Genomic DNA, 144,179 nt, shown 5'->3' on the forward strand with positions numbered 1-144,179 from the left:
AAACAAAGGTTTATAAACAAGATGGGAATTAGGACGTCGCTCATTCCAAACTGCTTTGTGCTGGAAGGGGGCGCTGTTCATACCATGGGGATCATGACAAAACTCAGAAACCTGTATAAGTCCTTATTTTTAGGGTCTGTAAGCTTCGTTATCTTAGCTGTTTCAATTGTTGGAACACCTGGTCTACCACTTCCGGGGGTCTTGGTTCATCAAACCACAGAAGCCTGGAAGGAATCCTCAGCTTTTCATTTTCTGTAGAAACATAAGTACAATCTCCTTTCCCAAGTAACATATCCTTATACTTAAAATTTGAAGTCAAGGCATTTTCAAAAGATAGAAGTCGGTTTAATTCAGCAGCATTTATAATCAAGTGTACTTTAGTAGCTGTTCCTTCCTGAGCAATCAAAAAAACTGAAAAACACAATAGCGTACAGTATCCAGACTCTCTGTGTTTTTTCCATCTTTACATGGCTTATTTATTTATCTATTATTACTTTATTTATTTTACTTTATTTTTCTCTGAGACAGGGTTTCTCTTTGGAAATCCGCCTGCCTCTGCCTCTGGAGTAAATCCTACCAGCGTGGGCCACCACAACGCCGGCTTTTCTATTTATTTACCACTTTGCCGTTTCATTTTCTCTCTCAATCTCATGTATATTTTTAAACACATTGTAAACCTTTAGAGGTTTTGTTCATTCAAGTCTGACTTTACTGTAAATCTTTACATTTTTCTGGCCACGTGTCTTATCTGTAAAACCGTGGCTGTTTTAAACTGCTGTGTCCAAGATGGCGGGCGTATGCGTGTTTTCAGCTTACCGCCTCTGTCCATGCTGACATCCAGCAAAAGCTGCCACTTCCAGCTGTACGTACACACCTTTTAATCATTAGCAGAGTCTCTTAAAACAACCTTGCTGTTTTTTTTCTTTTTATGCCGAGTCAAGAAGACTCCGGTAAGCAAGCCACGTGAATCTTGTCGATAGCAAAACAGAGCCCACCTGAGAAAATACTGCTACCAAAAATCTGTGCTTCTCTCCATTCTTCTGTTTCTAAAATTCCTTTAAATCTTTTGTTATTTTGTGTGGAAATTCAATCCCACTCCTGACAACCATTTGTAAAGAGAAGCTTTTTCTTTTGAGCCGCTTTGGTTTATCACCAGCCTGTCGCCTGGGCTCTGCCGCATTGTAGTCCCCAAATAAACACACAGGAGGCTATATTAATTATGAAGCTGTTGGCCTTGCTTGTTTCTTACTGGCAAGCTCTGACTTAAGTAATTACCCCATAATTGTTAATCTAAGTATGTCTCTTACCGGAGAATAGTTCCGGGCTTCCTACCCCATGGCGTTACATCTTGACTCTCTCTGTGTTTCTCCTTCCCAGAGTCCTCCTGGACTCCTAGTCCCACCTATCTTAGTTTGCTATTGGCCAACAGTGCTTTATTGACAAATACACAGGACTTCCCCAACAAAGAAAGTATCATATATCCTATATTTGTGAGTCTAAAGTCTTATATGTACCTTATCTTTTATCATAACTAAGGAAAACTATAACTACAACTATCTCAACTCCATCAAAGACCACAGAAGTATTATACATAAACACTAGAATTAACAGAGACCTCTTGCTACCTGGACAGTCACCTGAAGTTCTACTGTAACGCTTGGGCATCCAACTTCAGCCCATTAGCCAAAATGTATCTGGAAGTCTTCTCAGCAAAGCAGGAAATTTCAAAATGTCCATATGCATTGGCAGCCTGTCAGTCATTTTTCTATGTCCCGTAGAAAGTCTTTAGGACTGCCCAAATTCAGTAGTCACTTTTCTGTGGGTCCTGCATATCCAGATTATTCAGCAACAGTCAAATGGCTAATCTTGCCATGTTGAAAGAAAACTCCATAATGAGTCTCTTCAATGCCCATCCTAATCTCAGATGTAATTGCTATGCCAAGAGCAGACATTTCTCATTGTCAAGAAAAACCCTAAACCATTTTAAATGCCATTTTCTGGAGGTCTTTGAAAGGTTTGAAGATTATCTACCTCAAATATATCTCTGTATATCTAGAAAACCTAACTTACCTATCTATAATTTTTGACTATTATAAGTAATTATCTGTAGTCTGTATTCAATTATGCATTACACTTTAAAAGATCAATATAAGCACAATACTTAATCAAGAGGAGATATACATATCACAAAATTGACCTTAAATTTGTATCAATAAATGAAAATCCACTCCAAGACAAAGTATTCATTTCTATATCATATTCCCTTTTTTCCCTTTAGAGAGAGATTGACTGTGATCATTACCATTCATAACCAACCCTGTATAAATGAAAATAGATATTTAAACAATATTTGGGAATTTGGGCATTGGTCATTCCAAAGGGTTTCCTGCTGGATGTGGGCGCTGTTTATACCATGGGGATCATGACAAAACTCAGAAACCTTGGCCAAGTTTTTGTTTTTTCTAGTCCTTCAGACTGTATCATGTCAGCTGTCTTAGATGTTGAACTGCCTGGGACACTGCTTCAGGGGATCTTGCTTCATGAAACCACAGAAGCTTGGAAGGAATCCACAGCCCTCCATTTTCTGTGAAAAGTTTTTAGAATTCCATGCCCCCTCTCCCTACTGTTGTTAATGTAGAATAGTTTACACCTGTTAGTGTTAGTTTTCAATTATTTTAGGGTTGGGATTGGAAGGAGGTGTTCAGATTTGGGTATGTCTTTCAGATAAGCTTAGGTTAAATGGGATATTTGTTGAGATATTTTGTTCTTTGACACAAGTTAGTTTTGTTTTAAGCTTAAATATCTTCTTTAGACTAAAATGGGAATTGTAGGAGGAGACTTTAGGACCCACTTTGGTCGTGGCTAGAGGTCTGTACCGAGGTGGTAATAAAAGGTGACACAGGAGACACTCACACTCTTTTTCGGCTTCCGGTTATGTGGTGAAAGCTGCTTACTCACCCTGGTTGCCCTTTTTCCCTTATAAGTAATTTCTACAATAAATAGTTACCTATACTATATTGTTACAGAGAACCTGGCTAGGGATGTGGTGACTGTGATGGAAGCAACCACATGTTAGCAATGCGGTGACTCTGATTGGAGACTCTGTGTGCAGCTCTGGTATGTGACAGTGGTGATCTATTGATACTAATCGCTTGACTTAGAGATTCTGAACTTTGTGAGTCTGTTGCCTCAGCTCATCTTCCTTGAGCCTTACTGTACTGTTGATTTGATGGTTTGAGGTCAGACATGTACATATCCATACCCATGTACACATACATAACATTCACATTTGCATACTGTTATGAAAGCAACTGAAGGTTAAACTATTTGATGTCCAAATTACACAAAGAATACTAGATTTTATTGGCATAATTTGTACTTTTCTTTGTTATGCCTTTATGGCTAGTTATGGTAAAGTTCCAATTAGCAATATCCTCACAAAACAGTAAAAGCGTTGATTATGTTAAATCTTTCCCTTGATGCTATTGTATAGACATGAAAGAAATCTCTACTAATCATGTGTCAAAGGCTTGATTCATAATGCAGCATTCAGGGGTGACATTTTAGAGAAGTAACTGACTCATGCGGGCTCTGGTCTAATCAATAGGTTGATCCATTTGTGAGTCCATACTGAACTGGATAACAGGAAGCAGTCAAGTAGACCAACTCTTTGTTAAGGGACACCATGTATTTGCAGGTTACATCCTGTCTCTGATGGATTATCAGTCTTTCTGCTTTTGTGGCTGCCAAGAAGTGGGCAGAGCAGTTTCACTATCCTTGCTCTGCTGCGATATTCTGTCTCAACACAATCATGCAGTGATGCACCAAGTAACCTTGGACTCGAGCTGCTGAAACATGAGCCAAGCAAGTCTCTCTTAATGTGATTATTCTCAGACATTTTTCACAGTGATGGAAACTAGCTAATCCATATTTTCATATTGCACATAATAAAGTAAGGTGTCCTACAAACCACTTTGAATTGTTTCAGAATGTCATGACTTACAACGTGAAGTGCATCTGGGCTTTCTGTGTGTTTGGTGATTTTGGGTAGCCATCTCCCAGCCCCCATGAAATACATCTTTTTCTATTTTTCTACAATGATAGACAAAATATATAGTTCATCAGACTTTCTGCTTATGAAAGAACAAAGACTGCACCCCTTACAAGAAAATGAATGATAACACTCATTCTAATAAAAAAAACATGTTTTAAAACAAAATTTTGCAATTGGCTAAATTTGCATCCATGTCCAAGGCCTCCACACTCCTGATCATCTCTGTTAAAAAGTTTAGTTTCAGGTTTGAATAACTGAGCAAATTGATCATTTCTATCGTAGCATTTCATGATTTCACAAAGTCATTACTCCAGCATAACACAGGCAGCTCTCAGGGTGGATACTGACTATCTGGAAGTAACCTTGAAGAATTAAAGATACATGGTAAATAAAACACATAAAAGACAACTTACAAGATTTATAAAGTTTAAATGCTTATGTAATGAGATTCTTTAATATTTGAACTCAACCTTTAAAAAAACTCTAAGTGTAATTGTGTATCCAAGTGTTATTGTGGAACTTATAATTCTCCTTCCCCAACTTGCCAAGTATTGGAGCATGCCACCCTGCTTGGCAATGAATTATTATTTTAATGTGCCTTTATTTTATTCTGCTGTTAACATTAATACATATTTCAGAAATTTGATTGCTCTTATCAAAATAAGATATTAGAAGACAGAGATCTCATTTGAACCAGACAAGAGTCATTTCCTCAAGGAAAGACTGTAAGTAATTTTGTAAAAATGGATGCTGTTAAACTCATGGTGTTTCTGGTGATTAAAATTAATTGCATAATGTGAATCACAAGAAGCAAGAGGATGATAGCTTGCAGCAGATTCAACAAAGCTCTAATTAAAAGATAGTAACTGTTAACCAGCCTGTAACAGTGGTATATGTTCCACCACCTACAATGTCTGCTACAGATTTGTTCTCTCAAAATGAAAGTGCAATTTTACAACAGAGGGAAAATGTTATAGTATAAACACCTATTTGATGCTCCTGCTTATCTGAGTTCTTTTGTGAGTTTGAGTCAATAGACTACTTAAGAAAGAGAAACATTGATGTTCATGTGTTGAGAATGTCAAAGTTAAGAGTTTGACTGCATGGTGATTTGGTTGAGGAATGCTTTGATGGTTTCATTCATAAGTAATTTTTAAGTTGTGTCTAGAAAAAAGCATGCTGTCAAGTATCTTAGGGAGAGATGATGGGAAAGGAATACACTCTGTCTACTGCCAATTCTTTGAAGAGTACACTGTTGAAATTAGGAGAAAGAGTGAACAAAGAAAGGATAGAAGACAAAGAAATATAAGTAAGGTATTACATCAGTGCAGGTTGCTGAAAGCACTACAGCTTATGTTGTTTGTCCTAAGATGAAAAAGTAGCAGAAAGTTTCATCACCTGTATCCTTTCTCCAACATTCTAACAAAACACTATGTAAGAAAATAATGGCCTCCTCAAAGTCAAGACAGACTAATCCAATATGAAATATATTGCAATTTCATATCAGAAGATGAATTTAATGGGTCTATCTTAATGGTAGATGAAAGAGAATTTACTGATGGATTGGGTGCAGAGCACGAGACTCAAGAATGCATCAGGTGATGTTCTGAGCATCTGAAGATAAAAGTATCACTTCTGCGTGTGAAGAGAAGGACTGTGTTCCTTACAAGGAGGGGTTCAATGCTTTTCAGAAGTTAAGATTTATAAATATTGCATAAATAGATGACAGAGTAATTGACATAATATCAGACATACCTTTCCAATAACAATTATTCAAAAATAGATAAAAATTGTGGGATAGCTTTTCATGTGTTTCATGTGTTAGTCTAAGCAGTCTGTCCAAAGGTGTTTTCTGAATTATGTCCTAATGAGATGAGAGACTTTCAGAACTAGAAAAGTTGAGCCAGTTAAGATTTATGTAACAGGTATGAGAAAGTATACATTAGCCAGCCATGGGAATTATTGTAGTTCTTTGCCTAGGAAGAGGAGTATTTATCTGTAGAGAGTTCCCATAAAAGTCAAAAACAAGTAGTAAACAAACCAATCACAACACATCAACAACAAAACAATCCACAAAAGTGTTGAGATATGGGCAGAAAGAAAAGAAACCATGACATATTAACAACCATGAATTCTGGCTTCTCTAGTGACTATTAGATTCAGTTAGGCTCCCTGAGCTCAGGTTTCCAAAATACTATAGTATTCATTAAGCACACAGCCCTTGAATAAGGATATAATACAAAATTCCAAAGAATGAAAACAAACACACATTATCAAAAAGCTCAACAAACAACCCCAAATCTAAATTTTGCTTTAAAAGATTCTGATAGAACAAATATTGATAATTTTTGGGAAAAACTAACACACCATAGGCATCCTGAAATGTTCACTCCAAAAGTTTAAGGTGAAGAACTTGATAAGTAATGAATTAAGAAAACACAAAGTAATGAATTAAGAAAACACAACAAAATTTCAGTCTTCTGTTAGCACTGGTAAACATGTACTTTCTGTCATTAAAAATATAGGTGGTAATTTAAAAGAAATATTGGAAGTAATGAGGCAAAATCATTGGAGAGTCAAATCATTTTAAAGGGGGCAGGGGAGATAGATATTCAGCAGTTAGCAGTGAATACAGCTTTGGTAGAGGGTTCCAGTTTGTCTCCCTGCACCAGGTCACGTGATTCACGACTACCCGTTATAGCATCTCCAGAAGATTCCCTGCCCTCATTTGGTCATGGGAGCATTGCAGTCATCCACAGACACATCTGCATTCACATATTTGAAAAGTAAAAATAAAGCATTAAAATAAATAACTAGAATGTATGTCTCACTCATTGCCTTCTAGAGTCTCAATGTGCTGTTCAGTGATGGCACAAAAAAGTTCCTCAGATCTTAGCAACAAAAATGCAAATGAAGAAAAGGAGATAATAGCCAATGTTAACAGAAAACCAGAATCTGTAAAATGCAAAGATATCAATGTTGTAATCATAAATATCCTGAAAAATAAAAAAATTGGATAATCGCATAAAACTGTTAGAGATTTATGAAAAAATAGTCTAACACGGGTATTATTACATGTATAGTTAAAATATAAAGAAACAGAATAAACACTAACTAACATGTAACGTGCTATCCATGTGCAGATTCTAATTAGTGTAACTGAAGAAAGTTTGATGGAAAAAGTACATACCTTAGCATATAAATCAGTAGTCTAGAAAACACGTTAGAATTTGAGATGCCAAAATATTCTAAAATAATATTTCAAAAGTTCACGATAAAATTTCAAAACTATAGTTCAAGTATACACATGCCTGTGTGCAGCTGATATTTTAAAATTATGTAAACTCTGACATGCTATTGCAAGCAATAAAGAAAAGAAATGGTGCATGGGTCAGAGGTACCACCTACCATTTTCTACGTCTAATCCTTCCTTTTTCCTCCATAAGCTTATGCTCAGATACAAATCAGTGTGTTATTCTTGCTACCTCTAGCTGATAGGAGACTCAGGGTTCAGGAGAAGAAAAAATGCAGGTTAGTTTGGGTGTCAGTGGGCTTCAATTAGCTGAGTGACTGGACTCAAGTCAACTTGCTGGGACTGTACCATTTGCACCTATATGGATTCAGGAAGAGGCATATCTTGGAATTTATTCACTGCTGGAATCAAAGTGAAGCTAAACTAGAAAATATTTTTCCCCAACCTAATGAATATGGCCTTTACTTCCAAACCAAATCCCATGGCTATACTTTAGGGGATAAAATTGTAGTAAATGTAATTTCCTCACCTGGCCATCCTCTACCGGAATGTCCCACATCCTAGGCTATTTATAATGCAATTGATGGAGTTTGATTTCTCTGTCCTACTAGAGTTGAGGATTGCAAACACTTAGCTAAACGATTTTTTTCTGCTGACAAAAGTTTATTTTTAACTTAGGTAGTTACTTAAAGAAAATGACTTCTTGGAAATATTCTAAAGCTTGTTTGAACTTACAGCCCAAAACAAACTCACAATGTTTGAATAGATAAAGTGAAATCTGCCTATAACAACATTTAACTGGACCGTTTTCCAATCTATGCTTTTATTGACCATGAGTCTCTTATCTGTGAAGTGTCCACTGGGACACTATGAGAGCGAATAGAGAATAATCTTGTAAATTGTTGCCATCTAAACACATGGACTGGCATTCTCAAGCCTAGAAAATAACTGTGTAAAGTACACTAACCGAGCTGCTTTCCTTAGAAGACATGAGATTTTCACTTCAAAATTGTTTTTCAGAAATCTCTGTGTTTATTTTTCTAACCCATATTCAGATAAAAAAACTATCAAGGTCCAGAAGAAACACTCAAAGAGAAAAGGAAAAACTGTTATTTGATCAAGAGTGAGAAAAACTTTTGGCTAATGTTCTATTTGTTCTAGTCTGGTTAGTTGGCCATTTTACACATCATCAGTGACAGAGTTTGTCATTCCATGCACAGATTTTTCTATGGGATTGTCAGCTATGGAAACATTGACTTTTTAAGCATTACATTGATGCATAGAGACTGCTACCTCCATTATATTGTTCACAACTTAATGAATCACACTGTGTTGAATCGACTTTCATCATTGTATCCATAAAGGATGTAGAATATTGGTAGCTTTCATGATTTAAAACTTCTCCTCTGCTACACCCAGATGAGACTGACTCTTCCCTTCACAGACAGGGTCTTGTCCTCTTGGGTGTACACCTCTGGACTCCACCAGGTCCAGTTCCATCCTCTGCTTTATTCACCTTTCTGTTGCACATGGTGGGCACTGTACCCAGACATTTTCATTGTCAGTTCTTATGAGGTTGACATTAACTTAGAAGGATTTTTTTACCTGATGCATTGTTTGGAAGACCATGATTTTGAAGGTTCAGCTTTTCTCATTCTTTAGTCCTGTTATAAAAGACTTTATACTTTCATTTATTTTTTCCTGTTGATTTTGAGAAAAATAAGTGTAGATTCACTTTATCAGTTACCTTCAACCTAGATGCCCCTCAACTGAAGATTGGATAGAGAAAATGTGGTGCATTTATACAGCGGAGTACTATTCAGTGGAAAAAAAACAATGGAATCTTGAAATTTGCAGGCAAATGGATGGCACTAGAAGAAACCACACTGTGTGAGGTAACCCAGTCACAAAAAGAGACACAAGGTATGTAGTCATTCATTTATGGATTTTAGACATAAATCAGGGGAGTGCCAGCATACAATCCCACTGCCAGAGAGTCCAGGAAACAGAACCTTCATCCAGCGACTGATGAAAGCAGAGGCCATACCCACAGACAAACACTGAACTGAACTTCTGGAATCCACTGACAGAAAGAGAGAATTGATGGGCAAAGGAGTTAAGAGTGGGCTGGTTTAACCCACAGAAACAGTTGAACTGAACAAGGAGGAGCTCCTGAACCCCAGACTGATGGCTGTGTGGAAAGCATGGGACTGACTCAGACACCCTGAATGTGGGTGTCAGTGAGGAGGCCTAGTTAATCTATGGAGCTTTGGGTAGTATTCATCCCCGATGTACAAATAGACTTTGAGTGCCCATGCCACAATATGGGAGGCTCTCTCAGTCACGACTCTTGTGGAAGGGCCTAGGCCCTGCCATAGATGAAATGACAGTTACTGGACATCCACCATGGAGGGCCTCACCCTCCTTGGGGCTCTGAGTAGAGATTGGGTGGGGACTAGGGGACCTGGTGGGGAGGGCAAGGGAGGAGGGGAGGGAAAGGGAGCTGGGATTGACATGTGAAACAAGATTGTTTCTAACCTAAATAAAATAATGATAATAATAATAGAAATAAAATAAAATGAATATTTTAAGTAAATGTAATTGCATAGATATGGCCATTGTCTACAGACACCATAACAGCATACACTTTTAGAATCTACTTCTTAGTAAAACAATCTTCTTTGGCTAGTGCATAGTTTTCTTCATATTAATTTGCCTGAATGCTGGGGAAATTTTGAATATATTATCCCTTATGAAGATAACTTATTTATAGAAATTTTCATCAATACATTGCTTTGCCAAGTTATTTTAGCTCATTTCTTATTGAAACACAGATCCTCTTTTCTAATATGGAAGAAAGGCATTGCTGAGAGAAAAAAATCTGCAACCATCAACGCTCTGCTTGGGTCAGATGACATAGTTGGTAGTTTGGTAGTTAAAAAGAAAATAATGTGGGAGTGTCAGTAGTGTTGTGACAGCTAAATGGGTAAATGCATCTAAAATGTCCTCCACAGGTGCTCACTGTAGGAGTGAAGAAGCCATGACCAAGCCACATTCATTCCTGAAGGGAACGCCATAAATCTCATTGTCTTCCACTGATGAGTCATGTACCTGCTGCAACAAGTAAGGTCATGTAAAAGTCACTTCACTTGTTTGAAATACTATAGTCTGAAGCTAAGCCTAATGTTGCTTAGGTTTTTGTTTTGTTTTGTTTCTATTTTTAGCTGTTAGTTGGTTCTAAAGTGTCTCTGTGGTTTTTATCTCATCCACTTCCACTACTGAAATAAACATTGTCTTCCCATGTAAAACAGAATCACTGAAGGATTAATAATTGCGTAGCTCTGCCCTCTCTCTAAACAAGTGTAAGAAATATTTTTGGAGCATTAAATGAATGAGAATTTTCTATGACAACCGTCTTTCTAAAATTAGACAAAATGTAAGCGATGCTATAGATGAACAAACTATTTACTAACGGTTTGATAGGCTAAGTGAAAAGAAGAGAAACAGATAAAATTGGTTATTCAGGAATATGAAATACAGTGAATAGAGATGTAGAATAAAATATCGAGTACAATTAATTATAAACAATGAAAAGTGATTGCATGAATAAAAAATACGCTATCAATTTTTATATCAGATGATTTTTTCAGTTAATTATTTTCATCTGATGAAAATTTTATTCCAAACACCACATTCAGGAGATCACTAATATGTTCAAACAGATCAGAGAGGGACTTCATGGGCTTCGGTGTGAGCACAGAATCTTAATGTCCAATTTTGCCCTTCACCAACAGGCTGCATTCTGAAGGAGTCTCCACAGAATACTAGAGATCCGGGAAATAACTTCAGTATCAATGACACAAAGAGAAAGGGAATTTAATGAACTTTACAGAAGTTAAAGTAATTTTAAACTCATTAAACTTGCACAGCAATCTTTTATTGTTTCTTATGAAAAATCCTTAGGAATAAGAAACTGCATTTCAATATTCTCTTGGGGAGTCTACATTCTATATAAATATGCACATCTCAGTAAAACATGTAACACCGGCAGAAAACTGTTTGAACATGTATATTTAAAAGGCTGTGTAGATGAGATGAAGTAACTAAATCTACAAATTTAATTATCCCACAAAATTCATAAAACTAACTCTCCAAAGACAAATATATGCACAAACTTCTAAATGTTTAAAAGATTCTCTGGAAGCCAGTCACTCTGTCTTAGTCAAGTTACAGAGTTAAGACACAGGCATTGAATATTAGTATGATTACTTCTGCTTGATAGTCTTCCAATACTAGGGGGAAACTTAATTATGTATTATTTTCACTTAAGCATATTTTGATATTTCTGAGTAATACCTGCTAAATGAACATTTATATTAATTTGGATATTACATTCAGCTGAAATGAAGTTACTTTATTCTAAATTTTAAATATTTCTGAAGTCTTTTTTTCCACTGTTTTAATTATTTTTTTTAATTTTATTTTCCAGTTTAAATTTAGATAAGATTCAAGGTTGCTTCACAAGTCAGTTCCAGGTCCCTCTCCCATTCCCTCCCTTCCTCCCGTGCCCTCCCCCCCCCGTTATCCCCTCATTTCTCCAGGGAGGGTGAGGCCCTCCATGGGGGTGTCATTTCTGAAGTCTTACAAACAACAACTATGGTAAATATTAGCTTTCAAAGGCATATGAACATGTTAGAAAAGTAAGACGTAATTCATTGCTGGTTTGCAATGCTTTACATCATACAAAATTGTGTATGTTGAGTTGGAATGGTCCAATTTTCCTTTTAGAAATAAATGTATTTCTGGTGATATTTCAGACACTAATAAAGGGTGTGGTCTCAGTGTATTAGTTCTAGGTGACACACAGATGGTGGCCTAGTAGCCAGCGAAGATTCTTAGAGGCTGACAAAGTTAAATACTGGCGGGGGGGGAGAAGAGAGGAGAGAGTAGAGAGGAGAGAGATTTTTAATGCTCTAAACAATGTAGGGCTCATAGTCTATTTATATTTCCTCATAAGTCAGTCCTACTGAAGGGAAATTTAGTTGACTTTCTTCTCCTTTATCTTCTAACACACTGCTGTGACATCATCTTCTGTAATCGGACTCTGCTTTCACTTTAAAGATGGCATCAGCCAGAAGTTTGACAGCTGTCCCCACAGCATGTTCACAAGGTTACACACTGCTCTTCACACACGCTCTAGATCCACAGGTGTGAGATATTTGATAATATTGTGTAAAGATATGTCCGTTTTACCTCACCTGCCTGAAGCATCTTTTCATTGGTTTAATAAAGAGGTAAAGGGTCTAATAGCTAGTCAGGAGATGACAGGCTGGAAGTCCAGGAGAGAGAGGAACTTGGGGGAAGAACCAGTGAAGCAGAGACACATCAGTGAGATGTGGGGAAGTTGGACATACAGTATGGAGGACAGGTAACAAGCCACAAATCAGAACATTAAAAAGTATAAATCTACATTTTAAGAGCTAGTTGGGAACAGAACTAAGCTAAGGTCAAGCTTTCATACTGAATAAGAAGTGTCCCTTTCATTATTTAAAAGCTGATGAGCCCAAGAAAGTCCGACTACACATAGGTAATAGTCTCTTGATTCCGGCATTAGAGGAAAAAAATCTTGTTTACTGTTCCCTATCACCTATCATACATATAAAGTGATACTTTCTTTTATGAATTGTGTGGATATATTCCCTCATAAACAGTTTGTTTCAATGCTAGTAGGTAAAGATCAGGATCAATAAAGACAGTTTACATCTTTATAGCATATGGGACACACAGGGGCACAAATCTTTAAAGCAGAGATTTTAGTTGATTTGCAAAATGAGTGTGGTAAACCATGGCTGATTTTAAGACTAAGAATGAGGCTTGTAATTAAAAAGAAAATTCTAAAGTACTTCTTCAACTCCTTCTCCAGTAATGGTGTAATGCTTCTCACATTACGATTCCCCTTCTATACAAACAGAAAAGAACAGTAGTTCCAAGTCTGTCTTCAGCCCAACAATATGTGTGTGACTCACCCATGTTACTCATACATACGCCCACTGTGGGTGGATGCAGTTGATTTACTCATACATACGCCCACTGTGGGTGGATGCAATTGATTTACTCATACATACGCCCACTGTGGGTGGATGCAGTTGATTTACTCAAATTACTGCATAGTTGTTCACTTTCAGGTTCGGTTGCTGACATCACACGGGCATGAAAAGGTTTCTTCATCTTCTGCTAATAGGTGACAGCCTGTCAGGTACTGAAGGAGGTAAAGGTAGGTACTCAAGAAGGAACAGAAGCACGGTGCACACAAGTGAAGCTGCTTCCTGGCTCACAAACCGGCTTCCTTATACATCGCAGGCTCATCTCTCTAGAGACGCCACTGCCTATGTTAACCTGGGTTCTCCCACATCAGTTAACAACCAGGAACCACCCCCCAAGGACACACCCAGGGGACAAGCTGATGAGGAAACGTTTTAAACTGGCTTTCCCTATACACAGATGTGTCAAGCTGACCACCAAAGTCAGCTATCACAATCATATCCTACTGCATAGATTAGTTGAGGATCCAATGATCTTTTTTATCTGGGATAGGTATGGGAGATGTTTTCACATGGATAATAAGTGTGGTTATGAGCAGTCTGGCATATAGAAAATAACACATCAATTTGATATGTACCAAGGAATAAAATGAAATATCAGTGTGCTTATTTGAAAATGAAAAACTTTTGATTGTGAATATACTATAGGATTCAATTGTGTCATGATTTAAATTCTATAAATATGCCTCAGTGTCACAAATGTGTATACCTGTATCATAGAACACTTCTGTATATTCAGACAATTGTGTTCAATGACTAACTCAAAATTTCTATTTGGTACATATCAACTTATCTGATGCAAAAACATAATTTAGCTCTTGGATAAAAATACTATTTCTTCCTCCCATTTATCCCATATCAGAAATTAGCGATTCAAGATTCAAGATTGTTTTGGAACATCTCCAATTCCTTCAGAATTTAACTTTAAGATCTTGGAAATCTCTTCTGATCTGCTTTAAATATCAAGAGCCTTCCTGACAGCAGCTCTGCTCTTGATTGAAGAATCAAACAGTTCTAAACCTATCACTATCAACTCAGTTCTCTGCAGACCCCTCCACACTCTGCCCACTTCCCACATACTTTGACAATAGGAGTCACAGTGACCAAATTGTGGAGGATTTCCTGAGAAGAGCATCCTCTAGTGTCTTTCTGTCTTGGTCCAAGCACAAGCTAAAGCCCTTAGCCTGGCTTGTATCGATCACTATACCTTCTCTCCAATGCCCTGTCTCTTGTCCTGCTTTCTGACTCTTCTCTCTGCCTCCTCGCTCTGCTCTCTGCTCACTTACTCTTTCTGTTCACACACAACATGCCTGAATTTATCATTTCAATTTCTAGAACCATTCTTTTACCAAATTATTTGCATAATTTATATATCACTTCATACCTATATTTTTTAAAGTCTGTTTTGTAAGACTTTTTCTGGCCACTTTGACAGAGCTGTATCCATAAGGAGTAACTTCCTTTCTCACATTTTATGTTTCTTTCTGTGAGTCTTGTCCTTATTACTATTTATTATTATTCTCCTTTCTAGATCATGCAATCCATACACGACAATCATTTTATCTGCTGATTTTATTTTACGCTAAATGATGACACTTAAAACTTGCATGAAAGTAGTTGTTGGGAAGGTGACTGTACTGCATATCTTATGCAACAGGACAATTGTCCCAATGTTTGTTGGATTTATGACAAACAAAATTATTGAGTAGAATTCCAGCAGTTTTAAAGACAAGAAACTAAATCATATTAAATATGGATCTGTTTTGATGTCTTTGAGAAAATCCTAAAAGAGTCAGTACCCTAAGGAGTATGGGCTTTGATACTCTTGGACACTGTAAGTGAAATGAAATCAAGCATAAATAGCCAAGACAACAAAACAAACAAATAACAGCTATGTCATAGTTTTACTTCATTCTACATATTTATAACATTAGTGACTACAAGCATTTGTTTCTCTCACTGCACAAAACTGCTAAGTAGTCTATTTTATACCAAAATATTGTATATAATTTTAAATTTTCTGCAAGTTCATGACTGTCATGAACCCATCAGGGAAGTTTAGAGGTCTTATTTCTAAGAAGTCAGTTATTTACAGTGTGAAATAATTAACAAGATTTGTTGCAATGGGTCATCAATTTAATATTTACAAACAGAAATTATTTCATCTGAAAACCCAGAATAACATGTGCTCATGTATTTCACTGTAAACACCATAAATTGAATGTCTACACCATAACAATCACATTCCTTAGGGAAGGTACAATGCTCAAAGGACAGTTACCTGAGCAATTATATAGGTAAAACATATTAGCATAAATGATGAATTTCAAAATAAAATGCATGCTGACAGCTACCACCACTTCCCCTTGTACTTTTATTTTGAAGTTACACTTTGGGCCTGTGCTGTACGTAGTGACACAAGCCTGTAATCCCAGCTACTTGAGTCTGGGGCACGAGGATCACAAACATACTTCAGCTAGAGAGCAAGTTCAATGCTAGACTCAGCAACTGACCAAGACCCATTGTCAAAACAAAATAAAGTATTAACAAAAATTGGCTTGCAATTAACTCGTGTTATGGTATGTAACTGGAGTTTCTTTCCAGCCAGGTTCATTCACCCTTCAACCCCAAATAAACCCACAGACACTATATTAATTATTAAACTATTGGCTAGGGCTTCTTACTGGATAGCTGTCTCTTAATTTTTAACCCACTTCTATTAATCTAAGTATTTCCACATGATCTTACCAGAGAAGGGTCCAGGCCTATTATTCCTTCTTCAGCTATATGACTCCATGGTGCCTCTCTGTGGCCTCCCTCTCTCTTCTCATTCCTGCCTCTCATAGGCCCACCTATCCTTCCTTCCTGGCTATTGATAAAAGAGGGTTTATTCATCAACCATTTATACAAAAAGACATCCCCCATCAGTGACACTTGCCAACATTAGGACATTTTTCTGGTGTGTTCAATACCTGTGTTAAATCTTTCATCCATACATAAAGATAATTCAAGAAATATTAAAAGTTGAAGTTAATATGAGGTAAAATGATTAAGGAGATACATACAATGTTTATGGGAGATAAAGAAATAGGCTATTAATAATTCATTGGTTTATTTTTTATTCAATTAATGCAATCAGAATCTATGAGAATAGAGCATGCTATTAACAAGAAAATACTGAAGAAACAAAAATTAAATTACATGATGGCTATAATTTATTGGGTGATGACAAGAGGCTTATAGCAAATATAGAGGTAAGTGCTAAAAACATGTTGGGTTTTTGTAATCCTCTCAAGATGGCAGTAAGTTTTCTGTTAGTGCAGGTTGACAGACAAAGCTTTTGAAAGGAGGAATTTCTGGAGTCTCACACCTGCCTTGGGGCAATGTATTAGCCATGCAAATTTGAGTGCATTCATTAACATTCATATGATTTATCCATAAATGCAGAAAGGTATGGCATCTTAGGTCATATGATTGGGACAATATAAGTAATTTGCATACTATTTTTACACTACTAAATGAATGTTTAATAATTAAGAACTGAATTATGATAGCATTACTATAGGGTGCACATTATTAGCACCGTCTAAATTTTATTATTATTTTTATTATTAATACGTGTATCTTTTTATGTGTATGGGTATATGTGTTGTGAGAGTGTGGGCATGCACCACATCAGGCATGGAAGAATATAGAACAGCTTATAGGATTCTCTTTTCTTCTTCCAGAATGTGGATTCTGGGGAACCTGAACTCCAGTTTCCCATGCTTAGGTGCAAGTGCCTTCACCTGCTAAGCCATTTTGCCACACCAAGCCCTACTATATAGAAATAATAACTGGGTGTCATGGAAAGTAAGCAATGCAATATGTTACTTAACTAGTAGAGAACAAAGCAGGAATTCGACCTTTAGCATACTTGACTCCAATGCCTGTGATCCCCTTTTTGGCATTGGTTTTGGTTACGGTTTCATGTCTTTTATCTACATAATAGAAATGTGTTTTTGTCACCAGACACTAAAGTGAGACAGATTCTTTCTCTGATGAATTTTGAGCGAAAAACAAAATTGACATAACAAGTCAGTCAAAAAGACAGATTATTAGCACAGAACATGCTGAGACATTATGAAATTGGACTAACATTAGCTCTTGAACTGCATTAACATCTTAACATGTTTAGCATAGAAATGATTGGAAAACATCACTCTGAGTATCATCAGTGGGTTGGCTACATGTAAAATCATAGACAATGGAGGGGCACTTCTTCAATATCAGTTAAGGTAGGTGCACTTCAAGGAAAATTTAAAGAAAGTTGGTATAATGCTGGAGTTTCAGAACCACAAAATGCCCTACCATAGTTGAGAAAAATGTAGAGAAACTGATGGATTTCAGAGAGTTGATATGATAGAATATGTTTTGTGGGTAGACCTGACCACTAGTGTCATGCAGTCTGATATCTTTTAAGATGTATTACCAAATAAGACAACCAAAATGGCATAGAGTGACCTCGTGGCTTGGAGATATTGAGTAAAGTTAGAGGAAACATTCACTCCAAATGTTTCTACAGGGATTTACCAGTTAGAGATATACATTCTGGAATTAGACATCTATCAACTGAAGTACCTCATGCTGGTTATGATAACCAATCAAGTAAGACATTTTAAAAATGAATTTCACTCCATCTATGTCTGGAAAGATAGACACTGCAACTGCTTTAACAAATTTAGGAAGAGCGGTTCCTCCCTGTCAGTCCAATACTTGATATTTCTAACTGGAGCTGGTGAAACCTCTGAGTTTCATGTGCTCAGGCATGTGATACTTTTTGACTGGACCTTAGATACCAGTCTGGGCCTGTTCATGTGCCTGAAAATAATGAGGACATATGGGATTTTTCACAGACACTGTCTCCTAAAAGATAACCACAGGACACAAGAGAAGACAACAAAATGCACAAGTGTGCATTGGGGAGGACAGCTATCCGAAGCCCTTCCCAGGCATAAGATGCAGATTTTCCTGGAATTTGGATAAAATAGAAAGGGAAAAAGCAAAATGAGGCCAAGAAGATGCTCAGCTTTTTATTCATGGAGCCAGAAGAATGGCGTCAATTGTACGAAAGCAGTCTTGCTATTAAAAAGACACACTGGGAGGAGCCATCCTCTTCAGTGCCTACATTCAGTATAGATGCTTAGTTAATTATGTAGTTTAGAACCAGCAAACAGTTAAGGCAACATGTATTAAACAAATGTTTATGTTCCCTATAGTCTTGAAGAACAGTTTCAGTCTTTCAAGCTAGAATATCTGCTCTTACTGACTTTTAGAACAAAAAATAATTTTCATCTAGAATTTGGTGTTGAACTTCTACCTGTGAATATTCTTCCTAAAGTTGCTTGGCCTCTTACATTCTCATCTGATTGCTGCTAAAACACGTGCTGTCCTACTTCTTATGATCAATGCAATATGTAATAATCACAGCTTGACAGAGGAAGCAATAAGACCCTTTGTCCAGATATTTCAGGGTTCTTATGATTGATATCTAATGCATGCAGTCACTGTGTGTGTATCCTGGTAAATGAATTCCTTGCACAGAATCAAGGGCTTTGTCCTCAAGTTTTAGAATTCGTATATGTGTGCGACCTTTCCTTGGAGACATCAGACTTCCTGTGTACTTTATGTTGTTTGGTTTTTGTTCTAGCAACAAGTATTTTCTACTTTTCTAAAGATTCTTTAAATAAAAACAAGGATCATGTAGCTCACCCATCAGACATTTGTTTCAAAGTTCTGGGGATTATAAGTTTAACATCAAGGTGTGAGCAAGGTTTGTCTTTTGGAGCCTTTTGCCTTGACTTATAGAGGTCAATCTTCTTTTATAAATTCAGATAGCCTTGTGTGTAGAGAATGCTTTGTGTGACATTGTCTTCTTGTATCAATTTAGTCAAGCTGGAAAGGACACAACATGTGTCGTCTCTCTTAATATTAATTACCTCCTTATTGGACAGTGACATGGAGTGTTAGAATGTCTGTGTAGGAGACTTTAGGTACCCAAATATGTGTAACTTTCTAATGAGCTTACAAAGTGTGAGACAGATATTTGGTCTTTATTTGGTATATATTTTGGAATATTTGTTGGCATCAGGTAGCTATCTGCTTAATTTGTTCATTTATCCTTAATGACGGCTTACCTTCTCTATCAGATTCTCCAATTTATCTTCCTCTCCTTCTCAGTATTCAAAAGTAGCCAATCAATTATTTAAGCTTTCTCCTACTTCTATATGCATACTTAAAAATCTGACTTGACATAATCTGACATAAATATCTGAATTGAAAAGCAGTGATTTTGTATCTCAAAATAATAGCTTCATATGGACCTCCATTCTGAGTAACATTTTCTCTTTTCCTCTCCTTTTTGTGAACAGATAATATCTAGCCTCCAGAAAGAAGCATAATTTTCCTAATTCACTTAACTGTGACCAGTGAACCAATAAGCCTGTCTTTTTAGAATAAAGTTACCAGAGTCTATGCAGTATTTTTTCTTCATTTATTTGTTCTTCTTCCTTTAACAAGACTTACTTTTTGACATCCAAACACCTTTTCCATTGTAGTTTCTACCTGCTTGGTGTCCACTGGATTCTGATTTCACCATGTGAAGCACATCTACTACTCATAACACAAAATTCCTAAATCATAGTATTTGAAAGGAAACCTTAAAACCTCATCTCAACCTCTTCTGATAGCCCTGGAAACTGTAAATGGAATTGCCAGTTTAATGATAGAATCTTCCACAGAGACCAAATTTCAGAGGCAAAACACTAGTTATCTCTCTTTACAGTTCATGCCAAGTGGAAAACAGAAATGGTTATGTCTTCTCTTCTCTTCTCTAATCTTTTCTTTTCTTCTCTTTTCTTCTCTTCTCTTCTCTTCTCTCCTCTCCCCTCCCCTCTTCCAATGTCTCCTTTATCTTACATCATTTTGTCTACGCCATCATTTTATTCAACTGAAGAATGGGCATGACAATCACCTTCCATTATCACTGAATAACGTGTGCCCCAGCACTGTACTTTCATCTCTGCATATTATGACTTGCAAAATTATGCTTATTTTGTTAGGAAAGTGTGTCTTACAGGGTTATTCTACTGTTAAAGATCACAATTTTATGTTCCATGCACTAGCTATCATTGATATCACCTTTATTTACTGTGTGATAAATTTTATTTATCCCTGAATATTGTGAACTGTACAACAAGCATCAAATATTTCTTAATCAGATGTAAGCCTTGGGTGGAAAAGAAGTAGGCTCTAGAACCTCTCCCCCAAAATAATTAATAAAATGTGCAGGATTTTAATTTTAACGAGTTCTTACTATATGAATATGAAACTAAAATTTGCCTCTTGAATAAATATATATATATATGCACATGATTTGTTCAAAGAACTAAAATAAAGCACATGATTAATTTAAGACCACACTGAAGTCTACAAGTGATTATTTCATAAAGTATGCATTCCATTGGGGTATCTTGTAATTAGCATTTTACAGATGCATTTAATCAGATATAAAATACTTAGTGAACATAAAATATGCAGTATAATATTTAATTTAATCATCTTTGAGATTTTCTTCCATATCCAATGCTAATTATTCTAATAATTATTTGACATACATTTTTCTTTGACTTTCTGAAAATCAACCACATGGTTTTCTTGCTTATTTCGGTAGTGTTAGAAAGGAATTCAAAAAACTGAACTGGTATTAAATTGACAACAGCTTATATCCTAAAATAGCATGTATTATAATTTCATTTTTGGCCATGTTTTGTTGTTCAAAATAAATCTGAATTTTTAAAATTTATGTAAATGTGTAATCCCCATTTGTTTCCCTACATTTATAATAATAATAAAATTAATTATCATTGAATAAGTTATACTCTCCAAAAATACCACAATTAAGAATATTTTCTAGCATAATGCAATAAGAGTTTTATTGCTGAAATAAACATAAACCCAATATTTTGACAACCTCTACATAATTAATTCACAATTGTATCAAACACAAAATTATTGCAATCATTATTAATTTTTTTGTAAATATTGTCAAAAATTTGTCAACACTGTTTGTTTTATATCCCTGTGTACTTTGAAGAGGCTCAGGGTTGAGTATGGAAATATCATTTCAGACAGGTAATGATGAGAAATCATAAACTGACTTCAAAAACTTTGATGAACTACAATAGAATATCATTATCCCTTACTTAGATTTTACAAAGTAAAATACATACTTAATGACTTCATCTTCTTGGTGATGCACTCATCACTGAATGTTAGGTAGAAACTGATCACTAATTATTATGTTTTTAAGAATTTGCAAATGCATGCCTGGTAGTGGTGGTGAACGCCTTTAATCCCAGTACTCAGGAAGCACTGGAAGGCAGATCTCTGTGAGTTTGAGACAAGCCAGGTTTACAGAGCAAGTCCCAGGACAGACTCCAAAGACACAGGGAAACCCTGTCTTAAGAAGAAGAAGAAGAAGAAGAAGAAGAAGAAGAAGAAGAAGAAGAAGAAGAAGAAGAAGAAGAAGAAGAAGAAGAAGGAGTTTTCAAATGCCTGTGCTCTTTAAGAATTGGAAATATTTTCAATTAATCTCTTGTGTCTACTAAAAATCCCTTACTCTTGACATTCTGGAAATTCCCACAGCTATTGAGTGATGATGAAATTTCAAAAATAATTGGAAATTTGAAAAGCTTTGGAATAATCTCAAAGTTGCATTTTGTTAGTGAGAGAAGCTTGTAAAGTCGTAACGAGCAGATAATTTGAGAATTCGATCAAATATTTCACAGAAACTTTATATTTTGTGATATACGTTGTCAGCATACTAAAATTATGGCACCTTTACCTGTGATATAATGTTTATGAGGATGATTATTTTTATAATAAATTGTTTTCCCTCTTAAAAGTAATGGGTTCTATCCCTGGTATACAATCTGTCTTCATGTGCCTATAGCACAAAGAGAGATGCTCTCTCAGCCTGGACTCTTAGGGGAGTGCCTTGGCCCTACCAAGAGTAAAATGATAGACTCTAGATATCCTCTATGTGGAAGGATTTGGCAATAGGGTGGGAGGGAGGGTGGAAGGGGAGTGCGGGAGGAGGGGAGGGAGAGGGAACTGGGATTGACATGTAAAACAAGCTATTTAAAATTAAAATAAAAAATGATAAAAAAGTAATGGGTACACAATCTGGATTGGCCACCTCCCATGAGTATCCAAGATTTCCAATGGAAGGATTGGGACATCAACCCAGCTAAATAACCTTCGATTTACAATCTGCCATGCCTATGGGATGTGCAGGTGGAAAATGTGGACCGAAAATTTTAGGAGTGGTCAAAGAGTGACTATTGCAGCCTCAAACTCATGACACGAGAGTGAGTTGCCTGGAGCAGCAGGACCCACAGGCTGGAAGCCCCATAGACCTAGGACAGAAAAAAAACATGACTGGATTAAAAAAAGTGTCTATCTAATGATGCCTAACAATATTCTCACAGATTGTTGCCTAGCACAATTGTCATCAGAGAGGCTTCATCAAGTATGTGACAGAACCAAATGCTGGGACCCACAGCCAAACATTAGGCCAAGATCAGGCCATCTTACTGAAGAGAGTGAGCAAGGATGGTAGGAGCCAGAGATGTCAAGAACATCATAAGAAAACTTGTAGAGTCATGTGACCAGGGCTCATTGAAGCTCGCACAATCTGAACCAACAGCCAGGGAGACTGCATTGGACTGACCTAGATTCTCTGTGTATCTGTGACAGTTGTATAGCTTGGACTTTTTGTGGGTCTCCTAACACTGGGAGTAGTGACTATTTTTAGCTCTTTTTCTTTTGGTTTTGGGAATTTTTTTACTTTAAGAGACTGACCAAAAACACCGAAGACAATTTATGCTGGAGAGGATGTGGAGAGAGAGGAACACTCCTCCACTGCTGGTGGGAGTGTCGACTCATACAGCCTCTTTGGAAATCAGTATGGAGATTGCTCAGGAAAATGGGAATTAATCTACCACTAGACCCAGCAATTCCACTCTTAGGCATATATCCAAATGAGGCAAGTTCATACAACAAGGGCATCTGCTCCACTATGTTCATAGCAGCATTATTTGTAATAGCCAGAACCTAGAAGCAACCTAGATGTCCCTCAACTGAAGAGTGGATAGAGAAAATGTGGTACATTTACACAATGGAGTATTACTCAGCAGAAAAAAATAATGGAATCTTGAAATTCGCAGGGAAATGGATAGCAATGGAAGAAACCATCCTGAGTGAGGTAACCCAGTCGCAAAAAGACAAACATGGTATGTACTCACTCATATATGGATTTTAGACATGAATCAGGATAGTGCCAGTTTGCACTTCCACTGATAGAGAGTCTGGGAAACAGGAAAGAGCCTAAAAGATATGCATATATGCATAGTACCCAAGAGAAGAGGATGGAGACAAGATCCCCTGAATGAATGGGGAACAAGGCGAGGAGTGGGGGGGGAGTGGGACCTGGGAAGAAGAGAAGGGGTGAAGAGGAAGAGAGTTGGTCATGGGGGAAAAGGAAGTTGAGGGGGTGGGGGTAGAATAGGGGGAAGAGGGAATCATAGGATCGAATACAGATCAGGCACCAGAGCGACCTCGAGTGATCTAAAGGGATAACACCAATTGGCAAGCTAAGCAATAGTGGAGAGACCACCTCGAATGCCCATTCCTGATAATGAACTTGATGTCTATAACCATCCGGGAGCCTTCATCCTGTGACTGATGGAAGCAGAGGCAAACACACAATTAATCACTGAACTGAACCCAAGGAACCCAGTGACAGAGAGAGAGGAGTGATGAGCAAATTGGCAAAGAATGGGCTGGCAAAACCAGCAGAGACAGCTGATCTGAACAGGGGAGAGCTCTTGGATCCCAGACTGACAGTGGGGAGGCCAGCATGGGACTGATCTGGACCCCCCAAATGTGAGTGTCAGCGAGAAGGCCTGGGCAACCTATGGGGCCCTGAGCTGTGGATCAGTGTCTATCCCTGATATACAAACAGTCTTTGTGTGCCTATAGCACAAAGAGGGATGCTCTCTCAGCCTGGACTCTTAGGGGAGTGCCTGGACCCTACCCAGAGTAAAATGACAGACTCTGATATCCCCTATGTGGAAGGATTTGGCAATAGGGTGGGAGGGTGGGGGGGAAGGGGAGTGCGAGAGGAGGGGAGGGAGAGGGAACTGGGATTGACATGTAAAACAAGCTATTTAAAATAAAAAAAAGAGACTGACCAATGGGAGGGTAATCATTCTCCACTTTAATTCATGGTCAATGCAAATGAAACTTCTTTTTTCTTTTTTGGTGAAGGCAGGAAGTCACAAGTGTTGAGGGGATAGACCTTGTAGGACTGGGAAGTGAGTGTGACCACGGTGCATTATATGAAGTTCCCAAATAATTAATAAAAATATAATTTTCAGAAAAAATAAATTTAAAACTACTATTCTGTCTTTTCCAATATTACATATAAAAATTTTTGGATTTTCTAGGAAATGGGTAAACTATATTGTATGAATCAGGTGCCTGTTAGAGACATACTAACCTCCAAATATATTGCAGTGTATATGTTCTCACTGTGAACTTTGCAATTTATTTCTTCAGAAAGTTTTCCTATTCCCTGAATTTGGTTATCTGTAAAATTTGAGATAGGAAGACAAGATATGTTAGAGAAAAACATTTTAATGTTTTGTTCATATGTGGAAAAGAAGATTGGTCTTGTTTCATAATCTGTTGCATTTGTAGTCACTTAGCTAGATACTCCATTGGATAATTGTTCTAAATTAAAAATCCTTCTGCAGGTAGTGAAATTCATAACCAGTACACAGCGTGGAAAAAATACAGACTGTCACTTACCCATTGTCCCTCATTTGTCAACCTGAGGTGTATAAGAACTTCACTGTGACTTCCTCAATGGAAATCTATTCCATTTTAAAATTTAAACATCTGTGTGTTAAACCAGGATCACAAGAATACAGAGTCATGGTTTGAATTGTGTGCGAATACATGTGTACAACTTATTTCAAAACTGTTTGAGATATTTGACCAGAGGATCCTATAGAGACCTGTATACTGTAGACGGCTATGCTTCACATAATCTCAGTAATAATTTTTTTAAGTTTTGTGGTATGCAATTCTGTATTTTCTACAGATATCTAGAAAATACTTTTATTAACTTGTCTCATGAACATCTGGGATTTTGGATGACATTTTATATTTTATTGGTTTAAAATTTATACAATAGCATAACTGATTTTTCTTAATCTTCTCTCTAGCCTATTACCTCTACTAATTATAATTCAACTGTCAAAGTTTTGAACACTTTATTTTGAAATGTATGAAAACATTACATGGAAATAAGCAAAAGTTGCTTTACATGTTTATAATAGCATGTCTTGATTGTTATTGGTGGCTTAATTGCATTAACGAATTTTTCAGTCTTAGGTGGAAAAAAGTAGTGAGAAGGTTCATTCTGATCTGGGAATCATAGGGACCATCTCAACATTGTATCAGGATGATAGCCTTCTTTTGGGTACTTAAATTAGTGTATTAAATAAATATTTATCTATTTCTGCTTTAATAAATTTCAGTCATAGAATTATTTGGCAAATATACCATATTTGGATACATTTTAAAAATCATGCTTCTCTTTGTTTTCATGTACTTATGTTAATTATTTTAAAACTTGTTTGGTGATTAGGTGTGTGGATAAAGATAGGCCCATGAATGTGTTTATGGACATCAAGGCAGAAGGCCAACTTCTAGTGCTTTCTGCAGTCACCAGAAGTTATTATTTATGTATTCACTTGTTATATATTCAACCAGGTTGACGTTGATCTCTCAGAGATCCATCTGCCTTGATTCTTGAGTTCTGGGATTTAGGAATGTGCCACCACTAACTAGTTATTTATTTATTTTCAATTAATTAACTTTCATTACAAAAAATTTCACACACTATATTTTGATTCATACACTATATATTTGAAATTCTCTTCTCCCAGATCTTCCCCAACTCACTATCCATCTGCCATCTAACTTTATTCTCTCTCTCCTCTCTCTCAATAAATAAGAATTAACAAGAAAAACCCACTAAAATCGAAGTCAAAATAAACTACAAAATGCCACAAAAATACCAAACAAAAAGCAAATATGGATGTGAACACACACACACACACACACACACACACACACACACACACAAACACACGCACATACTCACACATACACAAACATAGAGTTTGTTTTCCCCAACTAGACATGAGGCAAAGTAAAGCTATCTCCTGCATGCGGAACCTTTCTCTCTCTCTCTCTCTCTCTCTCTCTCTCTCTCTCTCTCTCTCTCTCTCTCTCTCTCTCTATATATATATATATATATATAATTTTATTATACAAATATGTGTGCGAGTGAAGTGTGTATTTATACATTGATATCCATATCCATATGATATATAGACATATATAATGAGCATATATAAGGTTACATATACATTTTGCCCATATATATGCCCATGTATAAATACATTCATATAGAAACATGCAAATTATAAAGGTAGTAAATTTCTATGAGTTAATTGCTTTGCGCCATAGTTTTGTAAAATAAAAAATATGATCATTAAATTATTTTCAAGATATGTTAAACATTTGTAGAGATAATAGGTGTGTTTTCTTCTTTGAGGTAATGAAATGGTATGACTTGGTTTTTAAATAAACAGACATTTCAGCACTCTTCGAGGAAATATTTATACGCTTAATATACTAATTAATTTTATATCTTAATTTACTGAAGAGTATCATACCATATAAAAGAGTGTGGGTCTTATTAAAATCATTTAAACGTACATGGATACTATTTCATATATAGTTTGTATTTTGTTTTTTAAAAGTTATCATTGTTTGAGATTCTATAATTTTAATTTATTCTCATTCTGTCACTGAGAAATTACTTCAAAGACAATTTTATAGGTCCCATGAAGAATAAATTTTATATATAGATTTTAAATTTTATTTCAGTTTTATTATACACAATCAAAAGTTTTTGTTTTCATTACTAGGTTTAGAAATTTAAATTTTCCTTTAGAAACTAACATACATCATTTTAGAAAGGATTATTACTTATGCCCAAGACAGTGTGCATTATTTAATAGTAAGTATCAAGTTTATGTTCACAAATACATTTTAAGAGGCTGATTTGTTTCTGGATTTCATTTCCTGATATGGACTCATGCAATTTATCTCAAAGGGATGAAAATCTATGTGCATCTCTCCGTGTACAATGTAAAGTCTATTTTTCATAACCCCACATATATAACTTATTTCTATTTTTCTATCAGCTAATTCAGTTTTAATACTCAGTCAATTCATTTCTGCATCTTGGTTTGTACGTGGTAATAGACACACTCTTCTGTAAGGAATAAAACAGTGCTTCTGGCATGCTGGATGGGAGGAGAATTTTCTTGGAGACTGATTTTAGCATCCCATGGAAGGGGACATCAGCACCTTTAAACAAGAATGCCATTGATCCTAGGTGGGCTGTATATATAGTGCTCACTCATAACCAGAGCATTGAGTTGGGGCTCTGGGAGAAAGCCTGAGGTGACTGGGTTCTTCTTTTGAGTTCAGCTTCCATTGTAAGCTGTGCAGCCTTGAAATACTTCTAAGGTTTTGGAGAAACTTTTCTCAGATTCTTGTAAGCTCACCTTTGGGTTGGCAAATACTTTAAAGGAAACCGCAAGAGAGTGATTATAGGGTTTTACTTTTTGCCTCATAATGATGTCCCCTCTCATCCTGGAATCATGACTGCAGTTTTATGACTTCAAATTGGTACGGTTAGTATTTTGCTTAGTCTGTTTGTTGATGACATTAGACAAATTTTGTAAAGTAAATTTGAAGGAAAATGGCTCCCAAAACCAGTGCCACTATTAGGAGGTGTGGCCTTGTTGGAGAAGGTGTGGCCTTGTTGGAGGAAGTGTGTTACTGTGGAGGGAGGCTTTGAAACCTCATGTATGCTCAAGACATGTCCAATGAGACAGATCACTTCCTGTTGCCTGTGCAAGATGTAGAACTCTTAGCTATCTTTTCCAGCCTCATGTCTACCTGCATGCCCTCATGTTCCACCATGATTAAAATGAACTGAACCTTTGAAGTGCAACCCACCCAATCAAATGTTTTTCTTTGGAAGAGTTGTCATGGTCATGGTGTTTCTTCATAGCAACAGAAACCCTTTCAAAGGAAGAAGTTAATGCCAGGGGCTGGTATATTGCTGTGGCAAGCCAGACCATAACTTTGGGAGTTTTGGTTGGGAAAGCAGTAGAATGTTTACACTGCTTAATAGGTCATAATTGTAGGAGCATGGAAGATAGAGGTGCTATGCTGGTTCAAGTGATTTCTGAGGCAAAAAATAATAATAAGTTGCCAATATCATTATTGGGATATTTTGGTGAAGAGTGTGACTACTTATTGTCCTTGTCTGAAGAGTCTGCCTGAGGCTGAAGTAAAGAGATTTGAATTAAGTCTCAAAACAGCCTAGTATAGGCTGGCATATGACTAGCATTCAGTTTTAAAGGGTTTATAATGAAAAGGAATAAGCTGAGGAGAAAGGGAACACCAGGAAGTGAAAGGAAGCTAAGACCTACGGTCTTGCGTTCAAAGAGATAAATTAAGAAATGGAATAAAGGAAGTGGCAACCTCAGAGGAAGATCCCACCCAGCCAAGTTTTCAATTTATAAAAAGGAATTAAAGAAAAGTTTAGATCTAGGTGGGGTAGATAGGTCACACCTTTAATCCCAGCATTGGAAAGGCAGAGTTTGCAGATCTTTGAATTTGTGGTCAACCTGGTCTACAGATAAAGTACAAGAACAGCTAAGCTTAGGTAGTAAATATAACTAGCCAAAAGAGAAAGCTGGTGAAGAAGTAATTGAACAGGAAGGCCATGTTCCTGCCCCAGTGTGCAGCAGAACTTGGCAGATTTGACTACATGCTTCCGACTTTAGAATCAATGAGAGAAGAAAGGTGTTATGAAATATCACTCCATGACAAAGGAAGGCAGCTGAGCTCAGGCATGTGCCAGAGGTGGGACTGCATGTAAATCCTCCATGAAGCTGTGATGTTGAAGCCTGGATTGCTTTGGAGAACCCAAGATGTTAGAGAAGCCAGAGTCATGGGACACCTGCCCAAGAGAGCCACTAACAGGGTGTGGAATCAGTCCAATAGAAAGAAGTGAGCTTCAGTCAACAAAAGTAAAAGCTGGAGAGCTGAAGAGCACTTTGACATCAGACATGGAGATGCAGAGTTTAGAGTTCGATGGCTGGTTTTCAGTCTTTTGTTCATCCAGCATTTCCTCGTCATGTTCCCTTCTATGTGTTTCGAAATGGTAATGTATGCCCTGTGCAATTATATGCTGTAAGTATGTGTCTTGCTTTCTGATTTTGATTTTACAGAGGATTATAGTTAAGAAACTGTATGGAAATCAGAAGAAACTTTAAACTTTTGTCCTGAAAATAAGTTTGAGACTGCTGTAGAGTACGGGGACAAATGAAGTTGGACTGGATACATTTCTGCATGATGATATAGCTACAAACTTTGGGTGGTTAGGAAGTGGAGTGTGACGATTTGAAGGGAATCCCCCCCCTGGAACTGGCACTATTAGTAGGTGTGACCTTGTTGGACTAGTTGTGTTCTTGTTGGAGGAAGTGTGTTACTGTGGAGGTAGGTTTCGAGGTCTCATGTATGTTCAAGCCATGCCCAGTGAGACAGACCACTTCCTGATGCCTATGGATCAAGATGTGGAACTCTCACCTACCCCTCCAGCACCATATTTTCTTGAATGCTAACATATCTCACCATAATGATAATGGATTGAACCTCTGAACTGTAAGCCAACCAATAAAATGTTTTCCTTTACAAGAGTTGCTGTGACCATGGTGTCTCTTTACCACAATAGAAATCCCAAGGCACCTGCAATTGTCAGTTGGAACACTGTTCCGTTTTGAAATAAAATACTGGAGTTTAGAATTAAAAGTTTTTAAAGTTTTATGTTTGTGTATATGTATAACAGAGTGCACGGATGTGCCACACATGCGTGCATGACTCTACAGAGGTCGATCCACAGAAGTCATCACCAGATACCCTGGAACTTGAAAACAGATGTCTGCTAGCTAACACCTAGGTGCTAGAAATTGAACTTGGGTTTTCTGGAGGAGTAGTAAGCACTCTTGTCTGCTGAGCCATGTCTTCCACACCTGGAATTATAATAATAATAAGAATAAGAATAAGAACAACAATAATAATATTCTTCCTTTCACACATTTTTTCTCAATAAGCCATTCATTTTTAGTGACTTCTGTACTAGCATTATTATTTGGAAGAAAGGTGTTTTGCTACTTAAAAGATATAAAGTGTTTCTAAGCTATTATTAATTAATAAGAAGAGAGGGAAACATCAGTAGGTTCTGGGCAACCCCCTACAAATTGTTCTCTGTGTTTTGGTCAGTCCTTTTTCTTCCTGTAATATTTCCGTTTGATGAAGAGTGAGAACTCCCTGTATCTGTGGGTGTAAGGATAAGTGTTTAGGAATTACATTGGTCTAGTGAAAGGATGGCAGTGGAGTCTCTCCTAAGATTCATGGATGGCTGGTGGAGGGACAAGGGAGGAGGGGAAGGAGAGGGAGCTGGGATTGACATGTGAAACTTCCACGTTTCTAATTTAAGTAATAACATATATTGAGAAAAATAAATAAAAGTGCTTATCAAGCAAAAAAAAAGATTCATGACCTCACTAACAATGAACATGTGCAAATGGGCAAAATATTTTAATTTGAAAATCATTGAGAAGAGATAAAATTAGAGTAACCCCTTTTCTAGGTTTTCTATACATTCATACTGTGTGAATAAATTTTGAAATGTCATATATAGTGGATATTAGCAAATTTATTTTCCTAGACTATCTATTATCTAATCTTAAGGATTGTGTCTTTTATTTGTCATTGGTAGATATTTCTTCAGTCCTTTATAGTTGTGGTCTTAAGTTCATAATATGGAGACACAATAATTGTTGCATTTTAAATCATATCTTCAAAAATGTTTACTATAACTAATTCCAGAATAACAAACAGAAGTCACTGCTAATATATAGGCAAAAAAAGACTTCACTTGGACAACATTTATAGGTTAGAAGGTACAATAATTATGCAGGACTTACTGCAGTTTATAATAGCCAAGGTAAAATTACTATTATTTATAATTGCAAAGAGTGATTATACCCTAAGGATAAGTTCAATCTTAAGATAATGGGTGCAGTTATAATTCAATAGGAATGTTTATAGCCTTGAAAAATTGCCCATTTCTCAGTTCAAGTGTGAGAAAGAATTGGATGCTTAAGAAATCATTAATAATGATGGTATAAAATTAGACCAATTATAACAAAGAAAACATTTATCCAGACTCTGCTTACAATAACTATATTTTAGATGCTTCATTATAGAGTTTTATATAATACATAAAGGCTTAATATATTGCAGAGGAAACTTCATTATCAGCTAAGTGCCTATTATGCATATGAAGAGACCAATCCTCATAAAAACCTGGCTTAAAATTTATCCACATTTATTTATACTTGATAGAAGCAATTTTTAAAATGTACTCTTCAGTCCAATGCCAGAATCTCATTTCAAACTAGACATGGATGTGGACAAAATTCGCACAATGAAATGAAACATAAAATCCATCACATTTATTTACACAGTTACACCTCCTGGAGTGTTCACTCTCAGTAAGATATCTCATGAAAAGCAAGCATCAGCTCTTGCCTTGCCCACCTTATAAAATGCCACCAAAGCCATGAACAATTCTCAAATAGGTTGTATAGCTCAGCTGGAAAGACCTTGCCTTGCAACTCCAAAAAATAAAAACAAAAAAAAAAACCCTGTGGTTTACCCTCAGAACCAATGTTAGTATGTCTGGGGTACTGATTTACACCTGTTCCCAGTGCAGGGGAAACAGACACAGACAGATCTCTGGGACATGTTGTCCAACCCATCTAGTCTTATTGGTGAACTTCAAACAATGAGAGACCCTGCTCAAAGCACAAGGGTTGGATTCGTCAGGATGATGGAAGGGGTTGTCCTCTCACCTCAACTAATGTGTATATGCATCCATGGAGACATGTGTATCCACACATGAATAAAGTGTAAATAGATAAAAGCTGTAACATCTTTGAAAATTGGCCAGTTATTTAGTGGTCTGTATTCTTTCATTTCAATTTGAGATGTACACAGTGGTCAAAATATCGCCATTTTCTGGCATTCTCCTGGACAAAGCATTTTATTTCTAGCTCTGCTTTCATCCCATAAGCTATCCTAGTAATGGCCTTGAACTCCATGGCACTGTTGAGAGTGTGTCTTCAATATCAGGCACTGGGTTGGTATTACAGATGAAGTAATGTAAATCATGTTATTTTCAATCTTGGGAATTAAAAAATAATTAGAAAATGTCCATGCTGAGGGAAGTAATAATGAGGGGAAATCACTGGAGTAGATTCACTCAGGTAGGTTTTGTTACAGACGTGCTACTGTTCAGTTCATGACTTTTGCCAAGTCGCTTACATTTTCCAGGCCTCATGCTTCTGGACCTGTAAAAAATCAAACATCTAGCTGGGTGGCAGAGTACAAGCCTTTAATCACAGCACTCAAGAGGCAGCAGTCATCTCTCCTGTGAGCTCTAGGCCATCCTGATCTACATATCGAATTTCAGGTCAGTCATGGGTACACAGTGAGATCCCGTCTAAAAATAAAATATCAATCATTCATATTTGTTTGGAGGAGTAAATAAAATCATATTAATTTGTATTAGTGCATCAAAAATGGCAATAACTCATTGTTAAGATACTGTTTCCATTTTTTTAAACTGGGAGTAACGTAGACAACACAGACTGTAGTAGGTGATACAGGAAATGTAAGAAGCACTGGTGGTGAGAGCTTCTGGAGGAATTATTTAACAGAAAGCAGATGCATTTTGGTCTAGCAGAGAAGCAGGAGAGGGGATAGAGCATGGTTAGCATGGGTTTAATGCAGAGGCTAGGACTTTACAGGCACAAAGGGTGTGGACTCAACATCATTCAGTGGGATCCAAGTTTAGAGTTAACAACATGGACGAAATGAGCATTTAAAAATGCAGGCTAACTCGTGATTTATTTCTATAAGCCCTGTTTAAGTAGTCAACTAATATATGTAGTTCATGAGGCATTGTCCACATCTAATTATTTTACAATAAATGTTTCCTGAGGTGATATAATGAAGAATTAATGAATTATATATGCCCAAATATTTTGTATGTATCAACTGTACTAGTTGGGTAGCTACAAAAAAGGCAACTCTCATGGAGTTTGCTGTGTGTGTGTGTGAATATTGTTTATAGATTTATATCACTAGGTTTAAGAATTACACTCCTTAATTTTATAAGTGAAAATGTTAGGTGGCAAATAATTTAAATATCTTTCACTACTCAATTTTACTCCTGCATGGTATATTTAATTTTAAATTATTCCTTTTAATCTTTGAAATTTTTAATTTATTTATTTTTTATTTTATGTGCATTTGTGTTTTGCCTGCATGCATATCTGTGTAAGGGTGTCAGATCTTGGAATTATAGGCAGTTGTTAACTGCCATGTGGTTGCTGGGAATTTAACCCAGGTACTCTGGCAGAGCAGTCAGTTCTCTTAACTACTGAGCCATTTCTCCAGGCCCCCATATTCCACTTCTTGTTCTCTTTCAGATTCGTAGCCTCTTTTGAAATTTATTGTTATGTATAAGAAAGTATTACCTGTTAATTTTGTGTAGCGCTATTTATGTGTTTTCAGGGATGATCAGCTGGTATTGGAAAACTGATTCGCTTGCTCTTTTCCTGGTGAAAACGTATGGTGACAATATTACTTGTAATTTATTAAAGATTGCCTGAAGATTCAGAAAGCAATGTCAGCCTCAAGCTACAGAGATCAGGCAGTGGTGGTATAAACCTTTAATCCTGGAACTAAAGATTAAGAGGTAGATGGATCTCTGTTATTTCAAGGCCACCATGTCCTACAAAAGAATGAAGAGTAACAGAGCTCATGCCTTTGGTCCCAGCACCTGGATCACACACCTTTAATCCCAGAATTAGGGAGGTATTTAAGACAGGAACAGGGTCTCGGAGTTGGCATTCATTCTCCAGCCACATTAAGAGTAAGACATTGAAGTCTCAGGATATTACAACCATGTTGAGGAGAGCATAACAGTCTGAAATTGCAGTCTGAGTAGCCAGCATCAAACATTCAGTGGAGGTAGGAGCTGGTGGCCAGCTGCTTTGCTTTTCTGATATTCAGCTTGAAGCTTGAACCCCAATATCATTCTAGATATCTTTTATTTTTCATGCTACAAACACCTATTTATCAAAACACACAGACTCTATTTTCTAAACAACTATGTTCTAAATATTTGTCCTTATACCCATAGATAAGTATAGCCTTCACCCTTCACCAGGGGTCTGGTTTTTGCTATAGACCATTACAGGGCACCACATCCATTCAAGATGCAGAAAGCGAACATCGTTGAGGAAGGGGTGAAATATTATAGAGGCACAAGGTGTTTTCAGTGAGACTGCGTCTTCTCAGAAATTCAGAAGATCCCTTCATAAAGTCTCAAGAACATGACTGCCTAAACTCAAGCAGAACAAGGACAACTATAGTATATATTGTTCTTATTATTACCCACTTCAAAAGTCTAGTTGAAACATACTAACACTATTTTGATTTATGTTATTCTTCTACTCAATTCTGAGTAGTCCATAGGTATCCTCTATTAGATTAGCAGATATTAAGACTGTGTGCATTGTCTGAAATATACTTCCCTCATCACCTGCTGCAATTGACCATTGTGAAGAGAAATTCAACTTCTCTAGACATTAATTTATATGAATTTAATCTCCTATGACTCTGTTATGTTAAATAAAATGATTAGATACTGCTAGCCACTTTTCCTGGGGGCAAAATATTTCACTAATTTCTTACTTGTATTTGGAAATTTCTTAGCTTTTGTCTCAGTATAGCCAAGGAAACTCTATTCAGTAGCGTTTGTGTCAAACTGGATCAATGTTGATGCATTTTACGTGTTCTTATAACATTTAAAGTAAGTATATAAGGGTAAATATATAACAGGTAATAACTGATAATAATGCATAAAATGGAGACGGGAAACAAATCTTCTACTTCAGCTTGCAATTTCTGTTGGGTTGGTCTGTATTTGTTTTCAGGGGATTATTCCTTGTAGATGCCATGTCAATATTCATGTCATTCACCTATTGTGCATTGTCAAAAGGCATAGTAAGTGTCTATTAATGTTTGCATCTTCTTGTTTAAACTTTAAATCTATTTTTGCAGTTATCATGTACAAAGTATATCAATCAATTGCTTTCCTTTCCCCTGGGAGGAAAAGAATGGTTTTATCCCTTGTCAATATTAAATCAGAGATCCACTTTATCATGCATTGGTCTTGATATTTATCTTGGACTTTTAGATCATTTCTCAACTTTTTTCTGATTTTCTGTGTGTCTATTCAGCCTCTGCTAGTCAGGATGTTGTTTCAATGAGGCAGCATCTGTCTGTCTATCACATTATTCTCTTTGCAAAATGTAACATTCATTTCTAATTGTATTTAAATTCTATAGGTGTATATAACATGTATTGCGGAAAACACTATTTAGTTTTGTCTTAAGAAATAATGTAGCTATGAAACCATGTTCTTATTTAATTAGCTGTTTAGTGAATGGTACTCAAATTCCATAATGCATGAGCATTTTCAAAATCATCACACATTTTAAATCTCCAAGGTCGCTGGAGAGGCTAGCTAGGTAATTTATTGAGACTTCAAGAAAAGTGCACTTTCGAAAATGAGGATTTGTCATAATTTTAAAACCCAGGGGAAAAAAGGTAAGTTAACAATCCTGGTTCAAAATAGTGAGGAAGCTATTATAACTTGTAGAAATCATTGAAAACTCTTCAAAAGGACAACATGTAATAATCATTTACAGAAGGGAATTTATATTGTTTGCTGCATCCCAAGAGGAAAAATAAATTGGCTCAAAACTAAGCCTACTTTTGGAGGTGAGCCTAGCCTTTAATGGATGAGTGTCTGAGGATATGAACTCCAAATGATGACAGGATCCTAATGTGCCAAGTATATATGTATGTGGCACATTATATATATATAAATATATAAGCGAAATTATATATATGGTATATATAATTTTGTTAGTCTGAATTCAAAGATTATTTTTCATGAGCATGTTTACATGTAAAATAAATATTTTTAAAACACCACTAAAAGTAATCAGTAAAATATAATATATACATCACTAATGTAAATAGTGTAGTAGTATCAAAAAATAATAGATAATATGCTATGAAGAAAGAAACCTGGAGAAGTATACCTTCTTCATGAGGGAGGAATGGTTAGGAGGCTGGGAGACTGTGGAGTAGGGAATGTGATAAAGACAGTGCTCTCACATATGAACTTAGCAAGAATGCATTTATCCAAAGGAAATTTTGAAAAATAATTTTTGGCATATGATTACTCTAGGTAACAGAGCAAAGAGTTTGAACATGATACAATTTTTAGAGGATATAGTCAAGAAGACAAAATAGCAGCCCACAGAATGGGAAAAGATCATCACCAATCCCACATCTGACAGAGGGCCTATTTCCAAAATATACAAAGAACTCACAAAAACACCAAACAATTCCATCAAAAAGTAGGGTTCAGAACTAGACATTTCTCGATAGAGAAAACTAAAATGACTGAAAGACATGTAAGAAACTGTTCAACATCCTTAGCCATCAGGGAAATGCAAATCAAAACAACTATGAGTTACTATCTTACACTAGTCAGATGGATAAAATCAAAAACACCAATGACAGTTTATGCTGGAGAGGATATGGAGAAAGGGGAACACTCCTCCCCTGCTGGTGGGAGTGTCAATTTGTGCGACCTCTTTGGAAATCAGTATGGTGGTTTCTCAGGAAAATGGGTATCAGTCTACCTCATGATCCATCAATTCCACTCTTGGTCATATACCCAAAAGACATGCATTCATGCATCAAGGACATCTGTTCAAAGATGTTCATAGAAGTGCTGTTTGTAATAGCTACAACCTGGAAGCAACCTAGATTCCCCTCAACTGAAGAATGGATGGAGAAAATGTGGTACATTTACACAATGGTGTATTACTCCGTGGGAAAAAAAATAAAATCTTGAAATTCACAGTCAAATGGACATAACTGGAAGAAACCATCCTGAGTGAGGTAACCCAATCACAGAAAGACAAGTGTGATATGTACTCACTCATATGTGGATTTTAGACATAGAACAAAGGGTCACTAGCCATACCATCAGAGAAACTAGGAAACAAGGAGAGTCCAATGTACAAAGTACAAGTTTGGCACAGGGAAGCCATATAATTGAATCAGGGGCAAAAATAACAAACAACAACAATAAAATATTGCTAATTATAAAAGGTAGATTGTAACACAATAAATAAAAATGCCAGAGACAGATATTGATGTTCGAGCTTCAAACTTAAAATTAAAACAGCAAAGCAGTCGACCACTAGCTGGTACCACGACCTCAGGCTGAATGGGCTGATCCTGCTCCCTCTCCTCAGTGTGGTCAGAGAATCCTGAGTTTGAATGTCTTCCTATTCTCCATGTGACTGGAGAATGAATGCTCCTACCTTCAATGTGGCTGAAGAATGAGTGACTTGATACTGAGACCCTGCTCCTGACTTACATACCTTCCTAATGCTGGGATTCAATGAGTGTGATTCCAGGTGCTGAGGTCACTTTTGTGTGAGATGTTTCTCTTTAGGACTGGATCTTGTGTAGATCTGTATGGCCTTGGGCCACAGAGATCCGTCTACCTCTTAATCCTGAGTTTTAGGATTAAAGGTATGTGCCACCACCCCCTAGCTTCTGGCTGCTGGGATTAAAGGTGTGTGCCTGGCTTGTATGGCTTGTGGGTATCTTTGCTTTCTGAATCCTCGGGCAAGCTTATTAAATCATAAATAATATATCACCACAGTGGATATTCTTATCTATAAAAGCAAAACAAACCATAGCAAAAGAAGGATGACCCCAATGGACATATCAAACTGGAAAGAGAAAGATCAAATCCTAAAGGACATGAGGAAAACTGGGGACAGGAGACTGCATGCCGGTTGGTTTCCCAGTATCAAATGGTCAGCCTTGAAAACATAATACAGTTAGCCCTTTATGGAGTTAACAGGGTAAGTTTACAAATACAAATGCATGTGTAAATGCACATAAACATGCAGTAACAATTAGTGAAAGAAAGATCATGAGTTTCTAGGAGGGTGGGGAGGGTGTCTTCAAGGGTTTGGATGGAGGAAAGAGAGAAAAGTGTTGTGATTAAATTAGAATCTCAAAAATAAAATAAAATAACTAAATACCAGAAATCTGTTTATTAAAACCTAATATCTCACCAAGAAAAACACCCATTTCTCTTTAATAACGATGTCAACCCCAATATGGACATTTTTTCTTTTTCTTTTTTTTTATTTCTAAAACAATCTTATCTTACATAGCAGTCCCAGTTCCCTGTCCTCACACTCTCCCTACCATCTCCCCATCCACTCTTCAGAGAGGGTAAGGCCTCCCATGGGGAATCATCATGATGTGACAGACATTTTTTAAGAAAAATCTGGAAAATTCCAAGCATAATACTACAAAACAGACTTTAGAGAGCAAATAAAAATAGTAATTACAGAACAAAATAAAAAAGGTTAATATGTTAGCTTCAGTTAGCAACCTGTAAATTAAAAAAAATAGAGAAGCAGAAAGACTAGATACACACCTGAAGATTTTGCTGTAGGACATGTACAATGATTTGATTACTATTATCAGTTAGCCAGATTGTCAAAAATGATTTATGTGTTTGACTCAGTCACTAAGAATAGATTTCAAATACTAAAAGTTTTTAGGAGTATTTTTGTTATATCGCTCTTTCTTAAAAATGGGTCAAAATGGCTATACTTTAAGTTATGAACATGAATATAAGATAATTTTTATGCTAAATTTGAACCATTACTTCACAGCTTCAGTGGAGCTGTAAAAACGGAACCATCTGCTCTGTCTGCATGATGAGATCTATCTGTAAGGTATCTGAATGTATAGCTTATATTCCTCATCTCCTGTTTGCCTGAGAACAGAGAAGGAGACAATACCAGGGCAATGATGCAAAGAAAGGACTTGCATAAGAGTTTCTCACAAAGTGTGCATGCAAACCAGATGGATTTTTCAAAGGTATAATGAGAAATTACCATGTGAGCACAGCTCAAATTTGGTGTCCCAATAGCTGGAGCTACATTAGTTCTTGGCATGTAAGACATGAATGCTCTCTTCAGGATAAAGTGTTGTCAGTGTTTGAGTTGGAGCTAGACACTTCAGCTTCTCAAGTTCCTACACCAGATTCAGTTCTACTTGAAAAAAATCTAGCTTCAACTTTTTCCACAGTATTCTATATTTTATCTCATTAAAAGTGTTATATAGAAGAAGTAGCAGTTCACTGTCAAACTAGAATGACACACTTTTCAATCAGATTTTTTGATAACAGAATATAAATAAGATACTGCCTGTGAGTTGACACAAAGAGTTACTCATTCATGTCTTTACTAAAGACTAATTCATCTAACAGGAACCAACAACTCTGAAAAATAAGGAAAATGTACTTGAAAATATCTATAATAAATATCATCTAGGTCAAGTATTTGATTCATGCTGTGAGTCAGACAAAGTAGAGATAGAAACCAATGTGTAGGAAAGTATAGCTTTGTTTGATGTTTTAGAGCATATTCTTTCATCTATCTATCTGTATACTGTCTATCTAATTATCCATCCATAAATCCACCCATCCATCTATCCATCAATCTATTTATCTGCTTTCTTATTTGAGACAAGGTGTCCCTAAGTAGCCTGAGTTATGTAGCTTCAAACTTACAGTCTTCTTGCCTCAGCTTTGCCCGTTCTCAGAGTTCAGGTACACAACTCCCACACCTCATCTAGAGAGTTAAAAAAATTACCCTCAGGAGAATGGGAGCTTTGAAGAAGCTAATTGATGATGCCACATCAGTTTACATAATTGTTAGTGTTTCTGTGATATGAGGTTGTCTCTTTTGCCACTCTTCTTCAGTAGTGTAGGATCTCTCTCAGCCTGGAGCTTTTCCTTTTTGTTTTGTTTCGTTATTGTTGTTTGTTTTTTTGTTTATTTTATTGTTTTTTTAGATTTATTTAATGTTTGAGGGCCCTATCTGCATGCATGCCTTTATGCCAGAAGAGGGCATCATATTCCATGAGAGATGGTTGTGAGCCAACAATTGGTTGCTGGGAATTGAACTCAGGACCCCTGGAAGAGCAATTAGTCTTCTTCACCGCTGAGCCATGTCTCCAGGCCCCACAGAGCTTTTCTTAAAATATCAGAATTTCCACAGTTACAATGTTTATTTGCTATTACCTATCTGTTAATTTTCACTGAGCTTAGAAAGGAAAAAATGATGCTAAATTAAATATAGCATATGTATTCACTTATTACATTTTCCTTTCATATATATATATAGTCAAAAAAATATATATATGAATAAATGTTACATTCTGATTATGGTTTCCCCTTCCCCTATTCCTCCCAGTACCTTCCCACCTCCACTCCCATCAGGATGCATGCCTTACTCTTACCAATATATTTGAAAAAGATAAATCAAAACAAATTAGAATATGACAAAACTTTCCAACCAGAAAAAGAGGTAAAGATAAAGAATAAGAGATACATATAGTTATGCATATATGCTCACACACAGGGTACCATATATACACAAAAACAAGAAGCCATAAAATATACCCAAAGAGTTTTTATGTTTAAGCAAAATCCATCATATCATTATGAGACAAACAATCTCTAAAGATACTGCTAAGTTCAGTTTTTGTTGGCCATCTACTGCTAGGCATGGAACCTACACTCAAGCATGATTTGTTTTTCTGGGAGAAAATTAGCTTTTCATTTGTAAGTGCATATCAGTTGGAGAAGTTTGTGGACTAGGGATCGAGCAAGAGTCCCCTTTGCCACTCACCGCTAGGACCTTTTCTGGTACAGACCCATGCAGGCTCTGCGCATGAAGCCTCAGCCTCTGTGAGTTTATCAATATGCCAGCCCTGTTGTGTCTAGAAGGTCTTGATTCCTTGTTCCTATCCATCCTCTCTAGCTCTCACAGTTTCCCACCCAATCTCCTCAAGAGTTTCCTGAGGCACGAGATTTAATGGAGACCTACCATCACTCTGTGCACACTGTCTGGCTGTGGATTTCTCTGTTTGCTCACATAGAGGTTTTCTTATAGTATTTTCATTTGCATTTATTTTCAGTTGATACCTCACATTTGATGCTCTACTCCATCTCCATGCCCCCATGCCTGATTTCACCTTTTGGCCCTCAGTAGACTTCCTATTACTTTTATAAATGGTGTAGTTTTCATATAGTGACAGTTCTGAAGAAACCTGAATACAAGGAAAGACAAATAATGAAAAAGAGAAGGCCGACCTTCCAAGTATTTACTAGTGTCTGCCCCATTGACTATAGTGTGTTACCTGTGTTAGTGGTCTAGTGGTAGAAGCTACCTATTTATTGAGGGAAATGATTGAGTAGCTGCAATACACATCTCACACACCAAAGGCTATGGGTAGCATTTCCATAGAATACAGAGGTCTGTTCCATATCCATTGTCAGGGAACTTTCTAAACATAGGAGGCATCACCCTGTGAAGTTCTAGTACATGTATTCATTCACAAATACCAGGACAAGCAAAAGCTACATGGATTGTCAAGAGAGCTTTGTTGGAAATATGAATTAATAGGTGAATATCAGGAAAAATCATGTCTTTAAGGATGGCAACATGAGAAGATGAGGAACTTGTAAATGATTCCTGGTAAGAGAACAACACCAATTTGATGGAAGGTACCTGCACACAGGAGGTAAAATTGACTTCATGCATGTGGCTGGGAAATAAATTAAAGAAAGTTTTTTTGTCTCTCAATAACATACATAATGCTATCCTCAATATTAGTAGAAAGTTAAGGAATACAAAGAAAGCTAAAGAAAATATATATGATTTGAATGGGATGTAATAATTTATAATGATTAAACTTTGGTAATACTTCTATGAAAATATTCCTATTTAAACATCATAGCTGATGACAACGGGACACCAATTTAAATGTTTGTTTCTAATTGTATTAAAGCTTCACTTCTTGTATGTCCTCCCTAATTTGATTTTACAGTGAAACATGGGCAATGGAAATATGATACATTTGTGCAATAGAATATTATACAGTTGTTAAAAAAGTATAATTAGGAAATTTCAGGTAAATTACTATAGCTAGAAACAATCATCATGAGTGAGGCAACTTGGACCTAGAAAGACAAGCATCGCATATTTTCTCTTCTATGTAGATATTAGCTTTCAAGTTTGAGGTACATGGGACTTACTAAGAATACTAACAGAGGTGAAGAGACCATGAGGAAGTAAGGATATTCCAAGGAAGTAGATGTAGAATATCATTTTATAAGAAGATAATGGGAAACTCGAACCAAAGTATACAGCGGGGAAGAGGATTACAAAGCAAAATAAGAGAAGGTATTTTATGAGGGACAACTAATATTAACGTCTTTGGAATTGATATGAATTACTGCTATATTAGCCGCTTCCTAAAGTGCATATGTGTAAGAAAGGAATTTTAATTTAGCTATATTTTACAATGCTTTGAGTTGTTGAACAAAGGGTTTCTATAAATTCCTCCAAAACCTACAGGCTATTGAAAACGGACCTAATAACCTGAAAAATGTGACCATTAAGAACTTTTCCTTAAGACACCGAATATTTATGGCATAGGACACCAATAAATCCAGCTGTCACTCTAATGGAAGCTTCAACTTTACCGACTAGAATTCATAGTGTTGGCAGGTGCTATTTGTGATAAATGGGGAAAACCAGAACCATCATTCTCACTCAGCTACAAACCCTGAAAGCTGTAATAATGACCAGCTTTCAAGGCAGGTCTACCAGTACATAAGTGGCATAAATGTGATATGAGTAACCAACCACTTTTTGTATGGGATTTCAGACCCACTTTTTGAGACCAAACCCAATCCTGCCATTGTTAACGAGCATTATAACCATAAATTAGAAAATTCAGAGGTCCAGGTAAAAGAAAACTACTATTGTCATGCTAAATGTGCATAGCACAGAAGCATCTGAAATGAAATATTGGTATACCCAAAAGAAAAAAAAACACCCTTATTTGAGAAGCTTCTTTTTGCAATTCAAGCTATAACTGCTGACCAAAGGGCATGAGCCGGTGAGAGGCGTTGAAGTGTTAATGGAAAGTCATTGTCACATCTCTGCCATCACCTCTTAAGGATCTATGCAGAAAGTGGAGAGATTTTAAGAGCCAGAGGTCACAGATGGCTCTGAGGAACCAGCATTTTACATACACACCAGAGCCAGGGCAGATGCACATGTGAACTCAATGAGATTGTGAAAACATACCCCAACATACGCAGGATCTGCACACACTCAAGCCTGACAAGACCCCCCACCCGATGAGAGGTAATGAGCACCAACTGTCACACCCATGGAAGAAATGTTTGTGTGTAATTGACAGCTGCTAGGGGAGGGAAAGCCACATTTTTCGAATGAGTGATACTCGTTGTACCAACCACATTCCAGCACAGGGCCAAGCTCAGGAAGAAGTGGACCCCACACATAGTATCCCAAACTTTTAAATGGCTTCTTTCTTTAATTCTGTTTTTTTTTTTTGCATTTGCATAGAGAAATGGGAGAAATAGAGGAATAGGAAAAAGTAATACCAAATTCTCAAAGAATAAATTCAAAATAAACCAAAGTGCCAGAGAAAGAAAAAAAAGAAAGAAAGGAATGAAACAAATCACAGCAATTTGGGAACATGATAATACCCCTGAAAAAAATTACATCGCATATATTGCACATTACAATTTGCTATATGTTAGAAACAGTTTTTGCACTCTATAATATGCAATTTTTGAGACTGGATTTTTCTTAAATGTTAGGTTTGCCTTTAACTGAAAAGTATATCTTTTGATTTTTAAATTTTCTTTTCATTTTATATACCAATGACAAAATCACAGTTCTCCCCCCCCCCCATTCTCCAGCTTTCCCCCCAAACTCCCTCCCACCCCTCTTCCCATCCACTCTTCAGAAAGGGTAAGGCCTCCCATGGGACATCAGCAAAGCCAGGCATATCGAGTTGAGGCAAGGACAAACCCTTCCCCACTTCATCAAGGTAGATAGAGCGAAACATCCTATCATAGGTAATGGGCTCCAAAAAGCCAGCTTATGCACCAGAGATAGACCCTGGCCCCACTTTCAGGGACCTCACAAACAGATCAAACCACACAACTGCCACCTGCATGCAGAGGGCCTAGTGTGTTCTCACGCAGGCTCCCCAGCTGTTGGTCCATAGTGCATTCCTCCAAAGAGCTCCGGTCAGCTGTCCTTCTAGGTTTCTCTCATTATCCTGACCTACCTTACTCATACAATCCCTCCTCTCTCCCTTCGACTGGACTCCAGGACCTCAGCCCAGTGCTTGGATGTGGATCTCTGTACCTGCTTCATCAGACACTGTATGAAGGTTCTATGCAGCGGTGGAGAGGGTGTCTGAAATGGCCTTCTCTTGTAATCAGACTGTTGATTACCCTAATTGTCATCATAAAACCTTCATTCACTGAGGTTTATTGTTTGATGATTTGGCTTACCTTATCTAAGCATCATTACATGTATTTTGAATAAAAATTGGGTGATTACAAATGTATTTAGGATTTGTTTGATCAATGTTATGTTTTAAGACAATTTTTAACGTTGAGCTATCTCTGGTGACAGGAAGTAGACTATCAAAATGAGTTGATTATAATATATATGACAAAGTGGCAATATTTTTTATTTAAATTAGAAACAAGCTTGCTTCCCATGTCAACTTTCTAAAATTCGTACTAATGGTATGACAATAGATGGGTGAAATAACCATGCCCTACAGAGCAAAAACTTGGAGAAAGCTGTTTCTTAAGTAACACCGTGAGCTTGTTTTCAATGCAGTTGTGCACAGTGTTCCTAATTTCCAACCATGGGCAATGCCAAATGCACCCCAAACCTGGAAAGCTTCAACCTTTAAGTTGTCACCAATGGAATAAAAAAGTCATCAGTTCGGATATCTTTCAATGAAAATGAGAAAGATTTTTCTGTATCTTTTAAGTTAGCTTTAAAAAGCTCACAAAAATATCTCATATTTTATTTGAAAAAAAAACACTGCCAAAAATAATAGCCAAGTCTGAATATAATTGAAACAAGGTATTATTTTCTTTGAGTGTATTGAATTATGTCATTATATTTCTTTTATTGAATATAAAAAAGAGTGATTGAGGAATAATATATAAATTCCTGTGATCAGAGAAAAAATGTCAAAATGTCAAATCCATGGAGAAGGTAATGACAGAGGGTGGAAAATGGATCAAATCTCAGCCGTGCTGCTTTACTTAGCTTGAGATTCTGTGAGGTTTTATTGAACACAAATCTGCCTCTCATGGTTTTGAAAGCACTTGACATTTCCTGGGACTTGACGCCATCAACACTTCAGAAGTATTATTCCTCAAAGAAATTGCTTACATAATTCTTCAATATAAAATAGCAATGACTTCTGATGACCACACATTATTACATAAATGTGGTATTTGTAACATATAGAAACAAATTCTATAACTAATAGAAGAAAAAAGTATAAAGAAATAATGTACAAAGCCACTGTTATAGTTTTAGAATTCTAAATGTATTATTGTTCTAGTACAGAAAAATATTCTGTCATGGAAATCCAATAGACCAAATGTGTTGTACATTATGACAGATGTTAAAGTTTAATGGAAATATTGTATCATAAGCAGCAGAGGTTCATTTACCTTGGGGACATTATAATGACAACACATGTGATTTCTAGTCATAATTTATGACAATAACCTAAAAACTGAAACTTAATAATGAAAATAAAACTCTTTTTTAACATTTCCACCAAATATGTTTTGTGAAAGTCATTGGATTTTGTAATATATGTTAGTCAAGGCATTTTCATGCTTCAGGTGTTAAAGATTGACTTTTGGTAGCATTGCTTTTAATCAAATTGCAAACATTTAAAATTATGAAATATATCAGTATTTTAACAAATTTTAAACTTTCTTCCTTTGCTTTACTGGGTTGTATAAATGAGAATGAAACAATATAATTTCCCTTACTTTAAATTTTTATTGGTAGAAGAATTGTATCCACGTTTGCTTATTTTCCAATTCAGAGATTAGTAGAAAGATTTTGATTTGTGTAATTAGAAGATATTATTGAAAAGCTAGATGTTTGCCTATTGTGGTAAGGCAAGTAGGTTGTCAATTAGTCAAAGCATAGATTCTGAACATCAGTCTGATCAGCCCCTGCTCTATTTTGTAATAAATAATGTGAAATGTTGGAATAAATAATTTAAAATATAAATTCTACATTGTCTAAGCACATATTTAAAAAGAATTTACCATGATGCTATGTAGATGAATATAAAGATATGCTAGTCTAGAGACAATCAAGGTATAGAAAACAGGTGATTGATCACTGCCACAAAACTATCTCAGTTTCTATTAGTTGGGACAATCCTACATAAATTTAAATTTCCAGTTTAAGAAAATTACTTAATTAGTTATATATTATTAGGAGACAAAAGATCACTGCATTTCACTGAGGGTATACTGCATGAAAAATTTTCAGCTGGAAACCTCTAACACTGTGAGTTGATATCTGCTACTACAGCTATTTCAATATCATGAAAAGAATAGTGGTGTGACATTTTTGTGTTCTGACCTCAGCAACACAGATACTACAAACAGTAAGGGGTAAGCTGAAATGCAAACCCTAGCAAAAGATGCAGAACCCTTGTAGTAATTAATGCACAAGGCAAAGTAACATTGACCTTTCTCCGTAAAGATAAGTCACAGTTAGAAAAACCAGAAACTATTCTGCATATATTCAAGGCAGAATCTCCTATCTCTTTCTTGTTAAAGGCATCTGTCACAGAATCTCTCAGAAAGAAATTTAGTCAATTAACACACCTATGGAATACCAGCTATTATCCAATCATTGCTTAGATTCCAAAGACACAATAAAATTCATAAACATATCTAGTTCTTTTCCTTCACCAAAATCTTATGTTATAGGGGTTCAAGTTTCAATTATAAAGAAAGGATAACAATGTTCAAATTTATGCATTTAATTTCTACTATGCAAATGAAAATGCAGCTGAAAGATGTCACCTGTGAATATAGAATATTTCTTAGTTACTCCCATAGATATATTTAAATAGTTTCCCTCAGCACTGGAGTAAGCATTTCATAATGTGAACTCTGTTGCCACATCTATAATTTCCCACAAATGAAATGTATATTAAAGATATGCAACTTTAAGTTCCCAGACGTCATGCCACAAATGCTGGCCCTGATTCTATCTGAAACCATTGTCCATTGGTCACCCTCAACTAATCAATCATTGGGCCATTGGTGCCTCTCCACGCATATGACTTGTCTCTATTATTTTATGTCCCTGTATCATTACCCTGTTCATTCTCAAATAAAATGAAGCTACTCTGAGTAAACTGGGCAAGATGCCTTTTGAAATTATTCCTGTACTTATAAAGGCAAATAGACCACCAAATAGTGATGGCTGGACAGTGACCTGGAAGTTTAAGTGAAACTAGACTTAATAGAAATATTATGTAATTGTTATTTTAAAAACCAGAGAGACTGGAGTTTTTCTGTGTCTGTCCTTCAGGCCACCAGCCAAGTAAACTATAGTGTCCTCCAGAAATGATACTTATAGCTACACAGTGATGAAAATGGCAGGGGAGTACTAGCCTACAGACTCATTGCCAGAGAGTCCAGGAAACAGGGAGGACCCTAGGAGAGATATATGCATGGTACCCCAGAGAAGGGAAATGGGACAGGATCTCCTGAGTGGATTGGGAGCATAGAGGAGGGGACAGGATGTTGGGGTAAATTGAGGGGGAGAAGATAAGGAGAGAGAAGGATATGGGGGAGCAGGAAACTTGAGCTGGGGGAATAATAGAGGAGAGCAGGATGATAGAGAGCATAATAGAGAGAGTCATTACAGGTTTGAGGAGCGATCTAACACTAATGAGATTTCCAGAGATCTACAAGGATGACACTAACTGGTAATAGTGGAGAGTCTACCTTAAATTCCCTTTCCCCATAATGAGATTGATGACTACCTTGAATGCCATCCTAGAGTCTCAATCAAGTAGCTAATGGAAGCAGAGGCAGACACTCACAGCTAAACACTGAACTAAATTCCTGGAAACCAGTTGCAGAGAGGGAGGACTGATGAGCAAAGGGGTCATGACTGGGCAAGAGAAGCTCACAGAAACAGCTGACCTGAACAAGGAGTTGCTCATGGACCCCAAACTGATGGCTGAGATGTGGGTGTCAATGAGGAGGCCTCAGAAAGCTTTGGGGCCTCAGGTATTAGATCAGTATTTATGCCTGGCATATGAATGGACGTTGGGGGGCCCATTTCACATGGAGAGATGCTCTCTCGGCCTGGACACATGGGGGAGGGCCTAGGCCCTGCTCCAGATGATATGACGGACTTTGGAGATCCCCCATTAAGGGCCTCACCCTCCCTGGAGAGTGGAGTGGGGATTGGATAGGGGACTGGGGGGGTTAGAAGAGGTGGGGAGGGAGGAGGGGAGGAAGATGGAGCTGGGATTGATATGTGAAGCAGGCTTGTTTCTAATTTAAATAAATACAAAAATAAAATGCCAAGTTTTCTGATGACATCCATTCCCACTCCCTCTGCCCATCTCTCAAGGTCCCCATAACATATCTCACTCCTAACTTCAACTCCTCTGTTTGCCTTAATTTATTTATTCGTTGGCTTACTGGATCTTATTAATGTTATACATAGGCACATTGATTGGATATTTCCTTGTGGTGTGAAAAGGGGAGAAAAGTTTGGTATATTTGGTCTGGTTGTCTGGAGACTCACTAATAGCAGATTATCTCCATCCTGCTATTGTCTCCTAGGTCCAAACATTTTTAGCAATGCTCATTTTATATTTTACATCTCATTTTGAAATTAAGTTTGCTTTGTCCTACAGAGTTTAGAATGTCTTCATAGTTGGCCAACAAATAGTCTTGACTGGTTATGCACAAAGTGAAAATGACCTTATAGTTGATTATTTGAGGAAAACAAAAATTCCATAATAACTTAAAATAAAATTATCTTTATTATCAAATACAACAGTTAATTATGGATTGAAAGGAGCATATACCCCATGATCAAACAATAATTTTTTCTATCACAATGAAAAGTGCCAAGGTAATTTCCTGATGTTACTTTTCTTCCCCCACCTTTAAATTTTCTCTCATATATTACATCTCAATCACACTCTCCCAGCTCCTACTCCCTCATTACTTTCCCCTCTACTATATCCACTCCTCTATTTCCTAAGAGAGAGAGAGAGAGAGAGAGAGAGAGAGAGAGAGAGAGAGAGAGAGAGAGAGAGAGAGAGAGAGAGAAGACTTCCAAGGGCTATCCACCAAACACTGCATAACAAATTGCAATAAGAATAGACACATATCCTCATGCTGAATGAGGCAACCCCATAAAAGGAAAAGTGTCTAAAACACAGGCACAAAAGTCAGATATACCCCTTACTCCCACTGTTGGGAGTTCCAGAAGGACACCAAGCTACACAACCATAACATATATACAGTAGACTTACCTCAGACTCATACAGGGCACACAGGGTCTGTGATTGTCACTCTTGGTCTGTGTGGGTCCCTATGCTTAGATGATTCTGTGGGCTGTCGTATTGTGGTGACCTACAATCTTTCTTCCCCCTCTAATGCAGAAATATTAAAATGCACAAAATAGGGATGTCCTATGATATTTTATTGAGGAAGAAATCACTTACGTGAGAAGCCAAGAAAATCGAGAACCAAAGGAACACATGCTGCTTTCGAGATCTAAACCAGAACCCAAAGAGAGAGTGTCCCCTCCCCCTAGCTCTTTTATCCCCCATACATACTACACACCTGTGAACACACCCAACGGGCTTGTTCAGCAGTACAGGTATGTAGACCTTTCCCTATACCCCTCCACTATAGGGTCCCTTGCTCTGCCCAGTGTTTGGCTGTGGGTCTGTGCATCTGCTCCCTTCAGTTGCTAGATGATGCCTCCCTGATAACATCTAAACTAAGCACCAGTCTATTAAGTACACAGCACATCATTAGGGATCATTTCATTTATACCCTTTTTGTTAATTTTTTTTAAAAAATCTGTCACTAGCATTTGGTTCCGTCATTGGTCTCTGGCCTGTCTTGTGGTGTGGGCCTCCAGTCGGACCAGTCATTGATTGGTCACTCGCACAAGTTCTGGACCGCCATTACCTTATCACAACTTGCAGGCAAGGTAGATTGTAAGTTGAAGGCTTTGTGCTTAGTTAATATGCCAGACCCACTGCTGGAAGTCTTTCCTGCTTACAGAATTGACAGCTTAAGGCTCTGTGTCCCTTGTTACTAGGAGATTTTGTTAGGGATTCCAGGGAGTTTCTAATGCACTGATTTCCACATTGTCCCTCAAATGTCCACCCTCTCCGTCATTTCTCCCAGTACTCTCTCCCTCCACCGGATCCCCACCCACCTGAAGTCCACCCACAAAATCTATCCCACTTCCCCTTCCCATGGTGATCCGGGTGTCCTTTGAGCCCTCTTGTTTACTTAGTCTGTAAAGAGAAGCTTTTTCCTTGAGAGGAGCCTTCCTGCCAGCCTGGTTCTAGAGCCGCATCAGTCCCAAATAAACACACAGGAGGCTATATTAATTATAAAGCTGTTGGCCTTGCTTGTTTCTTACTGGTTAGCTCTGACTTAAGTAATTACCCCATAATTGTTAATCTAAGTATGTTTCTTACTGGAGAATAGTTTCGGGCTTCCTACCCCATGGTGTTACATGTTGACTCTTGTGTTTCTTTTACCCAGAGTCCTTCTGGACTCCTAGTCCCTCCTATCTAGATTCCCTATTGGCCAGACAGTGCTCTGTGGTTTGTAGGATGATTATTTATTCATCAGAAGCTAATGTTAATATCATGTCTGTCTTTCTCGTTCTGGGTTACTTTGCTCACCATGATTTTTTTTCTGCCTCCTACAATTTTCATTCAAATAGTAAGATGTCATTGCTTTTAACAGCTGAGTAATACTCCATTGTGCAAACACACCACATTTTCTTTATCCATTTTTTTTTGGTTTGAAGGACATTCCAGTTTTCTCCAGGTTCTGATCATTGTGAATATAGCTGCAGTGACTTGGTTGAGCTAGTGTCCTTGTGGTAGGACGGAGCATCCTTTAAGTACACGCTCAAGTGTGGTGTAGCCATGTTTGTTGACTTCCATAGAGGCTGTACAAGTCTGCACTACCACCAGCAATGGAGGAGTATGGCTCTGGTGCCATATCATTCTTGCCCATGAGCTGCAATTGTGTTTTTGATCTTAGCCACTCTGACAGGTATAAGATAGAATCTCAAATACTTGAATTTGAATTTCCCTGATGGCCAAGGATGCTGAACAGTTCTTTACGTGTGTGTAAGTCATTAAAAATTCCCTTATTGAGAATTCTCTGTTTATATCTCTACCCCCTTTTAAATTAGATTACTTGAGGGATATTTTGATGTCTAGTTTCTTGGGTTCTCTATATATTTTGGATATTGTCTCTCTGTCAAATGTGGAGTTGATGGCAATATTTCCCCATTCTGTAGGCTATTGCTTAGTCCTGTTACTGATGTTATTTGCCTTACAGCTTCATGAGGTCACATTTATTGATTGCTGTTCCTGGTGTCTGGGCTATCATGTTCTGTTCTAGAAGTGGTCTCCTGTGCCTTAACATTCAAGGTTTTTCCCTAGATTTTCCTTTATTAGGGTCATTGTATCTGGTTTCATGTTGAGATCCTTTGATATACTTCTACTGGAGTTTTGTGCAGGATCATAGATACAAATGAATTTGTTATGTTTCAATAGAATATAATATTTAAGATTTGGTCCTTGGAAGGAAAAACTGTTTGTAAGCTAAATATCAACTTTAAAATGCCCACAAAACCAAAAATATCTATTTAATGGAATAAATATCTACAAAAATGCTGTCAGCCATAGCAGCGAGTACAGAAGAAGCCTCTTCAGTGAAGTAAATACCAAACAAGCCAATTTAGATCTAGCCACTCAGCAGTAAGGGATATACGTCAGTTTCCAAGAGGGCATTTTGATATGCCTGAATACATAATCCCCTTCTGCTGTTATAAGTGACATTACTTACATGGACCCAAGGTATAATTACAGGGGAAAAATATTTGTTTGAGTATACAAAAACAAGGCAGGGTGGGTTTTTAAAAAAAACTCCCATGGGAATTGCTTGCACATAGACTTACATAGGACATGTACTACACATTCCCCGAGAGAGGGAACTCACGGCAATCTTAAGCCAGTCAGACCTGTTACGGGCCAAATGGAGCCATTGGATTAGAAATCACATAGTTCATACTACAAAGAGAAACTGGAATGGAGTAAACCTCTTACGAAAGTCCTATGTTTATTACCAGAATTTAAAGTTAACTGCAAAAGCGCTGTCTTACTTAAATTCAGCTTTTAATATTAATACTATCAAAAGTTGATTGAATACTGCATATCATACTTTACATTTTTCATAAAATTTTAGCAAGAATTTGTGTAATTTAGTTCAAGCTTACTGTCTCTTGCAAGATAGGAAATATCATACTTATGATGGTTTTCTTCCAAAACCACAAAGCTCTCAATTTATACATCCTAGAACATGTAAGTTTACTGTGTTTTTCACCTTACTTGGGAAGATTTTAAGTTTATCCATTGTCATCATTATAAAGAAATGACACTGAAAAATCTTTTTTAAGATCTTGATTTTTTATTTCAACATTATTTTCACTGTTTTCTTTTTATACTTAGTAAAACCAAAACATAAAAACAACTTATGTTACCTTATTCATAGTAGAGGAAGAATTTTGAGGGCCTCAGGGTTCCACGAAGGAAGTTTATGATGATGTGCTGATAGTGGGCATGATTTATTGTTAGATTGCAGTGGCCTTCCAATGACATATATACTATACTCATGTTGAAATCCAGGGAGTTCACTATGATTAACGCAACTATAACAAAAGACAAAAACACCAATGCAATTTTCTGTTGATTGGCAGGGTAGCTGATATAGTTATTGCTATCAAACACATAAGAAGCTACACTTGAGCCGGGCAGTGGTGGCGCACACCTTTAATCCCAGCACTCGGGAGGCAGAGGCAGGCGGATCTCTGTGAGTTCGAGGCTGGGCTGGACTGATAGCCTCCAAAGCAATACAGAGAAACCCTGTCTCGAAAAACCAAAAAAAAAAAAAAGAAGCTACACTTGATACAGCTGTCAAACAGGTGTTCGCTTGCCACTATGACAGTCCTAATGAAGAAAAAGTCGTATGGGAAATACACGGTCACAACACATACAGCTATCATGAGTCTTGTCTCTCAACTGAGTAAAGAACAATGCAAGAGGATGAAAAGATGGTTGAATGGATAAGAGTGTTCTGTGTTCAAGCAGAGGAACTGAGTTTGGTTCCAGAACTCACATCAGACAGCTCACAGCCACCTCTAACCCCAGTCCTTGCATATCTAGAAGAGCCTCTTTGGGGTTCCTTCGTGTATATGGTACACACAAACTCATGGAGAAACATAGTTGCATCTACATAAACAAAACTAGAAAGCTATCTCACAAAGGACAATTCAATAGCTTTTTAAAAATCCTGTTTAACTATTCATTGACGTGATTTTATTTCCTGAAAAGTTATACTGAGTTTGGCCACAAATAATATACTTTTGTGTCTTTTGTAGTACAGAACTTTTTACATGATCAACATTGGTATTTTAAGATTGAAACATTAAATGTAAAATATAAGACATTCAAATGATGACTATTCAAACATAGTCCTATTTATCTATACTGCTTGCTCCAAGAAGATATTAGTACGTCTATTATGTACAACACAAATATTTTCCTTAAAACTTTGCAGAGAAAACATCTATGTATTAGATAAATTCTCTTTGCTGTATCATGATGGTAGCATTGAGTTGGACAAAGAAGTGTTTTATCTACAGTGTCTCCCAACTGATTCAGTTTTAAATCCAGAATTTTTAAAAATTCCAATGAACTGGCTTTTAAAAATCTCTGAAGGGAAAATTGCAAAAATTCTAAAAATAACAATTAGTAATGTATACATTATATGCCATCCAAAAGAATATGATAAAAAATGATGTCATTTCTTTTCTGGTCTATCTAAGATGTTTATTAACCTGTCTATATAGAGCAGTGTTTATCTCTTACTAGTTAAATACTTATAGTCACATAAATAACATAACATTAAAACACAAAAAACATAACATTTGTGGTCTGGAAGATTCGTTACAGTAGATCAATATTAGATTTAAAATATCTGTGTCATTCACCCCTAGGAAGTGAATCGTATCAAATGAACAAAAAAAAAAAAGAAAATTTGTGGGGAACCTGTGATGATATTATAATAGAGATCATGATCTAATGACCTGTATTGAATAGATTGTTTCAGTTGCTTGTGTTACTTAGAAATTAAATTTTATTGAATTTTATAGATATAAGGGACATCATAGTATATGCTATCTGGAATTTAGTAATATTTGTGGTTAGGCAGATGTTGAAATGTAATGCCTACAGAAAATATGGAGACATCTGTGTATCTATTACCTCTTTTCAGTAAGGTAAATCTAATTGAAACACAGAACACAAAATCTACCATAAAGAAAAATTAAAAGTGTTATCAATTCTCTGTATACCTGTATAAGAGATCTCTAGTCCTTAATTAGGTGAGTTTTAATCCTCAAATACTTTATATGTTATTTCTTGCATAGCACACTCACTTCCTAGTGGAATGCTCATGTTAGAATTCTGCAGTTTTTAATTAATTCAACCATTCATGAACCATGACAGGAGAGAAGCAAAGCAAGGGTATCATTTAAAAGACAGCACTGCAAGGTTTACAGGACTCAACATGCATTGCAAAATGATTTGCTGTGAGTCTCCTTCACGGGGTAAATGATCCAGCCTCATTTTGCATTCTCTAAGATATTACTGACCCCCCCCAAAAAAACAAACACACAAACAAAAACAGCAGTGTTACATATTTCTGTTTGCTTAGTAAGTAATGAGACTGACTATCCCAGTCATTAGTTTTCTAACAGTGGCATCATTTTTGCTACCTCCATCTAAAAGCTTCTCTCTTTTCATCTAAGAATAACCCTGAGTACTCTGTATTCAACAGCCTACTCAATTTCGCCTCATTTTAAAGGATGAACCTATTAACTCATAGGAATAAATGCAGTCAATAGCTGCATTATTCTCTTCTCCTAAAAAACAATGTTGATAGATAAAGATACCCAATGGAAGTATATTACAGGAAATGTAAATACTATTTTCTTGCATATTGAAACAGAGAATACTATGAGAATTAAGTGCATCTGGTTGGTCCACAGAAACTCTGAAAAGTTAAATTTCCATGATCACCAATGTAAATACTAACTGCATTTCAAAACTTGTGTTTCCAAAACTAGAAGACAGATAATTAATTTTACATCCTCTTCATTTTAAGTTATTTCACCTTGCAAAGTGTTTAATGATTTATATGATGTGGGGTCTTGCAAAATCTGGGTAGAGAGGGAGGAAGAATAAGCAAAGGGGTCCAGACCATAGTGGGGAAACCCACAGAAACAGCTCACCTGAATAAGTGGAAGCTCATGGAACCCAGTTGGACAGCTGGAGAACCAGCATATGAACAAACCAAGCCTCCCACATGTAGGTGTCAGTTAATAGGCCTGAACAATCTATGGGGCCTCTGACATTGGAACCGGTATTCTTAATACACAAATAGACTTTTGGAGCCCATTTCCCACAGAGGGATACACTCTCAGTTTAGATACACAGGGGAGGGCCTAGTCCTGCCCCAAATTATGTGACAGATTTTAATGATCTCTCATGGAAGGTCTTAACCTCCCTGAGGAGTGGATGGGGGAGTGAGTGGATTGTTGTGGGGCATAGGAGGAAGGAAGGCAGAGGGAACTGGGATTGATAGGTAAAATAAGATTGTTTCTAAATTAAGCAAAAGTATATAATAAAAAAGTCTGGGTTGAAATATGGGTCCTGGTAGAGGTTTACCAGATCTCACAGTGAGCTCTCCCTGTTTCTAAGGGGCCTCTTGCAAGATAATTAATAAAATTGAAGGAATGTATGATAATTGCTTCCACCTCTGGGAAAAAGGAAATGAATAAACCTAGGTTTTATTTGGGAATACTGCTAGAAAAGCCTTGCTGCAGATGGGTTTGATGACCTGGGATGGATAGGTGAACTTGGTACCATGAAGAGACTGTGACTACCTGTGGCTGTTCAAACAAGTGTCTCTGGATACCCTGGACTATCCTTATTTATACAGTTTCAATGATTTGCTTGAACAACTTTACAATAATTTTTACTTCCTGAGTTTTTAAAAGTGGTTATAATATTTGCTTGTTTGTTCCTTGCTTCTTTGCCCTTCCATCTCCCAACTCTCCCACGGGTAGTTATTGCCTCTTTTATGGTTTTCTCTCCAGTTAAAAGCATGAAGCAATTTTGCAAGCTACAAAGGAGCTTTTCTAACTAGGCACACCTACAGGTAGAACAGTGTGTCCAGTTGTCAGCATAGGTGATTACAGAATCCTGGAGGGTGAGAAACAGTTTTGTCTCTTGTGGTTAATATTTACAGTTTGTAGGGTCTGGGTTCTCATGACCAACTCTACAGGAAAAGTTCAATTACTCCATTGTACATTTTGTACTACTCCCTCTCTGGGCATAGACCATATTTTTCTATTTTTCCTATAGCCAACATAACTTGGAAACTTACTCTTAGTATTGGGCACTGTCTATCCCCTGTCCTTGTGTCTACCTCTTTTAATTACTTAGGGTATCGGAACAGTTATTAGAAATGAAGGAATTGTGGATTTCTATGATCATGCTTCATTCTCTATTCCTATACTTTTCCCATTAACTTGTGATATCAGCAATTTAATAACATTTCTCTAACACTCTTTTTTTAATTATTCTTTCCAGAAATTATACAAATATATAATATTAAACTTCATGAGCTATTGTGACTCATTCAAGTCAGCAGTATGACGAGATTGTGAAAGCAAGCAGAGCAGATAGCACACGTACTCATTGGGTCATTCCCAGAATCATGAAGCAAACGCTCCACCAGTCCTTGCCAAGTGGTTCTGGGTCTTCAGGATCTTGCCACAAAGAGAGCGATTTGTGCTATTCTTAGGCCTTGTTCCCCAAAGAAGTCCCATGACCCCTGACAGGATACAGAACCAGGGAAGAGCCAAAGGAAAGTAGAAAATCCATGAAGTATGAGTATAAGCTGACTGTCAGTCCAAGAACTAGAAAACCAGCATGGCTGATACCTCATGAGGAGACATGGAAAAGCAATTATGAGAGGGGATACGAACACTGGGTGGACCTGCAGTTTATTTTGAGTAAGAGTGAGTGTTTCAACTTGTTATAGCTGTTTCCTGTAGAACATGTAAGGCTTCAGCTCTTTCCCCTTTCCTGGTATTATCAGCATGCTGATACACTCTTTCAAATACTTCTCCAGTGAGTGTTATAGGACACATTGCTTTGGGTCACCCAATGTCTCAGGCCCTTAATAACCTGGTAGAAGAATCCTACTTACATGGCTGACACTTCCGTTATTGGTACCCACAGAATGACTGATGGCTTTATATTACCACATTCATTTTCTAGATTTGATGTGCATGTGGATTCATGACAAACTTTAAATAGTCTGACAAATACTATTTGTACATGTCTGTTTCATTGATGGGCTCATGGTTTTGTGAAAAACCATCAATAATTCTGATGAACATTCATTATTTAGAAGTCTAGATGAATACCTTAGACAACATCTCATTGAGAAAGTGTGTTGCATTCATGAAGAAGGTGACATATTTGTGAATGGTGGATGAAAGGAACCCAGAACATAGTGTTTTACTTAATTTTGTGATGGTAATTTTGTAGGCTATATTACTATGGGATTCTTAAGACACCACACAACACTCTTACATTCTCCACCCTTCAGTTGGATTCCCTTTGATGGATCAAAATAAAAGTATCAAGTTTGGTGAAAATTTGTTCTTTCTAAATGCATGATATATGGAGAATTATCAGAACTGTTTTGCATTTATTCTTATACATCTTAACAGTAACTGGCCAAGTCTGACTTCAATATTTTGAACTTACATATTTTAACTCTTCAGTACATTTTAAAAACTATTTAAAATACTAATGATGAATTCATAACAATCCATAAATGATCTAAAACACTAGTAATAAAAACTAATGAAATCTCATAAACAGGGAAATTATAGATCAAAGAGGGCAAAATAAAGTTTTAACTGAGCACTTGTATTGAGTTGGATTCAGTACTCGCCATGGATTCACTAGGCTGGTATAAGAAAGAATCTTTAGTTCATCATATAAAATGTGGCACTTACTCCCAGCAAACTGGAATACCCTCAATAAGTTCTGAGTATGAGGAGGGTTATGAAAATAGAATAACAAGTGAAGAGGGAAATTCTTTTGAATGGAAATAGAGATTGTACTCATAGACTGGCATTTTTGTTCATGTATTTTAAAACAACTTTGATATGGATTTACAACTACTTAATCTATGTCCTCAGGGTGATTCTAATAATTTTATAGGGAGCTGCCAAAAATTAGTTATTGTTCTGTTAATCATTGCTAATAAGAACAGAGAATTTTTGTACATGTCCCAGGAAAATTATTCTAATTAAGAATGTCTGAATTTGTGCATCTCCTTAGAGATTAATTTATTCATCATAATCAGTTAATCACTTTTCTTTAGATAATTAGATACCTTCTGGTGGAGACAAAGACCCTTTACTTCTCTTAGAATACAGAAGACTTTCGCTGACAGTTGTGAAATGAGGCCTTGAGATGAAGACCTCCTTAGTATGCAGAATTCCTAATTGCATACTGATTAGTGGTGGTCCTATCATTGTCCAAGTAAGAGCAAATCTCAATAAATATTTAGAAATATTTATTGAATTGATTTTGAAAAAAAGTACAGTGACATTATGGGTAGAAATGATTGGGATCAGGCTTTCTCTACATGTAAAATAATAAGCTATATTCCTTCCAATTACTCTGAATGAAATATCAACATTGTTATACATTTCCAGCTCTTAAACTGACAAATAATGTAAGAAGAGCATCACACCAATGAAGGTTTGATGAATTCACTCAGCAGAACAATGGATAGCTAAAGAATGAGAATAAGGTATAATGATACAACTCAGCAAAGAGTATTCACACACACACACACACACACACACACATGCACACACACATCTTATCATGTCTGTAGCTAGAGTCATTGCCATGTAATTCCAATATCTTTTTCATAAATTGAACCACTATAAAAAATTCACACCATAAATAAAATACCAGTAAAAATTTTACATCAGGAAACAACAGGAAGCTATTCCACCCCCAAATATGTGCTGAAAGACAAAAGGCAAGAGTTTCAATAATACTGATAAACATATGATTATAACTAAGTTCCTGTTCAGCCAGCATAATACTTGATTATTTGGCCTTTGACAGAGAAAAATCACAGGATAAATATATTATGTTTAGAAATCTCTGTCTCTCTATGTATATATGTATGTATGTATATATGTATGTATGTATGTATGTATGTATGTATCTATATATAGTTTTAGGGATTGCCAAAATTATGTCTGCCTTGTTAGTTATTAACAATATAGATTCTGATGATTTACCCTAAATTTCTCTTGAAAAATGAGTAAATATCATGAGTCAAAATGATATTCTAAGTAAATCTTGTTGAAACAGGGTCAAATATAGCTTAAGCTATGCTCCAAGTTCCGATTCAAAAAAAAATAAAATAAAACGTTAAGGGAATTAGTTAGCCTTACTGGGATCTGGGTTTACGTCCCATTACCCACAAAGGGGAAATACATTGGTCTTCTCTGGACTCTGCAGGTACCAGACACACATATAGATATGTACACATATATATGCATACAAAATAAAAATAAATTTTAAAAGATAGATAATATTATTTTGAGATTCTAAAAAACTTACAAGACATCAAACTCAAATCATAAATCCCTCCCTTCCAATGTGCTGACCTACTAACAGAGAAGAAATAATGCTGATGGCCAAGATAGCAGCATTTACTCTACAGTAATCATTGAGCTTTATGTGTAGTTTATGTACTGTATTTGGTCTTTACAACAACTCATTGAAATTACTTAATTTTATAGACCAGGGAACTGAATCTAACAGCATTTAATTATGGTTGGATCCAGGACAGGAAATCAACTTCCCTGCTTCCTAGACCTGAGAGCCACTAGCTGAGATTGCCTTCCACAAACAAAGGGACAGGAAGACAGCACTTTTCCTACAAGAAAAGTCTGAAACACATCCCTAGAAATTTTATAGAACATCTAGAAATACAAATGTACAATTAAATTAGAGACAAAATAAACAAATAAAAAGCAGAATACTTAGAGTAACAACAGGGAGGAAATGATATTTCTGAATTTTTTCTCTCATACACTAATAAAAAGAGAGAAGATGGGCCATGTAAAGAGTCATTAACACTATGACTTATGACTACCAAAAAGTCTTTATTGTTTTCTGAGTAAAAATATCTCCAGTAGTCTTAAAGAGGAGTGTAGGTCAGCAGGCCTACAAGTGAGACATTTTATGGACAAGACTAGTTGACCCTGGCTTGCAGAAAATGCAATAGGATGCCATGAAACTGATGACATGTAGGTAATTTTTCTTGCATGGAAGATGGAGTGACCTCAAACTAATAATCTATCACTTGCATTTAAATTGATATATGGTCAACTTAAACCAGAATGAAATTGTAACTAATAGTAAAGCGCAATTCATTGCTTAAATGAAGTTCTGCTGTTTGTACCTCAACATGCGTTTCTTCCTCTGGTCCTGAACACTGATTGATGTCAAGGGGGTGGAGAATGCATACTGTCAACCTCTTTTCATGTTGGACTACGGCCTTGCAAAAATTACAGTTTAGTTACATCTCAGGATATGGCAGTTTTAACAGGCATCAAAATAGCTACTTCCAGAAACCATAGATAGTCCTGATGTTTGTAAAAAAGGAAAGACTGAGAAAATTATTACTGATTTTCTGGTAAGAGTTAACCAACAGCTATGCAAGTCTTAGAACTGTTGGCAACTATCCAGGAACAAGGAAATGCAGAAGCAATCAAGCAGTCAAAGAGAAAACCATCTGTCCCAAGGATCCATTACTTCTACATGTGGTAGGCCAACTCTCTCTCTCTCTCTCTCTCTCTCTCTCTCTCTCTCTCTCTCTCTCTCTCTCTCTCTCTCTCTGTCTGTCTGTCTCTCTGTCTCTCTGTTGTGTCTGTGTTATTTTCCTGATGGGTCACATGTTAATATTAACAATTAATACAGATCTATCCAGCAAGCATAACATTGTCAATGACTATTAATCTTGTTTTCAGACACTTCTACTTTTGAGCTATTATTTTTAGGATTTCTCCTCCCCACCCCTACCCTCCCCTGGCCTCCTCTTCTTTCATTTATCTATTGATTGTTTTTGTTAATTTTTATATTTATTGTTCACCTTATTTCATTGTGCTTTATTTTGTGTAGTGTAGAAGTCATAAAGGTTTCTGGGGCTTCAGTTATAGCCAAGAATAAGACAAACAACACACATTATCTGATCTGACTGATCCAGGAGGTACAGGAAAAAAATCAATGTAGCATGAATAATAAAATCAAAGGGACAGATATAGGGGTTCAAGCTGAAGATGAGAAAAGCAGAGCAGCAAAGCCACCAGAGAGTTCTCACCTCTATCAAGAGTCAGATCAAACAGGTGTGATCCTGACCTTGGGGTGACTGTCGACTGCAATAATCTCCACCAAACCTCACTGGGAATGCACCAAGCTCCTGCCTTATGTTCCTCTCTAGTGCTGGGATTAAAGGCGTGACGTCTCAAGTGCTGGGATCAAAGGTGTGAGCTCTGTCTCTCTTTCAGACTGATTCACTCTCATGTAGCCCAGGGTGGCCTTGGTCTCACGGAGATCCATCTGCCTCTGTTTCCAGAGTACTGGGAATAAAAGTGTGGCCACCACTGCCTGCCCTCTATGGCTAACAAGTGGCTTAGTGTGTGTGTGTGTATGTGTGTGTGTGTGTGTGTGTGTGTGTGTGTGTGTGTGTGTGTGTGTGGTGGGTTAATTAATGGCTTAGCTCTGCACTCTGATCTTCAGGAAAGCTTTATTTATAATATTACAAACAAAACATCACCACAAATATGAGGTAGATTTAATAAATAGAACCAAGCATAAGTTGATATTACTGACAATGTTAAGGACATGAAAAATCATAGTTACATTTTAAGTATGTAGGAAAGACAGTTCAGGCAAAGAAAATGGCAGGAAACAATAGCACTTAACAGGCAAATTGCGATCCATTGGAAGAAAAACAAAGATTTCACTTTGACTACCCACTTTGGTTAGAATATTATGTCAACCTAAAATGTCTACATAATAAACCACCAATAAAAGCCTGTTTTACCCTTTCAGCTACGCTTTGGCAGCTGTCCATGAATAAAATCTAAAGTGGAAAAATTAAAAGAAGAAAAGGAAAGGAAGCATACCCACTGCTTAAAAGTTCTTTGCCTTGGAAACAAATGTGCAACGCGGGCAGATTATCGTTTCTTTATCCAGCAGAGGACAAATTTTGGAGGAGCCCAACTTTGAACTATCCAAATAGTGGTTGCCTGACTTCTGTGCCAGAAAGTTTTGCTTTGTGCAGAACTCAGGAGGATTGATGGCCGGAACCCTTGAGTCATCATGATAGCCATGAGGAGAGTTAAGAGGTTTCGAAAGAATTTAAGGTTAACCCACAGGAAGCAAGCTAACATGAGCTGTCACAAAAGCAGTTTTACTAAAATTACATTTTTGCTGCCCAGTCACATAGAGAGGACCATGTATAATGTATGGGCAAGGGGAGAGTAATAGGTGAGGAGTGATGGAGGTCCAAAAAAAAAAGACACAGAAGGAGCCTTTGGCCTGCTGCCTAAATGCCAGAGAGACTGAGCTTGGTGTGAGAATCTATTTAGTGTGTGTGTGTGTGTGTGTGTGTGTGTGTGTGTGTGTATGTGTCTATGGGTGAGTGTGTGAGTTCCTGTGCACATATGTGCAAACTGAGAGCAACCTCAGTGTTGCCTTTAGAAATACTTTTTAGCTAAAGATGGGACCTCAGGAAACTTTCAACCTTCAATGTTAATAGTTCTATTGAGATTGTTAGTGTTCCAATCTTGTCTATATGGCCATTTCTGGGTAAGACTGACTGCTTTGCCACAGATTTCTTAGTATTCTGACTCTTACAGTCTTTCTGCCTAATTTTCCCTGAGCCATAAGTACAGGCCAGGTTACCCATGCATTGATTTATGCATTTTCTATGAACTTGAGAGTAGTTGGTATAGGAGGTGGAGAAGAGAGGTAAATAGAGGGAAAGCAATGTAATTATATTTCAATTGAAAACATTTAAAAAATAAAAGGAAAGAATTTTTGCTTGTTTGTTTTATGACAAGTCTTTCAATGGTTTGGAGCCTACCAGCTGGTTTAACTTGGCTTTCCAGGCAGCCTACATCCTCCATAAATGAGCAGTACAGCTATAGATGGAATCCATGGTTCTGAATCATAACATGGTTTCTGGGGATTCTTTTTTAAATTAATTTTTATTTAAATTAAAAACCAATTCTATTTTACATACCAATCCCAGTTCCTTCTCATTCCTGTCCTCCCATCCCACCCTCAATCCACTTATCAGGGAGGGCTCCCATGGGGGATCATCAAAGTCTGTCACATCATTTGGGAGAGGACTGACCTAGGTACTGCCTAGTGTATCTATGCTGAGAGAGTATCCCTCCATAGGGAATGGGCTCCCAAATATTCTTACAAGACATGAATTTATCTGTTGAGCTAACCCCCACCTGTTAGGTGGAATTTAATGACTGCCTGGGGCTTATGCTTCCCTTATGATTAAACCCAGCCATTACTGTTATGGCCCTCCTTATTGTCAAATGTCACAAAATCAAAATGAAATTCCTATGCATATGACTTAAAAGTACATTTCCTTCTTAAAGCACAAATATGTAAAGATCCATCATTATAGATAATTTTATTATCATAGCCTTGTTCCATAACAGTACCGACAAATACATTGAAAAATACAGAAAAGTACATCATTCATTTGGGTGGTGATACCTATGTTTTAGATATATCTTTTCGACTAATGTGTTTGCTTGATGTTTATGACCATTCAGTACTATTGGGTTCTCTCTCTCTCCTTTCTCTCTCTCTCTCTCTCTCTCTCTCTCTCTCTCTCTCTCTCTCTCTCTCTCTCTCTCTCTCTCTCTCCTCTCTAGTGTGTGTGTGTGTGTGTGTGTGCATGTGTCCTTTATGTAAGGACTGAAATAGCTTAATTTGTCATTCCTTCTTGAGAAAAGATAAAATGTACTTTTAGAATATTAGATATTTAGCATCTCATTTCCACCAATTCAAGTTTCCTTAGACATAAAAAGCAAAGGGGCAGCATAAATAAGGCATCCTTGGAAATTTCAGAATGAAAGTCTAATAGATACACAATAATTATTATTATTATCTCAAGGCCATAAATTATACATAGGTGACAACAACCACTCTTTTGGACTTGTTTATTTTAAAAGATGATAGATTACAGCTATAAGAATAATGGGCTGTATAAAATTGAAATATGATTATTGTTGCTTGTTAAACAAATTTAAAACATTGATAGCTAGCACAAATTTTGTTATAAGTGCTTGGCATAATGACAGCCTCATAATGGACACTCAACAAATGTTGAATGAATTGAATTAACATGGTAATAAAGTGAAATAAATGGTTGAATGATTATCATTTTGTCTGCACTTGGCATGCCTGACAATCAAGCCTTAGAGTTCAAATTCATATTTTAACTATAGTGAGAAGGATTTAGGAAGACAACATCTTGGATGGATTTGAAATAATTTTAAAGGAGGTACTCTGAGACAGGAACTTCATAAATCAGATTAAAGAATGATGTTGGTGGTTAAATATGTCAACCATATGCATTTCTTAATCCTCATGATCCATGGATCTATTTTATACATTCTCTTAATTAGATTATTCTTAATTCAAACTGATTATGAAAATATGTTTTAAAGGGAGAAATTTTACACATGGGCTTTTTTCAGGTATTTACAAAAGAAATAAAATGGTTTGTTCATATTAGTTAGAAATAAATGCTAAAAACAGGACATAATTTTAGAATGGCAAATTTTACACTGTTAAAGTAAATATTTTACTCAACTTTTTAAATCTCAACTCATTGATAACATTTACCCTAGAAATGTAATAACTGTGATCAAAAAAGTATATGTAATTCATATTCAAATATGAACAAAAGGCATATAATTTAAGACTTATTAAGTTAAAACTTATAACTATTCTATTTTGTAGATTTAATGTAACTGTGGAAAACAAAGATTCTTATATTTTTCTATTAGTCATTTGTACCACATGAGATGGGCTTTGACATTCTATATATGAGATAAGACCTTTGACATTCTATATATGGAAATTTTAGACATTCAGAGTGAGTCAAGGCTCATAGGAAAATGCCATCGTTTTACTTCAGTCATCATAATATATTATGTTTCTGATATGTCACCACTAAAGACAGAGACACCCAGGCCAAACACAACAATGTCTGCAGATAGAAAACTCTTGAGAAAATGAAATATTACTGATGGAAGATTGCAGAAAAATAAGTTAAATCATATATCTGAAAATGGATTGATTTCCCAAATAAGTATCACACTCCTACATCTCATTAATAGAAATATAATGTCAACAAAATTGTATAAAGGCTTGCACTGAAACTTCTCACAGAAGACAAGTCAGTGGCATATAGCTAAACTAGAAAAATCTTTCTAGCAATTTGTAGAGGAGTACACATCAAAATGAAATGAGGTGTAATCTTAGAGTTTGGTGTGCATGACTAGGATGAGTTGGCAGGGTAATGCAGAGTTCTTAGGCACACAGTGAGACACCATCTCCATAGATATAGTAAACTAATAACATCACTTTACATATACCATAGTGACTATTATAAAATAACAAGAGATACGAAATGGCAACGACATTAGAAATTAGAAGACTAAATTCTTCTGTTTGTGGATGTAAAATGCTGCAGGTGTTATGAGAAAAAATCACAGATTCCTAATAATGATAAAGTTAGAACTAATATATACCTTATGGTTCCACGTTTTGATAGGGGAAGTCCTTTTGTATATATGTTTGTCTGATCGGTTGATAAATAAAGCACTGCTGGCCAATATGGAAGCAAGATAGGTGGGACTAAGTGTAGAGGAGAATACTGGAAATTTAGTAAAGAGCAGAGAGTCACCATGGGTTACCTCACTCGGGATGGTTTCTGCTAGTGTCATCCATTTGCCTGCAAATCTCAGGATTCCATTGTTTTTTTTTTCTGCTGAGTAGTACTCCATTGTGTAAATGTACCACATTTTCTCTATCCACTCTTCGGTTGAGGGGCATCTAGGTTGCTTCCAAGTTCTGGCTATTACAAATAATGCTGCTATGAACATAGTGGAACAGACATCCTTGTTGTATGAATGGGCATCTTTTGTATATATGCCTAAGAGTGGAGTTGCTGTGTCTTGTGGTAGGTTTATTCCCATTTTTCTGAGGAATCTCCATACTGATTTCCAAAGTGGCTGAACGAGTTGGCACTCCCACCAGCAATGGAGGAGTGTTCCCCTTTCACCACATCCTCTCCAGCATAAATTGTCGTTGGTGTTTTTGATTTTAGCCATTTTGACAGGAGTGAGATGGTATCTCAGAGTTGTTTTGATTTGCATTTCCCTGATGGCTAAGGATGTTGAGCATTTTCTCAAGTGCCTCTCAGCCATTTTAGACTCCTCTATTGAAAATTCTCTATTTAGTTCTGCAGTACACTTTTTAATTGGATCCTTTGGTGTTTTGGAGACTTGCTTCTTGAGTTCTTTGTAAATTCTGGAGATCAACCCTCTGTCAGATATAGGATTAGTGAATATTTTTTCCCATTCTGTGGGCTGCCTTTTTGTCTTGCTGACTGTGTCCTTTGCCTTACAGAAGCTTCTAAGTTTCAGGAGATCCCATTTATTAATTGTTGATCTCACTATCTGTGCTAGTGGTGTTATGTTCAGGAAGCTGTCTCCTGTACCAATTCGTTCAAGGGTACCACACACTTCTTTTCTAAGAGGTTCAGTGTGGCGGGATTTATGTTGAGGTTTTTGATCCATTTGGACTTAAGTTTTGTGCATGGCGATAAACATGGATCGATCTGCATTCTTCTACATGCCAGCCTCCAGTTATGCCAGCACCATTTGTTGAAGATGCTTTCTTTATTCCATTGTATATTTTTAACTTCTTTGTCAAAGATCAAATGTTCATACGTTTTAAATCTCTTTGTATAGCACTTCAACCGCAAATTTGTCATTTAAGCAAATGATCATGCTCTGTCCATGTGGAAAAAAAGCATAGGCTGAAGGTTTTCTTGATTTTTTTTCCTCCTTAAATGGTGCTCAGAAACAAAGCCATGTGTGAATTTCATGAGTTGATTCTATCAATGAATTCCGGTTATGTTGTATGCACAATTTCTTATTTTTAAATAAGGAACTTAATTCTTTTACTAAAAATGTCAGAGAGTTTTAATCTCTTTGTGCAAATCTACATCCATAGATACCTAAAATATAAAATACAGATTTCCAACATGGCCTTTTAGGGTAGAAGATTTTCATGGACTTTATATTTATAAATTTTTAGTAAATTTTAGGTAGACCATTAATCAAGTTTTTAGATGACAAATTGTGCCACAAATATTTTGCTATCAGAAGTTGAGATATTTAATAAACATTTCCTGAATTGGAAAATAATTACAATTTCCAAATTTAATTTTCTGTTAACATGTTTGTCATACAATAAAATGTTATGTAGGTAATTGTAAAGGGAAGCCTTTTTCTTTGCTAGCCGCTTTGGTTATCACCTGCCAGTCAGTCACCTGGGCTCTGCTGCGTTGTATTCCCCAAATAACACACAAGACGCTGTATTAATTATGAAGCTGTTGGCCTTGCTTGTTTCTTACTGGGTAGCTCTGACTTAAGTAATTACCCCATAATTGTTAATCTAAGTATGTCTCTTACCGGAGAAGTTTCCAGGCTTCCTACCCCATGGCGTTACATCTTGACTCCCTGTGTTTCTCCTTCCCAGAGTTCTCCTGAACTCCTAGTCCCACCTATCTTGGTTCCCTATTGGCCCAACAGTGCTTTATTGACATAGACATAGGACTTCCCACATCAGGTAATTATGCTAAAAGCATACATATGTCCTTATATCCAAAGCATGTATTTTAAGTACATATACATTTACTTTATCTAAACCTATTTTTTTCCAGGTAAAACATTTTTATGGATCAATTTGAATTAACATTAGTGAAATTAAATTTGTGAATTTGTATTTACATCTATCATTTCTATTAGTCACTCAGACATCAAAACAAAAGCCAATTTCCAAGGTTACTTTTATAAAAAAAAATACAATTCAGGGCGTATTGTTTCATTGTGCTAATAGATTTTGCTTTTTTAGAATATAAATGCTTTAGAAGATGAAATGCCTACAACACACACCTGACTTCTTCCTTAACCACTTTCTTTTCATTTCAGAAATTTATTTGAACTGACTTCTACAGAATCAATGTTTCTGGTGAATAACGAACTTTATCATCTGGGAGATGTAGTTTAGGCATTGGGATCCTGCCTATCATGCACAATGCCTTAATTACTGACCTCACAATAGTCTGTGACAAATGAAAGAAAATTGGGAACAGTCATTTTTTATGCGTTTCTATGTTGAAATGGATAATGCTGTTTTTTGATGTTTAGAGAGGTAAAGCTACACATGTGACACTGTCCCCATGCATCACACTGTGTAATAGAAGATGGTTTCTTTAAGAGTGATAGGAGGCTAATTGAGTTGAATGAATGTTATATCTGCATGTATTAGATATTAACCAGTAGTGTGAGTAGACAAGACAGGAGGAAGAAGAAAATATTTTGTCTAAAAATAGGAGAATAGTCATGAAACCATAAAAGAAATATTTTATAATCCTTAGGCAGGTAACATAAGTGACTTCATTTGTAGGTTAGTGGACTTCAGAGGCTACATTTGCGTTGCGTTTAAAAGCCACCGAGAAGACATGAAGTCACATATGCTTCTAAATTCACTAAGCAATTAAAAAACCCTGCAAAAATGTTTCCCTGGTAGACTAGTTTTTAAAAACTCAATACTGATTCCCTTCTTTCCTTTTTTCCTGCTCCTATGAAAAAACAGTGAGTGATAGTTGAGAAAAGGGATAGGATGGGAGAAGGACATTCTTCCTCAAAGAGTGTATGTAGAGTTTTCTTACGACATCCATCTTGGGCCGGTTTTGAGGCTTGGGAAGACAAATATCCTCTCAGAACAAACGCCTGTCCAGTCATCTACAAATAAGAATGAGCAGGAAAGATGAACGGTTTTCCAGTGACTATAAAGCTCTCGTCTTCTAAGCAGGGGTGGCCCTCCAGATTATTCTAACACTGAGGCCAAGTGGAACTCTGTGTAGATAGTCATCGGCCTTGAAAATGACACGTCTGTGGTGAAGTGCTTTGGATCAATTTTTAGCAGTGATCAAGCTGGTGGGTGTCAGTATCCATACTGCCCACCTTGTTTCTCCACAGCTTGCTGTGAGAATTCTCGTCCTGTGACGCAGGTAAAGACTGATTCCTAGGGCCTCTGCTGGACAGCTACTCTGTGACAGCTTCCTTTGAGACTGAACATAGTTGAGACAGGGTAAACAATTCAAAATAGCTCCAAGTTCCCTGAACCTGGCCAGATTCGGTTTGTTTCTACCTTCCAAGAATAACAATAAACACTGTTGAGAGTCACACTCAGAGAAGCCATGCTGCAAACAAGACTTGGAGGTCAGCCCAGCCAGCTGGAAGAAGAAGAAAGGAGGGATTTTGCCTGGAAGACATTTAGGGCAACTGAGGTAACCTAGCGAGGACACTCTGCAACCTGTTGAGCACCATGCACTCTATGCCGTGTACTCCATGTTCCCAAGTTTGTGCACTGGGGTAGATTTGGATGATGCAGTTGTCATATTGCTGGTTTTCCTCCTGTAAGTAACCCCTCACCCATGTTCCTGTAAGTATCCCTAATAAAAGTCATTGGCTCACCAGACACACTTTGGTGGCTTCTGTATTTTGCTCTGTCTTGGGCTTCCTATCCGGGTTGATAACACATATGTGTTGTGTGTCCCAAAGAAAAAATGTCACACAGCAACAACCGGATGCAGAAAGTGACTTTTCAATCTACTGCTGTCAAGTGTATTGAGCTTGTACACACACGTGTTCACGTACACACACACACACACACACACACACACACACACTCGATCAACAGTGACAAGAAAGGAAAGAAGAAAGACAGTTTACTTTATGGGAATTGGTTTCTCTTTTATTTATGTTTGTATTGCATTTCTGAAAGAGGAAAATAAAGATAAAGGTCACGATGGCTGCATTAGTATGGATTGATCTGGCTCAGTGAATTGAATCCCCCAAATGAGAATTTCTAGAGTAGTTAAAATAGAGATAACTTTTTAACAGAGACTTTGATTGATTACTGTAACCTATACAAGCTGTGCCTTAGTGATGTGGTAAGGATGAAATGCTACAGCTTGTTTGAGATGAGGAATGGTGTTTATTGGGGACATTTGCTTCTGTTTCTCAGATGGTGAGGGGACATCTGAGCCACTGCAAGGTCTCATTCTTTGTGCCTAGAATTTACCTTTGCCTACTAATGTGGGAACTCTGGTTCTCAGGAAAGGTACAGCATAACCAAATTTCTTTACCTTCCTCTGGTTATCAAGCTCAAATTCAAAGACAGCTATTTTTCAGCTTCAAAGGGCATTGAGTAAATGCTACAGAGGCTTTGTTCTCCTACTTTTCTCATATTGAAATTATCGGAACAGATAATCCTAACTCCCACTCATGAACAGTTTTGCGTTCAAGCCGTATTAACAGGTCACAAAACATATTTAAAAAAACGAACATTTACAAATAAGTCATTTAATAACTAGTGTTTGTTATATATTTTTCTTGTATTAAAGGTGTAAGACAAACTTGCATATTCATGAGATGGGTGCCTGTTCATTTTTCCATAAAGAAGTTAATCTTTATGAACACCTGCTAATTCAGGACACAAAACATATTTAAAGATTTTCAGACTGGAATGACAGTTTTCTTCATCTGTCATGCCTCCAGTTTGCATGAATTGAACACCTAGGGAAAATTATATATGTATATAGCTAAAACAGAAATCACTATAGTTTCTGGGATAATACCAACCCTGTGGTGATATCTCCCTTCTATAAATAAAGCCTGTCTGAAGGTCAGAGAATGGCATTGCCACTAGCTAACCATAGAGATAGAAAAGAGTCCTTTACATTGATATGGAATTTGGATTTTTGATGCCAATTTAAGGTCAATTTTGTTATATGCATATTTCAACTCTTGTATAGGTATTGTGTTTATATAACTCTTTTAAAATGTAATGTATACTGAAATATAGATTATAGTCACCTATAATAGTCAAAACTTATAGCTGCTTTTGGCATGACAAGACTTGCCTTTTGGGCCAGAAACTGCTCTTGCCTGGATTGTTTGATTGTATGCTTTATAAACTGGACATGCAGGATCCTTGGGAAAGTGACTACTGAATTGCCAAAACAAGATGGAACAGTCCTTCAGGCTTCCTGCTTCAGGGAAAAAATCTGTCGGTCATTCTACAGGACAGAGAGAAAAAAGTGACTGTCAAACTGCCAATACACGTGGGGCAGTCTCAAATTCCTGCTTCACTGAGAAGTCTGTCAGATACTCTAGGCCCATAGGATGAAGATAGATGCCCCAATGTTACAGAGAAACTTTGGATGACTATCCAGGCAACCAGCTGTTTCTATCATTTCTCACATTTTGCGGGGGAATTCCTTGCTTGCTTACTCAAAATTATTTCTTTCTCAGGTCTCTGAGAGAGTGGAAGCCTAAATTGCATAGTTATAGATTTCCTTGTTTACAAGAATCAGTAAAGAAACTCACTATAGATATGTTAAGTGTAATAGGTTGGAAAGACATCAAAAGATGATTTGATAATGCAAATCAGAATAGAAAGTGTATTAGATATAAGATATGGACTCGTCAAGAAAGAATAGATTATAGATTATTTTCCCTGAAATTGTCTAATGTTAATGGGCTAGACACTGTCAATGTACTTACTGTCTGTGTATATTTTATATATTTATTGTACTTATTGTATAGTTTTTCTTATATTAGTTATAACCTTTTTTAAAAAAATTTAGATAAAAAGGGGGATATGTGGTGATATATTTCTTCTACAAATAAAGCCAGTCTGAATGTCTGAATGGAGCTTGCCACTATCTAACCACATAACCAAAAAATGTGCTTAATGGTTTTTTAAATAAATGATACTGTAAAAGGGTCAAATACTGACTAGGTTTAGTGGCAAATGTTTTTAATCCTAGCACTCAAGAGGAGGAGGCAGGCAGATCTCTGTGAGTCTGAGACTAGCCTGATTTACAGAGTGAGTTCCAGGACAGCCAGAACTGTTTTACATAGGGACCCTATCTCAAAAAACAATACCAAAAAGTCAAATAGTATTTGTTTGTTTTTAATCAAGCATTCGAATACAACACAATTTAAGGATAAATGTAAATTCATATATAACTATGAGTCTCAACTCTAAGTCAAGATGTTCCAGAAATAGTAACTGAGTGTCAGTGTGTGCTTTTTAATGTGTGAAAGTTCAGATCCAAGGCTGGAATGATGTCACAGAATGCAACATAAGTTATTAATGCCACAGAGATCTCAGATACACATCACATTTTGAACAAATGCTTGCTGTTTGTGTGTATTCAGAATACTTTGAGAGTTGGCAAATTTTTCATTACTCTCCTAATTAGGTTTTTATCTTTGTGAAGCAAAGTTTAAATTTCTGGCTTTTAACATATTGCATTAATATTTTAAATACTATATTTCAATCCCTTAAGTGAGATAATATGTAAAAATTATATCTATTGCAAAAGTAATATGAAGAAAATAATAATAATATGTTGCAACTTATCTAGGAGCTTTAGATAAACCTGAAAAATTGCAGTTTTAATAGAAAAGAAATAACTGAAAATAAATGTCTGTTGGGAGAGTTGGCAAAAAAATGTTTATGGGCCACATTGCTCTTGTCAGAATGTGCCAAGGGCATTACATGGATTTTCACATTCCCTAGAACACAAACTTTCAGCTTCAAAATGACTGTAGGAAAAGTTATCTCCAGATTCATACATTGACAAGAGATCTAACAAAGGACAGGAAGAAGCCATGGAGAATTGGCAGCTGGTTACATGAAACTGCTTGACTTGCTTTGTAAGGAAATAATACCAGTGCTCGCATGACAAATGGAGATTTTGAGGACAGAGGACAGATGGTTTTGATCTGTAAAGGTTTTCATTCTTTTCTCTCCTCCTTCTCTTGTACCTATCAGAGGACAAGGAAGTAACTTTGGCATCTAGTTAAAAACTTCCGTGGATCCTTCCACTGCATTTTGTGATATGTTGGGAGTTCTGAAACACTGAATAGTCCTTGTTGATTTGTGGATTTATTTCTCATCATACGTAATGTTATATACATGGTGGCATCATATTTTCATTTCACTAGTGTAATGTTCTCTATTCTGCACTTTAAGATACTAGAGTGCCTGATTACCCCCATTTAAAAATTCGATAAAGGTATATCTGGCTTATAGAGGTTTCTTGTCTTAAAATGAGTTCTTAATCCTGTAAAAAGACCTGCATTCATCTAAGAAATAATGTAAGTAGAGGAAATAATATCCTGCAGGTAAGAGCATAACAATTGGTTATCCAATACAAAATAGTCAACCAGAAAACATAAATGTGAGTAACATCATACAAAAGGATAACAACATGTTTCTGAGACAAAAATTACTAGGTTCTGATGTGAAATAATGCTCCTGCACACTGTAAAGAATTGTCACTCATATTGGTTTAATAAAATGCTGATTGACCAGTAGCCAGGAGTGAGGAGATTTCTGGGAAGAGGAAGTCAGAGAGTGAGTCACCAGCCAGACACAGAGGAAGCAAGATGAAAAAGCCATACTGAGAAAAGGTTCCAAGCTATGTGGCTAAACAGATAAAATTAAGTGTAAAAGTTTCTTAGTAAGAAGCCTGAGCAATAGGCTAAACCATTTATAAGTAATATAAGCTTCTGCGTGTTTATTTGTAACTGAATGGCTATAGAACCGGGCAGGAGAGAAACATCCATCAACAAGATGATAACCAGTCATAATTAAAGACATTGTGAATAATTGGGCTGGTTATCATAGAACTTAGAAAAACCTGACTATGTACAGTTACTAAAATGATGGTACAAATAGCTGTATGATGTGGACTTGCATCTGTCTTTCTTCAGCTGTATAGAAAAAGACAGACTTAAGGCATGATTAATCTTCCTGCATCTTTCTTCAAAGGGACGAATGTACTTTTCTAGACCACCAGTTACAACTTTATTCCTTAGATTCAATTGAAGAAATCACAGGACTTAATGCCTGAAGCTTATATTATGTGTTTCAAACACCAGAATTATTAACACACAAAGTATCGACAAGCAACACTGACAACCCTGACAATCCAGTTTCAGGATTCTCTAACTCCCTCTTGGTCTTGGCCACAAGTTAAAGAACTGCTGAATATTCGATTGCATATTATCTCACACTTTATTTACTGTGATTACCATGAGAATGGTGTCCAGCAGCCTCTTAAAAGATACAAAATGTTTTCTGTAGGCACAGCCTATCATAGTATCTATTTTGCAATGGAAAATAAAGTCTTTAGAGATAGGGCAGCTTGACCAGTGACAACAGCTCAGTTTCAGAGAAGAAATAAACCTTAGAAAATGTACCTAATCCCTTTGCTCCATTTTCAAGGAGGTTTCATATTGCTCAGTAGATAAGATTTATCATTGTTGTACACACTAAAAATTATTGTTTGTCTTATGGTCTATTTTAGAGCCTTTCAAATGCCTTAAAATGCAAAATTTATACTTGGCGAGGTTATCTTCTTAAAAAACCTTGTTTACACATGAATATATATTAAAAATTAACTATGTAATAAAAGAACAGTCACTGAATAATAAAAGAATATTCAGTAATGAGATATTCCCCACCATTCTTTTATTATTTTGCCAAGTTATACTATACTATGTCTCCTAACAAGATGGAGCGCTATCTCTGCATTAATGCAAACATGGCTGCAAATAATCCTGGAAGGCCTCTCTGCCTCATAACCTTAGCATAATCCACTGATTCTCAAAGACTCAAGCATTGCAAATGTCACAGAGAAAACTATATCTTGCTTTTATTAATCACATCTGCCAATGAGAGTCTCAGATTGCGATGGATACATTTATACAACTTCAAGTTTGATAAAAATAAGCTCATGTTATTAAAATCCATGAAAGCTTACCGTGGAAAACTACAGAACTTTGGTATCAGATTCACAATGTTTAGGAATACCTCCATTTCCATAGTTTTGTGTAGCACATTGGGACACTGAAAAATACTTGATAATCTCAGCCCATATTCCACAAAGAAGTCAATTGTCGATTTTTCCTTTTAAAAGGATATATAGTCTCCCTCCATTTCTTCCCCTTAATTGAACTCCTCTTAATTTCTTTTTTAAAATAAACTTTTATTTAAATTAAAAACAATCTTATTTTACATGCAAATCCCAGTTCCCTCTCCCTCCTGTCCTGCCATGCCCACACCAACCCCCCATCCCACCCCTGATATTTTGCCCAGGTTGGGTGAGGCCTCCCGTGAGGGATCATCAAAGTCTGTCATGTCATTTGGAGCAGCCCCGTGTGTCTGGGTTGAGAAAGCATCCCTCCATAGGGAATGGGCTCCCAAAGCCCCTTCGTGCACTATCTCCTCTTAATTTCCTCCTCTGCTTCCCACTCCTCCCTATTCCTCTCCCCTCTCTTCCACTTCATCACCCTTTTCTGCCCCATCCCACACCTACTCATTTCCCTCCTGCACTGACACAATTTAGGATATACAATGTGACCCTAAATAACTTATTTTCAACTGACTGAAATTATTAAAATCATATTACCCCCAATAACCAAACACAGAATAATTTTTAGTTAAAAAATAATTGTAAATTATTCTAACAGAAAAAGATAGGCAAAAATAGTATGGGTGATTTAATTTTTTCAAAATTTACAAAATAGAAAATATCTTCTGATTTTCTTATATTAAAGACGATGTGGGAAAAAAGACAGATAATGGAGAGATGTCGCAGCAATTAAGTGCATGAACTGCTCTTCCAAAGGACCTGGATTCAAGACCCAGCACACACATTGCAGCTCACAACTATCTGTAACTCCAGTTCCAGAGGATGCTGCACCCCCACACAGAGATACATTCAAGCAAAACAACAGTGTATATAAAAATAAAAGAGAAAGAAGACAGAATCTACAATGACTGTGCGCTGTTGTTAGGAAAGGTTTGTCACTGATATCAGCCATTTTTCAAAACACTGTCTTCACACAAGAAGTTATATTGCTGAACCAAGTAGAAAAGTGTTTAAGATTTTCCTGTGAAATTATTGTTCCATTGCTATTGTTAATTTGTGTCGATCAAAATATTTAGAAATAACAGTGGCTTCTTATTATCTTGGAGTTCAAATCATTTAAAAATATATTGAGGGAAATATTAAGGAATTTACACGAGAGCGATTTATATTCCTCACAGTTGTTTTATTATGATTTCAATCAAACAAAGTTCATACAAGTATATCATCACATTTAACACAGTAGCATATTTTCTCTGTAGAGATTTCAACCAGAAATTTCCAGTGGGGGAAGTTGAAGCCATTATTATTAAACATTATTATTGAAAAGGTATGTGGATTGCTATTATTTTAGTTTGTGTCTTTGTTTCTGTTGTCTGTATTATCTGTCTTATTTTGTGTTTCTGCAATTATGTTGCCGCTTTATTTTATGTGCTTGATCTTTTAGATATGATTACTCCTTTCTTTATTCCAAAGTACTGCTTCTAATATTCTGTGTTGGCCTAGTTCAGTGGATGTGAATTATTTAATGATAATTTGGTTATGAGGAGTCACCGTGTTCCCTTCCTTGGGAAATATATGGACAGTGAAATACACAGCTGAAATTGGACATAGAACTTCTCAAAATTATAGATGTCCACAAATTGACAAGTTTTTATGGTATAAATGAATGTAATACCATATATTTAGTATTATCATATGTAAAAAAGTTAACATTTCAGCAAAAGAAAAGAGCATGAAAGCTCAAAATGTGCATAATTTATTTCTAAAGCATTCAAATGTTCAATAACTGTGAGCTCCTTATGAAAGTCAAGGTGTGGATGGGAGATGGGAAATCCAGTGCTGTTGCTTAAAAAGTAGATAGTTCTATTCTATGTCAACTAGTCATCTATAATATTTGATTAATATTATAGGATTAATATTTACTCCTAGAGATATTTTGAAGATTTGTAATTAATAAAATTTGTTCTTCATATTTTCCGTTCGTATCTTTTGTGGAATTTTGGGAATAGCAAAGGACTGACTCTTGCCTGTAATCTATCTACTTTCAGTCCTTATTTTATATATTCTTAAACGTGCCACTCTAACATGGCTTGCTGCTATGATAGATACAATGACACATTTTGTCATGAATGTCTTAGAATGTATCTAGAAACATAGAGGGAAATAAGGCATTTAAGTGTGCTATTCGTTTTATGGAAAGACTATTATAATCTGTTGGAAGTGGCAAACGCCATAAGGAAGTTCAAGTAACTTACAGTAAACAGTCAGAAAAAGCGCAATTATTTAAGGTGGACAGAATGCGGAGATCATGACTTGGAAATTATTGGTGATGATTGTGGCTGGTGAAGACCCAGAGGTTAAGAGCACTGGTTACTCTTTTAGAGAACGCAGGTTTGCATCCCAACAACCAAAGCTCACCTCACAGCAATCTGTTAACTCTCAAGCCCTCTGCCTTTCTACAAGAACACACGTGGAGGTGCACAGACGTACAAGCTGGGGAAACATCTACATGCATAAAATTAAAAAAAATAAAGATCTATGATGACAACATGAATGGATTTTTATATAAAGGGGCTGAGCAGGTGAGACACTTTGGGTGTAGCTTCTGTTATTTCTAGGAAGCAGCCTCACAGCAAAGTCTCCGTTCACTTGGCTCTTCACAATCTTTTTGATTGGTCAGCCCTGAAAACTATACATAAAAGTAACATTATAGTTTCTGTGCAAGCAAGTTTAAATATTTAGGAACACACAAACACACACAACAACAACAACAAAAGTAAAAGGGGAATGGTGAATATATACATATATATGGGGTTTCTTCCTTAAGATTACCTTTTTCCTAAGAAAACTCACACAGAGATTATCACTTTGATATTCAAAGTGTGACTTCACACTCTGTCCATTCTGTGTGGTCCATCATCATTGACACTGAAGCTTTTTTGTTGTGAAACACAGCATCTGTCATCATTATTTCCACTAGAGTTTGTCTCAGTTGATTTAAAGGATGAGGAATAATATGCAGGGAGATATATTTCTATTTTGCTTAAATGTTTTACATGGTAGGTTCTGAAAATCAAAACAAAAGAGAGAATGTAAACAAATAAATAAATGGCCCACAACCCAAGGGAAAATATTTTTCAAATCTTTTTTCTTCAGGATGTGAGTTTTCTGAAATCACACCAAGTTCTCATGTGGTTAGAAACCTAATCACTGCCAAAGACACATCTCTCATTTCACACTTCAGAAATGATGCAAACTATCATTTTATTCTTCCAGTGCTAGAAATAGTCGGTCAGCCTGCATGTGTTCTGTTTGGAAGAGATTTCAGATTTTCTACCAATTCTTCTAAATATACCCATCTGCACACTACTTCATCAGCACTAAAATCCCCATCTCTTAATAGCAATTGATGAAAAACAAAAGAGAAAAATTATAAGTGGGTTAACTAATCATTGATTGTTAACTGACCATCTGAAATGGCAGAGAGGATCTCATTCATCAACTAAGGGCTTTGAGTATGTTCCATAAGACCATCTATCTGCAGACACAGGTATTGTGAATTTTTCCCCCCAACAATATAACAAGTTTTAAATAAACTATTCAGAAAAACAACATAGTGAAAATCTTGTAAGCATAAAAATGTTTACAATTAATGATCTAGATCATTTGGTTTTAACTCTGCCTGTTTCTCTTCCTTCAGGTTATATAGTAAGTTATATTGGTTTTTCCCTCGCACACATTATTATCATTGGTGAAATCCAAGATGGCAATTTTTCAGCTACAAAAGACAGGATTTTCTAGGACCATCAGTTACCTAAAAAGCTTACAATAGGTGAATAGCTGTTGTATTACTGAATGAGCAGTTTTTAATGTTCTCTGTCTCAAGGAAAAACAGCGGATTGCATGGAATCAGTCTTTGTCTTGGGAACCATTTGCTTGCCTTGGTGACCTTGGGTTGAATTCTTCTTCTATTTTATATGTTGCCAGGTTGTCACATAAAATTTGTATCACACAGGGATGTTCCAAGGATGTTACTATGTTTTTTGTAGAACACTATGTAGTCCCCAAGTATCTTCAATTTTGAATATACATACAAATGGATGTAAGGCTATAAATTTCAGCAAACTCAAAGTTTGTTTTTATAGGAATTAAAATATAGTTTCAGTTCACTTTACTTTTGTTAATGTTTTTATCTTCTTATCAAAACAAAAGGAAAATCCATGTGAGAATAATATAATAGGTACCTCTTAGCATTAATACTGGAACTTATCATTTAGTGCACTTAGTATTAAGAGAGAAATCTCCATCATCTCACAAGGCCACTTCCTCAAATACATTTATAGTGGTCTCATGCGCAATAGCTAGAAACTGGAAATGACCTAGGTGTCCTTCAACGGAAGAATAAGCAAAGAAAATGTAGTAGATTCACAAAATAGAGTATTACTCAGCTATTTAAAAAATGACATTATGAAAATTTCAGGGAAGTAGATGGAACTAGAAAAAAAATCATCCTGAGTGAGGTAACCGAGACTAAGAAAGGCAAACATGGTGTGTACTCACTTATAAGTGGATATTAGCTGTTAACTGAATGAGAATCATGACACAGACCCTGAAAAAGTAAGCAATATGGAGGGCTCTTAGGGGAATGCATGAATCTTCCTGGGAAAGGGAAATAGAATAGATTTTTGTGGCTGAACTACAAGTGGTTGGAAATCTGACCAGGAAGGACCAGTTGGGTGGGGAGTGATGAAGGTAGAGAGTACAGGGCGAGACAACTAGAATTTGGGGAAAATGCCAGAGAGGGGGTGGTTCGATGTGGCAATTTAGTACAGTGAAACATCCCATGATTCTCCTAGGATGGCCCGAGCAAGGACTCCTTCCTAGTCATGGAGGATACTGAGCCTGAACTGGCCATCTTCGGTAACCAGACAAGGCTTCCAGGAGTGTGACAGCAACCTAGCCACAAAACCTTAAACATAACACAATCCATCCTCCCTGCAAAACGCACTGGTACAATGGAGGTGTGTAAGTGGGAGTGGGCAACCAATATCTGGTTCAGCCTGAGGCCAGCTCCTAGAAAGGAAATGCTTCTGGAGAGGGATCCTCTGCCTTACACTGCCTGGATGATGAGGAGGGGCAGTCTGGAAAGCTCAGAGACATATGACAGACAAAACGTCAATGGAATTATTCCTAATGTTACTCTGCTATAGTCATAGGCCCATTGACTAGCCCAATCATCACCCGAGAGGCTTCTGCTTGCAGAAGACAGAGAAACAGGCAGACAGAGAGAGAGAGAGAGAGAGAGAGAGAGAGAGAGAGAGAGAGAGAGAGAGAGAGAGAGAGAGAGAGAACAAGTTGAAGATTTTCATTGGGTCCCTTCCCTTCCCTTGGAGATCAGGGAACCTTGTTGGGAGGAGGAAATGTAGAATGTAGAAGCCAGAGGGATAAAAGACATAAGGAGGACTCAGAGAGGCTCACAGAACTGAAAGCTGCAATCATGGAGCTTGTATGGGTCTGCACTAGGTCCTCTGCATATGTTGTGACTGCTAGCTTAGTGTTTTTGAGGGACTCCTTACAGGGGGGAGTGAGGCTATCTCTGAATTCCCCCCTCCATCTTGGGATCCTTTTCCTCCTACAGGGTTGCCTTGTCAAGCCTTGATATGAGATTATGTATCTAGTCTTATTGTATCATGTTATGCCACATTCGGTAATTATTCCTAGAAGTTGTGCTCTTTTCTGAAGGGAAACAGAGGAGGGGTGGATCTGAGGGAGACAGGAGTTGGTGGGGCCAGGAACTTGGAAGAGTGGAGAGAAGGGCAAGAATGGTGGGAATGTGTTGAAAACAAAAAATAAATAAAAATAAAAATGTTATTGATATCCTAGGCTCACCGTCGCCTGCAGGAAGATAGTATTTCTTTACATCTTAGCTGCCAAGCTTCATTCAGAATGTTTCCAGTTGATGTATGACTCCATTGGTATTGTAACCAGAAGACACACCCTCAGAGGCAAGTTTACACTTAATACTCTGTTGATGGTGATACTCAAGCGTACTGCGAATGAGAGCTGGGACAAAAAACTGGCCTAACGTCATTCATTCAGTCATTCATGTATTCATTCACCCACACCCCTGTTCTGGGAGTTCAATTCGATTAGGCAATGACATTCAAGGTGACTAGTCATACGGATGTGGTTTTCTTTGACACATGAAATGTTAAGAAAAGAGATGGGGGTGTGCAGCTTGCAGAGTCCTCTCTGCCTTGGATGTAGAAGGCTTCCTGATACATCATTTGGTGATCTGGTCCAGTGGTTTCTCCACCCTTCCCTGGTGGACAAAGAGTGAACAGCATCCCTTCCCACTGTAGCCATTGAGGGCATGTGTTCCCTACTCCATCCCTTAGCAAACAAATCTTCTGTAGCATCTGGGGATTTCTCACAATACACCTTTTCATCGTCTTTTTAGAAAATCCTCAATTTCAAGAATATTCCTGCTTAGGATTTAAATTTCTCAGAAGAACCTAAGAAAGTACCTGTCTTCAGACATTTTGACCTGGACTGTGAATGGACTAATGTACTTGCAAAGGAATATCCCTCTCACATCTTTCTTCTCTAAAATTATTCTTAAACAGTAGAATATATTCTCTGGACTCCTGGCTTTATTCATACTCAAATACTCTTACTCTCACACCACGGTGACTTTTCCACTTGTCTATTACCCAGGGAAAATAAGCTGTCATCTCCATACTGTATATTATGAATGAAAGACCATGTAAAATCCCTTCCATTACTATCATGATATCATTTCTTTTTCCTCCCAGAATCATGTCTCTGATTGACTGTCCATAAAAGGGCAATTTATGGGCTGGCGATATGGCTCATTAGCCGAATACAATGCAATCATTATCAACACACACACACACAGCAGATTTCCTTGACTCTACTGTCTTCTTTATTGAAGGCTGAAGGCTCCTATCACACATATAATGTATTAAATGAATTTATGTGCAATTTTTCTTTTTAGTCTATTTTTTTGCTCTGTCTAAGGGCCTCAACCATGAACCTTGTGATAAGTATGGAAAAAACATAATACATTTGTTTGGTCCACAGAACAAAGGAATAGCAGAACCCTGAATGTAAACAATCTTATTTCTATTGAATTAAGTGGCTCACCTATAGAAAAAACAGGTTGCACAATGCCTCTCACTGTAGATGCCAATGATCCTGGGGCATCTTTGCTCACGTTAAAATGGAGTTTATTCTTAATTCCATTCAAAACAATTAGCATTCTGTGGTCATAACGTTTTTTGATTTCGGTGTGCTAACATTACTAAATAGCATTTGTTTAGTCACATAGAGTAAGGTTTTAAAAACAAACTAGAAGTAATCAAGAGTTTAGACTTGTGTTAACCTAGAGAAAGTTACTTCTGTGGCCTTTCAATTTGACGCTTCCTATCCTCTACTATGTGGCTGCAATTGACCTTTGAAAGAGCACTTTTGGGACAGATCCCACTTGCAATTCAGACAATCGAAATAACTTGTTTTCAAGTGACTGACAGGATGCTGTCAGAAAGGCCACTTCATGACACATCTGAACTTAATTCGCACATATTGTCAGAATGCTAGAGATACTTCTACATGCAAGAATTTATTGATTCAGGATACACATTAAAGCTGCATGGAGACAAGATGCCCAGGAAATATGCCTGTGCGTAGAACTGCATGCAACAGACTCTCATACCAAATGGAGATCTATGCCCGCTTTTGACAAGGCCGTTTGAAAAAACACTCACTTATTTTTGTGAACATGTGGACAAGATACATTGAACCTCATTTTTCTTGAAAGAGACTGGAACTTGGGCCAACTGATTGGGCAAGCTAAGTAAGGGCAGCTGACTGTTTTAGCAAATGGGACTGTGGAGCTGCCACAGTGGCAAATAGCACTGAAAAGCATGAAAACTGGGACAGGAAAAGAGCTGGGTAAGACACAGAATGATTGATGGCATCCCTCTTCTGGTGGTGCCATCTGGAGGTGTCTACAAGGAGCTAAGGGAATAGATGGCAATGTTTAAAGAGTTTGCTAGTTTTAAGAAATCAGTCAATATAATAGATCTCAAAAGTGACACGTCAACTCGCCCTCTCAGATTCCAGCCCTTTCCCTCTCCTGTCAAAAATATTTTTGGTAAGTAAAAAGAGGTCTTATGCCATGTGTGTTTTAATATGATAATCTGTAGAGGTTTTTCTTCATCACTTCAGGGAAAAGAAAAAAAATCTACTGCATATACTGCTCCAAAATTCACTTGGGTAAAAAATATTCACGACAAGTGGGTTTCCTATTTTGTGGCTGGTTATTTCATTTTCTGTGTTCAAAGCTATAATTATAATTTAGAGGGAGAATTAATATTCCATGTGTACTAATGCTGACATATATCTTATACTTAAGGCTTGAAAAATTGGATTGTACCTCTCATTAGTATGTTTTTAAATTCAGTCAAATGCCTTAATAACTTACACATTTATCAAGTTTTTCTTCAATTCATAACTCTTGAGAACCTCCCTACCTTGTCTCCTTCACTTTCACAGAATATGTAGGCACATATCATGTCTAGACATAGACGTACTCTATAAAATTCCTAAGTCATTTGAAGCGTTAAATTAACACCAGGATTTGTTCTATGAAATGGCATCAAATTGGTTTATGAAATGAGTACCCTAGAGAGGCAATATATACTCGATGATGCGGTCCAGCCTGCATTTCCCATGAAATATGAATCATTACAGATGAAGAGAAAGTTGTGTCTACATTTCCAAAGGAGTTTGCATACATTTTCACAGTAATAGGACTTTAAAATATTCTATGATGCTACTCTTGTAAGTCAAGTTGCAACTATGAATTTTAAATAAACTTGTTAGTCTGTGCAGCAAAATAAAAATTCATATGTGCATGGGTCAGAAAAAGTAAAAAAAGCTAATGTACTATACTTACTAACCCATTTCTTGATGGTTTTATATTGCCATCAAATATTATAAAGTTAAAAGAAAAATTAAGACAGCATTTTAACAGTAGAAATAATTTTATTTTAAAGATCAAATGAATACTACAAAAGAAATTTAAAGTTTATGAGACTAAATTCAGCAATTTATAACAACCACAGATTCTTGTAGAAAAGCTAAATTTTATTTGCTAAGTAATTAACCTTAGAGTGAAGACAATACTTAATGATTTTACTGAACCTATACTGGCATTATTTTGTTACCATTTATAGCATCTATTGTCTTCTGAGAATCTGAACAAAACCCAGGTAAATTTAATTTTCTAGCCCCAAAAATTACAGATGAAATGGTGATGACACTTTCAGATCTATCCTCCAAAGTGTCCATGTACAGAGTAAATCTACACCCCCCCACACACACATACGGCAAAAATATGGGTTGGAGAGATAACTCAGTAGTTATCTCTTACACAGGGCTTGAGGTCAGTTCCCAGCACCCATGTCAGGCAGCAGCCAGTAACCTGTAACTCCCACTCCAGCATTTTATCATTATCTTTTGCCACCTGGGGTACTAGACTCATGTGCACACATGTTCCCTCCCCCCAGATAACTTCATTTGTGCATAATTAAAAATCAAATAAAATATTTAAAATAATCTGTTAGCACGATGAGACATGGATTTTGTTTTTAAAAGGCACAGTAATTGGAACAACAAAGGCTTTGAAAGAAATTTCACATAAGAGCAGTGAAGTTCAAACCCAGTTCTCTTTTCCTGATACTGCAAAGTCTTGAAGAACACTTTGCTCCTATTTAAATCACAATGAGGAAGCATATTGAAAGTACATTCTGTAGAAGCAGCCAATTCTTTACAGTGTCAACCCTACCCATTGTCTAATTCATTGGGCATTACTACTTATTGAGCTATGAGTTGCTGCTAGGCAGGCTACTGAGCAAGGCATAGCAACTAGAGCTTTAAGTCATGAAAGGTGTAATCTTCGTATATCATGGGGGAAATTGAGGACAAAGAAAATTGCTTAAAAATATTTAGCAAAACGAAGTTTCACAGCCTACACATGAGATGTGTTTGCATGTGTTCCCCAATATGAACTTGATAGTGAGTGTATTGGTTTGTATCAGAAAACTTTGCTAGTGGTAAGAAGAGGAGGATTCCTGTGTTCATATTTTCTTGTTCTTTGTGGCCCATGTGATGAGACTGTCCTTGAAGACACACAATGTCCCCAAACCCATGCAGTGACTAGAATCTTTATGGTTTCCTACCTTCTCCTCTTTGCTACCTTCACTGCCCTGATTAACCTTGCTACCTTCCATTTTTGTCCTTGGAATGTTCCAAAATTAATTGGCTGCAATCCAATTGAGTTTACAACTGCCCTCTGTTATTGAGCCACGAATTGGTCTCTCCATGCTGCTAGGTCTCTCGCCTACTAGAGTTATGTTTCATAGTTACCTAGCAGATTTGGAGCTTTGGATGGGCACACCAGGGAACAGTACATGAAGGGATGTAGCAGTTAGATCTTAAAAAGAATTAAATATCCCTAGCAATCAGGGAAATGCAAACCAAAACAACTCTGAGATAACATCTTACTCCTGTCAGAATGGCTAAAATAAAAAACACCAGTGACAGTTGATGCTGGAGAGGATGTGGACAAAGGGGAAAACTCCTTCACTGCTGGTGAAAGTGCCAACTCGTACAGCCACTATGGAAATCAGTATGGAAAATAGGACTTAGTCTACTACAAGACCCAACAATTCCACTGTTAGCCATATACGCAAAAGATGCACATTCATACAGCAAGGACATCTGTTCCACTATGTTCATAGCAGCAATATTTGTAATAGCCAGATCCTGGAAGCAACCTAGATGCCCTCAACTGAAGAGTAGATAGAGAAAATGTGGTACATTTACACAATGGAATACTATTCAGCAGAAAAAAAACAATGGAATCTTGATATTTGCAGGCAAATGGATGGCACTAGGAGAAACCATCCCGAGTGAGGTAACCCAGTCACAAAAAAACAAACATGGTATGTACTCGCTCATTTATAGATTTTAGACATGAATCAGGAGACTGCCAATCTACAATCCCACTGCCAGAGAGGCAGGGAAATAGGAATTACCCTTAGAGAGATATATATAGTAACCCAGAGAAGGTGGAATGAGGCAAGATCTCCTGAGCAGATTGGGAGCACAGGGTGGGGGAGGAGGAAGGGAGTCAGGAAAAAGAAAGTGAGAGAATAGGAAGGGAGAGGAGGACATGGGGGAGCAGGAAGGTTGACTTGGGGAAAGAATAGAGGAGATCAGGATGAGAGATACCTTAATAGAGGGAGCCATTCTAGGTTTAAGGGGAGATCTGGCAGTAGTGAGATTTCCACATATCTAAAATGATGACACCAACTGGCAAACTAAGAAGTAGTGGAGAGACTACCTTAAATGCCCCTCCCTAATAATGATTTTGACGACTGTCTTACATACCATCCTAGAACCTCCCCATCCAGTGACAGACTGAATCAGAGGCAGACACCCACAGCTGAACACTGAACTGAACTCCTGGAACCCAGCACAGAGAGGGAGGAGTGATGAGCAAAGGAGTCAAGATTGGGCTGGTAAAACCCAGAGAAACAGCTGACCTGAACAAGGGGGAGATCTTGGAGCCCAGACTGATGGCTGAGAGGCCAGCACAGGACTGATCCAGACCCCAAAGTGGGTGTCAGTGAGACTCAAGCAGTCTATGTGGTTTTAGGGTAGTAGATCAGTATTTATTCCTTGCACACAAATGGACTTTGGGGACCCATCCAACAATGAGGGATGCTTTCTCAATCTGGACACTTTGGGGAGGTCCTGGGCCCTCCCTGGAACAAAAAAAAAAATGAGAGACTCTAGAGATCACCCAGGGAGGGCCTTAACATCCCTGGGGAATGGGATGGGGATTGGGTGGGGCACTTGGGGGGGTGCTGGTGGAGGGGGAGTGGGAGTGGAGGAGAGGGAGAGGGAGCTGAGACTGACATGGGAAGCAAGCTTGTTTCTAATTTAAATATATAATAAAAAAGTGTAAAAAAGGAACTAAACAGCTATATTCTATAATCAGAACAGGGTTGTGGCAATAAGTTTACATCAGTTTTTATATAATTTCATGCAAATTATGCATTCTTCTTACTACTGAGCTGTGTCAGTTATAGTCAACGAAGCTAAAATGTCTCCAAAAGTTCTTATTTAAACATCTCATTTAAAATGAAGAAACAGTGGTTACAAATTTCTTTTTATTAAAAAACATTAGTCTTGGTCCATTCTTAGTCATGTGAATGACTAAGTAATCCATTACCAAAAGTGAAAATATGCATGCTACACTGTTACTGACAGGAATACTTACAAAACACAGTGATAAGGTCTTCATTTTACCTATTTATCTTGTTTTTCAGCAATGTAAAGATTTCAGTATTTAATGTGATTTAATAGTTGTTTATTTCTAGCATAGGTGCATTAACATGGTGTGATGCACATATAACAATACTAAGGATGATATATTGATAGAGATAGATATGAATGTAGACACGGCTATAGACACTGATGTACAGATATATGGAGGTAATTGTACTAATGACTAATGTCCTTGGTTATCCAGGAGGTCATTCTAGCTAGAACACTTATTTCTGAAATTACTATTGGTTATTGAAATAGAACACTACACTGAAACCATGTATTGTCTAACTCACATGACAGAACCAGAAATAGAATCAACTATTAACTGATTTCTGTGATAGGGTCATATATATATATATATATATATATATATATATATCCCAGTCTGATTTCAAATATAGCTTTCCATAGTTACCCAAGTTTTACTTTTTAAAGTTACTGACAGGCATTGAAAGGGCAAAACCTAAAAGCATTTGTCTATATTAGCAATAATGATTTACAAAATAATTCAACACACAAAAATCCTTGAGTTGTGAAAGTACACCTGTGGCTCTCTGATTTACAAGTGTTTGGGTTACTTCAATTAAATTATTCATCAGGGATGATATTCCTTTCAACCTGAGAAATACTCAAGACATTCCTCTGGAAGAGCAATATACAAACTAGATATCATCCTTTATGTTGTATAAACAGCCTCTAGATATTTGTGAATTAGGATCTGGATTTTACAATAGTGTTGAAAAAAATATAGGATCCTTGACTGGTGCATTCATGATGTGCGTTCAGTAGTATTATATCTATGACTATCCATAGCTGGCGTATTCACCACTATACATCTGTGTCAGTGCCTTCCTTATGTTGAGGAACAGTGCACGCAGGATCTGTGCTTTCAAAACCTGTACATCCATGTTGCTGTGCATTCATATCAGGCATGCTCACCATCAGTGCTTCTATGGTCAATGAACTCTTAACCAATGTAGCCATGACCTTCAGTGTTCTACTGCTAATATGTGTATGAGAGCTACATCACTGAAAACATATCTACAACAAATGCTTCTGTAGACTTGCAGTACATCCTGACCTTGATGGATTGTATAATGAATAAAACATTAGGGCTTGAATGCCTGTGGCCCTTCAAAATCCATATGCTGAAATCATCAGTCTTTGTGTGATTGGTTAGAAGAAAGAAGGTTGGGAAGGTAACTCAGCCATGACGGTATAAGCCTAATGAGTAGTTTCAGTCCCTTGATAAAGGAAACTGAAAGGTATTTTTTAAGTTTGTAGCAACTTACAAAATTAATAAGTGGTGAATAACATATTGGTTAAATTGTTGAATAAAGTAATTTAATTAAATTTCTTCAGTCTGAAATGCCTTACATAGAACTTTCCATGGGTATAATAAATTATATTTAGTTGAAAGTTAAAGTTGTAAGAAATTGACAGTTTCATATACTGATCATTTCTGTCCCTGTAATAATGCAATCCAACCAATGGGATAAAACAAGTCTAAGTCTACCTGAAGTACACAATTTCAAGAGTTAAAAAGTCCATCATTCTGAGCTAATGGGAGCATGGGCTGGGGACAGAGGGAGTTAAGAAAAAGAGAAGAGGAGAGGAGGAGGGGAGAAGAGGACATGAGGGAGCAGGAAGATCAAGTCAGGGGAAGAATAGAGGACAACAAGTAAGGAGATACCATAATAGAGGAAGCCATTATAGGTTTAAAGAGAAATCTGGCACTAGAGAAATGTCCAGAGATCTACAAGGAAGATCCCAAATAAAATTCTAAGCTATAGTGGAGAGGCTACCTTAAATGCCCTTCTCTGATGATAATGAGATTGGTGACTACCTTTTATGCCATCCTAGAGCCTTCATACTGTAGCTGATGGAAGCAGAAGCAGACACCACAGCTGACCTCTTGGAATCCAGTTGCAGAGTGAGGAGTGATGAGCAAAGTGGTCAAGACCAGGCTGAAGAGACCCACAGAAACAGCTGACCTGAACAAGGGGAGCTCATTGACCCCAGAATGATAACTGGGACACCAGCATAGGACTGTTCCAGACCCCCTGAATGAGGATGTCAGTTTGGAGGTGTGGTCAATATATGGGGCCTCTGGTAGTGGACCGGTATTTATACCTAGTACACAAATGGACTTTGGGAGCCCACTCCACATAGAGGGATACTCTTTCAGCCTAGAGACATGGGGGAGCGTCTAGGCCCTGTTCCAAATGATATGACAAACTTTGAAGATCCCCTATGGAAGTCTTCATCCTCACTGGGGAGCAGAAAGGGGATGGGATAGGTGGTTGGTGCGAGTCAGGGGCTGAGAGGAAGGAGAGAAAACTGGGATTGCCATTTGAAACAAACTTGTTTCTAATTTATATTTAAAGAAGGAAAAAATTATTTAAAAAAGGCAAGAAACAAATCATCGCTGTAGATGGAGGAAATGTTTGTCTGAGTGTGTGCAATAACCAAGAATTGTGATCTACAGCTTAACCCAACACAGAGTTTGCTGTGTGGAAGGAATTTGAGAAATATTTATAAAGTACAAATGTACTGCACTCTGTTTCAGGTCTCTAGAGACCTAGCCATAAAGCATTAAGGAAAAACAGTTATAAAAGTAGAATGAGAACATGTGGGAAGAAGGAAATTGGGAAGGGCTGGAAGTGGGATAATAGGGTGAATATAAGCAATGTATTTTATATGCATATATGTATATATGATAAAAATATTTTTAAAAGAAATGAAAAAAATATTTCTCTCTCATACCAGGAGTGAAATATATAACTTAAACAGCCATATCTAGATGGCTCTAATGAGGTCTGCCTAATTTCCATGACAGATTTCTTCTCTTTCCTACTGAAACACCTCCGTTTTAAATCCCAACTGAGATGCTTCTGGCAGAGGAGCTGAGGAGCTACTGGTGGTGTTATTTTTATACAGTCACATATATATCTCTTTACTTATTTCAGGTTTTAGTTGAATAATGTGTTTTAATGACTTTGGGCAGCTGTGTCAAAACACTGTGGCATATATATTTGCAAATGGATCTCAGTAGATACTGAAGTAGGAATAAGAAATTGAGCAAGATTCTGAGCATTTCATTATGGAGATAAAGATGAGATGTAAGGCTTTATTTCAATTTAAATAAAACCTGAAGGTAGAACTGTGTGGAGCTGGCTTGAATTATCTGGCAATCTGCCTCAAAGAGAATCTTTGATAGTGTTCTTCTCTAGACTATATTCACTTCCCTGGTCTTCCTTAGTTAACATTAAAATTTTAATTCTTCACACAGCATAATTTACCAGGACTATGCAGTTGTTTCATCTGCTTCCACTCTCCAGCATTTTGTGACATGCTCATTCAAATCAAGAACCTTGAGTTCACAAACAGAATGGTCTACATTTTGCTGACAATTTTTTTCTGAATATAATGATGTTGTCATTCAAAAATGTGAAAGTGCCATTTAATTATGTACTTCTGTGGAGAACTGAACTTGGAATAGCAAATATTACTGAGACAGAAGGGAACTTTTTAAAAATATACTCCTTAACTTTTATTTTCATATAAGTTGTTCTGGGGCTGGATGTTATCTGTCAAAGTGAAAGATGGATTAAGAAGCATTTGTGGGTGGTGATCTACTTATAAGAGAAGCCATGTGTTTCACATGGGCTTCATAGGAAGAAAATCTTCTACCCATGGAGAGGAACAATCACATTTCCAAAGGGAATAACTTTTATTGTGTTTTTGATTCATGAATCTTCAGTCTGAGTGTTTTTCCTACATTCAAGGCCTGACTTTAGCTTCACTTAGCATTCTCATGCCTGTATTTTCTAAATCATCCCCTTTCAAATTTACTTCGCAGATGCAACTCAAAATAACAATTCAATAGGTAAAGTTAGTGAAGTCATTTGTTAGTGGGCATCTTATTAAACAGATCTGGTTATTCAAAATCACACCAGAGCCTCAGCCATCTGCTTGGTTCCCTCAGTTCTTATGTGTCTGTTACTTCCTTAATCATGATGTTGGCACAACACTCACAGGACACTGACAAAAGGATGTCTAGGAGTCTCTTCCAATCTGAAGGAAATTTTCAGTTGAAATCTCAAATTAAGTGTCTGACACAAGACAATCACTGTGTCTGCTTTGAGCCTTAGCTTAGGCTCCGATCCCTTTACAAAGAGATTGCCAGGAAATACCTACTTGCTTGCTACTGATTTCTTAGATTCTTTCCTTTCAGATGTTGATTTAATTTAACCTACTGTCATACTACCCAGGCTCTCTTGCATCCCCGAATCAGTTAGTGTTTACAACGTGCAGGATTTCACACACTTTTCACTATTTTTCATTTTCCCCTGTAAAATAGTAGGAATGTGAGAGAAGCCAAAGACTTTTTCCAGTTTTTGTTGGTTCTTCCTGGTGATGATCCTCAGGAAGGAGGGAGGTGTAGTGTAAGGCAAGGTCTCATGTAGTCCAGGATTGGCCCAAACACTCTGGAGTTTCAAATGTAATTTAGAACTTCTGACCTTCCTATCAAATGCTGGGATTACTCTACAAAATGAAAGTCTTTGTACGTGGTACTGCATCATATGACCATTTTCCTATGAGTATGTATCGCATATTGAGTTCACTCTTCCGCTACTCCTCTGCCACTAATTCCGTATTGCCCCGTGCCCCAATCCCTTTTATGTCCCTCCTTCCTTAATTATGTGTATACATTTTAAAAATGAATCCTTTGGGAGTTTTATTTAGGATTTTTATTATTATTATTATTCCTTTCATGCCCTCTCAAAGCTACTTTCAGATCCAGCATCCCCTTGACACCTGCTGACACCTGCTCACCCAACTTCATTGCTCTCTCTCTCTCTCTCTCTCTCTCTCTCTCTCTCTCTCTCTCTCTCTCTCTCTCTCAATTACTTTCTGATAAAAATCCTAGGTTGGTTTCATACTGTAGACATGATGAATAAGCGCTGCAACAATATTGATGTGTGCTGTCTTTACTTAGCTTCGAGAAGCAAGGTCTTCTGTTAATATCACAGCTAGACAGCTATATCTAGAAAGGAACACTTTCTAGATCAAATCCAGTTTCTCTTGTAAATTTCTTCCTGGATATGTGGACTTCCATTTTTCTTCCACTTTTATACTGTAAATGGTTTGTGCACCTATGTGTAATCTGTGATCCACAAGTGAAGGAAAAGGTGGGACTTTCTCAATAGGTCAAGATGTTTTCTTAATATAATCTGTATTTTCACCCATTCCCTTGCAATTATCCTAATTTTTCTCTGCTTTATTATTATTAAAATACATGCACACTTACACAATTTTTCTTTACCCGTTTCTCCATGGGTAGATACCTAATTTAGTCCCATAGCTTAGCAGTTATGAACAATGGTACGTAAGTGTCTCTGTGATGTCTTTACCTGGAGTTAATAGGCAAGGTCTTGAACTAATATCCCAGTGCTGGATGTGGGAAGGAATATTAACGTTGCTATGCAAAAACTGTCATAGCATCAATAGAGTATAAAACAATAATACTAAGATGGAGAATATTTATTTTCAATATTTCGTTACTTTCAGACTTTTTAAGTGTTAGTCACATTTATTATCTCTTTAGCTTTTAAGGATCATTAGTGGATGTCACATGAGTTAATCCATTTCTTGTTTCTATGATGAGTACTTGAGGTTGCTCATGAGGAAAAGACCTTTGTTTAGCTCAGTCTTTTGAGTTCCAAAGGCACAACAGTAACATCTGGTTAGTAGTGATGACGGCTCCAGATGAAAGACATGACCACACCGTGTTCACCTATAAGAGCACATATGGAACAGATCACATTTTGAGACTGGAAAAGAGATCATGTTTGCTTCATCACAAACACTATCGTGGGAATTAATCGGTATCTCTGCAGAACTACATGAATCCATTCTGAAGGGCTTGACTCCAGTGACTGCACAGCCTCTCCCTTTCCTTGCCTTTTCAGTCTCCTACATGTGAACCTTGGAATACAAATTCAAACCACATTCAAACCATAGCGCACTGAAAACATGAAATATTTGACAATATGCTAACAAAATGATCTTGCATAATCTTAAAAATTAAAATAGTAGCAGTAGAGTATCCTGTACTGATGAAATAATGCATTTTTTAAATATTACTAAATTATAAGGTTTTTATTTCTGAGTTTGACTAAGAGTTTTCCCTATATTAAACCAATAGTCAAAGTGAAAATATTAAATATAAGTATATCAAATAATTTAATCTGGATAAATATGTTATTACATGATTCAAATGTTAAGTTATTCGTTCTGTGTAAAGGACACACAGGACATTCAGTAGAAATAAATATACAACTAGGTAGGAAGTAGAAGGATAAACCAAATCATAAAATTCAAACAGAAAACAAAATAGAGAAAAAAATGGTTTAACTGTTGTTAAAGCAAATGACTGCAAACAAAAAGAAATGTGTATGGAGAGAGGTAGCTTCAGTATTTATAAAACAGTTTATGTACTTACACAGGAGCCAACAGTAACAGAACTTCTTTAGAGGACATAGAAAACAATTGTAAATAACATCGCATTTTCAATAGTTGGTGAAAAATGGAATTTTGATAAGAAATACATGATCCCGGCTGAAAGGGTGACTCGGTAATAGGCAGCACTCAACAATTGTGCAAAAGAACCAAGTTCAGTTCCAGGTACTCACAATAGGCAACTCACACCCACTGTAGCTAATACTCTAGGGTGTTTGATGGTTTCCTCTGTAGATGCCCACACTCGTTTATAGACACAAGGGAAAACCATACATGCACACAAATACAAAAACATTTTACAAAATCAAAAGAAATCCTTGATAAAAGTACTAAACCCACTAGACCCAGGAGACACCTACAGAAGACTCTAAGAATAATGGCAGCACAAAACACATTCCACTCCAGAGTGTGGGGAACTTCTCCACAGAATACATCATACCGCTGCAAGGCAGTCTTGCTTAATTCATAAAAGAAAATTTAATACAGCATGAACATTTGAAAATCATCTAAGGACCAACGAATTGTAAATATTCACTAATTACACAACACACTCCTTAACATCAAGGGCTCAAAGTAACCATAGAATGAAATAAGTATATTTCAAATAATAGGGCACAGAAACACAGCATGTCCAAATCTGGGCCTAGATGCAAAACCAAGCATTAAGAGTCCTACACATGCCTGTGTGGTGCAGGGCTTGGGCAAGAAGAATGGGCACTGCTCTTGCTCCTTCTAAATACAGAAAGTGTCCAAAAGTGAATTTCATTAAACAGTATGCCCTCAACAATTAGGAGTGCAACACAAAACAAATGTGCTGAGTAACTTTTCTAGCCACATCTTCCCATGGTGCCTCCAGTGTTTTGCTGCACTGGAATCTTGTGAAAATAATTTCATTAATCATCTGTTGATTCTCAGAGGCGCAGTTGTCCTTCTTCATTAAGGACCACGAACAAGTCTGTCATACATCATATAAAATGAACTATAAAGTGTGGGTGAACCTGACATTCTGTCACAGTCTCAAAAACATTAGCCTTCAGGAAAATGTCACTAATATAGTCTCACTGTAAACTTAGGCACAAATTTGAAAGCTGGGTTCCTGTGTCTGCTAGCCAGAACTGGCGACAGTCTAATATGGCTACAACTTGAAACCAAGTGTCTAAGAAACACTCTATGGACACACAAGAGAGAAAAAACAAGAGCACAAACAAAACCATGATGTGTAAAGATTGATTTTTGTCTTTATTTCATCATTTCTTAAAATGTTACTTACTAATATATATCAATGGGCTACTGAACAAATCCCTTATATGAACCCGGAGGCTTACCTAAATTTTTCTGAAAGACGGTCACCTCTGCAGGAATGAAAGGACAATTTTTGCACCCACTTTCCATGTCTATCTCTGTATTTCTGAATCTGTCTTCTGCATTCCACCTCTCCCTTTCTGTGCCTATAGGTAGGGTAGGTATATAATAGAGTGTGTTGTGTGGATGTGTGTGTTCTTGCCTGTGCTTGCACTAGTTAAGGCTGGAGTAGGATAATTTACAGCTTACTTTATCACTACCCACCTTGTTGATAAAGACGGTTTATGTTTTTTAAGATATCTGAAGCTTCTATTTTTGGTTCGTTTGGCTTGTGAGAATCCCAGCATTCATTGTGTCCACCCTGTGAGGGTTACATATAGACAACTGCACCTGACTTTTGCATGGGTGCTAGGAGTTTTAGAAATTCACATCCTCTGCTTAACATTGCAAGTGTTGTCACTGACTGAGCTGTCTCTGCAGTCCCAATTTTCCTTTGTAAATGTTTGATCTTTTGCAAACAGTGAACAATATTGCTTATGTAATTAAATAAAAAAGTTTGCATTACCACTGAAATGATAAACGCATGCATACTAGGACTGTGTTGTTCAAATTATTTCTAGTCTTACAGGGAAATCCAACTGATAGTGATAATTAATACACCTGGTTTCCTGAGGTTGTCATCTTGCTTTGGTTTACTACCAAACACCATGTTCAATAGAATGCTTGGTTTCCATCTAGAAAGAAGCTGAATTATTCTGTAATATTGTCTCTTGACAGTACAGAAAGCAACACTTCTTACCCAATATATTATGATGCCAGAACACATTACATGGGAACCGGCTTACTGAAATATTATTCATTTGTTCTTGCTTCATTGCCTAACAGAGGTTCATGCCTGCTTACAAAGAGAATGTGACAGGAGAATGGGTGACAAGGTGGGTACTTCACATTCAGGAAATACACAAAGACAAAGGTGCAATGCATAGGGTGGGCTGGATGTTGAACGATTTTCACCAGAATTTATCTGGTATATTAATAAGACCAGGAGATAAAAAATTATCTCGGGACACTAGATAGGCCATTGGGAAGGGACAGCTTTCAGCATACCCCCTGCAGGCCTACAAGTCAAAATTTTTCTAACCCTGAGGATGGAGTGGATCTGGTCAGCATTTACCTGTTAGCTCTATCACCACACATGTGCTTGTCGGAAGAGCCTTCACTTGACCATGACGCTTGAAAGACATAAGTGAGCAGACTTCTTGCTGAAACTGTAATAACTTGACCTTGAATACTGGAAAATATACACTCCCTTCCAACTGTGCCATGAGACAGTTTTATTTTTATGTCTCAGTGGAAGCCCTTCCCTCTTCTAAGTAAGGGCATTATCTGTTCTACCCAAAGAATGTGATTACAGTTTGAAGAAACAAAATGAAAATGTATGAACCTTAGGTATACTAAGTAACAGTATTTCATAGTTACTGACTTTCTGAAAGTTGACCTAATGTGATCCCCTAGGGAGATAAATGAAATAATGTCTAGTTACAACATGTTGCCAAATCTTGAATGGTCAAAGAGCAGAAGAGTGAAAGGGGGACCTACTATATGATGAAAAAAAATTATATGACTTTAAGGCCTACAAAAGTTTACTAAGTACATCACCTGACTCAATTTTGTCAAAAATTCTGAGAGGCCATAATAAGTTCATGTTTGCATAACAAGACAGAAACATGACACACCTAGATTTCCATTTAACTGGATGTTAACACACATATTTTATCTCAGCATCCAAAAAAAAAGATAAAGAAAAAGAAAAGAAAAAAGAAAGTGGAAAAAAGAAAGGAGATAGGAATACCAGAAATCAATATCATTTTTAACTGAGAATCCAGTTTGAGATCTTTTGAGACCCTCTTATTTATTAGTAGCACCTTAAAGGCAAATAAAAATATTTCTATTTCTTAAAATAGCATTCATTCTTTTTTTCCAGTTATTGGCTCAGAAAAGATTGGTCTTTTTATTATGTAGCTGTACATTACATTTGATTATTTTCAAAGAAGATTTTAGCAAACTTTTGTACAGAAAGTCTTATCAAACGCTAATGTAAGTAATCAAAGGAGTTCAGACTTTTGGAGACATACCTTATCTAAAACGCATCTGAATATAAGGATATGATGATATTAATTTGGAATTAAAGAAATGTAAGGAGTCTTGTTGGAAGCAATTTTTATATATCACTTGAGCAATGTTCCACTTAAAATTCTGTTTTACCTACTTGGCTGATTTAATCCTGCTTTATATTCAGATAAACTAGCTAGTATTTATTGCCTGCATGTCAGGGCTCCCCAAAGCAAACAAGGCACTTTTTTGTGTTCTTTCCCTACTTGGCTATCCTGTGTCTAGTGAAAAGCCTAGAATGTAACAAGTCAGGAAATTTAGATGACAATAGTATGGATTGAAGCAAAGTTTGTAAATCATTTAATAAAATAGTGAACAAAACATTCTGCAGAGAAAGTGCCTGCTCTTCACTCAAGAGGATTCTAACTGCATATGTGTTACCTTGCTGCTCTCCCTATATTTTCTCCCCAGTGGTGGGAGGGGCAAAGAGAGAACAAAGATGCCATTAGCGTTCAGAATAAAGGCAATAAAAATGAAAATACTGATTCTTCATGAAAGATGTCTGTGTTTTGTTATATGTTAATAATTGAAGAAAGTGAAGTACCTGGTAATTTCTGATTAAACTTTCAATAAGCATAGGGAATTTTCAGTAGATGGCAGTTTCTTTCTGGGCTTAAGTGGTCTTAAGATGCACTATGATGCATGGAAAAGAAATAATACTGCTGTATTTTTTGTTTCTGGGATAATGGATTTTTTTCTCTATTGCCAGAGTTCAGTGAGAATAACAACAAAGAATGTGAAGCACATGAGTTTCCTGCTATTGTTTTCTATGTGTGGGCTTTAATTCTTTTGATTACTATCTACATGTCTTCCTTAAAACTACTTTCTGATTAATGATACTGTAAAAGTAAAAACAAAACTGACATTAATCTTGATACTTCTGATTTTGAAAAGGCACAAATACAAACATTGCCTTCTTTGCTAAATATAATCCAAGTAACATGTCTGCAAGTTGCCACAGCCAGAATGACTCTTGTGCAAAGAAGGCTCCATGAGTCTCTAATGTGGTCAGACTGATAACATTAAGACAGAATACATTAGCACTACGCTGTGACTTCTTCCTCTAAACTTAACCCTACTGACCTAAAGGGACATGGCAGACTCACAAGACTAGACCTTCCTGGAAACATACAAGATTTGGGAGTTCCATGAAAGTTATAGGACTCACAGTGCTCTAAATTATAAGGCTCATAATTCTACTTCCATGGTTGCATGAGCATTGAACAGTTGATGAATGTGATGAATCTCATCAGTAGAACTACATCCAAGTTGTACAGGGATTTTCAGCATACAGATTTTGTGATCTCCCATCATATGAAATAGAGTGTTAAGTTATGTAGCTACCATTGAATCCTGCATGCAGTCTCAATTACTTTTCGGTTCATCAAGGTGGTTGTGAATAGAATCACTTCTTTGTTTTATTATTGTTACCTATGTCTATAGTATGTGTTCACATGACCTAGGATGTGACATGCAGCCACACGTTCTTTGTCAAATCTGGATTCATGTGAGCCTGAAGACTTTTGTTTAGATGCATAGCACTATACAGTGCTCTATACAGATAGCCTTATAATAGTAGCTTATTAACAATTAATTATAACAAATCTTACTAGATAAGGAGTATAAGCAAAATCCTGTGACAAGTTCATATCCACATGGAGCTTAAGAAGGCCATGGGAAGACAATTGGAACAAAATTACTGCAAATTAAGAAATGCAAAGAATTTATGGGAGTCAACAGTAAAGGAAGAGAAGGCTTCCCCCCTCGTGCAATAGCAGGCAACATGACACTACTGGTACTTTGATTTTGAACTTCTAGACTCCGGGAGAGAAGGAATGATTTTCTTTTTTTTTAATAAAGACATGCTGTGTTAATTTTTTGTAGGCACACAAGCAAGTAAAGCAACGTGTAGTGTCTTTTTTTCAGCAAACTTTTCTCTGATTCTGTGTAAGCTCCATATCTGGCTGAGATGTTTCTTCCATGTCATTCCATGGTTTGTATGCTACAGAATTTCCCATTCATTTGCCTCTCTCTCCATAAGGCAGGAAGATACATGCTGCTGCTGATTTCTGACTAATTTAATTTTTTTTGTCTCTCACCAAGGACAGAGTGATCACTTTTTGAAAATGATCCTCTGCATTTAAAATAAACAGGAATTGTGGAATGCCAACAGAAGATTTCCTGATGTGCCAAACATGATAACTAAGAAACTTTGTGGATCCACCTACAAAGAGCTTCAGACTAAAACACTATGTTTTCATCGATGACCTTGCCAGAAGACAGACTTACCTGTCTTTGACAAGCACTGGTTCTCAGGTTTTGGAAACATTCCTAATAGTTGCAGGAATGCATCTTTACTTACACCTTACCACCTCTTGGATTACACTGCCAATTTCGTCCACTAGCATGAAAAGATCTTCGAATTCAGGTTCCTTTCTTCCAAATTTTCTTAACTACTTCACTCTTAAGTTTGCTATAAGACGCACTTTTCATGAGATTGCTATGTTATTTCCCTTAATTATGCTGGAATAGCTTTGCTTCTGTTCAAATCACCAAGCAAAGAATGTAGTCAAAAACAAATATCTCATTTTAAATGAATACACATTCAAGTTATAATAAAAGACAATAGGTAAATAAGTTCAGCTAGCTACACATACATCTGTGATCTAGTATTCTAGTAATATTTTCTTTCGTATATGCACAAATTGTTTTATATATTGTTCTAATGCAAAATATAGAAATAAGAATTGTAAAACATTATAATTAGTACTGTGCCCATTTCAAAATTTCCTGGAGAATGTAATATTCATAAACATTATTTTGCCCTAGGAGGTTATTAAGACCAGGTAATATAACTGCAAGTGCTAAGAGAGATTCCAATTGCATACACATATCAAGACCACAGTGAGAAAGGACTTCTCTACTTCATCTGGGGACTGCAGGTAGAGAGACTATGTAAGGAGATCCTGAAAAGATAGACTCCTTTACAAGCATCCTACAACATAGTCCATTTTAAATAAATCAGTAATTGTAAAAACGTGAATGGATTTTTTCCATATATTTTCATTTAACTTTTTATGCCTGTCACTTTCAGTTCCCTCTCCCTCCCCTCCTACCCCACCTCCCAATCCTCCCAACCCCTCATCCCCACTCCACCCTCCATCTGTTACCCAGGGAGGGCAAGGGCCTCCATGAGGGATTTTCAGGGTCTGTCACATCATCCCAGGAAGGGCCAGGTTCTTCCTCATGTGTCCAGGTTGGGAGAGCATCCCTCCACATGCTATGGGTTCCCAGAGTCCTTCTGTATGCCAGGAATAAATACTGATCCACTCTCTCTGGTCCCACAGATTGCCAAGGCCTCCTCTCTGTCACCCAGGTTTGGTGGGAGGGTGTCTGGATCAGTCCCATGCTGGCCACTCAGTCATCAGTCTGGGGTCCATGTGTTCCCCCTTGTGTATGTCAGCTGCTTTTGTGGGTTTTCCAGCCAGATCTTGATTCCTTTGGTCATCACTCTTCTTTGCAACTGGGTTCCAGGAGTTCAATTCAGGTCACAGCTGTGGGTGTCTGCCTCTGCCTCCATCAGCCATTGGATGAGAGTTCTAGGATGGCAGATAAGGTAGTCATCATTCTCATTATCATGGGAGGGCATTTAAGGTAGCCTTAATGTCAGTTGGTGTCATTCTTGTAGATATGTGAAGATCTCACTGGTGCCAGTTCTCTCCTCCAACTTATACTGGATCCCTCTTTTCTGGTATCTCCCATCCTTTTCTCCTCTATTCTTACACTGGCTCAACATTCCTGCTCTCCCATGTCCTCCTCTCCCCTCCTCTTTTCTCTCTCTCTTTCTCCCATCTCCTTCTAGCCTGTCCTTCTACGCATCCCTTCTCCCCCCACCCAATCCAATTAGGAAATCACATCCCCTAACCCTTCTCTGGGTTACCATGCATATCTCTCTTAGGTTCCTCCCTGCAACCCAACTCTCTGGTGGTGGGGTTGTGGGCTGGTAATGCCCTGCTCCATGTCTCAAATCCATACATGAGTGAGTACATACCATGCTTGTCTTTTTGTGACTGGGTTACCTCACTCAGGATGGTTTTTATAAGTGCCATCCATTTGCCTGTAAATTTCAAGATTCCTTTTATTCTGCTGAATAGTACTCCGTTGTGTAAATGCACCATATTTTCTCTATCCACTCTTCAGTTGAGGGGCATCTAGGTTCTTTCCAGGTTTTGGCAATTACAAATAATGCTGCTATGAACATAGTTGAGCAGATGTCCTTATTGTATGTGGGTACATCTTTTGGGTATATGCTTAAGAGTGGAATTGCTGGATCTTGTGGTATTGATTTCTATTTCTCTGAAAAATCTCCATACTGATCTCCAAAATGGCTACACTCGTTGGTATTCCCACCAGCAGTGGAGGAGTGTATCCCTTTCTCCACATCTTCTCCAGCATAAACTGTCATTAGTGTTTTTGATTTTATCCATTCTGAAGGGAGTGAGATGGTATCTCAGAGTTGTTTTGATTTGCATTTCCCTAAATGGCTAAAGATGTTGAGAACTTTCTCAAGTGTCTCTTGGACATGTTTGGACTACTCTATTGAGAATTCTCTATTTAGTACTGTACCCCACTTTTCAATTGGATCCTTTGGTGTTCTGGAGTCTTGCTTCTTAAGTTCTTTGCAAATTTTGGAGATTAGCCCTCTGTCAGATGTGGGGTTCCTGAATATATTTTCCCATTATGTGAACTCCCATTTTGTCTTGTTGACTGTGTCCTTTGACCTGCAGAATCTCCTAAGTTTCAAGAGGTCCCATTTATTAATTGTCTGTGCTACTAATGTTATGTTCAGGAAGCTGTTTCCTGTACCAGTTCGTTCAAGAGTACTTCCCATTTTCTCCTCTAAGAGACTCAGTGTGGCTGGTTGATGTTGAGGTCTTTGATCCATTTGGACTTAAGTTTTATGCATGGTGATAGATATGAATCTATCTGTTGTCTTTTACATGCCAGCATCCAGTTACTCCAGCACCATTTGTTGAAGATGCTTTCTTTTTTCCATTGTATAATTTTTGCTTCTTCTTCAAAGATCAGGCGTTCAAAGGTGTGTGGGTTGATATCAGAGTCTTTGATTTGATTCCATTGGTCGACCTGTCTGCTTTTGTACCAATACCAAGCTGTTTTCAGGACTACAGCTCTATAATAGAGCTTGAAGTCAGGGATGGTGATGCCTCCAGAGGTACCTTTATTGTACAGGGTTGAGTTGGCAATCCTGGGTCTTTTGTTTTTCCATATAAAGTTAAGGATTGTCCTTTTGAGGTCGATGAGAAATTGTGCTGGCATTTTGATAGGGATTGCATTGAATCTGTAGATTGCTTTTGGTAAGATTGCCATTTTTACTACGTTGATCCTACCTATCCAAGAGCATGGGAGATCTTTCCATTTTTTGGTATCTTCTTTAATTTCCTTTTTTAAGGACTTAAAATTCTTGTTTAACAGGACTTTCACTATTTGCTTAGAGATACCCCAAGATATTTTATGGTGTTTTTGGCTATTGTAAAGAGTGATGTTTCTCTGATTTCTTTCTCGTCCCCTTTCTTGTCTATATACAGTAGGGCTACTGATTTTTTTAGTTAATTTTGCATCCTGCCACTTTGCTGAAGGTGTTTATCATCTGTAGGAATTTCCTGGTAGAATTCTTTGGGTCGCTTATGTAGACTATCATATTTTCTGCAAGTAGTGAAAGTTTGACTTCTTCCTTTCTAAATTGTATCCCCTTGATCTCCTTTTGTTGTCTTATTGCTCTAGCTAGAACTTCAAGTACAATATTGAAGAGATATGGAGAGAGTGGACATCCTTGTCTTGTTCCTGATTTTAGAGGAATCGCTTTCAGTTTCTCTCCATTTAGCTTGATGCTGGCTGTTGGTTTGTTGTATATAGCTTTTATGATGTTTAAGTATGTTCCTGTTATTCCGGATCTCTCCAAGACCTTTATCATGAAGGGGTGTTGGATTTTGTCAAAGGCTTTTTCATCATCTAGTGAGATGATCATATGTTTTTTCTTTTTCAGATTGTTTATATGGTGGATTACATGGATGGATATTCGCATGCTGAACCATCCCTGCATCCCTGGGATGAAGCCTATTTGATCATGCTGGATGATTTTTCTGATGTGTTCCTGGATTCTATTTGCCAGTATTTTATTGAATATTTTTGCATCAATGTTCATGAGGGAGATTGGTCTGTAATTCCTTATCTTGGTTGTGTCTTTGTGTGGTTTGGCTACTAATGTAATTGTAGCCTCGTAAAAAGAATTTGGTAGTGTTCCTTCTGCTTCTGTTGTGTGGAACAATTTGAAGGGTATTGGTATTAGCTCTTCTTTGAATTTTTGGTAGAAATCCTCACTGAAACCATCTGGCCCTGGACTTTTCTTGGTTGGAAGACTTTTTATGGCTGCTTCTATTTCTTTAGGGGATATAGATCTGCTTAAATTGTTTATCTCTTCTTGATTTAATTTTGGTAAGTAATATCTATCCAGAAAATCATCCATTTCCTTTAGATTTTCCAATTTAGTGGAGTACAGATTTTCAAAGTATGACCTGATGATTCTTTGTATTTCCCCAGTGTCTGTTTTTGTGTCCCCTTTTTAATTTCTGATTTTGTTAATTTAACATGTTCTCTCTGTCTTTTAGTTAGGTTTGATATGGGTTTGTCTATCTTGTTGATTTTCTCAAAGAACCAACTCTTTGTTTCATTGATTCTTTGTATTGTTTTCTTTGTTTCTACTTTATTGATTTCAGCTCTCAATTTGATTATTTCCTGGTGTATACTCCTCCTGGGTGAGTTTCCTTCTTTTTGTCCTAAAGTTTTCAGGTTTTCTGTTAATTCTCTAGCATGGCAATTCTACAGTTTCTTCATGTGGACACTTAGTGCTATGAATTTTCCTCTTAGAACTGCTTTCAAAGTATCCCAAAGGTTTGGGTATGTTGTACCTTCATTTTCATTGTATTCTAGGAAGGTTTTTATTTCTTTCTTTATTAGAAATGTGCCTCTAGGCAGGGTACATGGCCAGTGGGTAATGGGCCTGCCATGCAAGGATAAAAATCTGAATTTAGATTTCCAAAATAAAGTGCAGGCATGGTTACACACTTCTCTAACAGAGCTAGTTGGAATACCAGAATTTTGAATCAGTTATGTGTCCACTAAGGGAGTCTATCACAAAAATAATATAGACAGACATAATGGAAGACTGCTGATGTAAGTCTCTTGTCTCCATATGTACACACTACGGACATACATACACACACACACACAGAGAGAGAGAGAGAGAGAGAGAGAGAGAGAGAGAGAGAGAGAGAGAGAGAGAGAGAGAGAAACAGACATAACACATACGCATGGACACACACAAATGTGAACACACACATCGTTACTCATGTACACACAGAGGTACACACACTCTCTCTCTCTCACACACACATACACACACACACATACACACACACAAACACACACATGCACACAAAACTTCTGTCATTGTTCCTATGCACCAGAAAAAGAAAGAAATACAAAACCCATAGAAATGAGTTATTGGTTACAAGTTCACAAGACTTTCTGATTCCAAAATCACTGGTTTTCTTATCTATTTATCACCTCTCATTCCTCTGGAATCTAATTAGAAAACAAGGTTTTGACTTTTTACTTGTAAATACAATGGTCTCCCCCAGGTTTCATTTGAAGCTGAGAATTCTACCTGGGAGCTAGGCTGGTTTATTGAATGTGTCCACACTGCTCTGCCTCTTCCCTTCCTTCTGAGTCCTGCATGTGGGTCATGGACCCATATAAGCAGAAGTAAATGCTATTTAAAACTCTAATGAGGTTGAGTCTCCCTGGTCAAAAGTAAATTGCTGTTCCTTTTGGTCAAGTTAAGTTGGTTTTCTAGAACAGAATTATGCTTCATGGTCATATCCTGGCAACTCAGTTCCTGGTGGAGGAAACTGATGGATTGATCTTGTGCAGAATGTCAGAGGAACATCACAGAGAGCACAGGACATCAGCCACAATGGGATTCCTGAGTCGTATTTGTGGTGAGCTTTTTCTATTTTTTAATCCACTGCCAAAGGAGAAAGCAGAACACCTGTGATGGTAAGTGTCTCTGTGAGGTAGCTTCTTCAATTGAAACAAATCACGTCACAGAAAAATACTCAAAACCACATGTATCAGGTAAATGATTGATGCTAGGTCACTTACAGAAAATTCCAAAGAGATTGTTTTCAAGAAGCCTATAAGCCTCTCATCTTTCTTGAAATCAATACTTGCTTCTATTATGAGAGCTCTCTGTGTGAATTTCTGAAATGTTTCCCACATTACTTTCTTAACATTTGCAAATGAGAGCACCTTAAAAATAATGGTTAAAAACTAACAGACATCTTATCCAAATAATGCTAAGCATTGAAATAAGCCCAGAATGTAAAAAGTTAGATGATGGACTGTTTCTTCCCACATAGAGACCAAAGACATTGGCATATGCTGGAAAAATTTGTTTTTTATTCTTTGATAATTTCATGTATGTTTTGTATATTTTTGTCAACGCCCCCTACACACACCCACGATGCTATCCTTCCCATTACCAGTGGACTTTTTTTATTGTCACAAGTCCACACCCTCCATAGTCACATCTTCTTTTTATTTTATGACTCATTAAGTTTTACAGGAAAATAGGTAGGGGTTATTTTTTGAAACATGGGGAAATTCCTGGTGTACCACCAGAGCAAATGGTTCTTTCCTCTTAAGAAATTATTAATTGCTAACACAACTTTTTCAGGGAGGACTATGGCTTCATAATCCTCACTTCCAAAAACCATTATTTTTGTGGGAGAACTCTTGTATAAATACCCACATGGGTTATTTATGGGTACCTAAATACAGAATCTATGTTCTGGCAATGAGACAGAGTTTCATGGAACTTCTCCCCGTTCTCTGGCCATTGTATTCTTCTTTCCCCCTAGTGTGAGATGTTCTGTGAGCCATGATGGGGTAAACAGATGTCCCAGCTCAGATTAGATCCCCACAGTCACTCTCAGCCTTTGACCAGGTATGAGTTGCTGCTTTAACAGAATCGTGTCTAAGGCTGGCAGTAGCTACAACCTGTGGTTATGAAACAGAAGTCGCTAAGGGATCGACACCATTAAAAAAACAATAGACGCACATGAAATATTTAAAAATTTTAATTTTTCAATACATTTAACCTTTTATTTTATGTGTGCATGGTTTGCCAGCGTATATGTGCATCATGTACATGAATGATTGGTACCCTTGGAGGTCAGATGATACTGAACCTCCTGTAAATAGGGTTACAAATGACTGGAAGCTACCATATGAGTGATGGGAATCAAACCCAGGTCCCTTGCAGAAATATCTACTGCTCTTAACCACTGAACCGTCTCTAAAGTCCTTATTACTTCTTTTTATAATTGTGTGTGAATTGTACTTTTTATTATTTTATTTAATATTACGTCCCAACTGCAGTCTCCCTTCCCTCCTCTATGCCAACTTCTCCCTCCTTGTCCCCTCTGCCACCCCTATTCCACCTCTCCTCATTAATTGCTCAGCAAGAGAACTCCTAAGAGCTTCAGCAAAGTATGGTGTATCAAGCTACGTACCGCCAGGCGGTGGTGGCCCACACCTTTAATCCCAGCACTCAGAAGGCAGAGGCAGGCAGATCTCTGTGAGTTTGAGACTACCCTAGTCTACTGATCCAGTTCTAGGACAGGCACCAAAACAATACAGAGAAACCCTGTCTCAAAAACCAAACCAAAACCAAAACAAACAAACAAACAAACAAAAAAAACAAGTACCTTCCCTTGTATTCAGACTGACTCTTGGAAACCTATTCCTCAAAGCGCTGGGGACAGCCCCTGCTTCCATTACCAAGAGTCCTATATATAGGCCAACCAACACATCTGTCACATACATGCAGAGGGCCCAGGTCGGCCAGTGCAGGCTCCTTGGTTTTTGGTTTAGACTCTGTGAGCTCCCATGACCCAGGTTAGCAGTTTCTGTGAATTTTCCTGCATTGTCCCTGACTCCCCCAATTTCTTACAGGCCCTTCTCCCTCTCCTCAAAAGGATTGTCTGACCTGCCACTTTGGAGTGGATCTCTGAATCTACCTGTAGCAGTCACTGGATAAGGCTCTCAGATGACAACCAGGGTGGTCACCAATCCAATCACAGGGGATGGCCCTTTCGGGCCATGCATCCACTGCTGTGAGGAGTCTTTTCTGAGCATATCATTGTAGACTCATGAAAGTTTCCCTTGCAACAACCTAGGGGCCCTCAACCAAAGAACGGGTAAGTAAATGTGTGGTACATTTATACAGTTGAGTATTATTTAGCCATCAAAAACAACGGCATCAGGAAATTGGAAGGCATTGGAATGCATGGAACTAGAAGAAAAATCATCTTGCTTGAGGTAACCCAGACCCAGAAAATCAAGCTTGGTATGCAAGTGGATGTTAACTGTAAAGTAAAGGATAGCCATTCCACAACCCACAGACACACAGCACTAGGCAATGAGGAAGGCCTTAGCGATGGTGCAAGGATCTCTGTGGGAGGGGAAGTAGTGGAGATCTCCTGATTGGGCTACGATGGGTGGGCATGGGAACTTGAGGGATCTGGCTGGAGTGTGGGTGTGGGAACTTGAGGAATCTGGTTGGAGGGTGGGCAGAGGGGGGCAAAACTGATAGAGATGACCAGAAAGGAAGGGGCCTTACAGAACCAGTTGGAGCTCCTCTTCTTGAGAATTGATTTTGTCCCCTCTGTCTTCCTCAGTGTGTCTGCCCACACTGCTGCTGCTGGTGGCGTTTGCCCTCCAGCCTTAGTCAGGATGTGTTCTCTGAGGGCCAGCACCTGACTCCTGGCAAAAAAAGACAGAGAGGCATAGCACAGGAAAGAGCATGGATTGCAGGGGTGGGTAGGGGAGGTGGCGATGAGGCTAGGGGCAAGGGCACAGTGGAGGGAGAAAACCTCAGGTGCTGAGGACTTAGAGTAATTTAACGCATGATTTGTGGTCACGTCTGTCAACCATATGTTCTCTCCTACTCCTCCCTCTACTCCTCAGTCTACCTATATACCCATCCAATTTATTGTCCACTGAGCCTAGGCAAGTGTTATGGGTGTCCTAAAATGAAGGCCTAGAGAGGCCATTGCATGAAGCTGTGAATGCGAAGCCTGTATTGCCTTGGAGAACCCACGATGCTAGAGATGTCGGAGATGTGGGATGCCTGCTGAGGAGATACTAACAGGCAAGGGAACAAGCCCAAGAGAAAGGACTGCGTTTCAGTCAACAGAGCTGAATGGAGTTGGCAATCTGAAGAACATCTGGACATCAGACATGGAGATGCAGAGTTTGGAGTTCTCCCAGCTGTCTTTTGGTTCTTGCTTTGGTCCAGGATTTCCTCACCATATTGCTCTCTTCTCTGTTTTGGAATGGTAATGCATATCCTGTGCCATTATGTGTTGGAAGTATGTGATCTGCTGTTTGATTTTGATTTACAGGGGATTGTAGTTAAGAGATTACAAGACTCTAAGAAGCAACTTTGAACTTTAAATTTAAAACATTGTTGAGAAGGTGGTAGATAGACTATGGGGATTTTTGGACTAAATGCATTACCAGCTCATGGGGGCCATGGAGTGGAATGTAGTCGCTTGAATGTAATTGGCTCCCATAAGCTCATAGAGAGTGGCACTATTGGAAGTGTGGCTTTGTTGGAGTAGGTATGGACCTGTTGGAGGAAGCATGTCATTGTGGCGGCAGGCTTTGAGGTTTCCTGTGCTCAAGATATGGCCAAGTATCTGAGTTCACTTCCTGTTGTTTTCTGATCAAGATGTAGCCAGCACCATGACTGCCTGAATGTTATCATGTTCCCTATCATGATGCCAATGGACAGAACGTCTGAACTGTAAATCACCACCTCAATTGTATCATTATTTCCTTCCAGTGAGTTCAGATATGTTTAAGAATCCTCATATGGATGCTCGTAGTATGGTAAAAGGCCAGAGATTTCCTTTTGGAAAGAAAAATGGCTGTTATACCAAACATTATCTAATTTGCAGTTAACAATTATACCTTGCTGAATTTACTGATTTCTCTTTGTGTACATAATTTTTCTAAGAAACTATTTGGGTTTGGTATTAATGTAATAACTTCTTTGAAATCCCATACTTTTTTGTAAAGTAAAACATTTATTTTTCTTATGTTATATAACTGATTTCAATCACAGAAAATATTTAATGGGTAGGGTTACTCTTAAAATATTTAACACTTCTCACAAAACTTTTATAAAGACACTTTAGAAAGCTGGAGAGGTACAATAAGATGAAGGTTATGGCCTTTGACTATTATAGCATAACAGAAAAGATGAGATGGTTAATAAGTGAGTAAACAATTTAAACTGAAAGCTTATGCTGTAAGTGCTAAAAAAGGACATAGATTATAAAAAAAACCAGATCTACTTATAGAGAATGGCTTAGTTAACAAGTCCTAAATAATGAAATACTGAGTTCATTATAATAGAAAAATTGAATTTTCTCATTGATCTAGAATTTCAAAATCAAGGTGTTGACTTGCTGTGCTTCTTTTAAGTCATCTGTACTTATCGGCTTGAAATGTCATTATTCTCATTGAGCCATCATGTGTTCTTCTTAGAGGAAACAGACTGGAGTTGTTTGTGTTTTAATCTGTTCTACATAGAAGGCCATCCGTAAGATTGGGTGAGGAGCCACCTATTACCATCATAGTAAGCCAATTATTTATTGCAATACCTACTCACAAATTCAGTGCACTTTATAGAACTACAGATAAAATAGCCATTGTATGAGTTGAGTTGACATGACTCTCCAAAGCAGAAAAAGACTCCACCAGAAACTTGGAAATTAACAGATGACATTTTCTTTAAGGAGGGAAGCATGTTTTGTCATAAACAAAACACTGTCCTTGTCATCATTTCTACTATAGAATGTTCAACAAATACAACAGAGTCCTTTCTCTGCCTTCTTTGTTCCAACCCCAAAAGGTCATTCAGTCTTACAAATGTCAAATATTTTTTTCATCCATTTACACACAGCCATTTCTCATTCCTGCTAGAACTCTGCTTTCCAAAGTATGTTCAACTGTTCAACCCTAAACTCAATAGTCATGGTATTTGAATAGATTATATGTAGACATCACAGGATGTACATATATATATGTATATATATATATGTTACATATATATATGTAACAACTGTTTTCCCAGTTGCTATCTGCTAGATTGTTTCTGCTCTCATTCAATAACTATGTGTCTTCTGGGGATCTGTTCTGTTGCACATATTTCCTTCAAATACAGAGATTAATGATTTGCTAATTTGTTGTTCATCACAACTCTACAGAACATAACAACTTCAAATAACGAGAATATAGTATATGTGTCTTGATTATTCTACTGTCAACTCCTGAAATATAGTTCTGTTTTGCTTAGCTTAACATTTACAGGATTTACTGTAATTCTTGATAACACAGAAGCTAATTAGAGATATATCAAATGCTTGTTTAAAATAAGAAGGATAAATACATTATCAGTGATAACAGGATAACAAAAATGCTGAGCATTTTATTCAATAAAAACCTAAGGTTTTCTTTTATAAATAGATAGTTGTAAGCGTAAAAATGTAGTCACAGATTTTCTTAGAAAACTATTAGAATAAAAAATGAAAAAAAATTATGAAATTTCTCATTAGCCACACAATGTGTGGATCCCACAATCAAATTGCACAATGAGAGATAACAGAGCTAAACTCTATATTGGCTCCACTATTTCCAGCATTTTATGAAGTCTGAATATAAGAATAATTTTCTGATGGTCTGTATGTATGGATGAAAACTATAACTACAGGAGGAATTTTGTTTTTGACATATGAATCATTACTAGTCCATATTTTGTAGAATATTTGAGAAAAAAGGTAGATGTGGAGCCTAATTTCTAAATCACCACAAAGTGTATTTACAGACATAGTGTTGGTCAGTTATTCAATCTCTCTCTTCTTCTCTCTAGCCCTCCCTCTCATGCTTGCCATGTTTGTGGCTATGCAATTGTTTCTAAGTAGAAACATGCTGAGAGAATATGCCAGTTGTTGGTGGTGCACACCTTTAATTGCAGCACTTGGGAAGCAGAGTCATCCAAATCTCTGTGAGTTCAAGGCCAAACTCTGTCTTGAGAAATCAGATAAACAAACAAACCCAAAAACAAAGCCAAACAAAAAAGAGAAATGCTGGGGACATAGATAATAATATCTTTGTTGTTGTTGTTGTTGTGGTTGTATTCGAGACAGGGTTTCTCTGTATTGTCTTGGAGGCTGTCCTGGAACTTGCTTTGTAGAACAGGCTGGCCTCAACCTCACAGAGATCCACATGCCTGTGCCTCCAGAGTGCTGGGATCAAAGGCGTGCACCATCTTTTTTTATTTATTGAAGTTCTACACATGTATTGAATGGGATGTGAACACGTCTACCCCCATACTTCCACTAACTTCTCTAATACCCCCCTTACTTCTTTTGTAATTGCACTAAGTTTAGTTAGGTCAAGGGCTAGCCACTTGAGCATGGGAAACCAAAAGTATTTTCTAGGATGAAATAACTCTAGAATACAATTGACTTAGAATGAAATTTTTTTAAAGTTGTAATTTGTTACCCAGCAGTTGTTACTTTTCACAACAATCAGTCAATCTCTCATTGATTCATGCATAACATTATTTTGTGTCCTGTAGTGCATGCCACAGGCAGTACATGAAAGACTGTGAAAATACCATGTATATATTCTTTATTGAATTCAGATGAGTTTCTTTTATTTTTGCAAGTTACTGAAACTATGTAAAAAAGACATGATATTACATCAAATAACATTGGCACATGTATGTTTTTGCTTGGATGTTGTGAATCTGTATATGGTATTTTTGGGGGCAATCTCCTTCATTCCTTAAGTTATAAATGCATCACCCCAATCTTGGCCTTAGTATTTTGACAGTGTAACTTTATGCATTATGTAACTGTGTGACTTTATTATCCAAATTAGCCCTTCTTAGAACAGATTTATATTACTCAAAACCCGTTGTAAAAATTTTTTGCAATGACTATTTCTAGTAAAGTAACATCCACAGGTAATAATTTAAGCACCTTTGCTTACCAAGAAAAAGACAATTTATAACACCACTCCATAAGTCTAAAGAGTATATGCTAACGACACATAATAGTATATTTTCTCAGTATAATCATCATCAACATAAATTGTGATGTTAACAATAAAATGCATTTAAAGAATTATTAGCAATGAACGACTGGAGTTGACCTTCCTAAGATCTGTCTTCCATGAATGAATTTCATCTTATTCTGTAAGTGTTCTATTCTTAGAGTTCTAAGCAATGGGTTGTTAGAATCTACAGTAACCAAATAGCCCATATTAAGACAGTAAGTTATCTCCTCAGGGCATTGTAAATTGAAACTGTGTGATTTCAACTTTAGTTAAAATACTCTGTGCTTGACAAGAGAATCAGTGCATTTGATCTCTTTATCTCTTTAAGTCACAGAGTGCAGCATAAGAGCAGCAAATGAAAGAACTCGTGTGTTGGAGAAAATGGAATAAAGCAGTGGCCAGAAACAGAAGCATGTGAGTATTTCTCGTTCTGCTTACTTCCAAATTAACTTCAAAAACTCAGTTCCTAAATTTGATTTTCCCATTTACTACCTGGAGATTTTCTTTTCAGGAAATTAATAGGAGAATTTTGACAGACAATTCTTGATATATGAATCTTACTTTATTTGATAATTGTATAAAATATGCAAATTTCTATTGCTATCATCTGAAAGCATGTAAAGGACATAATGGATATAACATTGTTTTATGCTGAATTCAAATTACATGTCTTTGCATATAACGTAGACCTATACAAATTATTCAAAGCCAGTATATACAAAAGTGAAGCCCAATACACACACAAACACCCACCCATACACAAACACCTACCCCCCAAATATATATAACAAGCACTGATCTTTTACTTTATTTCTCGTCTCCCTTCTTCTTTTTATATGTCCTTCTACACTCATATATATAAATATATATATGTGTGTATGTATGTATATATATGTTATGTGTGTTGTTGCATTACATATATTATATATAAATAATTTTGGCTATATTCCTGAACAATTCAAAACTTGGTACAGGATTTCCATTCTAGGTGGCATTGCCATTAATATAAATATGATTGAAAATAACCAGGAGAACACAAACAAGCTATGAGTCAATATATCATTTTCCATAACAGACTTAATTATCCATGGGCTGGATGTCCTTCAGAGTTTATGGAGTAGAGGTATTACAACCACATCCCTCCAGATAGTGGGGCACAGCAGTATTGCAATCTTTCCCAGTGTTCAGAGAATACAAATAGATGTAAGGACTGTGACCCTTGTCTTCAAGGGATTTCTACTTTGGTTGGATTTTAGAAGCATTTTGAAGTTTATTTAGGAACATCCTTTTTTGGGGGGTGGGGTGTTTCAATACAGGGTTTCTCTGTATTGCTTTGGAACTTGTCCTGGAACTCACTCTGTAGACCAGGCTGGACTCAAACTCACAGAGATCCGCCTGCCTCTGCCTCCCCAGTGCTGGGATTAAAGGCGTGAGGCACCAGTGGCTGGACATGAATGTCCTTAATACAGATTTAAGTTCAGGGGACACAACATAGACAAACTACCGGGTAGAATAGAGTTGTATGTCAGAGAAGGACACAAAGAACTGAAGAGAGAAGGAAGGGAAGAAAAGGAGAGGGTTTTAAGCCCAAGTCACAAGGATCCCCAGTCCCCAGAGGCCACCAGGGAGACAGACCCACCAAACTGCAAAAGCAAGGCTTATTGTTCCATGCAACCATGACAGAGACTTTGTCTAGTTATCTGAAATAGCAGCCACCAGAGGAAGTGAGGTCCCTGTCTTCTGCTGGGAATTTTAAAGGAAAAAAACCTGCAGGGTTACATCAGTGGGTGGGGAGAGGTAGAGGTCAGTTCTGGATCTGTTGAAGTTTAGAAGAGGCTAGGGGATTTTTCCAGAGTCATAGTTTTGGCAGGGCAACTAGTCTGTCAACCTTTTTGAGTGGTTGGCTACAGATGGGAACATCTTATGGTTTCTACGGCTTTGTCTTGTTGCTTGCAGGTAGCCTGATGTATACAGAAACCTATAGTTTTCAAAAACTGAATATCCTGCATACTGCAAGGCAGTTTTTGGTCTCTCCTGGAGTTTCTTTGTGGCCAAACACAATTCCCAGGAACCAAGTATTCAGGAAGTTAAGGGGTCTGGAGTTCCTTTGTGTTCCGTTTCAGCCCTAGGCCTGTTGCATACAACATAGTCTCCAAGAACTAAGTCTCCTGGAGACTCCGGGGGAGGGTGGACTGGGTTTGTTCTGAAGGCTTGAAGCCTTTTTGAGTTTGGTTTAACCCTTTCAAGGGAAAAAAGAGAAAGAAGGAGCAGCCAAGAAGGATAGAGTAGGGGAGGAGAGCAGATAGGAAAGGTAATGGGAGGAGAAGAGAAAGGAATGGAGGGAAGAGAGGAGAGGAGAGGGAAAAGATAGAAGAGAAGATGAGAGGAGAGGAGAGCAGGAGAGAAGAGATGAGAAGAGATAAAGGAGAGGTAAAAGAAGAGAGGAGTGAGGAGAGGAAAGGAGAAGAGAGGAGAGGAAGAGAGCTCACACTCTTCAGGACACTGAGGCACTTATAATAAATAACATCACTTAACTGAATTATAAAATATTCTCCAAGTTTAGAGATTAGAGTGCTAAATTTGTCTGAGATCTCAACTAAGCATTTATGGACATATAAAGACCACACAATAAATAATGTAATGGAAATATAATGATATTTTTATATAATGCCTTTTGCATAATATATCTAAGACTTTTGCATAATATATCTAAGATGTATGCATATATACTATTCATTTTATTCAGGCATAGCTCTGGAGGATAAATGCAATTTTATTTGATACAAAGGCATATAATAATAATAATTCCAGTTAAGTAGCATTAACAATATTAGAAGTTATGATTATTACAGCCTTTCTGATATCATGTGTTATACATATATATATATATGTATATATATACTTCTAGATATCAGTTTCTTTATCTTAATGACCTAAAGAAAACCATATTTTGATGTTTCTGTATTATGTCCTCCCACCATGTGTGCTGGAAAAATAACTGCCAATGTTTTGTAATTATTCGTAATGTCCACAATGTATCATGATATTGACAACACTGTACAATTGCTCTCACTCCTCCCTATTTCTACCTCCAAATTTCTGTTAGTATCCTGTAAAATTTTACATTGTCAAAAATATAAATATCTGCTTAGAGGTGGTGGCATACACCTTTCACCCAGCACATGGGAGGCAGAGGCAATCAGATCTCTGTGAATTTGAGGCCAGCCTGGACAGGTAGGACTGGTCCACAGAGAAACCCTGTCTCAAAAAACAAAACAAAACAACCCATAGCTATAAATATTATCATTAAGACCCATAATTACGCTTCTAGCACTTTGGCCATAGGCAGTTCAAATGTTCAAACTACATAAATTTTATTCACATTATTACGATGTTGTGGCTATTATTCATTGCAGAGACAAATGTTTCAATATAGCTGTATTATATTCTAAATTTCTAATGCCTCAAGCCTCTGCTACACAAATAGGAATGCTAAAATTTATGCTCTCCATATCACTATTTGCTCAATACCAGGAAAACTTATTTTGTTTCACACTTGGAACATACACCTCTTTGATTATTTTTAAAATACTTTTACTTTCAAAATTAGACTTTTACATATTGAATAATGGATGAAATTTTCTGTCTACTCAGCTTTACTGTGGTTAACACACCCAGTAAAACAGTTACCTGAAGAGTCATAATGACATGGGTATGTAAATGTAGAAGTTACTTGGATTCAGTAATTTCTTCTTAAATCCTTTTCCATTTCCATGATTCAGATTCAGACCGGGATTTCAATTTCATATAATGCAGGTTCCCTCACTTTCTTCTGATTTGTGACAGTTTGGGTTTTGTGTTATTTTCCTTTATTTTTATTATCCCCTAACTTTTCACAAACTTAAAACTATTGAGGAATGCTGGCCACCAGTTGCTTTAAAAGTCTATTTCAAAAATTGTTGGGAACTTTGTTTATTCAAAGTTGGGATCTGTGGTTATGAATATAAAACAAACAAATCAATCAGTCTCATTGATTCTCATCTACTGACACTTGGTGCAGGGTTCTTAATTTTCCATGGTTCAAACACAGTGGCTTTCTGAAGATAGTGTATGAGTGTGAGTTTACTCCAGTAGTTCAGGGACACATGTTTCCTTTATAATTTAGATATTTGAGGGAGACCATTTGAAATTGCACCAAAATCCTCTGTATTCTCTTGTTTTCAACCTACAGTCATAACATTCATCCCTGAGTCTCACTGAAATAGTCAATTTCTTATTGGTCTAATCATGCTTAAGTTTCTTTGATTCATTCTACAATCACTATGTGGGGATTTCTGTTTAGAAATGCTGTCTGTTCTTCATGATTTAATTGTGTCTTCACTCTTTTTTACATATTGGAGTGGACAGTGGAATATTTGTTATTTCTGTAGCTTATCATATCAGGCAACCATTACTGCTTTTGTTGCGTAACTCCTAATTTGGATCATTGCTGTTTTAGTATAGTTTGAGTCATTTTGTTTCATTTCTTGGTCTGTCATTTTCTAAACTTTCACCATCTATGGGATAATGGAATGTTTTAATCCAACTAATCCAGATGAAACTTATCAAAGAGGTCTTGGACACTGGGTGTTTAAAACCAATATGACATTAGGTCTCCATTATATTAACAGAAAAAGATAATATGTACATATGTTAACATGGTGGTTATCTGCACAATTGCTTTCACTTCTCCCTATTTCTACCTCCAAATTTCTGTTAATATCATGTAAAATTGCCAACTTGATTAGTTCAAGCAACACTTAGAAAAGTTGGCAAAACACAGTTATGGTAATAACTTTAAGTGTATTCTACACAGAATTGGTGTACAGATTAGAAAATTAAATATTAGTGACACCACTCAATAGACTAGACCTCAAATATAATACACATGGCTAAAGGTAGAAGCCTGAATACTAGTGTTATAAAAGTAGCTACTGTCCATAGTCTGCTTGCACAATGTTCTAGAGAGAATTTTAGATTTTTCAGTATTTATAGTAGCAGAAATGCTTTGAAAAATAATGGCCTAGCCATTTTCCATCATTAGACAAAAAATTTCAGAAATTCAACTTCAAGGAGAGATTTATTGTGGTAAATAATTTCTAAGGTTTTGGTTCAAGGTCATGTGGTTCTGATAGAGTAACAGAAGATAGAGAGGCTAATATTATAGTTGGCAGTTGTGAGAGAATAAAATGTAGAGACTGGAAAATCAGGTGAGATGACCCTCACCTCTGTCCCTGATTCTACTTGCTGTGCTAGTAGGGTGCATTACTGAAGAGCTACCTGTAGAATAACGCCCTGGGACATTGGACACCTAAATTCCCTCTACTGTCCCACATGTTCTATGATTATAAATTGAGAGAGGTAAACTATTTATGCCTGAGGTAGTGCTCTTTGTACATGTGGTCCTTTAATCACACCCTTAGAAGTTCCTTTCTTCAAATATGTCATCAAAGGCTCCCAAAACTTCAAGTACTTCAAGTTCAAGAATCAGTGTAACTGTTGAGAGCCTTCCAGTTCTTTCTTAGAGGTTATTGGGGGGCTGTGCATGTTGCTTGATTTGGTTTGGTTGTTTTGTTGTTGTTGTTTCTTTGGTATATGTTCAGTCTTCAGACTATCTGAGTACAACACAGGAAGAAGAATGAGAGTTCATTCCATTTTCTTTCTTTAATTTACATTACTTTTTAGTTTTGAAATTTTATGTCTTTAAACACAAAACCAGTATTTCATGAAATAACACCCAATTTATTTTTACTTCATGAAATGCACTGTATTTGTACATCTTTCTTATGATTTTGAATGGTAGTCTATATTTTCTCATTATTAAGAGTATTGACTTTTTAACAAATAGATGCCTTACTTTTCCCTTTAATGTGTCAAAATATGAGACAAAAGGAATTTAAGGAAGGACATGTGTAAAGAGAAGCTTTTTCCTTGGGAGAAGCCTTCCCCGCCAGCCTGTTTCTAGAGCTGCATCAGTCCCAAATAAACACACAGGAGGCTATATTAATTATGAAGCTGTTGGCCTTGCTTGTTTCTTACTGGCTAGCTCTGACTTAAGTAATTACCCCATAATTGTTAATCTAAGTATTTCTCTTACCGGAGAATAGTTCCGGGCTACATACCCCATGACGTTACGACTCTCTTGTGTTCCTCCTTCCCAGAGTTCTCCTGGACTCCTAGTCCCACCTATCTGGATTCCCCATTGGCCAGACAGTGCTTTATTGACAAATGCACAGGACTTCCCCAGCAGACATGTTTATTGTAACTAAAGTTTCAAGGGCTGGTCCTATATGCTGGGAAAGGTATGATGAGAAGGGTGTGAGGTAACTGGTAACTTTTTGTCTACAGTCAGAAAGCAGAGAGATAATTGTTGAATTCAGTATATGTTTCCTTTTTACCAGCTCAGTACCTCCCCTGCAGAAAGGTGCCACACACTCAAGTTGGCTCTTGTCCTGTAAGCACATTCATGGCCACATTCCAGGGTTGTGAGTCCTTGTGGATTCTAAATGCAGCTAAGATTACAAATTCCTAACATTCGTGCAAAGTGTTTACATAATCTTTCTCTACATATTCCTCAAATCTTATCATTGCTGGTATTTTATTTTATTTTGATCTACAAACCTTTAAGACTTTTTTCTTTTTATTCAATGTCCTCTCATGAAACACATCCCAACCACAGCCTTGCCTCCTTCCACTCCTCCAAGTTCCCCCAGATCCACTGCTCCGTTTTCACCCTTCAGAAAAGAGCAGGGCAAATTGAGACCTGAAAAACCCAGGCATGGAAAACTTGACCACCTCACTCATTTTTGTTGATATTGCCATTAATATTTACATTTTCAGGAATTGTCCATTACTGTTTCCTTTCTTTTCTGGCTTACAAATTTCCTTTCCCCTACCATTCTATAAAGAAGAGTGATGACATGAATTAATGTGTCTGGACCCATAAATCTTCTCAGCTCTTGCACCCAAAGAGGGAGCCATATTATCTAACAAGCCTTAGGGAAAGATCAACAGATAAGGTGGTATAGTTATTGTCTCTCCTATTCTTTAGATCGTATACGTTACAGAGATTAAACAGCAAAGCAGATCCTTTTTGGGGAATATTTAAAAGAGAAGATGTATTTACGTTTTTACTACATCAAAAAATGAATGAATACCTGTAAAAATCTGAGAGAAAAAGACAGTAAAATCTAAGAGAGCACAGAAACATGGCCACCACAGGAAGTAAGAGCAAATGACACCTGTAGAAGATTTTGAAAGCACCATGTAGAGAATCCCATTGAAAAATTTCCATGGAAATATTGGAAACATGTTTTGTATGTTTAAGTTCATATAAGGGGAAGAATAGAAAAGCTAAATTCAAACAGTAAAGACTTCTTTGAATTGCATTCCAAGGTGGGGGCATTTCTTATGTATGGCATGTATTTTATGGTCTGGATTTTTATATCTCCTAAAATTCTCAAGTCTTAGATGATGGCACAAGGAGGCAAAGTCATTGAAGCATGATTAATTCATTGAGGCAGAGGGTTTATGAATAGAATTGCTGTCCTTCCAAAGATTAGAGATGACTGTCTCATCCTACCACTCGAAGGCACAGCAAGGAGGCAGGCATTGTCTATGAACAAAACTCTATTGGCTCCTTGATATTGGGTTTCTAACCTGTGGAACTGTAAGAATAAATGTCTTATTTTTACAGCTCTTTCTATTTATGCAACTTTTTTAGGGAAGCAACACTGATTAAGACAATAATTTGAACCTTAAGGATTTCATATTCAAAGATGCAAGGAAGGAACGCATTGTACATTTGAAAATTTCAGAACTTAGGAAGCAGAGCTAGGAAGATAGAAGTGTTCAAAGCCAAATCCACATCCGCAAATCACTTGATTAAATAGCCACATGCTGATTCATTAAGTAGTTGTTTCCTCCACTATATATGAATTCTATTCCATGGTATCAACGGAGGTAACTGTCTTCAACTTTGCAAGGAAATACTTTACTATGCATTCTAAGCAATGAATGAAAGGTTATTTTCCTCATTACTTTTGAAAACATTATGTAATAAGTTACAGTTTGTGTTAGAAACATTGTAGTTTCCAAAATTATTACAGTCTTACATCCTAAAACCAATACCTCCCAGAGTCCAACAACTTTCAACCACACCATCAAAATTTTGATCCACCAGTAGAATGATCAACTTATATGGTCACTAGCTGTCCAAACTCCCACAGGATCTCAACCATGCCTTCACTATAGGTGCCTTGTGGGAGCTTTTATACTCAGACCACAACTATGAATGAATCCTTTTGCAACATCTAGAATAACATTGTATTCTGATTAGTTCCAATTGTACCAAAGTTTAAAGTTTTAGAAGAGTATTTCTCTTAATGACAATAAATCTACTTGTCATTTGGACTGTTAGTGAATGAAATACGTTGAAAGAAGTAACCACCTGAAGGACTTCCCATTGCCAGTAGCTAACAGGGTTTACTTGGGCTGTTCTTTGTCTCTTATTCTTCTATGTATTTATATTTATTTATTATAAAGGATAATAATGTGCTTTCACCTGACAATATGTGAGTATGCACAATGACACCAATATATGAACTGGGCTAGCAGCTGAGCAGCCTCTGCAACAGGAATAAAGCCATTAAAATCTCCTGTACTTTTCATGTATTTATTCACAGATTGTGTCAGTCTGAAAAGGCAGACTAGAAATTCTGATTTGTGAGTCTTCTAACTCTTAGCTTCACTGTAGAGAACCTCTGAAGAAAGTCCATTGGGAATTTCCAGATTCCTCTGCTGAAGACCAATGCATGTCTTCTGAGGAGGGAAGCCATCTGTATGGTGCCACTCTTCACTCAAACCATGACAGTAAATGACTTAGAAGAAAACACTGCCACTCTTCTCAAAAGCACACTTTATCCTGTCTTCCACTGGCGTCCAACAACAAACTGTCTAGAATTTTATTACCATCTCCAAAAAATAAACTTATTTTCCTTGTGCTGAAATGAGGTGCTCGTTGACTCCACAAAATGATAAGAGATCTGAGATGCCCATTGTTTTGTCTTTCATGGAGTCCTCCTTTTAGCTTTTCTTTTTATGTCAAAAAATACGTTTTTTTCCCCCATTTAAGAGTCCTAAAGATGTTCTGTGGTGTAGAGTTTGGGTTTTGCCAGCTGGTACAGTATTCTGTTCTTTTAATATGTCATTAATTGCACTATCATTACTTCCTTGGGTCTCTGTATTTGTCTTCTCCCATTTGCCTTGTGTTGTAAATGCACATTTGAGTGTTATTTGACTATAGTTTTTACAGGAAGGAAAATGAATGTGTATTTTCAATATTCAGTCCTCCATCTTCATCCAGAAATGAATTCTTAAGTTTTTATGTATAAATTAGTTTTCCAGGAATAAGCACTACTTTCACTAGTTATATTATTATTATTATTATTAATTTTGCTTATGAATAAAAAGACAGAAAAAGACATAAAGAAAGAGTATGGTAATGTATGAAACAGAAAAAAGGGGGAGTGAAAAGTATGTGTAAGTATGCCCATTCATGTGCCATGGCAAGTATGAGGAGATCAGATAATAATGTTTTTTTTGAATGGGGATCTCTTCCCTTTATCTTTTTTTTATCTTGTACTCCATTTTTTATTTTAAATAGCTTGTTTTACATGTCAATCCCAGTTCCCTCTCCCTCTACTCCTCCCGCACTCCCCTTCCCCCCCACCCTCCCACCCTATTGCCAAATCCTTCCACATAGGGGATATCAGAGTCTGTCATTTTACTCTGGGTAGGGTCCAGGCAGTCCCCTAAGAGTCCAGGCTGAGAGAGCATCCCTCTTTGTGCTATAGGCACACGAAGACCCCCCAAATTATAATAATGTTCTTAACTCAATCCTTTCGTTTCTATTGAATCCTGGGGTTGAAATCAAGTTGTCGTTTGGTAAGGATGTTCATTGATTTTGAAGTTCATTGTAGAGTGATCAGTAGAAGAGACTTTCTTTGTTGTTTTTGTATTATCTAGTTTTAAATAATATGTGTATGAAGTCTTTTCTCTGGATCTATTAGAAGGAAAGAGAGTTGAAACCTCTTGGAATAGCTTACGTATTCAGGTTTCAGATGCAGAGGTTTACTTCACCTGATTTGCTATTTAATTAACTCACTCTTCTGCCCTGCCTCCAATCTCTGTAAAGTACCAACTGTGTGATGTGGGCATAGCCTTGGCATGAACCTTTCTCTGTCCATGCTAGGTCATGTCACTCTTCCTAATGTTGCCATGAAATCCTTCTCATTTTCCTTAAATGATGTATTCATTTTTAATACACTCAGTGGTATGTGTTACTCCTTTTAACCTGTCTCCCGTTCTCAGGTGTGTTTCATTGGGATACACTTCCCAGACAATGATATAATTTCATTATTATTCTTGGTGAATGAAACTCTCTTATGAATATACTTTCTTTTTCTACCCATTCACTGATGGACTTTTAGGCTGGCTAGCAAAGCAATAACCACGTGAGCGCCAGTGCTCTGATCTCTGCTGACAATGAGACATTTAGGTAAGCACCAGGAGTAATGCTGCTGAGCCATGTGCTACTTGTATTGTTAGTTTGATGATGATCATCTGTGCTGTTTTCCATACTGGCTGGGTCAGTTTAAATTCACACCATTGATATGCAAGAAATGCATTTTCTTCAAAACCTTGTCTGTGTTTGTTGTCATTTTTAAATAGTTACTTTTTATTAAAAATATTTACCCATTAAAGAAAATGCCTTTGGTTTTGCCTACGTGGAAACGAGGTGTGGAATGAAGAATTATTTGCAGTCCTTTCAACCATTGGAGAAACAGGTTTATTCAAGGCTGGGTTTTCAATGAGCTTTCTTTAGATTCAGCCCTATCAGCTACAGCCCAAAGCACACTGTTTCTTTTTTTTTTAATTTCTTTGTTTTCTTTTCTTTAATTTGAAATTAATTAAATCAAACATTGCCAGGCTGCACCTTGTAACTGGTGTGAAATGAGAACTCTAACTTGCCTGGTGGTCTTGATTTTTGTGCCTTCCTACTATTGATTGGGGCAGTGACAGACTTCTTGGTTGAATTTTAAATGTGGCCTGATGCACTCAGGCATGTGTGGCCATCTAAATACAGCTCCAGACATTTTAGCAATTAGGGGAAAGTAATTGCTCTGAAGCTAGTTAGAAATACAAATTGCTTGTCAAATGAACAAAGTGTGTTCTCTTTGTCAGGGAAAGTATGATTGAAGAATTCTTAGGAAGATGGAAGGAAGATTCAGTAAGCAGTATGGACATAGATTGAGCATGAGCGTTTTTGCATTAAAAGTTCTAACATTTGCTTCATGGTCATTGGAATGGGATACTTAACTAACAGTTAAATTGGGTAAAGGTCGACTTCCAGAGAAATTTATGTTGGTGGGTAGTGTGCTACGGCCGGAAAAAAAGATATGTATGTATCTGTATTGCCTGCGTGTATTCCTAAAGCACAGTGTTCATCATAATTAAATACATATTTGAATAAATTCTTATCACTTTCTTATAAAAGTTTCATCATGCCTCATTGTGTGGCTGAAAAACAGGACATATGTTTTACACATTCAAAACAACAGGGATGTCTTGTCACTAGAGGGCAGCCATCATCTGTTACAGCCCGAGACAGAATAGGAGATCCAGGTCCTACTGGGATGCGGAACCAGGGATGCAACAGCAGAGAGCTGATGGTCAGCTCCACTTATTTTACAAAGAGGACGGTGTATCCCGTGTTCAAACATCTGATGGGAAGTGATCTCATGAAAAAGCAAGGTAAACAGGCATTTGAGACACCGTTTGAGTAAGTTATAGGTAGAGAAAAATATCTGAGGGTCAGGAAAAACAAAAAGAAGATATACATGAGTTTTCATGTAGAGAAAAATATCTGAGGGTCAGGAGAAACAAAAAAAAAGATATACATGAGTTTTCATGTAGGGGGACTGACCTCTGTGATTCTAACCTGCCTGGTCCTCTATGCTTGCTGTTTTTCTCAGGAGACCAAAGCTTCACATGAATGAAAGGAAGTCATTGAAAACCAAGTGGTGGGGTGCCTTACGAATAGTTTAGCCCAAACTAAGCTCTCTTCATATGGTTGCGGGTCTATTGGAAGTATTTAAGTAGATATTTTTGGGTTTTAGATGGAAGGTAAATTGAGGTAAGTGTGTTCTATGCCAAACCTGGAAAAGAGCAGCTCTTATGGCAGAGCTGTATTTTTCTGCCTTTAATGAGATCCTACTCCATGTTCAACCAGTGCGAATTAAAGATAAAGAACAGTTGTCAGTGGTGACGCACACCTTTAATCCCAGCCCTCTGGAGGCAGGCAGATCCTCGACTTCAAGGCCAGCCTAGTCTTTAGAGTCAGTTTCTGGAAAGATTGGGCTATCCTAGACAGGAAAAACACAAATAAATAAAGACAAATACCAATGATCATGACATAATCATGTCAAACTTCTGTCCTTACCCTCAGCAACAACTGACCAATTCAGAACTCATTTGCAAGACTCACCAGCCCCAGTGGATGTCAGTAACAACCCCTTTCTTTATCAGATAGGATATTTTTAAAAGTTAAAGGGCTTTTACTTTTTTGTTAATTTTTATTTATTTTTATATCTCAACCATATTCTCATAAAGGCAAGCCATGCTACCTTCTACGAAGACTGCAAGGAAAATAATCTAACTGATGAGCATACTGGAGAAATCATGTTTTTCACTCAGTGTTATATTTTACAACAACTTCTAAGGCTGGTGACAGCACAGTCCATTTGAAGGGATATGCAGAGATAAACGTAACATGTAGAGGAGGCTTTGTTAATTGGTGATATGTAATCAGATTTCCCTTAAAGAATGAGTGAATGATGAACAAAGGGATAAGATGACTTCCTTAGTCATTCTGAGCATGCATTATAAGGATAGATGCATTCACACATGATGGCTTTATTATTATAGATACCTTTATAATTGCAGATGCATTTCAACTCAACATTGATACAGAGTTAATCATACAATGTGTCTATTTTAAATTTTTTTCTAATCAATATTTAGGCAAGGAAAAGACACTCATGTGTAGAGTGGCAAAGTTTTCAAGAGACTAGCCAGCACTATTCTCATGAGTCTACATAAAATTTCAGGTGTTTTGTTAGACAACAAAAACAGTCTTTTCATGATTTCTCTGAGGGAAGTTTTTACTTTGCTCAAATGATAATTTTGAATTTTATACTCCTTGTTGAAATGTGCCAAATCAAGGGTAATGACAATAGAAAGTTGTAAAATGATATTTACTCAGCAAATTTTAATTCATTCACTGTATACTTCATTTCTGAGGAGGATTTTCAGTATATTTCATAGTATTGCATTAAACAGGCTGATGTCTAATAACAATTAAAGTTATTTAAGCTCCCAAAAGAAGGAGTTCACTTTAAATCCAAAAAATATCCCTTCATTTGATTCTAAAACACTTGCCTTCCAGATTTCATGGGTTTCAATAAACATCATGACCTAGAACTAAGTATTTACTCTTGACCACATATCCTTGTCAGTATCAGGAGGATTAGATTGGCTGACTCTATGCTTCTGCTGGGCTCTCATACTTCTCTTGGGTCCCTGCTTGCTCCACCTTCGGCAAAGTTACTTGTATACACATCAAATTCCCTTTACAGAACTCAATCTCCATCCTGGAATGGAAGAGATGCATTGGTTGTCTCACAGTGAATAGCAGGAGCATGAGCACATGGCGGAGAGAGGACAGCAAATGTTGTAAAAACAAAAGTGGGCCCCATGACACGTCTTCCTTTATCAACACAGCAGCAGAGGGTAGACATGACGGTGACCAGGTCTACTGCATTAGGGCTAACATGAAAAAAGTGCCAGTAGAAAAACATGCAACGGTTCATGTAACTACCACAAAACCATGCAGGCAGAACATGATTAAAATCACCCCTTCTGCATGGCAGTGGTGGCGCATTCCTTTTATCCCAGCACTCGGGAGGCAGAGGAAGGTGGATCTCTGTGAGTTCGAGGCCAGCCTGGTCTACAGAGCGAGTGTCAGGGCAACCTCCAAAATACTACAGAGAAATACTGTCTCGAAAAAAACCAAAAAATAAATCACCCCCTTCTATTTTCCAATGTGTTAAGTATCTCAAAGTCCTATATTTTCTCAAGATTTCCACTTTATTAACTCCCATCATATGCCTGATATTATGTTTTATTATTTAACTTTTGTATAGATTCTTATCTAGCAAAAAGTAAGTGCATGCAAATTATGTAAATTATGAAGTTATGAGAAATAATGACACGATATTTTATAATTTTGCCATTGTTTACATCCTAGAGAGTAAAAATTTAGCATGTGGTATAAACACGTCACCAGTGCCAGGTGTTTCCTACCATTTCTTCTTAACACATACTCGAAGGAACTTCCCTTAAAAATTTACAAAGCCTTGTCTCACACCTTGTTACACTTTAGTTGTGGTTTGCTTTTAATTAATTTCTTGAAAAGCATAGTTCAAACAAATGTCAGAACTGCTTTGTTTGGATTATTCTAGTCTTGTGTTTAAGTCCAAATAAAATGGTTCATTAAAAAAGTGGTTCAAGATGGTAATAAGCAATTTTTAAAGTCATACAGATAACTGAGTAACATCTTAAATGTTGAACCTACTATTACATTTCCTTAAATGTCTGGGGTGTTGTGCAAGGGAAAGAGGCATGGGTTTTTGTCTCTGCTTCTTCCTCGCATACAAATAGATAACCAGAGCTACATGTCTGCAGTCTTTGACACTGCCAGTACATATCTGTGAAAACGACCTTCCCAAGGCCATTGTCTTTGTCTCAAAATCGTTGGCTGCTCTGGCCATAAGGTTTAAGAAAGCATTCAAAATTCTGACGACCAACCACAGTGGCCCAGCTGTCTGCTAAATCATCCCCCACACCCTCCTTTGTGTTATTTTTTCACTTATTTATCATGACACTCGGAAAGCCTTTTCATAACTCTAAGTGTTCACACATGAGACATAGGGGACTGTCCCTCCCTTGCCCTTTTTTGATGTGGTTGGCTAGCTTGTCCTGGAGGAAGTTTTGTCCCCTGGGGATAACTGCTTGATAAGAGCCTGCTGTGTCTTGTCTCAAAGGAAAGAACAAATCTCTGTAGCCTTAAATTGACTGGACCAGGGCCTAAACACTGAAGTGCCAGGCATCTAAGGACACTGCACCCTCGACCTTCAAGCTGCCAGGCCAATGAATGACTGCTGAGCAGCTGTGGGCATCACCAAACAATTCGGTGACGATGAGAATTTCTAACGATTTTTGGAACAGCACTCAGTACTGAGAAACTCACATTTTGATCACAATACTTTTAAAAAAGGATTGCAGTACTAAAATTCTGTTAACTGGACTGCAGAGATGTAAGCACATTGATGTTTACTGTGATGATTTGTGCATTGCATGGGTGCACATGTGTTTGCCTCTTCTTGTGTATCCAGAACATCACATTGGCAGATGTCATCCCCTCCATCATCACAAGAACGGCTAACATTTATCTAGCATTTTCTGTGTGTCATTTACTGCCCTCAGAACCTTCTGTGTGTTTCCTTATGGGATCATCACTGAGACTGGGAATTATTTCATCTATGTCGCAGTTCTAAATGTTGTTACTATTCTCACATTTCTGTAGGTGAAGAAAATCATTCTGAGATAGATTAAGATCTAGCCCAAGGGCAATGTACCTTATAATTGACAGAGAATAATTTGAAACCATCAACTCTGTAGCATATATTCCTTCTGGATTTTTTTAAACTACTACTGTGTGCAAGCTAGACACAGAATGAATTCAGTTAACATGGAGATACCATCTTCATCTCAGAAACAGACTATAAGGGTCACAGAAGTAGTTATGGTCTCTAATTGAAGAGCACCTGCAGCTGTTATTCTTAGAACACCCAATGATGTACAGATGCTTAATAAAACATCCACCAAAAACAGCACTGGTTTTCATCAAAGGACATCTTGGACTGTTCAAAGGTGATTTGTTTTAAAATAAAATGTGGGTTACAGTCATGAACATCGTAAGGCTTAGAAGCAGTGACACACAAGTAGGTAGCCTGGGTTAGCAAGACTTGCATGCAAAATTAGATACAGCATATGTGGAACTTCTAAGCCTTAGAGATAGGAATAGTCTTCCCCAGCAGAGAAGGTTTGTTGCTATTATTAAACAAAATATTTTATATTGCAGACATAAGGAGTATATCAAAAGCACATTATGAACTGTTCACATCGGCTATTTTAATGACTTTGATTTTATAAAAAAAATCTTGACTGTCATTGAAAGTCACTTGGACAGGCTAAGAGTCAGCAAAAGACTCTGACTACAAAGTGTGTCTACTTTTCTCAATGCCGAGACCTAATGCACAAGGAGAGCAACGGAAGGAGTAGTCTATTTTAGCTGACAGTGTGAGTGTTTCTTTGTCGCAGTGTGTTGCTAAGAAAGCCTATTGTGGAAGAAGGGGCATGTTGCTGGCACTCTACTGGGGAGTTAGAGACAGATGAGCACTGCCACACCTTTTTCTATTTCCTTTTTAATCAGTCTATGAAATCAGCTGATGGGATGGCGCTACCAAGTTCCTGTGGGTACCCTTGCCTCACTGAATCTCTGGAGAAACTCCAATAAGTAAATTTAGAGATGCATCTCTGAGATGCTTCTAAATTCGCTCAAACCGACAGTGAATGAACTATCACCATGGATGAAGCAGTATCCTCTTATAAACAAAACAACATACTTCTTTACACAATGTCTTTTATTTCTTGTTTTGTTTCATTTTGTTTCTCCGTTTAGACAAACTGGTTTGCACTCTCACTCTGTGTAGTGAACTTAGTTGTGTGGCTGTAGTCTGCTCCTATTAGCCCAGAACACCATGGGCAGCATCAACTTTCACATTAAAGACAGATTTTTTAAAACATTCTGGCACCTGCGAATTATTTGCGCATTTAAGAAGACATATGCCCATTTATTTCTGCTATTTCTCTTTGGTTGTGCATCTGAGCTCCTTCTCCATAATCATCATTCACAGAAGATGTTTCAGTCTGTAAATGTTCCTGCTAAAATGGGATGTGTGAAGTGAGAGGCCACCATCTAGCAGAGTCTACTTTCTGAACAGTATGAAATCAGTACCACTCACAGACCAGATAGTAAAGTCAATGTAATCTACAACGGATCACATGCTGATGACTGAGCAGACCACTTGCAGGCTAGACACCAATATCACTGTAATCTACAATGGATCACATGCCAATGACTTGGCAGAAAAGCAGCTGCAAGCATTCCTGAACACTGCTCTCCTGAGCTACATATGACCCTCCATTTCTGCAGTGTTCTTGTTGGTTTCGTTGTTATTGCCCTGCCAGGATAATTTCGAACTGCAATTCTTTCAGAGTGTTAGCCTCATCATCACATGTGTCTATTTAATACATATTTACTCAGTAAGTATTTTTTCATTTAGAGGCAGGGAAATGAAAACCAATAAAAAAACCAAAGTAGACTTAGAGACACTTATTGGTGGATAAAAATAAATGACCATCATGATGAAGTTAGCTCCATGCTTTTTTTCACTCTGGATTCAGTTTCACGCATTCCCACTTAGAAAAGTCAGAATGCAAATGCAGTCATGAATTGGTGGACAGTTTGTTCTTTCTTTAGGAGGTCTTGCACATTGGACTTCCATGCTTCTTAACACTTAGATCTAAAGTTAGTGGGAAATATATTTAAACGCCACTGAAATGCTAGAGCCACTCTGAACAACGACAGGAACTTACATTTTGAAAGCTTCAAGAAAGCTGGGACTGGTTAGGAAGAAAACTGATTTAGATACCCCACAGCATTCTCCTGCTTACACATAGGCACCATGATGAATTAGACACTGAAGATTTAGGTTTACTCTATGGAAAAAAAAGTGATCTTCCCCTTGTTCATACTCATTCTGTTCCTGCATTATGGTGTGATCATCTCTAAGGAATATTTTGTCAGTTTTAAAAGAATGACGTGAATGGCACAAGTTGACATGAAGACTTAAAATTCATACAGATATATGCAAGTATGCCCGCAGATATCTACGGGATTAATTCACTCCAGTTCCAGGGTCTAGAATACAAGGAAAACAGGTGAACAAGAAGGTAATACTTACCCCCCTTAAATTCATGTAATGTTTAGTTTCTTATTAAGGAAAACCTTATTTTTAAGACTTTAAATATAATCTGACAAATCGAGAATATTTAAAAAGTTGCATTTATACTGGGTTTTTTAACAGCCATTACATTTAGCTCAGCAGGATATTTGGCTCCCAAGATTTGAATACACATAAATCATTTTCAGTTTCTTTGAGAAACAAAATGGGAAGATTCGTGGTATACAAAAGTTTGCTACTTTGAAGCAAAGAACAAAGAACCAAGGAGAGGTACCGTGAACATGGATGGCATCTGCAGAGTGCAAGCACAGGAAGCTCAGAGAGAAGTCTGCAGTACGCAGACACATGTGATGGCTGAGCAGATGAGCCGCTAAGCTAGGCCCGGAGCTTCATGATAGGAGAATAAACACTAAGAGAAGATGCTAGAACGGCTTGGCTGATGCTGCAATGAAGAGGCGCATGCAAAACACCCTGAGAAGCATGATTTGTAGAAACAAGAGGTAGATAGATGGTCATGTATATTGTCTTTCTGGAAAGTTCGTTGCAGTAGTTGTGTGGAAGCTAATCTTAATGAAGAGAGAGGTAGATCCAGGTAGAGTGGGTAAAGGACCTAAAAAATAGTTCTGGAGAGAAAGGCAAGACTCTGGCCTGGAGAGCAACTGCAGCCCCTGAAGAGAGCAGACACATTTGCTAAGTGAGGTAGACACCCACTTCCAGGGACACACGATGTCAGTCCTCGGGGAGGTAATGCATCTCTGTCTGGTAATGCGACCTCACTGAGCAGTTAAGTGCTTCCTTACTATCTCCTGCTTGTCCGTGTTGGATTTCCTTGTTTGTCCTACCTTCCCAGTTTGAATATCATTTTTATCCTGATTGAGAAAACAGAAACAAAATAGTAGCTCGGTCCTTCCAATGTCATCTGCTAATGTTACACCATCTGCCCAGGAATGAGGCTATCTCTTGCTTTGTCTCTCTTTGAAATTATATTTAAATTGCTGCCAGTGCTCTTGGAATGGCTCATCTCATCCTGTGGTTTAGTCATCATGATGCTCTTCTTACAAATTCCTGATACTCTTTCAATTTTGCCCTTGGTGTGATGTCTCTTCTCCTAGCTACCACTCTCTTCCACAGAAGAAAATTGTCTATGTGCCATTAGTTTCTTCAAAGGTAACATATCTATACCCCTACTAGACACTGTAAAGAATTAGGAGATTATAGAAACTAATGACTCCAAATTACTCATGAAATTTTCTTCTATTTGATTCTATAAAACCAAGTTTACTAGCCTTTCAGATGATTTTAGTTTCAAATTGGATTATTTTAATGTTAAAACACTTCTTTAATTTAATTTAGTGTTTATCAGGTTACATTTTCCCCACCTGCTGATGTTTAGTCATAAGTGACTTCTACAATAAACTCATTTTCAACATTGTCTTCATACATAAAATGAGACATCAACTAAATTACTTTTGAATAGCCACTATGGGAAAACAAAAAAATACATATATATTAAAGGGATTATTTTCCAGGAATACTCACTGAAATTTGAAATTTTAAACTATCTTGGATAGAAAGTATTTATGATGATGATACTGGCAAACTTGATAATTTCATAATTCAAACAAGCAAAATGAAGAATTAACTATGTTCTGATGAAATATTTCTGCTTTTAAGTGGCCTTCTTTAGCAATTATCACCTCTGTATTACATTAAGAAAAAGTAAAGCGTTATGAGGGACTTCATTGTGAGGTAAGCATTTCATGAAGAATGTCTAAGCATGAGCTGCAGTACTCTAACTGGCACACCACAGGGTCTGATGTAACATTGCCGGTGACAATAAAAGTAAGTTACCAATACTACTTAGCTGGTAGAAAAGAAGCAAGAGAATATCCCCAGTGACTGAAGGAAAGGCTTTGTAGAGTCTGAACTTCTGATGAACTCAGGGCACAGATCTTGGTGACAGTGAGAGGCCGCTGTGTGGTGTTAGGTGTACCTCAAATATCTATATTTGTTCTACAGGGTGCGTAATAATGACTGTGATACCTTCACATTGTTCATTTCTCTGACTTGCATATATTGAGCAATGCTACAATACAATAATCATCTTCCATCTCAGCCACTTAGTCTCTTGGATCACCTTTTCTTCTTTTATTTGGCTTCTGTCTAACTCGAATGCTCTTCTCTTCATCCAATGAAAGCAGAGTACATGAGAGGTCCATGTTGAAGTTTTCCCTTCTTAACACACATGAGTCTGAGCTCCACCATGACCTCCACACAGGTTTGCCAATTCTAAGAGGCTCTAGACTGACGTCATGTCTGTGAAACAGAAAACACCCTATAGACATGAGCTTGTGGGCAAAACTTAAGAATATACTATTACGTTGTAGATTTTTTAAAACTTTTAAATGGTCAGTTATGGTCCTATGCCATTAATGCACATTACAGAATTAAATGGAGCTCTGTGTTTGTAACTGATTGGCAAGATCAATAGTTTTAAGTTCAAACAGGAGCAGCAGTTTTTTTTCTCTTTAATCGGGGCTTCTTTGTTTTCTACATGTGCCTACAGCTAGATCCTGTTTTCTGTCCATAGACAGTGATTCCTGCTGAGCACAGTTGAGAAAATGAGAAGAGGAAATGGAGAATCAATTTGGAGAAAAAAGCTGTAGTTGACAAAGCTTTATAGTAGATCAATGGAATCTTGCTAGTTAAAATATCTTCAGTAGCTGAGATAAAATTTTACAATCACTTTAAATACTTGCACATTTTTGTCTTTTATATTTCAGGAGATGGAGAAAATCCTTCGTTTGGCAGCAGGATTTTTATGACATTTTAGAACTGTTTGTTGTATTATACATAGCCAGATAAGATAATAATTCAGAAATAATAGAAGTCTGAATTTTCTCCCCATGTCTATTTGACACCTCTGTCCATAAAATATGCTTCTTCCGTGACTTCAAAAAATAATTGGAAGTAAAATCTCAAGGTGAACACAATTGTTCCATTTTTTATTACATAATGATTAAAGAAGGTGTTTAAATTCACTCATTTGTGACTTTATTACCTAATGATTAAGGAAAAAGATTAAACTTACTCATTTGTCCCTTGCTTATTTCCAGAGGTTCTCCCCAATTATGGCCTGTGTACTTCTGACTATGATAACACACAGCTGCACATTGGAGAGTTCCGTAGATCTGATATTTATTGAAATATGTTTCTCTAATTTTCACACAGGAAGTCTTTATTAGTTTAAAACTTACAACATTTTGGCTATTTTATTTCCTTCTTCTTTATTAAAACATATACAAACTTAATAAACACTATTCGCATAAAAACTCCTAGAAATGTTGCTTACTCATGATCCAGGAAAATAAATTCTTTAGAAACGAATTTAAAGGCTACAGTTAGGTTACAAAGTAAGAGTAATGGTCCATACCAATCATTGTAGTTTGTACTAAAACTTCTGCAGGTTGAGACCTTTGTTTTGGAGATAGGATTATTTCTGCTTTATCAATATCACTTTTGTATTAAATAGTATAGCTATTAATAGTTATTATGCACAAAGTTAAGTGGTTTCAGTAGACATCTATTAACAATCTGACAGAACAAAGCTTCGATTTTTTTTTTTTTTGCTTTTTTGAGACAAGGTTTCTCTTTAACTTTGGAACCTGTCCTGGAACTCACTCTGTAGACCAGGCTGCACTCAGACTTACAGAGATCCACCTACCTCTGCCTACAGAGCGCTGTGATTAAAGGCATGTGCCACCACTGCCTGGCCCAAAATGAAGCCTTGAAACCTTCTGGTTGTTAATCGCAGAGATACTTCTAATTGAATATTCTGAACACACTCAAGTATGTATAAATTCCAAATTGAAGGGCAGGCTACACATGGATTTTCACTTAGCAATTCTTTATTAAAATGCAGTTTCTGAGCTTAAGCCAGTATAGAATATATACATATTCACTAAATATGGCTACACACATTTCCTTTAAGAGAGCAAAAACCCTCACCTCATTGCCCAAACTGACTACTTATCAACACTTGAGCATAATAACCATTGTATTTTTTTCCTTTAGAATATACTATTTTTATTTATGCTGATTTAAAATATGCAGCCATATAGTAGACTGTGACTGTTGACTGGGAAGAATTAAGCAATGTGTTTATCAGACACAATTGTTTTTGTGATTATATCTTCTCTCAAGAATGTGTCAGGAACAGTCAAGATTTCTCTTATAGATAAGACACATTTATTTAATGATTCATTAGCAACTCTCATTTAGTACTTAAAAAAATATCAAGGAGGAACAGTGATTTGAAGGGGTAAATGGGAAAGACAGGGCCTCAAATTAGTGAGGAGAAAGGATATAAATACAGACAAGTGGGTATCGGTGCAAATAAGAGAGGAGGTGCCTGAGAAGTCATAAGGGATCACATCATTGTCTATTGACCTAAAATTACATAGAAATCTGTGCATGCATTTACATATGCTTTTTCAGCGAAATTCTCTTACCAGGGCTGATAGTGCTCCCAGAAAGAGCCACAACAAAGACTACCAATATCAGGCATGATAAGACTTCTTTTTGAGATACTGTTCAGGGTGTCACCAGAGACACCTGGAATACAGGATCCCTCCCATAGGTAGAGATGAAGTCCCTGTCATGGAAGACAGTGTGCAGAGATAGGACACAGAGGATTTGAGCTGGATATTGTCTGAAAGCTAATTTTCTAAGCACTAGCATCCTTGGAACTACAAGTTGCCATGTAAGCTTCCAAGGGAAGGAAGCATGCAAGAGTCCTACCACAACGGTGACCATCATGGCACAATACCCCTAAGGATGGAATAGTGGCACACGTGACTCCATGGTAACCAACAACTCTCTAATTGAACTTAAGGCTACTTAGCAAGTGGGAGATCATGCCTGGCACTGCGTACTTGAACAGCTACCTGGGCTAAAAAAAAAAAGTCATGTATTTTTTTAGGAGCGTCTATAACTACCACTTTATTAGAATAATCCCAACTTCATTCTAAATATTTATCCTTACATCCATAGATAAAGTAATATTCTCACCACTCATCAAAGGAAGTTCTCTTTGAAGCAGACACCATTTCAGATAGCCACAGCTGATAAAAATGAAAAGAACAAGAGATTTTTGTGGTTCCTCAAACACAATTGATACAACTATAAGACAACTCTTACCTCCAAGGCTCAGGGAATGTAATGGTGCAGTCATGGAAAGACTAAAAAACTGAGATAAACAAGAAGCATGCTATGAGACATTCTCTCCTAGAAATATCAGAGAAACTACACTAATTAGCTCTCATAGACATGGCTGCCTAAACAAGACATGAACAACAAAAATGTCTGTAGAAATGCTAACATCTGAGGGTAGTAGGTCAGAAGTCTCAATGCTACACTAACAACTATGAGCAACTAAGCAATACTGAGAGAGGGAAGAATAGTTTTACCCAGGGAAAACTCCCCCACACAATTTGTTGTCCAATATAGAGTGGGCGTGGCTTAAATATACACACAAAGAGAAGTATAGGAGCTGAACTGCTTATGTTTATATATTTAGGTTTGTGTGTATATGTGCAAGCACTTCCATATGCACGAATGCATGTATACACAAATATATACTTGCATGATGAATAAAAGATGTTTCTAAAAAGTAGTGTCTGATTTTGGAGGCTATATTCTTTCATTGTTATGTTATAGCAGAAAATACTACAAAACACATGGCCATGTAAATAGCAGTTTTGTATTTATTAAAATTTGTAATTTTTAAATGTGCATAAATTTATTGAAATTAATGTTTTGAAAAATAGAAATAAATAAATATTCCTTGGTATTACTGCAGAGATCATCATCTTTTGATTGCCTATAGTTCTGTTTTATACTCTTATATTTATATTTCTCATTCAAGAACTGTATGACCTTTGAATCATCCTAACAGTTTTACTCTGTTTTATAGCACTGGGGGATTTGTTGGTTCAGTGTTAAAATGGCTAAACTGAAATAAATAAATTACTCTTCCTATGTGTCTAGTTCAAAAATCTTGATTATTCATTTAATATCAATAGACTTGAAGCTTGTCTCTGAAATGGTATTTCAAAATTTTCAGGCTTTGTTGTGTTTTTCGTATTCAGTAGACCAAGAAGAGGAAGTTAATTTTTCATTCCCTCAGTTTTCAATTTGTATTCTTCACTCTTTAACATAAGAACTCAGGACAATGCATTTTAAATGATTTATCATGGATACTGAGGTATAAATCAAGGTTTTAGAAATCAATTTAACCCAATCATCTCTTGGATGTCTCATGATTCCAGGTGGTCACCTAGGAAAAGAATGACTTTATAGCTCATTTTGAATATTTTTAAAATGAAATTCTCAGCAAATAGTTTGACAGTATTTTAAGACAGAAAGCAATTAAACAGCGGCCTTCAGTCTCTCTGGTTAATGAACAAATGTGAATATGCCAAATAGATGATTAATTCACCAGTCTACAGTGTGATGGACATACAGTCACTTGTTGCTTTCACAGTGAGGTTGTACAGTCACAATTTGTGAGATGAAAATGAAGATAAATGTGTCATTTCCTTAGAAGAAGTTGTTGTAAGATAAGATAAAAGAAAAAATATAGTGTCTCCGGCAACACAAACCCAACTCTTCAGTGGCAACAGCCATATCATTCTAACGCAATTCATGTTCAGGGCACACAAAAGAGCCAGTCAGTGACTTCTGTTTCCTTCTCTTTTCTTTAGCAAACCCTCATCAGGTGACAAGAAACGAGGGACTCAGGAAAAAGCTTCTGCTTCAAAATATACTGATTTATATACTCATCATCAAAAATTGTTAAACAACGTATTAAAGCATAATGTATAGTAAAATCACATACTCTGAATGCTGGGAAAATGAAACCCCACTGTTAAATTTTGTACAGTATCTTGGTGTATATTGTACCACGACAAAAATACTGCAGCATGTACCCTGTAAAGATTTGAAGTCAGCTTCTCCACCTGTCATTTCTGAAGATGGTCTATCATTTGCTTGATGATGGACATCAGAACTACAGGTTCTAAGATCCATTTTCTGAGTTCTGGGTCTTTCACCATCAACCTTTTGAGCTTTAAGTTTTGATATGGTTTGGTTGGGTTTTGCATTAAATGGAGAAATACTTCCTAGGCTTTTTGTGTTCTGAGGCTTTAGATTTGGATGGAACCAGGCTGTCATTATCTGAAGTTCTCAATCATGATTTCCCTAATAAATCCCTCTTCATCTGCCTCATTATATCATCTATTGATCTGCTTCTCTAGAGAATCTTATCTAATACAGAGTGGTAGGCGAAAAAAAAACTTAGATGATAAATCAATAGAAATAAGGGTGGGTAGAGACTAATCAATTACACACAATAAAAGTTTATAGGTATTAAGGATTGCATGAGAGTTCAAATACCGGGTGCTTTCAAAGTTCACAGGTCATGTGTTCAAGGGTTGTTACAAGCCTACCAGCTTTGGGGAAAGCAACAGATCCTAAGGGCTCTGATATCATCCATGGATCAAATGCTCTGATCCTTTCATTGATGCACAGTATGACAGAATTTTCTGGAGGGACTGGGAAGAAACGTGGCCTAACTGGATAAAATAAGTCACATATAGAGGGCCATCCATTATCCCCAGCCTGTTGCTCATAATCTCACTCTTACTCTTGAATACCGTAAGGTGAGATATACTACTTCATTTTTCTTTTTTCATCATGGAGTCTTAACATAGTCCCACAACCACAGAGAGAAACTTGTATACATGGGAGCCAAAATGAAACTTCCCTTCAATTTTCCCCATTTTTCTCACTCTGACAAAACTCTTTCTAGCACCAATTGTCACAGCTTTTTCATGTGTAGCTAAAAATGTCCTTCTGTGTCTTGTTTTCTTAATTTTAAGTTCTACTTTCTTAAGGTCTCAAAGGCTTGTTACTTTGACTGTGCTAAAAATGCAATTGTTGTTTCCTTTTCCATGACTCCATCCTCAAATATAGCACAGTTCACTTGTTCAAATAAATCCATAACTATACCCTCTCTTCCAAACAAAATGAAATTCTATTCAGTGCCTTTGGCCTTAAATTTTCTGCAAATTGATATGATATTCAAACAAGTTTTCTGACCTTATGAAGTAGCTATTATTTACTGCAATTTATCAGTAGGATTGCAGTATAAATTATTGCAATTTCTATTAGGAATCACCTAGTAGAAAAGATTCCAGGCATGTCTATGAAAAATGATGTACGTGAGATAAAGAGAAGTGGTAAAGCCCTGCCCAGACTATGACTTGTAGAGCATTCCAGGGGCTATATTCCAGTACTACATAAAATGCGATGCATAGAGGCAAACATTATCACTTGTCTCTCCCTGTCTCCTGACTGGTAATGTAAAGGAAGCAGCTCCCTCTGGTCTCTGTCACAGTGACCTCCTTACTGTTATAGACTGTTCTCTCAAACTGGGACCCCCATTAAATTTCTGATTTTCTTTGCTTCTTTCTTTTACTTCCTTTCTTCCTTCTTTACTTCCTCCCTCCCTCCTTCAATCTCTCTTCCCTTCCTTCATTTCTTTCTTTCTTTCATTTTAAACAAATTTCTAATTATACTTAACAACTGATCAACATGAAAGAAATCATTCTTAGTACTGGAAACCTAGCCAATTACTCCCTCCTTTTATAAATCAGTTCAACTCTAACAATATCCTAAATATTTCTTCTTATACCCACAGATAAGCGCAGTCCTAACCACTCAAAAAGAAAACTTTTTTATGGTAGCAGATGGAGAATTACATAAAATCTCTCCTTTAATAAACTGATTTTTTCTCATGTGTTTTGTCATCTCAACAAGAAAAGAAACTGTTTTTACTTCAAGATTAGTGTTCTGAGTTGGAGTCCACCTGAGAACTTGTCTATTACACATTTACACACTTTGGTATGATCCCACCATAACACAGCATGGAAAATCATTCTTATGGACAGAGGTGACCCATTTGTCCTGTGCTTGGTTTATTATCTTTTTCACTGTTCATAGTCACCCTCCTAGAGCCACTGAACATTCTTCACGAATATGACATTGTACATCATCAACATTTTATGGCACATATTTTACCACGCACTACTGCAATCATAGTTATAGATAATGGTCTCCATAGAGTTTTATGCATTTTAGAAAAATAATGTGTTTATTCTTATATAAACATCTCTATTTACCTCACATTCAACACCATCTAAGTAATGCTTGGAATATTTTTTACTTTACAGCAACTTTTAAAAATATTGTGAACAATTTTATAGCACAAAAATTGAAAGAAACAATTATCAGGAAATTCATTGGTGAACTCACCCAGGAGCCTATTTCCATGCAATTAAAAGAAAACAAAACAACAAATATGATTTCAACTCACTTGTTATGGAAACCAAATTCTCCTTTTGCATTCCCTGTATGACAAGTCAAAACAAAAAAAGACTAATCTATGGTGACAAACATCCCCCAGACTTGGTTGCTCAATGCATAATGGTTAATTTCTTATTTATAACAAGTCCTCAGTATGTTGAATGACTCTCCAGGGCTGCTGTCATTCACATCAAGATTTAATAATAATAATTGATTCCAGGCTCAGCACCCAAGGAGAAGGAATGCATGAGAAAGACACACAGAGTCTTTCCCCATCATTTTGTTCATTTTAGTTCACTGTAACACATTGGTCAAAGCATGTTAGTGTTATAGTTAAAGAGTAACAGAATGGCTTAGTCTTCCCTAGTCAAGTAAGATCACAATTAGATATGATGGCCACCATCTCAAGCCACACAACAGTTTCAAATAGGCTGAATTTATCACTAATATATGATTTCAACTTTTAAATATCTCTCAGACAATGTTTGCTTTCTATACCCTGAATGTCAATTAGGTGAAGATACAATATTACTAGGCTAGTAAATTATCTCATAACTGCTTATTTCAAGTACTGTGGCACCACACAAAGACAGCTTTAGACAACTTACTATTATTTTCACCCTCCCCAATTCTGTTGATTGGAAATTCAGATGGTCACAAAGTTTCAGCACTCTTCCAATATCTGAGAATATTTGCAGCATGATTTCAAAGACTCAAATGATTAGAAAAAATGGCTTGGTTTCAGAGAATTGTGTTAGTGAGATTTGAAATGCTAAGCATTAAAAAAACATTTTCCAAGAGGCTGCTTCACCTGCATGATCTGGGATGATTTGGAATCTGTTCAGCTGGCATTGTTAACTCATAGTATCTTCATATGATAACTTGAGTATCAAAAGTAAGCATCTATAGAGCAAAAAATGTTTTAAGATGAATGCTAAGTCTTCAAGGCTATATTTGATCAAGACTTAGAAATTATATGACATGAATCATTTCTTAATACTTTATAAATGGGTCAAAAATACCAGCTCAAAGTCTGAGAGAGAACAATTAGACTGTATTTTTATGGAGGAGTAACAAGATGATGTCACAGAGTAAGTGTGAGAAGAGAATTACAGTTGAGGCATCACAGTTCTATCAGATATTGTCTCTGTCACCACCACCACAGGATAATCATGCTATTAACCTCTTTACCAGGTAGTGGGGTTTCACTTTTCCTTAGCATTTCTCAAAAATGCAATTTTGCCCATCCTTAAATATTAAAAATCTGTATTCACCAGGTTAAAAAAGAGTTAAAAATTTTTGTTTTCATTCATCTTTTACCTTATTCCAAAATGTACTTGCCGTGTAATTCAATATCAGTAATAGCTTGCATGTTCCCATAATTGTAGAGGCCGTTTACCTTATAGATAAAATACCCTTTTCATTCAGATCTTGGTGTGTACGATAGTGAAAAGAATTGGTTGTATTAATGAATAAGTGTGTCAAATAAGTAGTATGACATGTTAGAAAACAATCAGGGTAATAAAGCTTTCAGACAAGAATTGTGAATGGATTCTAAGACTAAGGGGCAGAAGTTAAGTAGCAATGTAAACACATATGAGTAACTCTACTGGTCGGTTCTTCTCAACTTGACACAAACATAGACATTATCTAAGAAGAAGGGCATCCATATAATTGCCTGTAAACAAGTCCTTAGGGAAGTTTCTTGATAAATGATTAGTGTTGGAGGGCCCAGTCCACTGTGAGAGGTGCCATCCCTGGGCAGGTTTTTTGGCATATTTAAGAATGGAAACTGAACTAGACATAGAGCAAGCCAGTAAGCAGATTATTTGCTTCAAATCCTGTCTCCATGTACCTGCTTGAGTCCTATCCTGACTCCCTGCAGTGATGGAATGTGACCTGGGAGCTTTAACATGAAGCAAACCATTCCAGCCCCAAATTTCTTTGAGGAATGGTGTTTATCATAACGATGGAAACTCACTAACAGATGCCACACAAAGGTTTATTCATTATAAATTGGAAAATTTTGAGTGAAAAAAATCTAATTAAAGCGATTCATCAACAGTATATTGTGCCCTCCTGAAATAATCAATGAAGAGGAACACATCACTCCTTCTTAGATTTCATCTATTATCTGTGTTTAGATAAATCT

Source organism: Mesocricetus auratus, unplaced genomic scaffold (assembly GCF_017639785.1).
Source record: "Mesocricetus auratus isolate SY011 unplaced genomic scaffold, BCM_Maur_2.0 Super-Scaffold_100009, whole genome shotgun sequence".
NCBI lineage: Eukaryota > Metazoa > Chordata > Mammalia > Rodentia > Cricetidae > Mesocricetus > Mesocricetus auratus.